The sequence below is a fragment of the Neofelis nebulosa genome, chromosome 8 (assembly GCF_028018385.1).
Source record: "Neofelis nebulosa isolate mNeoNeb1 chromosome 8, mNeoNeb1.pri, whole genome shotgun sequence".
Classification (NCBI taxonomy): domain Eukaryota; kingdom Metazoa; phylum Chordata; class Mammalia; order Carnivora; family Felidae; genus Neofelis; species Neofelis nebulosa.
Window position 1 is genome coordinate 61874120 of NC_080789.1, and position 140157 is coordinate 62014276.

The 140157-nt window shown below is 48.9% G+C and overlaps 4 protein-coding genes and 1 long non-coding RNA gene across 20 annotated transcripts; 3 read left to right on the forward strand and 2 right to left on the reverse strand.

Annotated features, from left to right (window-relative positions):
* Window positions 1-4432: 4432 nt before the first annotated feature.
* LOC131519469 (uncharacterized) lies at window positions 4433-14095 on the reverse strand. The gene is made up of 2 exons (XR_009265640.1): window positions 13927-14095; window positions 4433-4651 (listed from the first exon to the last, which is right to left on the reverse strand). It is a non-coding gene; the product is annotated as an uncharacterized LOC131519469 (long non-coding RNA).
* Window positions 12443-19536, forward strand: NFE2 (nuclear factor, erythroid 2). 4 transcript variants are annotated; one of them, XM_058742517.1, is made up of 4 exons: window positions 12443-12698; window positions 16154-16685; window positions 16894-17062; window positions 18252-19536. In XM_058742517.1, exons 3-4 carry the CDS (start codon window positions 16949-16951, stop codon window positions 19257-19259), a joined length of 1122 nt encoding a protein of 373 aa, XP_058598500.1. In that variant the 5' UTR covers window positions 12443-12698; window positions 16154-16685; window positions 16894-16948; the 3' UTR covers window positions 19260-19536. The 4 variants fall into 4 exon arrangements, with proteins under 4 accessions (XP_058598500.1, XP_058598502.1, XP_058598501.1 ...); XM_058742519.1 differs by having other exon boundaries at window positions 16515-16685; XM_058742518.1 differs by having other exon boundaries at window positions 16574-16685.
* A 3055-nt stretch (window positions 19537-22591) lies between these two features.
* Window positions 22592-29106, reverse strand: HNRNPA1 (heterogeneous nuclear ribonucleoprotein A1). Of its 3 annotated transcripts, XR_009265639.1 has the most exons (12): window positions 28974-29106; window positions 28287-28403; window positions 27887-28033; window positions 27540-27750; window positions 27354-27446; window positions 27181-27273; window positions 26817-26891; window positions 26462-26620; window positions 25746-25901; window positions 25451-25516; window positions 22973-23058; window positions 22592-22730 (listed from the first exon to the last, which is right to left on the reverse strand). XR_009265639.1 is itself a non-coding variant. In XM_058742515.1 (11 exons), the coding sequence occupies exons 1-10, from the start codon at window positions 28986-28988 to the stop codon at window positions 25461-25463; spliced, it is 1122 nt and encodes a 373-aa protein (XP_058598498.1). In that variant the 5' UTR covers window positions 28989-29106; the 3' UTR covers window positions 24514-25216; window positions 25451-25460. The 3 variants fall into 3 exon arrangements, 2 of the variants coding, with proteins under 2 accessions (XP_058598498.1, XP_058598499.1); XM_058742515.1 differs by lacking the exons at window positions 22592-22730; window positions 22973-23058 and adding an exon at window positions 24514-25216; XM_058742516.1 differs by lacking the exons at window positions 22592-22730; window positions 22973-23058; window positions 26462-26620 and adding an exon at window positions 24514-25216.
* Window positions 29107-29653: 547 nt separating this feature from the next.
* CBX5 (chromobox 5) lies at window positions 29654-75490 on the forward strand. 7 transcript variants are annotated; one of them, XM_058742526.1, is made up of 6 exons: window positions 29658-29796; window positions 40986-41167; window positions 55709-55887; window positions 62107-62293; window positions 65310-65410; window positions 67078-75490. In XM_058742526.1, exons 3-6 carry the CDS (start codon window positions 55751-55753, stop codon window positions 67226-67228), a joined length of 576 nt encoding a protein of 191 aa, XP_058598509.1. In that variant the 5' UTR covers window positions 29658-29796; window positions 40986-41167; window positions 55709-55750; the 3' UTR covers window positions 67229-75490. The 7 variants fall into 7 exon arrangements, with proteins under 7 accessions (XP_058598505.1, XP_058598511.1, XP_058598509.1 ...); XM_058742523.1 differs by lacking the exon at window positions 40986-41167 and adding an exon at window positions 55371-55445; XM_058742525.1 differs by lacking the exons at window positions 29658-29796; window positions 40986-41167 and adding exons at window positions 53662-53710; window positions 55371-55445.
* A 34410-nt stretch (window positions 75491-109900) lies between these two features.
* On the forward strand, window positions 109901-117868 carry SMUG1 (single-strand-selective monofunctional uracil-DNA glycosylase 1). 5 transcript variants are annotated; one of them, XM_058742531.1, is made up of 4 exons: window positions 109902-110347; window positions 111587-111696; window positions 113816-114117; window positions 115162-117868. In XM_058742531.1, the coding sequence occupies exons 3-4, from the start codon at window positions 113827-113829 to the stop codon at window positions 115687-115689; spliced, it is 819 nt and encodes a 272-aa protein (XP_058598514.1). In that variant the 5' UTR covers window positions 109902-110347; window positions 111587-111696; window positions 113816-113826; the 3' UTR covers window positions 115690-117868. The 5 variants fall into 5 exon arrangements, with proteins under 5 accessions (XP_058598515.1, XP_058598514.1, XP_058598513.1 ...); XM_058742532.1 differs by lacking the exon at window positions 111587-111696 and having other exon boundaries at window positions 109901-110347; XM_058742530.1 differs by lacking the exon at window positions 109902-110347 and having other exon boundaries at window positions 110365-111821.
* The last annotated feature ends 22289 nt before the right edge of the window (window positions 117869-140157 follow it).

Below are 140157 nucleotides of genomic sequence, written 5' to 3' on the forward strand. Positions count from 1 at the left end.
TATACTCTGGATACTAGGCCATTCATTATCAGACATATGAATTGCAAGTATTTTTTCCTATTTTGTAAGCTGCGTGGAAGACATTTTAAGATATTTAATTTGATGGGCACCTGGGCAGCTCAGTCTGTTAAGTGTCTAACTCTTGATTTCAGCTCAGGCGGTGATGTCACGGCTCTCAAGACTTGAGTGGGGCTCTGTGCTTGCACCAAGGGGCCTGCTTGGAATTCTCTCTGTCCCCCACTCTCTGCCCCTCCCCCACTCGTGCTCACGCGTGTGCGCGCGCTCTCTCTCTCTCTCTCTCCCTCTCCCCCTCCCCCTCCCTTTCTCTCTCTCCCCCTCCCTTTCTCTCTCTGTCTCTCAAAATAAATAAACATTAAAAACAACGATAATTAGGGATGCCTGGGTGGCTCAGTCGGTTGAGCGTCCAACTTCGGCTCAGGTCATGATCTTGCAGTTTGTGAGTTCGAGCCCCGCGGCGGACTCTGTGCTGACCGCTGGGAGCCTGGAGCCTGCTTCGGATTCTGTGTCTCCTTCTCTTACTGCCCACCCCCCGCTTGTGCCGTCTGCCTCTGTCTCTCAAAAATAAATAAATAAATGTGAAAAAAAATTAAAGAAAAAAACAGAAGCAAAGATAATTCATTTGACAACTGCATGTGCAGGAAGGGGTCGAGGAGAGATGAAGGGCAAAAAGAGCAAATAGGAAACCACTGTAGTTGTTCAGTTTGCAGTGAGCACAGAACAGTAACAGTGGGAAAATACCCCCTAAAGATTGTGTACCACAAGTGAAATTAGGAAAAGCCAAAGTGTAATGGATGAGATCATCCATATGTAGAAGTAGCAAATGAACTGGTGTCGTTTTCAGGAAAGCATAATTCTATCAATATATCTAAAGCTCTACAGCCTAATCACTTAAAGTAGAATGGCTGGAGCCCTAACACAATCAAACCCTAACCTAATCAATTATAATAAAATGGCTGAAGTGAACATAAACAGAATCAATTATATTAGCTTGGCTGGAGCTAAAACCCAATCAATTGAATTGTACCTGGTCTTCACAAAAGGGGGAGATAATCCTCCTAGGATTCCCCCTCCCCAACCAAAAAAAAAAAAAAAAAAGTCAATATTTCTCCAGTAACAGGGAAGAAGATTTCCTGTTCTGCCTCCGTAAGTGAATATCTTATATATTTATAAAGGAGATGGAGGTAGTTGTATTAGCCATTAAAATTATCCAAAAATTCACCTGTTCACTAAGAAGCTGTCTAGTTATAATGTTTGATTTCCAAACTTGTCAAGTATTTTGATTGGTCAAGAGGATTGTCTAGGCCACCGTAAGTCATGTGCGGGACATTAAATCAACCATATGGCTTATACTTCATGCTCTTTTAAGTTTGGTCAGCATAAATGAGTTCTAAGATGAATTGATGGGCCAAAATCAACTTCTGGGCATTCAAGCTGAGGCCCAGATCCTCTTAAAGAAGAAAAATCAACAATGTTTCTATCTCTTGTCACTCTAACATCAACCCAAGTGTGGAAGGAGCCTTACTTTGTGTACTTGGAGAGGTAGTGAGAGGCGTTTCTCTTGTTTGGTTTTTCCATTTTAGAGTGGAACAGAGATTTGGAAAACACTTGGGGTCGCCTTGGGCCTCACAGAGTTCACCCAGATTAGGTGCTAAACACTTCATCCAACTCCCAGCCCAGGGCTTGCTCTGCCTCTTGCTAAAGCAATCACCGAGGGGCGCCTGGGTGGCTCAGTCGGTTAAGCGGCTGACGTCGGCTCAGGTCATGATCTCGCGGTTTGTGAGTTCGAGCCCCACGTCGGGCTCTGTGCCGACAGCTCAGAGCCTGGAGCCTGCTTCACATTCTGTGTCTCCCTCGCTCTCTCTGCCCCTTCCCTGCTCATGCTGTGTGTCTCTCTGTCTCAAAAATAAATAAACATTTAAAAAAAAATTAAAAAAAATAAATAAAGCAATCACTGATTGTTTCTATAGAATGGAAAACAGCACAGACACTGGTAATCACAGACAGAAGAGTGCCAGCAGCCATTGCTGGTGACTTGCAGGTGTGAGCACATTCCCTCCACAAGATGACTGGTGAAGACACCTCAAGCCTTGGGTGCTCAGTGGAGGCACCTCCTGACAGTGAAACAGGTCTTGGGGAGACAAGAGAAGACAGTAGTCTCTTTCTGACCTAACAGCAGTCTGGCTTTTTCTCTGAAGTGTGGGAGGTGTCTTACCAACACACAACTATGATGAAACTTAAGACCACAAAGAGGAAGCTTCCCGGGGTGATATAGCTGCTGTTTTCTTCCAAGAGAAAGGGTTGGGAATTCTACCTGGATGAATTCTTTTTTTTTTTTTTTTAAGCTTTATTATTTTTTTTAATGTTTTTTTAATGTTTATTTTTGAGAGAGAGAGACAGAGTGCGAGCAGGGGAGAGGCAGAGAGAGGGAGTCACAGAATCTGAAACAGATTCCAGGCTCTCAGCCGTCAGCACAGAGCCCAAAGCAGGGCTTGAACTCACGAACGCCGAGATCATGACTTAAGCTAAAGTCAGACGCTTAACCGACTGAGCCACCCAGGCTCCCCTAAAGTTTTATTATTTATTTATTTTGAAAGAGTGCGAGCAGGGGAGGGGCAGAGAGAGAGAATCCCAAGCAGGCTCCACACCAGCAGCGGGGCTCAAACCCATGAACTGTGAGATTGTGCCCTGAACCAAAACCAAGAGTCAGACGCTTAACCGACAGAGTCACCCAGGCGCCCGCCCCTACCTGGATGAACTCTTAGGACTGCCGCCTTGCAATTCAGCACCCCCACCCCCCGAATTATTGTATGCCTCTTCCTCTGGACTGAAACCACATAGTCAGCTGTACAGAGAGCAACATTGCTGTGTATGGTGCAGAATTTAATGTTAGCTATACATCAGAGGAATCGAATTTTCTCATCTTTTCACAGAGCTGAGAGGAGGTGGCTTTAGTTGGGAACAGGGATACTTCTTTCATCTTAATAAGGTAGAAGGCTCTCAGCATGTGGGAACGCGTGCAAGTAAGCTGGTGGATTTGGTATTAGAAAAATCAGACAATCCATCTAACTGCGTCTATGTTATCAATGAAATACGAGGCAAGGTCATCTGCTGAGAGGGAAGTGGAGGGGGTGTTGGAGATTTTAGAAGATAGAAGGTGTGAAACAGTTATTGAGCAGAGTAGAAATGAGAATTTACCAGGGAAATGTAGTATTGGGCAATGTTGAGTTTTGGGTGCATAAACTGAAAGTGATACAAGTCAGGGGTGCCTCGGTGACTCAGGCAGTTAAGCATCGGACTTGGACTCAGGTCATGATCTCGCCGTCCGTGGTTTCCATCCCTGCATCGGCTCTGTGCTGACAGCTCAGAGCCTAGAGCCTGCTTCGGATTTTGTGTCTCCCTCTCTCACTGCCCTCTCCCTGCTTGTGCTCTGTCTCTCTCATTCTGTTTTTTTTTTTTTTTTAACGTTTATTTATTTTTGAGACAGAGAGAGACAGAGCATGAATGGGGGAGGGTCAGAGAGAGAGGGAGACACAGAATCTGAAACAGGCTCCAGGCTCTGAGCGGTCAGCACAGAGCCGGACATGGGGCTCGAACTCAGGACCGCGAGATCATGACCTGAGCCGAAGTCGGACGCTTAACCGACTGAGCCACCCAGGCACCCCTGTCTCTCTCATTCTAAAAAATAAACATAAAAAAAATTTTTTTTAAATACAAAGAAAAATAAAGTGATACAATTCAGCAAGAATCTGAGATTTTCTCTATCAATATTTAGCTGTCTAGGTATAGATGTGGAGAGGCTAAATTGTTGGATTTAACCAGAATTAATTTTTTTTATTTCTTTTTTAAAAATTTTTTTAACATTTATTTATTTTTGAGAGAGACAAAGACAGAATGAGAGTGGGTTAGGGGCAGAGAGAGAGAGAGGAAGAGACAGAATCCGAAGCAGCACAGAATCTGTGCTGACAGCTCAGAGCCCGATGAGGGACTCGAACCCACTAGCTGTGAGATCATGACCTGAGCTGAAGTCAGACACTCAACCGACTGAGCCATCCAGGCGCCCCAATTTTTTTTTTATTTCTTAAGTAATCTCTACACCCAGTATGGAACCCAAACTAACAACTCTGAGATCAAGAGTAGCATGCTCAACTGACTGAGCCAGTCAGGCTCCCCAGAATGGATTTTTTTTCTTCCCCAGGAAAGTTGAATGGAGGGGGAAAAGGGCAAAGAAGTTAACAGTGTCTGCAAGTTTATAATTCTGGATATGAAGGGCAGTTGATGGATTATTTAAAGAATAAAATAAAGACATAGTACCAATGGTTTAGAGGTGCTTGAGGAAAAAGGGGTAATTGGGTGGGAGGAGTGGTGTTAGGGTATGAAAAGAAAAAGCAGAAAATGGTGCACAGAAGGTAAGTTACTTGGACATTTCAGATTTTATCTGAATTAAATTGTTCCAGCTTTCTTTTCTTCTCCAACCCTTGGTCTTTCCTTATTTCTTCTTTCCACCTCTCCTCCCACCAGAGAGTAAGAAACAATGAAGTCTGCTTTTCATTTCTTGTCCGGGTAACTGAGCTTCTGGCTCTCCACCAATCCTCAGTCTGGATCTCTGTCTCTTTTCTTCTGTCCCTTCATTCTGGAAAAGGAAAGCTGATAGTTTGGGGAAGACAAGGCCAGGAGCCCTCCACCTTCCTCCTTGTGGGTGTCTCATTCTCTGGCAAGTGATCTCTTTGGGGAAAATATGACCAGGATATACAGGTTACGAGCATGGTTTCAGCTGCAAACAGGGAGAACACACTTAAGAATTGCCAACAGGGAAAATGTGAGTCCCTAGTGTGAAGAACGGCTTTTTGGAAGAAGCTTTAAATACAAGAAAATTTTGGAAGGGGCCCAGAGGCACAGGGCAAATTAGGCAACTTTCATCCAGTGTCTCCCTGTGCTACATCAAGGTGAGCCCAGTCTCACCAAGGTGAAGAGAACCCCAGAATGTCCCCTCCTTGTCAGTTTTGGCCAAGATGGTCACTCCTAGAGACTGGAAGAACCTCAGTGAAGCCCTCTAAGTTTTCCTAGGGGAGGTCAACCCAAATTGGCCCAGGGTACTTGGAGGGAGGGGGCTATCTGAGAACTTTGATAGGCAACTAGCCTCCAGGCAGGGTGTGGGCCCTGAATCTCTTCACTAAGATCCATTCGGCTGTCCCAGAAAACGTCAGGAAACTTCCTCTCCACCCAAACCTCTTTTTACAACATTGGGGTTTCCATACAATGTAACTGGTCAAATCTAACAGGCTTTTCCCCCCACAACTGTGCATTTGCATATATTGTTTCTTCTGCCCAGTATGTTGTCACTCATTTTTCTCCCTAGGAAATTCAGATTTTTCCATCTTTCAAGACTAGTTGAAAGGTTAGCTCCTCTCCAAGGCCTTCCCTAAAATAGTTAACCCTTTTCCTTCATTCCCCCCAAAATTAACTTACCTATTCTCACATCACTGGCCATATCTACTAATCTGTTTATACATGTGTCTGCACCATTAGACTGTGAGTGCCCAAAGGCAAAAATCCCAACTTAGTTTTCTTGGTATCCTCCAAATTTAGCAACTTGGTAAGTACTCTAGAAATATTTGTTGATTGAGTGAGAATATTTATGCTCAGAACTAGACACCTTGTATATATAAAAAAGACAAAACATGAAATGCAATCCTTCTCAGTAAGATGTTTATCTACTAGTTAACAACAATTTAATATAATAATTTAATTATTTAATAATAATATCAGATGTGCCACATACATATGTACCATAACGGTGCTCACTATATCCCAGGCACTGAATCACTGAATTAAACATATATACCTGGTCTTTAACTAATTTATTTTTCACAATAACATATAAGTATTGTTATTATCCCCCAAATTACTAGGTGGGTAAAATTAGGCTCAGACAGATTAAATAATTTGCTTGAGATCTCAAAGTGATTGTCAGAGTGCAGGCGCTTCCAATTTCAAAATTCATGCTCTTAAAAAAAAGGGGGTTGGCGGGGGCACCGGGGTGGCTCAGTCAGTTAAGTGTCTGACTTTGGCTCAGGTCACCATCTCACAGTTCATGAGTTTGAGCGCAGAGCTGGCTTCAGATCCTGTCCCCCTCTCTCTCTGCCCCTCCCCCACTTGCCCGCATGTGTGCACACGCTCTCTCTCTCTCTCTCTCTCTCTGTCTGAGAAATAAATAAACATTAAAAAAAATTTTTTTATGTTTATTTATTTCTCAGACAGAGACAGAGCATGAGTGGGGGAGGGGCAGAGAGAGAGGGAGACACAGAATCAGAAGCAGGCTCCAGGCTGTGAGCTGTCAGCACAGAGCCTGACGCGGGGCTCGAACTCACAAACCGTGAGATCATGACCTGAGCCGAAGTCAGTTGCTCAACCGACTGAGGCACCCCTTATAAATAAACATTTTTTAAAAATTTGGAGGGGGGGGGCGCCTGGATGACTCAGTCGGTTAAGCGTCCAGCTGTTGATTTTGGCTCAGGTCGTGATCTCTCAATTCCTGAGATCAATCCCAGAATCAGGCTCTGCGCTGACAGTAAGGGAGGGACCTGCTTGGGATTCTCTCTCTCCCTCTCCCTCCGCCCCTCCCCTGTTCACACACTCTCTCTCAAAATAAATAAACTTTTAAGAAATAATTGGGGGAGTGCCTGGTTGGCTTGGTCAGAAGAGCATATGACTCTTGATCTTGGGGTTGTGAGTTCGGGCCCCACACCGGGTATAGAGATTACTTAAACAAATAAAAACTTTAGAAAACAAAATTTTAAAGGTTTTTTAAAAGTTTTTATTTGTTTAAGTAATCTCTACACCCAATATGGGGCTCAAATTCATGACCTCAAGATCAAGAGTTGCATGCTTTTCCACCTAAGCCAGCCAGGCGGGCGCCCCTTAAGATTTTAATTTAAGTAATCTCTGCACGTAATGTGGGGATCAAACCCACAATCCCAAGATCAAGAGTCATGTGCTTCACTGACTGAGCCAGCCAGGTGCCCCTAAAATTCATGTTCTTAGTCTTAATGTTATAGTGCCTGAGTCAAGTTTTGTACAATACAGTTTACACCATCTCTATTACAGGGGAATATAATAAAGCACAAACTCATATACACAATAAAATATTAGAAAATAAAATATTTAGGGGCACCTGGGTGGCTCAGTCAATTGGGCATCTGACTCTTGGTTTTGGCTCAGGTCATGATCTCACCGTTTGTGAGTTGGAGCCCCGACTCTGGCTCCGTGTGGACCCTGCTTGGGATTCTCTCTCTCCCTCTCTCTCTGCTCCTCTCCCACTCACACACACACACACACTCTCTCTCTCTCTCTCTCTCTCTCTCAAAATAAGGAAATAAACTTCAAAAATAAAATATTTAGGGGCACATGGATAGCTCAGTGGGTTAAACATCTCAGTTGGTTAAACATTCCAGGTCAGGTCATGATTTCAGGGTCGTGAGATCAAGCCCCAAATCAGGCTCTGGGCTGGGCATGGGGGCTGCTTCAGATTCTCTCTCTCTCTCCTCCCTTCCATCCCCCAGTTCATGCACTCTCGAAAGAAAGAAAGAAAGAAAGGAAAGAAAGGAAGGAAGGAAGGAAGGAAGGAAGGAAGGAAGGAAGGAAGGAAGGAAGGAAGGAAGGAAGGAAAGAAGGAAGAAAGAAAGAAAGAAAGAAAGAAAAAGAAAGGGGAAGGGAAGGAAAGAAAAGAAAAGATTTAGGGGCACCTGGGTGGCTCAGTCAGTTAAGCGTCTGACTTTGGCTCGGGTCATGATCTCGCAGTTTGTGGGTTTGAGCCCCGCTTAGGGCTCTGTGCTGTCAGTTCAGAGCCTGGAGCCTGCTTCGGATTCTGTGTCTCCCTCTCTCTCTGCCCCTCCCCTACTCATGCTCTGTCTCTCTCTCTCTCTCAAAAATAAACATTAAAATTAAAAAAAAAAGTAGGCATCAAGTCTTTCATCCTGTAAGGAGCAGAGGGTGGCACTTCCTAGGCAGCCCCGCCCCTGCAGAGGATTGCGACAGGGTGAGGTGGGGGTAGGGGTTTTGGGTTCCTGGAAGGTGGCTGAAGCCCATAAGGCTGGCCCAGTGCCCATCGTGTGGCTAAAACTGTCCCCGCCCAATAGTGCTGGTGGGAGAGCCATGGCCTGAGGGCTAGTTCCTGGAAGTCTAGCCACCACTCTCCCCAGCCAACTGCTGCATCCTAGGCCTAGATGTCTCCCAGAGTCAGGCTACCCACTGGCTGCCATTCTGTTCCAAGCTTCTCTCCACAGGAGTGTGGCCTCCAGATGGGTCATCTTATCCCTCAAGCCCCTGAGGCCCTGCAGCCTCAGGCTTTGAAGCTTCCCTTTCCCCGACCTTAACAGACTCCAATTTCCTATTGATTCCTTTTCATCTTCCCAACAACACCACCAAATAGGTATTATCATCATTATCTCCATTTTTCAGGTGGGGAGACAAAGCTCGGAAAGGGTGGGCTGCCCCAAGGCACATCACCTGGAAATGCTGACTTAAGCCCAGGCCTCAGGATTCAGGATCTGGTCCTCCTGCATTCCGCTAAGTGTCATGCTCACATCTCTTTGGAGGTTTAGAAGTGAGCCCTGGGGGTTATTCGTTCAGGGCCACTCTGGACTTATCTATTAGCCTTCATCCATTTGGGGTTCACGGCTAGGTTCTGCTCTCAGGACATAGCTCTTAGAAGCCAGAGTCTGGGAACCTCAGTCTTACCCAACACCTTGGGCCCATAAGCTCCAAGGTTTCTTGGTCTGACAGTGGGACTCAGTCTCCCCTCAACTCCTGCCTGAGTCAATCCTCTTAAGAATTCTTACCACTGCAAAGCAACCTCTTCAAAGACCGTTTTATATGATCCTCACCCAAACTAGAACACAAGGAAGAAAACAATGGATGGTTTAGGAGATCTGGTTCTACTACCTGGGCCTCAGTTTACTTTAGTAAGAGGGGCCTCAACTATTCCGGGGTCCCAGACCCCCCATCCCTACCTCCCCCAGCCATCCGGGGTAACTGCCAGGCTCTGGTGCCTAGGATAACGCCCAGCCCTCCCCTTGCCTCCTGTGGCTGCCTCCCCTTTCCGTCTGTTGAGAGAGGAAGCCGGGGGGTGGCGGGTGCAGCCCTGCAGGGCACTGATAAAGGTCCAGGCCTGCCCCCGCCCCCTGGGGCCACTGCGGTCAGACCAGCAGGCAAGCAGGCCAGGCAGCCATCTCCCTCTGGGACCCATGGCCCTCCCCTGGTTCCACCTCTACTTACCCCGCCCTACTCGGGAAGCTGGTTGCATAACCCAGTGGGGTGTTTGGCAACATTGCTTGTGGCTTGACCTGATGCTGGTGGTGGTGTGCACATGCGTTGGAGTGAGGGTGGGGGGTGGATTCATCAGGGGTGACAAGTCAGCCTTCTGGGGATAGGTGAGCAGCATGGATGGAGAGTGGTATAACAGTAAAGATCTGTTGCTTTGTTTTTCTCCATGTTCTGTCTGCTACCTTTGCTGAAGGGGGAGAATCTTGAGATAGGAAACTCTCAGGTATCTTGCCTTGCCAAGCCACAGGCACGATCCAACCCATTCAGGTTCCTAATTCCCTGTTAATCGTAAATTAAGGCAAAGACTTAAGATAGAAGGTTGTTGACTTTGGGGATGCCCAGGCAGCTCAGTTGGTTAAGCGTCTGACTCTTGATTTCAGCTCACGGTTTGTGAGTTCAAGCTCGGCGTCAGGCTCTGTGCTGACGGTGTGGAGCCTGCTTGGGATTTTCTCTCTCTCCCCCCCTCTCACTCTGCCTCTCTCCGGCTCCCTGCTCATGGTCTCTGTCTCTAAAAATAAATAAATAAATAAACATTAAAAGAAGAAGAAGAAGAAGAAGAAGGCTGTTGACTCTGGACATCAGGAATCTGAGAGGCGGAAGCTGAAGGAATCATTCCCACCCCCTGAGGGCTGTAAAGGATGCTCTGGAGGCAGGACACAGCCTGGGAACAGATGTAATGGCCTCTTCCTACAGGAGGAGAGTCGGGGAGAGGTGGGAGAGACACTTTTGTCTGGCCAGTCACCTCAGTGAACACTGTCTGTTCACTCGGTTTGCTGTACATGATTGTGTCTGTCCCCCTGAAATAAGTAGGAAACTGCCTCCCTAGCTTGACTTTCAAGACTTTACAATCTAGCTCCGAACTTCCCAGGCTTCTCTTCCACTGCTCCTACCCCACACCCCACCCTAGTAGACCCAAAGAACTATTTCACATTTTATGCCTCTGTTCCTTCATACCTTTGCTTGGAACACCCTTCTCCCCCTCTCTGTCTGGTGAACCCCTAGTCATTCTCCACAGCCCAGCTCAATCGTCACCTCCTCTGTGAAGCCTTTCCTGAATTTCACAAAGCAGAAATTCGACTCCACGGCACTTTTTTTTTTTTTTCATTTTTTTTTTTTTAACGTTTATTCATTTTTGAGAGACAGACAGAGTGTGAGCAGGGGAGAAAGCTGAGAGAGAGAGGGAGACACAGAATCCGAAGCGGACTCCAGGCTCCAAGCTGTCAGGACAGAGCCTGACACAGGGCTCGAACTCACAAATGGCGAAATCATGACCTGAGACAAAGTTGGACGCTTAACCAACTGAGCCACCTAGGCGCCCCCAAAGCACTTTATATAGACCTTTATTAGTGTCATTCCCCAACTAGACTGTGAGTGAGGACATAGACTATGTCTTATTCATCTTCGTGTTCCTGGAGTATAACACATAACAGACACTCAATAAATATTTGTTGAATGAATTAACGAGCGATGAGGCTTGTGTTATCCACAGTTGTATCTGCAATGCCACAACCGTGGCCTGAACCGGTAGTTTTCATTCAATAACTGTCTGTTGACTAGCTGTAACCTGATATCATTATTTAATCAGCCACCAGTGTGACTATCGCCACCCTTCATCCCCTCTGAGGGGCCAGAATAAGTATGCCACTGAGAGCTGTGTCTGAATGCCCAGATTCCAGGTATGTGACCCAGATTCACGGCCAGGTCATCAAGAGATTCCGGACCCACATGTGCCGTGCAATGAAGCCGTGGGTCCCCTCCTGTCCTACATAGATCACACATGTAGAATCATCATCTCCTGGGCTAGAGATGGAATCCAAAGCATGTAACCATGGGTTTGGAGTGGGTGTTGATCAGTCCCACACACACAGGCTGCAAGAAGGATGCAAAGAAGCTGTATCAAACTGCCGCTTGAGTTGCTTGCTTGTGCTGCTGGCTGTGGAAGGTCCTAAGGGAGAAGTGGGGTTGATGTAGGGCTGTAGGGGTGGGGAACACTTGGAGGAGGACTCCCAGTAGCTATGCGTTACCAAAGGAAACAGAACATTCCCATTATTTTAACAGTGAACAGGAGCCTATCAGAGGATGTTGGCTGGGTGCCAGCTCTGCCTTGGGGTGACACCTGTCTGCCTCCCACTCTTTGTTTCCAGTATAACTTGAACATTATAAGAAGAAAAAAACAGAGAAAAAGCCTCAGCTGCAGCTGTAAGGACTGAAGCTAGACATAGGAGGGACTTTCCTGACAGCTAAGAGTCACTAAAAGTAAGCTAGGAGGAAGGAAGCCTCTTCTAGTCTCCAGAGAGAGATCTGTTTGGCCTGGGTCTTGGGTTGTGTGTTGGAGGCCAAGGGATGATGGAGTGACTTCTGGGAGTACTTACTGGCCTGAGAAAGAGCTGCTGTGGGTGCTGGGGATGAACCTGATACCCTATACAGGTGTCCTGGCCTGTCCAGAGTATGCGGCTGCCATGTGTTCGGGTGCCCGGCCTGGCACCCAGGGCCCCCTTTAAGAGAGGTGAATAATGTCCCTTCTGGGCGCCCCCACACACATCCAACTCCCCTCACACACTGACAACAAACCTGGCCAAGAAAGAGGCCTTTGTCCTAGGACATCTGAGGCTGCTGGGGGAGGGGAGAGGGCTACAGGTGAAAGGACACATCAAAGCAGCAACTGCCCCTCCTCCCCAAAAGAGCTCCCCTGCCTCTTTCCCAGAACCCAGGCTTTCCTTAAATAAAAGCAGCGCCCTCCATGCCCACCTGCCTAAGGAGCTGGGACACTAGACATTAAGTCCTTATCTTTCGCTGCCATCCACCTCGCTGTGACTCTGTTTCCCTGTCTCAGAGAGAGTCAAGAGGGCAGAAGGAAGGAGGTTGCGACCTGTATAAAGTTTAGAGGTCACTTTGGAGCGGGCTACCGGGTTGGAATTCATCCTGTGCATAGGAGAGACGCAGGCCTGGCGGGACTCCTGGGCTCAAAAGGAGGGCTGGGAGCCGCTGGGAACCGTGTGTGCCCCCGCTGGCCGGGAACAAGGTGGGGGCGGGGTGTGGGCAGAAACCACACCGGGCTCAAGTTTCCTCTCTTGGCCAGAAGGGGCAGGAGGAGAGGAGGGCCACGGGGAAAGGGGAGGGTTGGAGGAAGGACGGAGAACTCAGGCCGAGGGCTTCACAGTGGAGGCTGGTGCGCCGCCGGCGCTCTCCCTCCATACTCAGTGCTCAGTAATGGCCCGGGGGCGGGGCGCAGCCCTCCCCCGTTTTCAGAGGTAGCAGAGATCCTCACCCAGGAGGTGTCAGCCCAGGCCCAGCCTCCCCAGAGACAGCACCCCGGAGCCACATCTCTCTCCTCACTCTGCTTGGACCCTGCACAGGTGCCTGACGGGCGGGGTGGGAGGGGGATTTCAGTGGGATCCCCCGAGGGGCGAGCTGGGGAGGTGGAGGTGGCAGAGGGAGAAAAGAACCAACTTTCCTCACGTCCCTAGGAGATCTCCGGGCTTCCCAGGCTGCCCTGGGTTTAGGAATTTGACATCTTTGGGAATTCATCTGGGAGAAGACCTTGATGGCTTCTGGAGCACTCTGAGAGGCTTGGGGTGAGAGGCTGTAGATGGGGACCAGGCAGGGGTCCTCCAAGGCACCTCTGAGGGGCTGAGGCAGAACCCTTTGGCAGGGGGCTGCCCCTGGAGAGCCGATAGACTCTCAGGTATTTGGCACCGTCCTTCTCTACTCCTGTTCATCACTGCCCTGTCTGGCCAGCTGGGAAGATTTGGTGGAAGGTGAGGAATCGGAGACACCGGATGCCTGGATCGCTGCCAACCACGGCAGCAGGATGGAGTGGTGGGCGCAGGGCTGTTGAGGTCTTGCCTCCTTTGCCCCCCTCACTTCTCCCAGGCCCCCGGGGCAGTTAGAGATCAGCTGGAACCAGCAGGGAGAGGAAGGCATCTGGCCCCCAGTGTGGTTCCTTCAGACTGGAAATCTTAGCAGCTTGGGAAGTAGGAGGCAGGGTAGCCGTGGAACAGAGGAGGAGAGGTATCAGATCTGCTGGGGCTGGGATTCTCTCTAGTCATTGGCCCCCAAATGACCAGGGTTTGGTTTCTAGGGACTGAGTGAGGATAACAGAGACGTAGGCCTTTCTCCCCTGTTCCCATACACCTGTTTGAGTCGTATGCCCTCAGGAGACTAATCCTCACTCTGAGCAAATCTCTCTCCCCTTTTCTTCCATTCGGTTTCTCTATTTTACCTCTATGTGCCTCTCCGTCTTTTGGGATTCTTCTTAACCTCTCTAAATAGCTTGCTCGCTTGCCTCTCCAACACCCCAGGTGTCGCTGATCCGTGCCCATTCTTTCACTGCTTCTGTTGACACCTGGAGAGGCGGGGTGGTCTAACAAGCCTCAGAACAGGATCCCAGAAGCAAGCACCCTCTCTATCTCTGTCTCCCCGTCAAGGCATCCCTTCCCAAATGGTCCTCATCTCGAATCCTTAAGCAGAAAGCTCCATATCATTCTGTGATCACTTTCCTGTGATAAGATCTTTCTGGGTAGGACCATCCGGATCACAGTAAGGAGGATGGATTATAGTCCCTGAAGATGGCTTCAGTCCTACCTGATACATGTTGGTGGGGAGGAAGATGGCTGTGTGACCTCAAAGTGCAGGTGAAACTGGAAACTGGGAACTGTTTACTGTAAAGCAAAAGGGACACAGGCAGGCTCACTCTCCTTTCCCAGGATCTGTCCAGCTTCTGCGTCCCCTGTGATGTTCTGTTTGATCCAATTCTGACTACACCCTCCTCCCTGATCTGTATCACTAGCTGCCAGCCCGTCTTCCAGTCCCATCCTTAGAAAGGTAGGCTCCTAAGACCCAGAGGGGACTATGCCTGGTGTATAGACCACTACCAATCCCTGAGTATTTAGGGAAAAACATACTACTCCCCTTTGGCCTGGTACAAACTTGACGCGGCACCAGGGAGATGGTTGGAGCTGGTCCAGAGATTCTCATCAACTCCCTCTTCCCTGACCTTTTGCCTCCCTGAGGGACCCTTCTGGATTCTCATTTTCTTGTCTCAAAGGTGCAAGGCAGATTGAGCTCCTGGTCTTCATGAGAAGGGACTGATATCTAGTCTCAGAGACCAGGGCAGCCTAGAATCCAGCCTTGCCTGGGTCATGGGTTTGAAGCTAAGAGAAGTCTGGAGATCATTTGCCAGGTTCTTTTCTGGCTTTGTGTTCTTTCATGTAAATACATATGGCTGGACTAGTTGAGCGTTTCTCAAGGTGGGGTGGGCTTCTGGCATCAGAAACACTAGGGCACTTGTTAAAATGCTGATTGCTGGGTACCTGCACCTATGAATTCAATTCAGTAGGTCTGGGATGGCTTGCAGGAAGGAGCCTGTGTTTTTACAAGTATGATGGATGAATGCAGTGCATCATCTAGTTTGTGACTGCCTGAACTAGATGCCAGATACTGCCTCTCATAGCAAAGAGCTTCTAGGGTCCTGTTTCCATTTAATGGAAGAAACTGAATGGGGAAGTGATTTGGCCAAAGTCACACATTTGGAAGGCCATAGAACCTGGTCTCCTGCCTCCTAGGGCAGGATCTTTGAACTGCACCTAAGAGTCAGATCCAGGAAGATACAAGGAGGGAGAAGGGGGGGGGGGGGGCGGCGCAGAGGGCAGAGGGGCAGAAGGACTATGAGGCAAGAAGCATTGTCCCTGCCCCCTAAACCCCTAAACCCCTTCTCCATTCACTTTGCCTTTGGGCAATTTCCTCCAGAACCTGGGTGGGGGAGGGTGGGGTTCCGGTGTTGAAATGGCATCCTGGACAGACATAAACACCCCACCCACTTTGCCCACTGGCCAAGGGCCTGTGCCTACACCAGCTCCCAGCTCTGGGGATAGCACTGTAACAAAGAGGTGGGGGCAAGGGCTAGGGTAGATCCAGCTTTAAAAGGATAATTTGTAATTCTTGCTAATTTGGGGTAAGTCAAAGAGTGAATTCCATATTAGATAGCTGTGATAGGCCATCTTTGTGGTGATCTAAGGTCATGTAATTTGAAGTCATCCAGTCCTATCCTCTGTCCCTTTAGAAGTTTCTCCCACCCCCTAGCCTGCCTGCCTTTACTTATATGGCAGGGGTAGGGTGCTGGGTCTGGCCCTAAGATATTGGGAGGCCCCTGCAAAATCTACTTGGAATCTCTTGCCAAAGGCAGAGAGAACAGATGCAGGGAGATGGGTGTTGGGAATAGGGAGGTAGGATGAGGAGAGGGGCAGATAAAGAGGAAGATGAAGGTAGGGGTGAGGGTTTGTTGAGAATGTTAAGCTGCCCAAGCAGAAAGGGACCTCTGAGTTCAATTTATCCAACTCCCTGGTTTTATAAATGAGGAAACAGAAGCTCAGAGAAGTGCGATGGCCTTGCCCAACCTCACACTGCTGCTTTGTGGCTGACCAGCAGCTAGAACCCACATCAAAGAAAGCGGGGGGTGAGGGTGTGAAGGGGAGTGTGTATGTAAGGTTCTAAAGGATATTCCCCAGAAGAGGAGAAAAGAGATTCCACAGAACTGACTGGCCAATATGGGACGGTAGACCACCAATAGAGGACCAGAGTATGGACACACAAGAGTGGGATGGGAAGGGGTCTGAGAGGCCAGTACAGGCTAGCAGAGTTAGCTAGTATGTTCCAGACCTGAGCCTGTTATTTCCCAGGTTGGGTGTCACTCTCTGAATGGACATTATAGGATCTTGGTGAAAATCAATCTCATAAACTAATAACAATGGTGAAAACATCAACGCAGTTCTTGGTAGTTCTTAATAGGTCTCTGCTATGATTGTCCCTTTAGGAACCCTGGAAGCCTGGCTGTGTGGGTTGGGGTATGGCTGAGATGACCCTGCAGGGATATAGGACAGAGAGGTCCAGTGTCCCCAGAGACCATTCCTCCTCTGCTGCCTCCAGCTGATAAACCTCTTATCTGGCACAAGCAGGGGAGCCCAGAGCCAGGATAGGAGGAGAAGGCAGGGCTGCTATCAGCCACCAGGCCTGGGCCATATCTCAGAGAAGGGGAGGGGCTGTCTGCTTGGCTCTTCCCACAACACACTCCTTGGGGATCCCCAAGCACTTACTCTCATCTTGAGAACATGAGACAGAGGAGGAAAACTGAGGACAGAGGAGGAAAGCCAGAGTGATCCCTGATGTTGCCCCAGAACAAGGGAAAAAAACCAAACCAAAACAAACCAGAAGATGTGACTTCTGCCCTGCCCAGCGATACGGTTTTGGGGGAGTAAGAAGTAGGAGGAAGAGAAGGAGGCGTCTTGTCTGAAAAAGAAGGTGAAGCCCTACTGTGCTCCCAAAGGAACCGACTACAGCCACAGCAGGTGAGGCAGAGATCACACCGCAGACAAGCCTTTGCTTAAGGAGTTGGTTGATGAGGACAACATAATTGGGGGGATGAGGCCTGTCCTTCTCTCAGGCGAGGCTGCAGGGAATTCTCCATGGAGGCAGGACAAAATTGCTGGGCACTCGAGGGGCCTTTTCTTTTCTTTTTTTTTTCTTTTTTCAAAGCCTGTTTCTCCTTTGCCACAGGTTGCAGGGGCCTTTTGGGCTTTGGGGACCCTGGACCAGGCCCTGGCCCAGTAGGATGCCCCCGTGTCCTCCCCAGCAGAGCAGGAACAGGGTGACACAGTTGCCCACTCTGGAGCTGGGCGAGATGGAACTGACCTGGCAAGAGATCATGTCCATCACTGAGCTGCAGGTGAGCGGGGCTGGGGGAACCTGGGGGAGGGAAGAGCAGAGAAGCAGGGAGGCTGGCTGGGACGAAGGCAGGGGACTGGATCAAACAGGGAAGCTTCCAGGGACTGGAAAAGGAAGGGTCGGAGTAGGAGGGGGATCCGGATGAAAGACCAGAACATTAAGGGGAAAGGGGTGTAGAGGAGCAGGGGATAGGAGTGGTGGAAGAATCTGATTGGGGGGTGTAAGCGCTCCCAGCAGCCACTCTGCTCACATCATTCTACCCCACCTCCTGCCCCGCCTACCCTTTCTCACCTTCTTCCCTTCTGAACCCCCTCTCCTCCAATCCTGCCCATCTTCTTCCTTCATTTCCTCCCCTTGCCCTCAGATGCCGGGGCCCCTTTCCCTCAGGTAGTAGAGCAATAGTTCAGGGGCCTCGGGAAGGGGGGGTGGTCAGACTATGACGGGGTCCTCGCCTCCTGCTAGTTGGACAAAGGGGTGTCTGTTGGCCTCACAATGATGCCTTTGTCCCCAGCTGGGCTGGAGCACGGTGGCTCCTCCATGTGGGTTGGGGGCTCTGTTTCCAGCATGTTCTCTCCTCCTCTCTGCACCTGGGCAGGGACAGAGGGACCGAAGAGGAGAGGGTAGAGCTAGTGCCAGCTCCCCAAGGTGCCTCTTGGCCCCCAGGCCTGGCTCTGCCTGCCCCCCTACCCCCCCTTCTCTCCCCTGCCACTGTGCCTGGGTCCTCAGGATCTGCCCTAAGCCCTCCTCCCATGCAGCAGCTCCCTCTGCTGGGCACCCAGGGCATGACCAGGGTCTGAACTTGACCCTTTGACCCCAGATAACCATAGCAGGAAAGGCGTCTGAGGGGGTCATTATAGATAACAACTTCTTGTGTTCCTGAAGGAAATAAAGGAAAAGCAGCCATTTCAACCCAGTAAGAACTTCTGAAGAGGAGATTCCATGTTGTTGCAACATTAGATAGTCTTTCCTGAAGTCGGACTTCAGTGACTTTCATTCAAGTTTAAGCTGCTTTCTGCTTAAAATAGCTGCACTGCAACCTTACAAGAAGCTTTGGGTGATTTTTTAGCACCTTTCTGTTCCCTTGTTATTATCTCACTGTGTCTTTCAGAAGGACCCAGCTTGATCCTGAGAGAGAGCTGGTTTCTCTTCCTCAGCCTGTCTCCAAAACTTCTTTATGGCTTTTCTTGCAGGGACTAAATGCTCCAAGTGAGACGTCGTTTGAGCCCCCTGCCCAGGCCCCATACCCTGGACCCCCACCGCCCCCAACTTACTGCCCCTGCTCAATCCACCCAGATGCTGGCTTCTCCCTTCCTCCACCACCCTATGAGCTCCCAGCACCCACATCTCATGTCCCAGACCCCTCATACTCCTATGGCAACATGGCCATACCAGTCTCCAAGCCACTGACTCTCTCCGGTCTGCTCAGTGAGCCCCTCTCAGATCCTTTGGCTCTCCTGGACATTGGGCTGCCAGGGGGGCCCCCCAAGCCTCAAGAAGACCCAGAATCTGACTCAGGATTATCCCTCAACTATAGCGATGCTGAATCTCTTGAGCTGGAGGGGACAGAGGCTGGCCGACGGCGCGGCGAGTATGTAGAGATGTACCCGGTGGAGTACCCCTACTCACTTATGCCCAATTCCTTAGCCCACCCCAACTATGCCTTGCCACCTGCAGAGACCCCCTTAGCCTTAGAACCCTCCTCAGGCCCTGTGCGGGCCAAGTCCACTGCACGGGGGGAGGCGGGGAGTCGGGATGAGCGACGGGCCCTGGCCATGAAGATTCCCTTCCCGACGGACAAGATTGTCAACTTGCCGGTAGATGACTTTAATGAGCTGTTGGCGCGGTACCCACTGACGGAGAGCCAGCTGGCATTGGTCCGGGACATCCGACGGCGGGGTAAGAACAAGGTGGCCGCCCAGAACTGTCGCAAGAGAAAGTTGGAGACCATCGTGCAGTTGGAGCGGGAACTGGAGAGGCTGGGCAGCGAGCGGGAGCGGCTCCTCCGGGCCAGAGGGGAGGCCGACCGGACCCTGGAGGTCATGCGCCAACAGCTGACAGAGCTGTACTGTGACATTTTCCAGCACCTGCGGGATGAAGCCGGCAACAGCTACTCCCCTGAAGAGTATGCTTTGCAACAGGCCGCTGATGGGGCCATCTTCCTGGTGCCCCGGGGGACCAAGATGGAGGCCACAGACTGAGCTGGCCGAAGGGGTGGGACTGTGATGGAGATTTCCTTTAGTCCCTTCCGATCAAGGTACTCCCCAACCCTGAGGCCCAGAAGGAACTGGGTTCTCTAGACCAGAAGGGGACAGTGGGAAACCTGACGTTTGGAGGGCCCACAGCGTGTTCAGGAAGGCTTGCCTTGAGACAAGCACGTGAGGGGAGGGTTGGAATCTCTTTGCCGTGATTCAGCTTCCCGGGGCTCCAACCTCCTCCTCTTGTTTGAGCTTTGATATATAAAGCGCTCTACACTAATAGCCTTCCACTGTGTCTTCCTTCTCGAGAGAGGGTGACGAGCTGAGCACTTCAAGTTCACCGCTTGGTGGTGATGGGGAGGGAACCCTGCCAGGCTCGTTTCTTTCCCCTACAGCTCTGTATGAGAGAGGTACGCAAGAAATCTGGGCTTGAGCAGTGTGGAGATCTACCTGCTTAATCTCCTTTTGCAGAGCCAGGCGCCGTGGATGATCTGAGGAAGCCCACCCTCCCGGGTGGCCCAGGATTCAGAGAGCTGAGATTGCGGCCCAAACTGACTGCACCCTTGGTGCAAGGTCTCTGAAGTTTAGGCCTCTCCTTTCCCAATCTTTGGAGCAACAGAAAAGCCTAGAATGCCCACAGGCCTTTTTCTTGTTCTCTCCCTGCTGTCTACTTCCGCAGGACTTCCTCATCATGATTGTGCCAGAGCTCTATTCAGAAGACTGAGATGGTCTTGATTGGAATGAGATAGTTTGATTGGCCATCAGAATTTCCAGGGATTTCATACCCAAGTCTGGGCAAAACCTGCTCCAGCATGGAGCAGGATATGAATTTTGGTAACATTTTCTATCTCCTTGGTTATGTTAGACACACTACCCTGCTCTTGTTTGGGGCCCTCCCTTTTCTAGATCCTTGAAGATCTAGGGCCTCTTATTTTTCTCTTGAAGCAGAACATGATTGAATGTCAGAATCTGGGGTACCTGGGTGGCTCAGTTGGTTAAGCATCTGACTCTGGATTTGGGCTCAGGTCATGGTCTCCCAGTTTGTGAGTTCGAGTCCCGCATTAGGCTCTGTGCAGAGCCTACTTGGGATTCTCTAGTCTCTCTCTCTCTCTGGCCCTCAGTCTCTCAAAAAGAAACATATAGAAACAAGTTTCAGAATCCATCACATCAAAATCCAAACTTTTGACATGACACCTTCATCTCCCAAGTTGGAGTCAGGTGGTTCCCCATCTTTCTAGTCATTGAATTACACCAATTACCTCGTTAGGGTATTTTACTTCTATTTACCTTTCTATTCAATTTGACTAGCTCCATTCCAACAAGGAAAACTTACTTTCAAGTTCTCATAGACAGTTGTGAGACATAAAAGGCAGTGATCAAAAGAGGTGTGGAATCCTTATGCCTATAGATTCCCAGGAACATGGTCTCTAGCCTAGGTTTAGGGAATGAAAGCAACTTAAAGCTGATTCCTAGTAGATCTTTTAAAAACAGTTTAGACAACCTGTCGACTTTGTTTTCTAAAAAAAAAAAATAGAAAACGTGGGATCTAGTTGTGAAGGGCAGAGCCTGGGATTAGCTGTTCAGAAATTGGACTAGTTCGGGGCACCTGGGTGGCTCAGTCCGTTAAGCGTCCGACTTCAGCTCAGGTCATCATCCCACACTTCATGGGTTCGAGCCTCATATCAGGCTCTGCTGACATCTCGGAGCCTGGAGCCTGCTTCAGATTTTGTGTCTCCCTCTCTCTCTGCCCCTCCCTGCTTGCACTCGGTCTCCCAAAAATAAATATTAGAAAAACAAAAACAAAAAAAACTGGATTAGTTCACCTGAGGGAACATCGGGCAGTGGTTAACCCGGAGGCAAAATCAGACCTTCATTTATTCAACACTTACTGAGCACCTGAGTTCTAGAGATACACCGGGGATGCAAACAGCTAACAGGAGAAATGCCAAGCACTCAAGATATACCGTAGTGCGGAAGACCACCACGTATGCACACAACTTGGTACGTGGCTACCCAACGCACCGAACAGGTGGAACACCCGTGGACTGTGACCTGGGTTATGTTTCAGAGATTGTAGAACTTCAACCAGGTAATTTTCCTCATCTAGAGTATGGGATTTTTTTTAACAATCTTGTATTTGTAAAACATGTAGCAAAATACACAGAACGGAAGAGGCATTAACCTCACTTTCAATAGGAACGCTTTTTGCAGTCTAGCTGGCCTGAGTTGCTAGTAACTTCATGTCACAAATTAGTTTTAAAGAGCCTGAAATGGGGAGAGGGGGAAGAGGGAGAAATCTTAAGCAGGCTCCAACACTCAGACTGACATTGACACAGGGCTTGATGCCACCATCCTCAAAGCAGGACCTGAACAAAAATGGGGATGTTTGAGCCACCCAGGCCCCCTCAAAATTCGATTCTTAAAACCGGGAAGTGAAGGCTGCCTATACATTCACAGCTCAATACCCCTCTCTTTTGCTAGGTTTAAAATTGAGGCTGGATAACCTTTTCTTTAGCATAGGGGACATTTAAGCATTTGCTAGGGGATTAAATTCTTGCGCCCAAGCTTTTGATTACCTTGGAAACACGGAGACTTCCTTCCCTTCCATACTCATCTAATCCTGGTTCCAGATATTTTAGGAGCCAGAGATAGCTGGCAATAAATACTTGCGGAGGCCACTGTAAACACCCTACTTCTAACTAGGCTAAGATTTACTCCTGCGCTCAGAGCCAGTTTTTGCTTTCACTAAACCAGGATCCTGACGGTGTAAAACTTCTATAGTAACACCTGGTATAAGAACTACTTCCAGGGGTGCCTGGGTGGCTCAGCTGGTTAAGCATCCAACTTTGGCTCAGGTCATGATCTTGCAGTTCGGTTCAAGCCCCGTCTGCTCTGGACTGCCCTCAGAGGCAGGAGCCTGCTTCAAATGGTCTCCCTCTCTCTCAAACCAATTGTTCCTCCCTAATCTCAACTCAACCTGTGGTTTTGTTTTAAAGTGTTTATGTTGTTTTACCTTTCTTTACCCACCTACATAAGGTCTTGCTTGTTCCTTTAGTTTATTTTTCAGAGCGAGACAGAGCATAAGCGGGGGAGGGGCAGACAGGGAGACACAGAATCTGAAGCAGGCTCCAAGGCTGTCTGTATAGAGCCCAGCTCAAACTCACGAACTGTGAGACCATGACCTGAGCTGAAGTCAACACCCAGACACCTGTTACTTTAAATTTAGAAGGATCCAAGGAAGAATTAGCAAGGAACAAAGGGGAAAGACTTCAACTCTGCTAAAAATTCTGATTTACCATATCATGAAAGTGAAAGAAACAAGACAGAACCAAGTTGAAATCAAAAGAAATTTTATTTAAAAAGTCCATTCATAAAACTGAATGATTAATTCAAGCTGCGGAACAGCTAACAACTACATGGTAGTGAAAATGAAGTGCAGTGGCTCAGATAAAGGTTGTCCTCATAAGGATGTTCCTGCCAAAAAAAAAAAAAAAAAAAAAAAAAAAAGTTACGAGGCATTTGCATAAGCACTTGGAAGATCCTACAATTATACTGTTCTGTTGACTGGGAACCCAGCTGCTTTAATCATTTTTTGCTGGCTATGGCCTTTTACTAGACCAGACTATGAAAGTTTTTGTTCTCAGGTACAGCTCGTCACGGTCTACTCTGGCAATACCGAGCACTCTTGGCGCCTGTTAAGTTTGTAAACAGCTTACCTTTTAGCCATAAATTTGGACAGATGAGTTTGTTTTGTTTTATATTTTTAAAGAGAGTTGATTAGCCTGGAGTAGCAGACTCCTCCCTAGAAAAGTAAACAACCTTTAGAACTAGCTTTTTGGGAGACCAAGTCCCAGCTCAGGGTAAACCCCCCACCTCCCCCTCCCCAAAAGGGTCCACCCTCCCACCCCCCAGACTTTTGGGAAGATTCTAACACATTACTTTGAGCCATCGTTTTAAGGAAATGGGTCAAAGGAAGGTAGGAAATAAAATTAAAGGGCAAAAATATATTGTCACAGAATTAAAGTGTTTACTTCCTTCATTTGGGAGCCACCAAATCTAGGGTGTCAATTTAAGAAAATTCATCTCCAGAAAAACCAAGTTCAGCTTAACTGGACTAGTTTTGGCTCAATATATGAAGGATTAATGTTAACAGAAAACTGGATTTTAGAGAACACTATATGGATGGAAGTAAAATCTGTTCTTACCTACCAGCATAGCAATAAAACCTTTTCTCCTGGTTCTGACTGCTAGTCCTAAGAGTCAGGTGTGCCTTACTCTTGTCTGCCTCCTTTCTCGCGATGGTCACTGAAACTTCACTCCCTCCTAGCTTTCATGGAGCGTGCCGTGGCCTGCCCCTGGCTTATCTGTACTCCACATACCACAAGTGTCTACTCTCAGCTGTAGAGTGTCTGAGCTCGGAGCCATTCGCGCTATGCTTGCTAGCAGTTCCTAGTAGCTGAACATCTCTCCTGGATCTTTAAAGGCATTGTCACGAATCCTGAGGTATCTGCAAACTCCCTCAATAGTTAAGGTTCCACCTGCCATTGCAAACTCAGCCAATATCAAACTCATGGAACTATCACCCATGCTTTCCCACCCACCTCCCACCCGCTCCCCCCTCCGCCCTCCTCCCCAAACTTCCAAGTAACACACCCACGAAATTGGGAGGGAACACACAATCCTAGTGATAAACAATTCTCTATGCTACCAGGTACAATGGCACTGAAATTGAGGGTACCAAAGGGAGGGCTCAAAAGAACCTATGTAACAAATAACAATGATTGGATATTAAGTGACTGTAAAAAGGCTTCAGAAATCATTTTCTATACAATTAACATTTTCGGATGGTCGTGTGATGTACCATATTTAAAGGAAAACTGCAGTTAGCGTGAATATAGTAAGTTGCCTCCCCATCTCCGCAATTTTAATGTCCAAATAGGTAATTAGTACAGTTAATCTATAGACCTCTATTAAGGACCCACCCAACCACAAAACTGCTGTTTTCCTTTAATGTAAGCCTGTTTTTGTATTAAAAAGAAGATATTCTTACTGGTGCTGGTCAGTTTAAAAAGGTCTCCCAAACACTTCTAATCTGTGGACTTATGGGGCGGCATTAGCCAGCAGCTGGTTTCTATTCTCTGGCAGAGTTTTGAACTTGAATCGTGATAGAAGCATTCAACATTATGAGGGGTAGTGGGTAGGGAAAGTCCAAAGCTCTGCCAGTCCCAAATCCATACAGTTGTCATTCCATTCAAGAGAATATTAAATCGTTTATTGATTACACATGATAATGGACGATACACAAGCTTTAATCCCATCTATAATTTTATCTGATACCATAATTCAATTTAGATATATTGCATAGGATGTGCCAACAATCATATTAATAACCAAATAAACTCCACGACTTTGCTTGGGTGACCCTTTTAACGGTGAACTCCAGGTCACAACACATTAACTGTCAGTTCAACCACACCAATGTTTGTGGAGACAACGGCTTCTGTGCCCAAGCAGGTTGCAAATAAATTTCAAATGGAACCTGGCATCACCCTGATGGAATTCTAACTTCACACTGTTGGGGTAGTTTACCAAGATGGCTTCAGAGTAGACTAACTTTACACAGCACATTTAAAAAAAGACACATTTATTCAGCGTCATGATCAGACTATTACATTTAGCAATCAACAGCATGGGTGCAAAAAAAAAAATCTACATTAAAACCCTTTGTTGGAATGCTTTACACTTTCCACAGAACAGAAACTAAAATAACCTGTTATACAATTAGTCACAAATACAGTCCTCGAGTTTTTTGCCCATACACATGAGTATTGTCTAAAACATGTCTTCTTTGTAGCAGCTAGGCCCTGCCACCACTGTGCTTGGCTGAGTTCACAAATCTGTTGTAACCTGTAGCTTCCCTGTCACTTCTCTGGCTCTCCTCTCCTGCTAAGCTTTGTTTCCTGTTGAACAATATGGAATAAAGTTGTTAATCTAAACATATTAAGACTCAAGGCTACAATCCAATAGCAAGTTTTGTTTCCCACAAATTTTGCTGATCTGAATATTAACTTAATATCCACAATTTTACTGCAATTATAATGTTAACTATGTTGCACTGCTCAGCTATATTAGGGTTACTGGATTCATTATCATTTACAAAAGTTAACTTCAAACATAAAAAGATGTTTACTTACCTGGCAGTAATTAAAACCTTCTGCCACTGCCATAGCTACTGCTGCTGCTGGAACCGCCATAGCCACCTAAGAATAGAATTTGTCCCTTTAAGCTTTGGAAGCACATAGAAACACTTTTTGTATCAGGGGCAATAAAGCCTCAGATCGGAGTTCGGGGGCACATGATTTTCCCAATCTGATTAAGTTCTTGAAAAGCTTTTAGATTGTAGCTTTTCACGGTCTACACACACCTCACCCCAAAATTACTGGACCTGGTTATGGGTACCTCACCCTCTAATAAACATATATACAATACCTTGGTTTCGTGGTTTGGCAAAGTATTGGCCTCCACCACCATAGGGGCCAGAGCTTCTGCCTCCAAAATTTCCTCCTTTCATGGGTCCAAAATTTGAAGATTGATTGTTGTAATTGCCAAAATCATTATAGCTTCCACCACCTCCAAAGTTGCTTCCTAGAAATGGAAAGAGGACCTTTATTTGTTATTTGGAGAAGATGGTTAAGTTCTGAATTCTATTTAGTGCTCAGAGCAAAAAATGTTGTGTGATCTGCTTGCCTTCCTCCCAAACTCTGGTGGCTCCAATCATCCTTTTCTGGGCAAGGCACTCAGTTGAATAACTCAATGCTTTTAATAAAATTTACCCAACTTACCATGGCACATTAGCAATATATTCTCTAGGCTTGAAAGTCTGTGCCCATCCGGGGCACTGCAAACACATGCTGGATGTATCAACTAAGTGCCTAGGATCCCAAGGGAGTTAAGACAACTAAATCCTGCTGGAAGCTAATCTAATTCTGATTAAAGACAGGACTATCCACTTATCCATCTATCTTATTTGGGAGTGAGGCGGCCCCAGCTTAAAGCTAGGAGGTAGCATTAGCAAGCCCGTTAAAAAAGAACACCATGCATTGCACCACATAATGCTTTTAAGAGCATCAAATCCCCTTATGATCAAAAACTCTAAAGAGCTAATCTAACTATTGCACCAAGTACTTGGATCACTGGATACCTACCACTACCACCGCCAAAGCCGCCTCCGCCTCCTCCGTTGTTATAGCTGTCATAGCTGCCACTCCCGCCATAGCCACTGCCCTGGTTTCCATAACCCTGTCCACCACTTCCATAGCCTCTGCTTCCTCCAGAGTAACCAGGGCCGCCTCCTCCATAACCACCTACAAGAATACAATTCTTCTCAATAAGACAAAAGTATTCAACAATCAAAACCTGTGCAAGTGTAACACCTAAAAGCCTGCTCACAGCATGCGGTTACGGTCAGAGCTGAGCTGGTCATGCACTACTTTAGCTCTACTACCCTACTCTAGAGATTCCAAAACAAACTTTTCACCTACATACCCAAGATAAACTTACCATCGTTACCAAATCCGTTATAGCCATCCCCACTGCCACCATATCCACCACCACCTCGACTGCCGCCAAAGCCACCTGGAAAAAAGTAGAGTTTCAACCACTTTCTGAGGTGTATTGGCTGCATACAAATTATACCCTTCCTAAATTCAAGTTTTCTGAAACCACCCCTGGATCACAAAAATGATTTCTATACTGAAGACTTAACCCTCCAGTAAGAAGCCCCAACACCTGGATAAAAATTAACTTTGGAAAAGCTGGCCCATAGGCACATCCACCATAGGTTGCAAGTGGACAAGTTATCTGGGGATTGTCAAATGACAAGCTTACTATTAATTTTCAGCAAACTATATATAACCACACGTACCTCGCCCACTGAAGTTTCCTCCACGGCCAAAGTTGTCATTCCCACCAAAACCACCTCCACGACCACCACCGAAGTTCCCAGAACCACTTCGACCTTGAAAGATAAGTTTGAAGTGTTAAACCTACAGATTCGAATGACTTTGTGGCCTGTAAGATCTAATTAAACAAACTCACCTCTTTGGCTGGAAGAAGCACTAGCCATCTCTTGCTTAGATAAAGCTTTCCTTACTTCACAGTTGTGGCCGTTCACAGTATGGTATTTTTGAACTAAAAAAAATTTCAAAGAGAACACAATCTCAAAGACTAGAATACAGCACGGATTTCAGAAACCTTAGCGAGTTGCATGCCCCGGAGACTTACTGACAATCTTGTCTACAGAGTCATGGTCATCAAAGGTCACAAAAGCAAAGCCTCTCTTTTTGCCACTGCCTCGGTCAGTCATGATTTCAATCACTTCAATTTTCCCATACTGTTCAAAATAATCTCTTAGATGATGTTCTTCAGTGTCTTCTTTAATGCCACCGACAAAAATCTTTTTCACAGTTAAGTGGGCACCAGGTCTTTGAGAATCCTAATGAGAAAGCCCAATTAATTTACTTCCCAATAAAACTATCCTTAATCAATACCATTAAGTTTAACATCCCCAAACGCAAAGTCCGCTTAGTGGCACAGTTTTAAATAACCGAGAAAAAAACTAGATCACTCACTTCTCTCGAGACAGCCCTCTTTGGTTCCACAACTCTTCCATCCACCTTGTGTGGCCTTGCATTCATGGCTGCATCCACCTCTTCCACAGTGGCATAGGTGACAAACCCAAAGCCTCTGGAGCGCTTGGTGTTTGGATCTCTCATTACCTGAAACGTTAATAAAATTTACTACATAATAAAACCCCAGAGACTACTGTCATTTCTACCATGAGTAAATACAAGGCCCTTCAGTTTCCCACTAAATTAACAAGGGAGCTTCTAATCAGCTAAAACCACACCTTCCCTTGCCAGGTTATTTTCAACTATAATCCCGTTAACAATCTTCACAAGTACAGTAATCACAAGATAATCCAAAGAAATCAACTCGTCCTACTGGCCTTTTGTCTCTTCTAAGTCTTACCACACAGTCCGTAAGCGTTCCCCATTGCTCAAAATGGCTCCTCAGACTCTCATCGGTTGTTTCAAAGCTCAAACCTCCAATGAAAAGCTTCCGCAGCTGTTCAGGCTCTTTGGGAGACTAGGAGTCGGGGGAAAAAATCATTACATGGGGGGGTTACAACACAAAAAAGCTTCCAGTTAGGAGAAGCAAAGCTACACGACAATGATACATAGCACTTATTGTTCCTTTGGGTCGCCGCAAGCCACGTGCTTCTCCCCATTAGGGGAGACGATATGTTGGGGGCTGGGAAGCCCCGAGCGCATGCGTCCCAACTCTCCCTCCGACGCACGCGCAACAAAAGGACGGAGCTGGAAGAATACAGAGCCAATAGAGAACTACATCTGCTCCTTAAGAAAATCGTCCCCTGATACAAGGTGAAAAAATAAAGCGAAACAAAACAATCGAATACGCATGAGGGTTTTGCCAGGAGGAACAAGCCCAGAGTGAAAACCCAAGTGTTGCAAGACGGCGGCCTCATGGCGACGACGAGGACAAAATGGCGACCCGAACTTTGGGAGGGGTAGGCCCTTGGCAGCAACGGAAGAAATGCCGAGCCAGAGCTGGCGCAAGCAGCCAAACCAAACCACATCCTACCGAATTCAGTAACGGCGAGAAAGAAAATTAGGCCGAAGAGAGCGTGTTACTCACCTCTGACTTAGACATGACGGCGGTGGGAGGGGAGACTTTCACGATGCTTACTCGGCGGCGTCCACGGGCAGAAAGGAGTAATCTAACGAACGTATCTGCCAGCCTACCTTCGGCCTCGCTTTTTTATCCCGCCTCCTCGCTTTAGGCATTGGTAGACTCCGCCCCTGAGTATCTCTGATTGGATATTTGCAGTAGCTGCCCCCCTGCTATTGGTCTGTAGTGCCGCATTGCTGTGTAACGTCATCCGTTTGGGCGTTCTACGCAGTCTCCACCCCTTAGTGTTCATTGGTTCCTGAACAATATTACTTTTAGCCAGTGTGATTGGCTCGCCAACCAATCATTCATATTTGAATGTATCTAAGGTATTTAAATAATTTTTCAGTCCTTCGCGCCCCGAAATTACGCTCAACTCACTTGGCAAAACATGATTAACACTATGTATTAGGAAAGAAGTTATGAAGTGACTGTTTTCTTTCTTTTTTTGCAACGACCGCCCACTAAGCGCATGTGTAGTAAAATGGCGAGTTTACGCAAGCGCATTAAGAAGTTCCGCTGGGCGCTTGGAACACGTGAAATGGCGGGCGGGAGACAGCGGCGAATCTACAGCGCTTGCGTAGTGGCGGGAGTTGTGCCTCGTTTTGCGCAGGCGTAATGGGCGGAGAAAGGGTACGGTCCCAGGATTGGTCGCGCAGGCGCAGGGAAGGATCCGTTTTGGCGGGCGGTTGGCGTTGCGCAGAAGGCGGCGGCGGCACTGTCTTGTGGTCCTGCCTCACCACAGAGGAACAGGGAAGACGTTTGCGTGAGTGATCGGTGTCGATTCCGGGTAAGTGACGGATAGTCTTGCCTACCCATACGAGGTCTTGAACTGACTCCAATTGGGCCCGTTATTGTGTGAAATGAATGGACCGCGGGGTGGGGGCTCGTGAAGGGGGAGCGGTGGGTCCGGCCAACCAATGGAAGAACAGGGGCGGGATGTTTTATTCCTGTAAGTTCTGTGGCGCTGTGCAGCCGGAGGGCTTGACTGGCTTGTGTTTAGGCCAATTGGGTCCGCCCTTAGCTGCCGACTGATCGGTCCTTGGGCCATCGGAATGTGGGAGGCGGGTTTCCCGCTCCTGAGCAGCGGCTCCCTGAGCCAATGAGCACGGAGCGCGCGGTAGGTTGGGCTCATCCAAGAGGCAGCGGATTGACTCCAATGGGGAATGCGGGAGGCGGACGGTTAAATGGATGGACCAAATTTGGAGCCAGTAGACGGATAGCCTACGGGAAGCGCTCGGGCAGGTCGTCCAATCAGCGGTCCAGAAGAGGGAGGTCTTAACGTTAGAGGTTGTGAAGAAGGAGATTCAATGCCCGTGATGGCGCGGCAGCGCATATTTTATCCACTGCGACTTCTCTAACGAATCCTTTAGGCCTCCGTCCCATACACCTTTCTTGTAGGGAAACTATAAGTTCTGTCCCCACACTTTTGGTTTTGAGGGGAGCAAGGTAGGTCTTTGGGACCTCGCTTCTTTAGGAAGACTGACTTGAAATGTTAGAGCCCGTAGGATAAATCTATACTGTCGTGGAAAGGCACCCGAGAAAAATCTGCATCGTGAAGCACCTTTCCACGGACAAATGGGTATTTGTAAATCCATAGAAAAAGTTTTGGAAGGCTACATACCGAAGTGTGTTACCTCTATAGACAGAGTGGGATCTAGGCAGGTTGGTGTCTGCTGTTTAAGCCTTTTTAGGGATCGTAATTTGTGATTAAATAAAGATTAGATTAAAAAAGTCAACTTTTGTGTTTCTAGTCATAATCACGGGCTTCTCACAGCCTCTTTTATCCTTACACCTCGATAGAGTTGTTTTTCCCCTAAGAACTAAGGTGATCCTCAGTATAAAAATACAAATATTAAAAAGGTAACTTTTGTTTGACTACTTAGTACCTGCTAGAGAGGCTAAGCTAAGCGCCTTACAAGCATTATTCATGTCTCAGTGCCTTTATCTTTGTCTCTGACGCCTCCCCCCCCCCCCCCCCATGTAGATCTTTCTTTACACCACTAAAGAGTTTCTAAGCTCTCTTTCTTCTCTTCCTTTGAGGATGTCTGGATTTTGATAAGGAAGTTGCTTAACAAGGGGGATATTTAGGGTGTTAGAGACAGGACTCATCCATCACCTGGATTATTCCATTGCCTTTTGATTATATTTCCTTCAAAATATTTATTTTACAGGAGCTGTAATCACCTGTTGGTAATGCCCAGTCAGCTGATTTGAAGATGTTTCAGTAAAATAGTGACATTTTCATTACATAATGGCCATGTAAGAATCGCTCTGTTGTTGTTCACTGATGTATTTAAGGTTAATAGAAGTACTGTTAATAAGTTCAACTACATATGAAGTACACTTCTGATTAGAGACCTTTGTGACATTGTACAAAAGAAAGTTTAGCTGCCCAGAGGAGAGAGTCTCTGACACTTGGCAAGAAGATAAATTTATTTCATATTTGGTTGTAAACTGTAGGTATGCTAATTATGCACTTTTTTCTGCTTAGTTTATAAAGAAAGATACAGATTAAGGTTATCTATGTCTATTTTATTTAGGTTTAAAAGGAATACCATCTTGATCTATTACAGGGTTTCTTGACCTCAGCATGTTGACATTTTGAGCCAACAAATGCATCTCACCTCATCCGTCACCTCCATTTGTGACTATCAAAATGTCTCCACACATTGCCAGATGTCCTGGGGTTGTTGGTGGTAGTGATGCAAAATCTTCCTCAGTTGAAAACCTTTGATTTAGGGGTGCCTGGCTGATTTGGTTGGAGGAGCATATGCTCCTGATATTAGGGTCGTGACTTTGAGCCCCAAATTGGGTGTAGAGATTACTAAAAAATAAAGAAACTTTAAAAAAAAAAACCCACGTTGATTTAAAATGATATGCTGGGAGCTGGGACTGGCTCAGTGGAGGAACATGTGACTATTGATCTCAGGATCATAGGTTCCAGCCCCAACTTGGGTGTAGAGATTACTTTAAAAAATAAAAATAAATAAAATGATAGATGCTGAAATTATCTTGTCAAAATCTTTCATTTTAATAATTGGAAATTAGACGAAGAAGACCGGTAAAGTGTTTAGAAAATAGTCTTTGGTGAATGGATCACTAAATCCTAATGGATATCTCTTCATATGTAGAGTGATCTTTGTTCCATTGGATAAAAGGACAATTTCATTAAATTTTTACCATTTCTGGAAGTTTAAACACGATTGCATCCAGTGTTTGTTTGGCTTCCTAAAATATTAGCAAATATTTTTTGGAAGAAGGTGGACCTTGCATTAGATGCTTCTTAGATTTTTGCCTGCTTTAAGCCTCTTTCCTTTACTGAATTCTTTTGGATCAGAGAGTTTTACCCTGACCCTGTACACATATTGAAATAGGCTTTACTATATAAATACACGTGCAAAGCACTTTGGTATTTTCTCATCTGCAGTACACGATTTCATTTTCTTAGAAATACAGGTCAGTTTCTGCTGATTTCATGGCCCTAAACTCACAGTTTGGGGAAAAAAAGCTGATCTGAAGAAAGAGAACCAAATCATGCTTCTTACATTACTCTGAATGGATTCCTTCTATCTCCAGCCTGAGCTGCTTGGATTTATAAACAAATTAACCTGTGGTCCGTTATTTGACGATTTTAGTGATATATTTTAATTTGAAAGATTTCAGGATTTGAATACAGGCTTCTTGGTTTACTGTGGTATGCAAGTACAAATTGCTTTTTTGTGAATTCTCTTACAATGTCAGTTAATAGGTCTGATGAACATTTCTCTCTCTGGTGGGTAATTTTTCATTGAAATTCGGAGACTATCAGATTGAAAATCTTAAGTTTAGGCTTATTTCTTGCCGTCAGAGAACCTGGTCTGGTTGTTCATTTGTACCGGTGTGTTAATAAAACAAGATGTTTAGCTTATGTTACAAAAATTAAGGTTCAAGTGGTTATGCTTAGAACTTAAGGGTATACTATTGCCACCAAACCTGAAAGGGAAAATAACACATCTTCACTGGTCTGTCTGAAAACCAATACAAAGAAAGCGATCGGGATAGTAGGTGAGCCGGGTGATGGTTGGGGCAAAAAGGAAAGACAGAACATGCCTCTGCAGTGACTGGATTTTAATATGTCTGGGAAAGTTTTGGTGGTTTTCAGACCCCTTGATAGTGGCTCTGGAAAAGAGAAAAGGCATATAGGATACAAAGATTTCTGAGGAAGATTAGATTAGCATTTTTTATTTAAGTTATATAATTTAACCACAAAGCATGATTTATATATCTTACTGGAATAGCCCATTTAATAATTCTCGGTAAAGCATCTCTTTCCTTTCCTTGTTCTTTTGCTCAGTCTATTTTTATTTCCATTTACCTTACATGAAATTGGGCTTAAAGCTGTGTGCTGTGGATATTGATTTTAAGAGTAGTGAATTACAATGTGAGATATCACTTGTAACTGGCTTAGTATGGCTGCTGTTTACACATTGTTATTCATGAACTTGGACTCTGGGCAATTATCTTTTTTCCCTGACATAACTTTGATTTTCCTTTCCTCCTTATAAAGGATGCCTTTAACTGATCATTGTACTAATGGGAAAGAGTCCAGGTCATCCTGAGAAGAGTTGGCTTGTGCAGAGTCCAAGATACAGCTTTGTTGGATTTCTGTAAGCTACTCGAAGCCACATATTCATTTCTGATGACAACTTTACACTTGTGTTGGCAGAACACCCACAGTGACAACTGGTGCCTATGTTTAGTCTGTCCAGGAGCTCTACCAGCTAACATGTTTGGGGAAAAACCTACACTGTTCTTGTTAGCAGCTATGTAAATACTAGACCTCGCTGAGTTTGTCTTCCTGGATCTTCCAGTATTTTGGGAGGAAAATTACATTCCCTGATTGCTTCCATTTACCCTTTGAAATGAGGGATTAAAGGTTTTAGGCATTCTTTGGGTTACTTAGAGCACAATTCTTTTTGGATGAGGAATTGGTTTTATATATATCCAGTTTATGATTTTTAAAAATTTTATTTCCCCTGTGTATTAGTTTCCTGTGGCTCCTGGAACAAATTACCACAAACTTAGTGGTTTTCAAACAATAGGAATTTATTCTTACAACTCTGTAGGCCAAAAGTCTGCAGTCAAGGTGTTGAACCCCCTCTGGAGGCCCGAGGGTAGAGTCCCTTCCTTGCCTCTTCCAGCTTCTGGTGGTTGTCAGTCTCATCTTGTGGCCTCAGCTCTTCCTGCTCTGTCTTCACATGGTCTTCTCTGTCTCAGAACTCCTGCCTCTCATCAGGATAAATGTGATTGCACTTAAGACCCAATCAGATATTCCAGGATAAATTTCTCCTTTCACATCTTTTTTTTTTTTTAATTTTTTTTAACGTTTTATTTATTTTTGAGACAGAGACAGAGCATGAACGGGGGAGGGGCAGAGAGAGAGGGAGACACAGAATCGGAAGCAGGCTCCGGGCTCTGAGCCATCAGCCCAGAGCCCGACGTGGGGCTTGAACTCACAGACTGTGAGATTGTGACCTGAGCTGAAGTCGGACGCTCAACTGACTGAGCCACCCAGGCGCCCCTCACATCTTTTAGTCACACCTTTGCCCTATAAAATAATATTCATGGGTTCAAGGGATTAGGACTTGGGTATCTTTTGGGGGGCCATCACTCAGACCACTACACCTTAGTTCTCTAACCCCTATCCAAATAAATTTTGCATAATTCAAAAAAGAAAACTTTTTTTTTTTGTTTTTACTTTAGAGAAAGAGGGGCAGAGAGAGAGAGAAAATTTTTTTTTATTTTTTTTTGAAAGAGAAAGAGAGAATGAGAATGAGACTCTGAGTAAGCTCCATGCTAATTGTGGAGCCCAACCTGGGGCTTGATCCCCTGACTCAGATCATGACCTGAGGCTGAAATTAGGATGCTCATCCGATTGAGCCACCCAGGCACCCTAAGAAAAAGTTATTTTAAAAATGAGAGGCAAATGGGGACAAAAAAAGGCTCAGGAAACTTAGATTCTATTCCCATATCTGTCATTAACTAGTGATAGAACCTTGGGTGAGCCATTTGCTCTCTTTGGTTCTTAAGTTTCTCCATCTTACATGAAAGGAATTGGATAGGTGATTGCTGATAGCCTTCTAGACCAAAGTCTTTCATTAAATGACTCCTGAATTGTCTTGGAGTTTGTTTTTGAAGCCAGTAGTTTTAAATGTGCATGAAGAACTCTTTCTAATATTTTGGGCCAATGTAGTCCATTGGTGGTCTTGCCTAGGACTTGAAGGATAGAAGTCTAAGTTGTTGGCTGGTTGTCTGGTTGTCATATCCTTGGGGTACTGACACAGGATAACACATTTGTTAATTGTGTGTGATTTTCTAAAAAGGGCATAATGGACTACTTGGGCCATTTTTCACTCTCATCCTAATGAGGCTATGGACTGTGTAGTCTGGATTTCCTTTCTGGTAAGTGTAGTTTGTCAAAATTAAACAGTGACAGATTTTTTTTACCTGCAGGTAGGTTGTGGGGCTATAGTTTCAAAATTCTTCACATGCAGTCTTATTCTTCAGACTTAACTGAGTGCCTGTTCCATCATGCTTCATTGCTAGAAAGGACACTAGAAAGTATGGGCTTGAGATGGTGTTGTTGAAAGGACTATTCAAAGATCAAGCTTTATAATACACTCATTTCTTACATGGAGAAGAGGAGAAGGAACCAAATTGAATTAAAGTATTCTTCTGATTGTAATCTCCATTTCTTAGAATAAAGCAAGTTCATATCTGAGTCAGCAGGCATAATTATGTCGGAATAAAATGCCCTGTTAAAGAGGTCAACCAACAGGCTGGGATATCTATCTTAAGTTTGGTTTCTGAGGCAGATCCTCCACGTGCCTTCTTTCTCATCCCTAAATCAGTAAGACTTACTTACCTCACAGGGAGTTGTGGAGGGTAATAATACTGCTAATTTGTTCTGTATTTCCCAACAATAAATCATATCTAAGGATCTGATAAAACATAGGCAAACCTCATTTATATGAGTAGTTGGAGACAGGCATAGATATAACTTACAGATAGTTCAGGAAATTCATTAAAGTTATTTTAACTTCCTCTATCATCAGACATCTTACCTTCTGTTTGCTGTATACTTTCCAAACTGTTCTTTTGTTCTTTTTCCATAACAGACATGAGGTAGGTAGGGCAAATAGCTAACACCAGATTAGATGATAAAGGGATCAATTCATCAAGAGGACACAACAACCCTGAGTTTTACACAACTAATAATAAAGCCTCAAAGTACCTGAAAGAAAAAACAATGGAACTGAAATATATACATCTGTATTAATACACTTCTAAGCAACCCATGGATCAAAGAAGACATCACAAAGAATATTAGAGAATATCTTGAACTGAATAAAAATGATAACATGACCTTAAAATTTGTGGGATGTAACTAAGATAGTTCGCTTAGAAATTTATAGTATTAAATGCTTCGGTTAAGAAAGCAGAAAGGTCTAGAGTCAGTGACCTACATTTCTGTCTTAAGAACCTAGGAAAAGAAGAGCAAATTAAACCCAAAGTAGGCAGAAAAAAGGAAATAGTAAGGATAAAAGCATGAAGTATAAAGTAAAAATAGTAGAGAAAATCAATGAAGGTGAAAGTTGATATTTTGAGAAAATCAGTAAAATTAATAAACCAAGCTGGTCTGATCCGGGAAACAAACAAACAAATGACTAAGAGAAGGGATGTCACTACTGATTGTAGAGACACTTTAAAAACAATAAGGGAATATTATGAACTATGTCCATACATTCAGTGTCTTAGATGAATTGAATCACCTCCTTGAAAGACAAACTACCAAAGTTTACTTCAGAAGAAATACAGAACCTCACTAGCCCTGTAGTTGTTAAAGAAATGAAATTTGGGGAGTGCCTGGGGGTTCAATCTTCTGACTCTTGATTTTGGCTCAGGTCATGATCTCATAGTTTGTGGGTTTAAGCCCCAAGTTGGGCTCTGCACTGATAGTGCAGAGCTTGCTTGGGATTCTCTCTCTGCCCCTTCCCCATTCACCCTTTTCATCTCTCTCTCTCTCTCAAAGTAAACATTAAAAGAAAAAAAAAAAAAAGAAATGAAATTTGTAGTTGAAAACCTTCCCCCAGTGAAAACTCCAGGGCCAGATGGCCTCACTGGTAAGTTTTACCAAACCTTTAAGGAAGAGATAATACTAATTCTACACCAATACTTTCAGAAAATAAGAGAGGAGGGAACACTTACCTAGCATTCATTATTTTTAATTTCATTTATCAGGCACTTCTGTTTCATATACATAATGTTTATTTTTGAGCGAGAGAGAGTGAGCGTGAGCCAGCGCACAAGCAGGACGGGGCAGAGAGAGGGGGACAGAGGATCCAGGGCAGGCTGTGAGAGGACAGCAGCAAGCCTGATGTGGGGCTCAAACTCTGGAACTGCAGGATTATGACCTGAACCTATGTCAGACACTCAACTGACTGAGCCACCCAGGTGCCCCATATTTCCTTTATATTTTTAAAAGTGTTTTCTAGCTCATTTGTCTTACCTTCACAGCAGATCTGTGAGATAAGTATGGCAAATAACTTAACACCCTAAGGTTAACTGAACTGTCTAGCTTGATCTTTTCAGTGATCTGACTGGAAGAGGACCACATCTTCTAATTCCTAGTCCTGATTTTGCCACTGTTAACAAGTTGCCCTTTTAGTAGCTTTTTTGTTAACAGCCTTTGGGGACAGGACTAACCAGTGCTGACTTAATCAAGGAGAAACTGTTAAAATCCTTAGCTCTTAAATTGAAGACTGCGTTAGAGACCGTGCCCATGCAATGCTTGACACTTACTAGGCCCTCAATAAATATCCCAGAGCAAGGATCAGAATTGCTATATTAATCATCCCTTTGGCATAGGATTTAAATTAGGATTGTAGTTGGAAACTGGACAAAAAGCGAGTCAGAAACATCTTACTTGGTTTAAGTAACACATCAGAGCATTCAGTGGAAGAGCTGGGTAGTCTGAGATTGGCTATCCCTTTTAGCCGTTAATCTGGTGGTGGCCTTTCTTTGCATTTAACTATCAATATATCTGAAGTGTAGAGCACACTTTTATGGTATTGTGGCATAGTAACTCACACTTAAATGTCAATAGAGACACTTGCAAAGACCTACAAGGTTCAATAATTTCTGGTGTGGGTTTGTTTCTCCTGTCATCACCCATTATGTATTTTTTTACAGCTTTTAAATTGCCACAGAGAGAAATTGGTCAGGAACATAATGGATGGCCAAGGAGCTGCCAAGGATACTGTTGTATGGGATGGGAAAAAGTTCAATACTGCCTTGATTTTATTTATCTAAATTGTAGGCTATGACTTCAATATAATTCATGTTGCTAATACACCAAGGTAATAGTAAAGTACAAAATTATGCCATAAGTTGAAGGAGTGCTCTCTTTTACTCCATGAAGTTTAACAGTCTAACTCCAATTCTATAAAACTCTTTTTTTGTCAGCATTGTATTAAATCAAATTTTAGCGTATTGACTTAAATTATAATAGCATTTTAATAGTTAAATTAGAGATTTTAGTTTATGGTTATGCAAATTAATTTTTATGTCACTTGAACGTCTTCTCTAAACCAAGGCTGTGAGATAGTGTAAATTGGCATAGAAGAGGCTTTTCCTTAAGATAGAGGATTTGTGGGAGAAACCGGAAGGGGTCTTTGTAGACCCTTAAGCTGCTAATATCTAAAATCTGTACAAGCTGGGGGCACCTGGGTGGCTCAGTTGGTTAAGCATTTGGATTCTTGATTTCGGCTCAGGTTCTCACAGTTCGTGAGATCTAGCCCCACATTGGGCTCTGTGCTGACAATGTGGAGCCTGCTTGGGATTCTCTTTCTCCCTCTCTCCCCCTCCCCCACTCTCTCTCTCTCAAAATAAATAAATAAACTTAAGAAAAAAATAAAATCTGTACAAGCTGGATGATGTCGGATTAGCACTGCATCTTAATTTTATGGCTCTTTGAAAAATATGACCTCAATTTTACTTGTGGGTAGATCTTTTAGTTCTGTTTTAACCCTTTCATGTTTTGTGAACATGCTCTGCCAAAGTGGTATGTAAAAATCTAAGATTCATAGTAACTACTCAGACATTGCTGGAATCCATTTTTCTTAAGATTTACTTATGATGAAATTGCCAGGTTCTTCATGAAAGGTGACTGAATCTACTAGTTCATGCTTCATCACATTTAATTAAGGGAGGAGTGGGTGTGAGATTAACTGTGGGACCCAAGGAATTTAACAAAAATCCCCTACCCCTGGACAAGCAGAGCAAGACTAACTCCATCTTGTGCTACACCCGCTATCTCATGTATAACCCCCACATGACCTACTTATTGCTTAAGACACTCCCCCACCCTAGTCACGCCTCCGAGTACACCCTTACTGGAAACCGGCTCACTTAGGAATGCGGAACCCCTAACCGCCAGAGAATGTAAACCCCGCCTTCTGCTCGCCAAACTTGCGCACCAATTCTGACCAGAGTGATAGGCTAGTTCAAACAGTTACTATAGGGTAAATTGTAATTCAACTGGCCACCTGCATGTGGACAGACATGAATGTGCAACTTTCTGTGTGTGTTACAATCTCATTGGCCACTGGCCCCCTTAAAACTGCTACCCCTCTTAACCTAGGGGTCCAAGTCCCTGCTCTGCTGTGTCGGGTATACTTGGGCCCAAGCTCGAGCTTGCAAATAAACCCTCGTGCGTTTGCATCGGTATCGTCTCCTTGGTGGTCTCTCGGATTCGAAATCAGGGGCATTACATTTGGGGGCTCGTCTGGGATTCGAGAGACCCCCAGGACCCCACTTGGAGGGTCCCACGTCTGGTGAGTGCACTCAACTTCTACCTTTCGCGCACATATTTTCTGAGAGCTCTATACTGTATCTCTACCTGTAGGAATTCCAAACTGTCTTTGGGTTGGCATTGGCTTAAGTGGACACTCTGGCGAGCCGTCTTGGCACTCTTGGGAGACATCCCTTGCCCCCGCCAGGAGGACAAAGTCCTCATCTGTGAGGAGGGCCGGCTGCCATTACAGACAGCCAGCCCTTCGTTTTACTTTCTGTTTTGTCTCCGCGGCCGCACTGGAACGTTTGTCTGTGTTATTGTGTCCTTGTTAATCGTCATAACTGTTTGTGTCTTGGTGCGGATTGAATGGGGCAGACCCAAACTACCCCTTGTCTCTTATGCTGTCCCACTTCTCGGACATTAAGGAAAGGGCTCATAATTTGAGCACAGACATAAGAAAAGGGAAATTTCAGACTTACTGCATGTCAGAATGGCCAACCTTTGACGTTGGATGGCCCCGAGAAGGAACTTTCCACCTACCTATTATTTTGCAGATCAAGGCTGTAATCTTCAAGGACAAACCAGATGGCCACCCTGACCAGGTGCTCTACATCCTGGTCTGGCAGGACATGATCAAAAACCCCCTTTCTTGGCTAAAACCATTCTTACCCCCCAAAGCAGGACCTACCAAGATTCTAGCCCTGGGGAAAGCAGAGAAGGAGACTGACACAAAGGCCAAAACGTCCCTTTATCTGGTCTTGCAGGATTCCTCTCCAGAGGATCTGATTCATCCACTGCCCTACCAGGCTCTCCCTCCCCCTTCCGCCCCTCCATTGGAAGCACCAGGGGCTGCAGGAGGGGCACCATCCCTCCCTGACGAAGGAATTCCTGTGCGTGGGCCAGCACCAGGGACTCCTGGATGGACCCACCGGGCGGCCCCACCCTCAAATATGGGGCCGGCCGACTCCACCGCCCTTCCCCTCCGTGCCATGGGGCCTCCTGACGAGTCTGGAAAACAACCAATGTTATATTGGCCGTTCTCCACCAGTGATTTATATAATTGGAGTACTCAAAATGCAAAGTTCTCCGATAACCGTAAAGATTTAATTGGGCTTTTAGATACTGTTCTCTTTACCCACCAGCCTACTTGGGATGACTGTCAGCAGCTCTTGCAGGTTCTCTTCACCACCGAAGAGAGAACGAATACAGGTGGAAGCTCGGAAGTCTGTCCTGGGAGAGGACAAACAGCCGACTCAAAACCCAGACCTCATAAAGGCTGCCTTCCCCTTATCCCGCCCTACCTGGGACTACAATTCGGCTGAAGGTAAGGAGAGACTCCGGGTCTACCGCCAGACTCTAATGGCAGATCTCAAGGCTGCCGCGCGCAAGCCTACTAATCTGGCTAAGGTATATGATGTAAGACAAGGTAAGGATGAGAGTCCAGCAGCCTTCTTAGAAAGAATCACAGAGGCTTTTAGGCAGTACACCCCTATGAACCCAGAAGCCCCAGAAACAAAAGCCGCAATTATCATGGCTTTTGTTAATCAGGCCACTCCAGACATCAAAAGAAAATTACAAAGAGTGGAGAGGCTAGGAGAAAAGAGCCTGCAGGACTTAATAATAGTAGCAGAGAGAGTTTACAATAATAGAGAAAGCCCGGAGGAGCAACAGACTAAACTATGCGACCGGCAGACCCAAAATCTGGCTGAGATCCTGCTGGCTACAACCATGGATGACCCACAGGAAAAACGGAGGCACCTCAAGAAGCTGACTTCAGGGACAGGTAAGGAAGATGGCCCTGGTCCCTGACGGGAGCACCCTAAACTAAACAAAAAACCAATGTGCTTATTGCATGGAAGAGGGCCACTGGGTGAAAGACTGCCCTAACAAAAGATCTAAGGCCCCTGCCAAGATATTAGAGATGGAGGACCTGGACGACTAGGGGAGTCGGGGTTCGGTACCCCTCCCCGAGCCCAGGATAACTCTCAGAGTGGAGGGGCAACCAGTTGAATTTCTAGCGGACACTGGGGCACAACATTCGGTCTTATTACAACCCCAGGGAAAATTGGTGAGCAAGACCTCATGGGTGCAAGGGGCCACGGGGACCAAACAGTACTCATGGACTACCTGAAGAACTGTGGACCTCGGCATGGGTCGGGTATCCCACTCCTTCATGGTCATCCCTGAATGTCCCTACCCGTTATTAGGTTGGGACTTGCTCACCAAGATGGGGGCACAAATTTGCTTCCACCCCGAAGGGGCAAAAATCCTAGACAAAGAAGGGAAACCGATTCAGGTGCTTGTCCTGAGTTTGGAAGATGAATATCGTCTCCACCAGACGCCCCCAGCCCCAATGACTGACGTTGACCGTTGGCTACAGGAATTTCCTCAGGCATGGGCAGAAACGGGGATTCGGGCTGGCCCGACACCGACTGGCTATATAGATAGAACTAAAACCGGGGGCAGACCCTGTCAGGGTCCGCCAATACCCCATGCCTCTCGCAGTGCGAACGGGAATCACGCCCCACATACGGCGACTACTAGACTCAGGCATATTAAGGCTCTGCCAATCGGCATGGAACACTCCCTTGCTGCCGGTGCGAAAACCACACTCTAACGATTACAGGCCAGTCCAGGACTTAAGGGAAGTCAACCGGCGAGTAATGGATGTGCACCCCACGGTCCCAAACCCATACACCCTCCTCTCCACCTTGCCTCCAGACAAAAATTGGTATACAGTATTAGATTTAAAAGATGGCTTTTTCAGCCTGCCTTTAGCACCCAAGAGCCAAGACCTTTTTGCCTTTGAATGGACGGACCCCGAGAAAGGCATCAATGGCCAACTCACCTGGACTCGCCTACCACAAGGATTCAAAAACTCACCAACCATCTTCGATGAGGCCTTACACGAAGACTTGGGTGAGTTCCGTTCTGAGCACCCTCATTTGACCTTATTGCAATATGTACATGATATCCTGCTGGTGGCGGAGGACCAGGACACTTGCCTGTGAGGCACCAAGGACTTACTCCAGACTGTAGCGGCTCTAGGATACCGGGCCTCAGCCAAAAAGGCCCAAATCTGCAGAGCAGAGGTGAGCTACCTGGGGTACAAATTAAAGGATGGACAAAGATGGTTGACGGATACGCGGAAGGAGACCGTCCTAAGGATCCCACAGCCGCAAACCGTCCGTCAGGTATGTGAATTCCTGGGGTCGGCAGGGTTCTGTCGATTATGGATTCCGGGTTTTGCCGAGATGGCCATACCCCTCTATGAGGCCACCAGGCACCAACAAAATTTTGAATGGACAGAGGCCATGAACAAGGCCTTTAATGACCTTAAACAGGCCTTGCTGTCTGCCTCGGCTCTCGGGTTGCCTGACCTAACCAAGCCCTTCTACCTGTATGTAGACGAGAAAGACGGGGTGGCAAAAGGCGTCCTTGTCCAGTACATAGGTCCCTGGAAAAGACCCATAGCTTATCTCTCTAAAAAGCCGGACACGATGGCCGCTGGATGGCCCCCATGCTTAAAAATTATTGCCACGGTGACCACTATGGTCAAGGATGCAGACAGGCTAGCCATGGGGCAAGAGCTATATGTTACCACCCCACATGCTATTGAAGGGGTATTCAAACAGCCCAGACCGCTGGATCAGCAATGCTGGTCTGACCCTACTGCTGAAGAGCCTACTGCTGAACCTATCAGAGCCTACTGCTGAACCTATCAGAGCCTACTGCTGAACCCCACCAGAATTTTATTCAAGCCACCTACAACCCTGAATCCGGCAACGCTACTCCCCAACCCAGACTGGGACACCGCTCTGCATAACTGTCAAGAGATTTTGGCACAGGTGCACGGAATCAGGGCTGATCTCCGGGACCAGCCACTGCTGAACGCGGACGCCACCTGGTATATGGACAGCAGCAATTTTGTCCGAGAAGGAATCAGATACGCGGGGGCAGCCGTAACCACAGAAACGGAGATCATCTGGGCAGAGCCATTGGCAGCCGGAACATCGGCTCAACAGGCAGAACTGATCGCCCTGACCAAGGCACTAACCATGAGAGAAGGTAAACGAATAAACATTTACACCGACAGCAGGTATGCCTTTGCCACCGCTCATATCCACGGAGCCCTTTACAGAGAGAGAGGGCTTCTGACAGCAGAGGGAAAGACTATTAAGAACAAAACAGAGATTCTTGAATTCCTAAGGGCCCTCTGGCTGCCCAAGGCACTAGCTATCATCCATTGTCCAGGACACCAAAAAGCAGACACACCAGTAGCCAGGGGGAACCAGCTAGCCGACTCAAAAGCAAAGGAGGCGGCCCTTTCGGTGACCCAGGTTTTAACCACGCTACCCGATCTGGGAGCCTCAACCCTGCTGGACACCCCCAACTATACTGGCACTGACTTACAATGGATTAAACACTTGCCTATGACCCAATGCTTGCGTGGCTGGTGGAGGGCCGCAGACTCCAGCATCATCCTGCCAGAGGAACTAGGACAACGAGTCCTATCCAAAATGCGTCGGAGTACTCATATGGGAACAAGAAAGATGGAAGACCTCATACGACATGCTAAGATCATTATTAAGGACTCTTGAGCAAAGATCGAGCAGATTGTGGCAAGCCGTCATGCATGCCAGCTAACCAACGCCACCACCCATGGGTCTAAGGCTGGAACCCGACTCAGGGAAGACCGCCCAGGAGCATACTGGGAAATAGATTTCACCGAGGTAAGGCCTGGAAAATGTGGGTACAAGTACTTGCTAGTTTTCATAGATACTACGAAGATGTAGATACTACGTGGACAGAGGCATTCCCCACTAAGCACAAAACAGTGCAAATCGTGACCAAAAAGCTGCTGGAGGACATTCTGCCAAGGTATGGATTTCCTGCCAGGATCGGATCCGACAGTGGACCGGGGTTTATTTCTAAGGTAACACAGGGAGTAGCACAAATACTGGGGGCAGATTGGAAATTGTGCTTACAGACCCCAGAGCTCAGGTTGGGTAGAGAGAATGAATAGGACATTAAAAGAGACCTTAACTAAATTAGCCTTGGAGACTGGCGGGGACTGGGTCACTCTCCTCTCCTTTGCCCTATATAGGATGAGAAACTCACCATATAAGATGGGACTAACTCCCTGCGAAATCATGTTTGGTACATCCCCACCTATCATTCCTGCCTTGAAACCCGAAGTGCTTGCTGAGTTCAATGACCAACAGCTTCTTTTCTCCCTCCAAATGTTACAAAGAGCCCATGAGCAGGTATGGCCTAAGCTGAAGGCCCTCTACGAGACCGGGTCGCCTCCTGACCCCCATCGGTATCAACCAGGCGATTGGGTGTACGTGCGGAGGCACCAACAGCAGGCACTCCAACCTCGCTGGAAAGGACCCTACATTGTGATCATGACCACGCCCACTGCTCTCAAGGTCTACAGAATAACTCCCTGGGTCCACTACACCCACGTCAGGCCAGCTGATCCACACGCCGTCCTCAAAGACTTTGTTCCGGAATGGAAGAGTCAGCCCGACAAGGACAATCCTTTAAAGCTAAGGCTGCGTGCCTACCACTTGCCTCGCTAATATTACTTGTGCTGTATCCCCTCGCAACTAAATCCAACCCCCACCAACCACTTAATCTAACCTGGCAAATCATCACCCCAAGCTCTAATCAGGTAGTAACCCAGCTGTCAGAACTACACCCCAGGGGAACCTGGTGGCCTAATCTGACAATCGACCTATGTGACCTGTTTGGGAAAACCCCAACTTCCATAACGGATGACTAGGGATACCAGGGTGTGGCACCGAAGTAGGCAAAACAGCCCTCCAAAATACCTGTTTTTACGTATGTCCAGCCCCCTCCCAATCCAGTAATAGTATCTCATGAGGTGGCTGGGCGGACTACTTCTGCCAGGCATGGGGTTGCGAACACACTGGGACATGCAATTGGCTATCACAAAACCCGTCCGGCCTCATGAAATTCCAACTGAATACTACACACCCCTCATGCTCAGAACGCCCCTACTGTAATCCAGTCACCATTTCCTTCATGGAGACCGGGAAACAAGCAACAAATTGGGGAGCAGGACTTCTGTGGGGACTCCGGCTTTACCAAAGCGGGTATGATAACGGAGTCCTATTCATGATCAGACAACTAGAGAACCCAAAAGGTCAAACCCTTGGAATAGGTCTCGACACTGTGCTAGTGCCGCCCGTGCTAACATCTCCTCAACCTCAGAGGCTTGCCCACAACACTTCTGATGGGGGCACCCCAGTCCCAACTCTCCTCTCCCCTCTCCTCCCCCTCGACCCTTCTCAACACCTTCTTTGGGCCCTGATGTCCAAAGCTTACAAATTCCTTAACGCAACTAAGCCCAATCTTACCCGATCCTGCTGGCTGTGCTATGATATCTGCCCCCCCTTCTATGAGGGTATCGCAATAATGGGGCAATATAACACGACCACGGACCCTAATGCTTGCAGGTGGCACTGAGAGCCTGGTAGTAAAGGCCTCACCTTGTAGTCCGTGTCAGGCCAAGGACTCTGTATAGGCACTCCTCCACGCACCCACCAGGCTCTGTGCAACGTTACACAGCCTATGAATAATACAGGGTATTATCTACCACCCCAGGACAGTTGGTGGGCTTGTTCCGAGGGTCTAACTCCCTGCGCTCATGGTCAAGTTATAAACAGAACTGAGGGATTCTGTGTGCTGGTTCAACTACTCCCTACAATCATCTACCATTTAGATGAACAGGTGCTTCAGTGGAAAGATGCGGATACCCACCAACAAAGTAAACGGGAACCCATCTCAGCCATCACCATTGCCTCCCTATTAGGAATTGGATTGGCAGGCGCAGGAACAGGAATTGCCTCACTAGCCACCCAGGCCTCCCATTACAGTAGCCTCAGGGCTGCCATTGATATAGACCTAGAGCGCATAGAGACCTCCATTTCTCACCTCCAAGAGTCCCTAACATCCTTGTCTGAAGTGGTTCTCCAAAACAGGAGGGGATTAGACCTAGTCTTTCTACAACAAGGGGGAGTCTGCGCTGCCCTGAACGAAGAGTGCTCTTTCTACACTGACTACTCAGGGATAGTACGAGAATCAATGGCTAAGGTAAGGGAAGGATTAGCCAAGCGAAAACGAAAACAAGAGCAGCAACAGGGATGGTTTGAATCACGGTTCAGTCATTCTCCCTGGCTGACTACCTTATTGTCCTCCCTAGCCGGTCCCCTAATCATCCTTCTTCTGACCTTCGGGCCCTGCCTCATCAATAGACTAGTGGCTTTTGTCAGGGACTGAGTCAACACAGTTCAACTCCCGGTACTCAGGCAAAAATACCAACCACTGACTCTCTCGACAGAAACCCAGAACCCATGATTGGGTCCTGCATAGGATCCTCTGGAAAAGGGGGGAATGTGGGACCCGAGGAATTTAACAAAAATCCCCTACCCCTGGACAAGCAGAGCAAGACTAACTCCATCTTGTGCTACACCCGCTATCTCATGTATAACCCCCACATGACCTACTTATTGCTTAAGACACTCCCCCACCCTAGTCACGCCTCCGAGTACACCCTTACTGGAAACCGGCTCACTTAGGAATGCGGAACCCCTAACCGCCAGAGAATGTAAACCCCGCCTTCTGCTCGCCAAACTTGCGCACCAATTCTGACCAGAGTGATAGGCTAGTTCAAACAGTTACTATAGGGTAAATTGTAATTCAACTGGCCACCTGCATGTGGACAGACATGAATGTGCAACTTTCTGTGTGTGTTACAATCTCATTGGCCACTGGCCCCCTTAAAACTGCTACCCCTCTTGGGGCGCCTGGGTGGCGCAGTCGGTTAAGCGTCCGACTTCAGCCAGGTCACGATCTCGCGGTCCGTGAGTTCGAGCCCCGCGTCAGGCTCTGGGCTGATGGCTCGGAGCCTGGAGCCTGTTTCCGATTCTGTGTCTCCCTCTCTCTCTGCCCCTCCCCCGTTCATGCTCTGTCTCTCTCTGTCCCAAAAATAAAATAAAAAATGTTGAAAAAAAAATTTAAAAAAAAAAAAAAAAAAAAAAAACTGCTACCCCTCTTAACCTAGGGGTCCAAGTCCCTGCTCTGCTGTGTCGGGTATACTTGGGCCCAAGCTCGAGCTTGCAAATAAACCCTCGTGCGTTTGCATCGGTATCGTCTCCTTGGTGGTCTCTCGAATTCAAAATCGGGGGCATTACATTAACACCCACCTGAGACTGTGGTCCCTTAAGAGGAGTTCAGTACATTGCAAGGACAGAATTGTTGGAAAGCATTATCTGGAAGACATTTGCCTATAGCGGTGCCAAATTCTACTTTCTCATAAATCTTGGAACAATTGGATGTCTAACCTCTTGCCCAGTGATGGGTTTGGGTGTGGCCTAACTAAATTTAAAGAGGACTGACACTTGAAAGAAGAAATTCAGTAGATTAAAAATTTTTTTAAGTGTTTATTTATTTTTGAGAGAGAGAGTGTGTGTGTGTGAACAGGGGAGGGTCAGAGAGAGAGGGAGACACAGAATCCGGAGCAGGTTCCAGGCTCTGAACTGTCAGCACAGAGCCTGACATGGGGCTCAAACTCACAAACTGTGAGATCATGACCTGAGCCGAAGTCGGACGCTTAACCGACTGAGCCACCCAGTCACCCCAGAAATTCAGTAGATTTTAATAAAGGAAATAAAATCCCATATAAAATTATTTTGTGAGATTGTGATCTCGTAATGAGATCTCAAGAATTTGTGCTAAACATGTCAGTGAACCAGACTGATTAACTTCAAGCGGTTCTGAGAATCACTATGGTACACATTCATTTATATTTTTTAATGGTGTGGTTCATTGCTTGGAGGAGAGTACAGCCAAATAAAATTTATAAGGCACCCTTTATCTATTTATAATGTATATGTTTTAATCTAAAAGTGCAAAAGGCCCTTTACTCCCTTGCTCACTGGAGCAAGAGTCTTGGATAATCAACAAACAGGGTACTTTGCCCCAGAATAATTCTGTGACTGGTTGAGGCAGTGCCTAGGCCTGATTTTTAAAGGATCACAAACTGGAGCTGCACTAGCCAAAGGGAGAGCATTTCCTCTCTCCACACTCCTCTCTATTAATAAAGTTTGTGTTGTCTATATGTGGCTTGTTAATGATAGGGGTGTTAACGACCACAGTTAATCTTCCTCCTCAACTCTTTCCTAATCCAGTCTCTTAAATAGACATTTAAAAAGCTTTTAACTCCTCTTGAATTGGGTGCTCATGGGCTTTTGGTGGAGGTGGAGTGATAGTTATCAGCCCATTTAACAAAACCTGAGACAGCCAGGACAGCTGTAATGTGCATCTCTATGCCGTGTTTTTGTTAAAATGCCACATGGCTAATACTTTGGAAATCATAAATCTAGTAGAAGAAAACATCTTTATAGAGGGTATTTTAGTTTTATGCTATATGTGTTACAAACTCAAAATCATTGGTACTTCTAGATACATAAAGAACAAAGAACATAGTAGACCAGATTAAAACGGTTCTGTAAATTTGGTTTCTTTTCATCTGTTTTATTTATCACGATAAGGCGATACAGACGACTCCTGGAAGACAGTGCTGTAGCTGACAATTTAATCTTCACCCAAGCTACTAACTTTCCCCAAGTACTTTTGGGAGAGAAATGGGAATTTCTCAAGCCTGGGCTAACTGAATTCACCCATTGGCAGCATATTTAATTAATACATGTGATAGGGAGCTTTGCATATGCCCTCACCCTTTTCTCCTCTTTATGTAGGCTTTCTGGAGGATTTTTGCCTTGCTAGTAGGCTTATAGATTTTATTTTGAAACTCTAAAATGGAGGTGCCTGGCTGGCTCACTTGGTAAAGCATGCAACTCTTGATCTCCGGGTTGTAAGTTCAAGCCCTATGTTTGGTATAGAGATCATTTAAATATAAAACTTTAAAAAAAGAAGAAGAAGAAGAAGAAGAAGAAGAAGAAGAAGAAGAAGAAGAAGAAGAAGAAAGAAAAAGAAACTCTAAAATGAAGAGAGCTCACCGATTATGTGTTTTGACATTTGGTCTGACTACCGCCTCCAAATAGTTCAGTGGGTGGTTCAGTGAGGCACTTTACCAGTTGGTTTTCGTTACTTTAAAAAAAATACAAAGCAAGCTCAGAGAAAGATTTAGAATTATGTTGTATATATACTTTTGCTCGTAAGTAGTGATGAAAATAAAATGTGCTACACCAAGATCTAAGAAAAGCCACCAAGACAGCTGGCATTGCAAAGTAGTGACTGGAGGGACTGGAGCAGAGCCTGAACTGGACAAACAGATCCCAGAGACCCTATGTGGGTGATTCTGTGGTTCTAGGATTGATAAATGCAAATAGCTGACCATTACCTCTGTTGTTCTGGATTGTCCCAGTTTTTTGTAATGGTCTCTCTCTACCTTCTGCAGACTAGCAGTTCTTTTTTTTTTAATTTTTTTTTTTTTTTTTAATTTTTTTATTTTTGGGACAGAGAGAGGCAGAGCATGAACGGGAGAGGGGCAGAGAGAGAGGGAGACACAGAATCGGAAACAGGCTCCAGGCTCCGAGCCATCAGCCCAGAGCCTGACGCGGGGCTCGAACTCACAGACCGCGAGATCGTGACCTGGCTGAAGTCGGACGCTTAACCGACTGCGCCACCCAGGCGCCCCGTGCAGACTAGCAGTTCTTAATACATTTTTTTAACCCTTGTAATGATATAATGAGTGGGATTTTTTTGTCCCTCTTCTCTTTCTGTTTTACCTCCTCACTCACCCCCCCCCCCCCCAAAGATTTATCTGTTAAAGAAGTCTCCTGTCATCGACTTGGAATGTGGGTTCTGACTGTGCCTGGCCACAAAGCTCTTTGATGTTTTTCCAAGGCTGACTTCTTACCAGATCCCTGGTTTAGGTATTTTTTTTTTGCCTAGCGCTCAGGCCTGTAAGGTGAGTTTGCCTTGTGTTGTTGATATGAAGAGTTGGTGGAGCCTACTCTTTTCTCACATCCTGATGGGGAGTTAAATTGCTGGAATCTATCTGTAGCTGTTGATGCCTTTAGCAGAGTTACTGTGTGTAAGAAAGGGCTGAGAACTGTTACGCTTGAAAGACTCTAGAAACTTGAGAAGCTGCTCACCCCTTCCTATGGAGATTTCTATAAGGATAAGGTTGCGCTCAGGCTCATCCTCTCTTCCTTCGTCATGGTATCGGGATTCTACCTTAATCACTCCATCATCCTGCCAGCCATGTCTCATTTCTCATACTTGAACGCTCCCTCCTCTCAAGCTCAGCGTGAACCACCAGTCTTGATGCTTTATCTGGTCCGGGCTCTAGCCCTTAAATTGTCCGTCTGGCTTTGTGTTTCATTTGACCCTAATATACTGGGTCGCACTGTCTAAAGGAGAATTATGTTCCCTCCAACGTCTGAGTGCATTTCTCATTTCTTACTGCTGCTCCTGAGCAGATCTGTAACTTCAAGGTTAAGATAAGACACATTCCATCAGAACTATGTCGTCATCCTTGCCAGCTTCTGATCTGTGACTGTCCAGGAGATTTACAAGACACTTGCATGCCATTCTTTACAGAATATTATGGTTGGACTCTGACTCCTGGCATCACGCCCAATTTGATTTGTCAGCTGTTACAAAACCCATTTCCCAAAGAGAAAAGGACCTTAGCCATGTGCCCTTTAGGCAGTTCTTAAAGAGGGGGAAGGAGGAAATTGATCTGACATTATTTCCAGGTGTTTCAGGGAGGGGATACACACCAGAATATTTTTGTCCTTTTCCTTGTTGATTTCACTTTTTTTCCCTAAAAGATTGCACTAAAATATTAATGTTGCTGTCATTCTTTCCTGTTCTTTATCTCTTCACAGAATTACTGTTAGTCTTTTCATACTACCACTCCAATGCTTTTCTGAGCTTTAAGAAGTAAAAATAAGTATTTTACCCTTAAGAGAGAATGTACCTGGCGGCGCCTGGGTGGCTCAGTGGTTAAGCGACCCTTGATTTGGCTCAGGTCATGCATGATCTCACAGTTCATGGGTTTGAGCCCAGAGTTGGGCACTGCACTGACAGCTGCGGAGCCTGCTTGGGATTCTCTGTCTCCCTCTCTCTACACCTCCCTTGCTCACTGTCTCTGTCTCTGTCTCTGTCTCTCTCTCTCTCTCTCTCTCTCAGAATAAACTTAAAAAAAAAAAGAAGAATGTACCTGTGTATTCTCTGAAGCTTTATTAGTTTACTGGTGCCTAGTTAACAAAGACACTCTTCTTGATGTCTACTAACATGTTGAGTTGCAGGAGTTACTACATGTGATAGGGTTTAACAGTTTAGGAATTTGGAAGGTCACATATTTCCTGCTGCTGTTGTATTTGGCCCTATATTTTTACAAAAGCTTCTCTTTGGGGGACTTACCATCTCTTTGGTTTCTATATAAACTCACTGTTTCCCTAGGAGGTAGGCAGTGGGGATTTATTTGGCCCATTTTAGTGACTGGGGTTAGATCTCAATTATTTACTCTGTATCACACATGGCAAGTTAATCACAGAGTCAGAACCCTGATATAATTCCTTTGGCATTGTTTTCATATCCCTTAACTACAAAAAGTTTTAAAAAGTTAGGAAGAGTCCAAAAAGGCAGTTTTTACTCAGATTTCCTGACGGGTCCATTCAAAGTTGAGGAAATCTGTAGTTAAAAACTGTCTACTTTACTCTCATACCCTGCAATCTCTTCTGTTTGATAACCAAAATAATCACAATTCTCTGCTTTTTCCTCACTTGGGTTCTTTGCTTTGGACTGTCCCTTTTTCTTACTCTCCTATGGCAGCAATCTCTGGCTCTAAAGACCTATATTGTAAAGCAGAGCAGGGCTTTGGAGCTCTCCTAAGTGTTCTTTAGGGCCAGGAGAAAGGACACTTTATGGGACTGCAAGTCACCAAGTATTTCTTTTCTTTATCTCAGCCTTCCTTTTCTCAAGTGTTAGGCATTATTGGTATATAGGGTTTTAAATTATTATATATTAATGCTTTGGCTGGGTCGTAATTATTCAAAAATTTGTTTCATAACGTTATAAGAACAACTAATGAAAATGGTTTTAACGATGGTGAGGATGGACTTTTAAACTATTCCCTTTTTAAAAACTACTGAAGGATTAAATCTTTTTCTACCTATAATGTCAGTTGATAGGTTTCTTGGTAATGCTTCAAGTGTCTGGATTCTGTTTCTGTATCTAGTATTCTCCCAAAGAAGGAAAGTTGTATAGTGTCTTGAAATACTTCCTTTTTCCCCCTTTCCTGCTATCCCCCGCCCGCCCCCCGCCCTGCATCCCCCAAGCAATTTTAATTAACTGTTCAGTGACAGATGGTAGAAAAGGCCTTGTTTAAAGTGCTTCTGGGCTCGGTTGGGGTGGGTGGTTTGAACTGATTCCCGTTGTACAAGGACCTAGCCTTTCCCCTCCCCCTTCCATTTGAGCTATAATCCTGTTAGATGATCTTAAAATGCTATTGATTAATTCCCAGTGCTCTTAGAGGAATAAGTACAAGTTTTGGGTTTAAAACCCAAGAACCGATTCCCTTGAGCTCTGAATGCCTTAGCTTTGAGGCCAAGGGAGTACCTTCCAACTTCTCCACCCAGTCTTCACAGAAAAGGAAAGTTAAGCCTTTTAACTTTTCCGTTTGCTCTCCCCCCCTTAGTCTAGTACTGCTGCCAGTTGCCATGGCAACGGGCTGGGACAGCTGCGCAGTGGCTCCCAGGCAGCTGGGTGGGGGCGGGGGAGCTGCCAGCCCGCCAAGCCCCAGACCTGGGAGGGGAGGCCCCTCCTGTTAGCCCAGAGGGAAAGAAAGAACTGGGGCGATCCGGTAGGTAAAGGAGGGAACCCCCATTCATCTTCTACCTTTGGGGCTCCTCTTCTGCATGAAGGTATAAAGGGAGATTTTCCTCTTTCCTCCCTCAAACTGAAGAACACATATGTAAATCCTTGTTTTTCCTCGTGAGGCATGGGAGGCCATAGCCACAATGCTTAACTGCATGCATCTAACCCGGGGCTGGTTTTAACCCCAGCGCTCTGACCTAAACTGCTCAGCTCCCGGAAATTCCAAGGTGAGTGGGGGTGGGGGTGGGGTACTCTCCCTGGAATATGACATTTCCTGTCTCTGGTGAGGTCGGAGGCTGTTTTTATTTTAAATAAGATTTTTTTTTTTCTTAAAGCTTAGGACTCTCTTCTAAATTCATGGAAGAATTATTTTGAAACTCCTGTCTACATTTCTCCCCCTGCCACCCCCTCTTCCAAATAAAGGACTTTAATAAAAACTTAGTTTTATTACAGGGCAGTAATGGGTACAATTTTTTGGGTGGGCAGCCCTATTGCTAATAGGTTCTGGAGACATGGTTTCCAATTAGATGTTCTTAGAATAATTCCTTAAATGTTGCTAACTTGAGGCAAATTGATAAATGCAACTTTTTATGCTACTTGACTTGAACAAAATTCTGGGATTAGTAGTGGCCTTCCTTGTTCCTGGGAGTCCTCTTCTAGTCAGGATGGAAATATTTTTAGAAAGTGGTGAAGAAAAATCTTTTAAGATTGCAGGAAAAGAAAAATGGAGTTCAGCTAAGAAAACAATTCCTGCTACTCTATAATCCAGGCTGTAGGCATCATTTAACATGGTTAAAGAAGAATTCTTAAAAATGATTATGGAAACAACAACATGGGAACTTAAAAAACTAGATTCTGTGTTGAGTACCCCCTAGTTGTGCATTTTTCTGAGCTTAACTCAATTTCCATTTGTGTTGCCTTGCTTCAGCTTTCCTTGGGCCTATGAATGGTTCCTCTGTGTTTTGAGGCTTCGTGTTGATGTGAGTCTGGGGCCAGAGTTCTTTTTCCTCCTCTTCTTCCTTTGGCCCATAGTCAAGTCCAGTTAAGAGAGGTACCTCCTTAACTATTTGGATTAGTTGAGCCTTGAGAATTACTGAACAATCCAATAACTAATTTCTATTTTATGGAATAAAATTTTTTCTCCCTACCTTTCTCCCATCCCCAAATGAAGAAGGAGGCTTGCTGTGTCTGAGATGCCAGCCTTGCTTTTGTAAGCTGATGGATACTATGTAGGGACAAGCTCAATTTGTTTAAGGGAGAGATGTACCAGGTCACCGAAGACAGTGGTGAAAGATGCCTGACCAAGCCTTTTTTGTGTGCTGCTAAGAGGCTAGTCAGGATCCTTAGAGCAGAGGAAGGCTTACAATTCGTGGCTTTTCTTTTTTCATTTTTATAAAGAAACTTACTCACCTTGTAGGGAAAGGTTTTAATTCTATCCCTCTTTTAAGCTGATGGTTTTCCGCATTTCTTTGAGATCCTGGGTTGTAAACAGTTACGGGAGTAACATACCATACCACTTGTCTTTTGCAATCTGAAAATAGAGGAGTTAGACAGTTGTGTCTAATAATGATTTTGGTCTTGTAAGCTGAAGAGAAAGTTGTGGTTGGGAAAGTGGGGATTCACCCAGTTTTTACTTATATTCTTAGGAATCATCTGTAGAATGCTTCAAGACCCAAGAGAGGGGTACAGTACTCCCTGCATTCCATCAAGAAGAGACAAAGGTTTTTTTTTGTTTTTGTTTTTTTTAATTTTTTAGTGTATTTATTTAGAGAGAAAGTGAGTGAGCGGGGGAGGGGCAGAGAAAGGGAGAGGGAGACAGAAACCCAAACTGATGTGGGGCTCAGTTTCCCAAACTGTGAGATTATGACCTGAACCAAATCAAGAGTCGGATGCTTAACTGACTGAGCCACCTAGGTGCCCCAAGCAGTGACAGAGTTATAACTCCTTGTATGGATTCTGACCATTTTGTCCTTCCTATTTGCAGGAACCCGGTGGCCTTAATCCTTCAGGTGGAACAGCTTGCGACATGGGCAAGAAAACCAAGCGGACAGCTGACAGTTCTTCTTCAGAGGATGAGGAGGAGTATGTCGTGGAGAAGGTGCTAGACAGGCGTGTAGTTAAGGGGCAAGTGGAATATCTACTGAAGTGGAAAGGCTTTTCTGAGTAAGTGCCTTCTTTTAGGCCTTCGGACTCTACCGGGTGGATACCTTTGGTTTCTTTCCCCATGAGCCACCACCATCTTTGTCTTCCTCTCTCCACGTGCACTCCTCCTAAGAGTCAGAAGACACAGCAGTAAACGAAACAGAAGTCTCTCCCTTGAAGCTGGGGTTCTAGTGATAATGCTTTTGAGAGACAGTATGGTGAATTAGGTGCGTAGATTTGGAGCCAGATCGCCTGGGTCCAGATTCTTGCTCCCCAACTTAAGAGCTGGGTGACCTTGGTTTTAGTTCCTTATTCTTTTTCCTCTTCAATAGAATAGGAAATAGTACTTGTCATAGAGATGTTGGGTAGATGTAGAGCCTAACAGGTAAGTTCAGTGTAACTATAAACTGTTACTGGGGTGCCGGGCTGGATCATTTGGTACAGCATGTGACTCTTGATCTGAGGATTGTGAATTTGAGCCTCATGTTGGGTGTAGAGATTATTTAAAAATAAAATCTTTCTTTTTTTTTTTTTTTAATTTTTTTTTTCAACGTTTTTTTTTTTATTATTTATTTTTGGACAGAGAGAGACAGAGCATGAACGGGGGAGGGGCAGAGAGAGAGGGAGACACAGAATCGGAAGCAGGCTCCAGGCTCCGAGCCATCAGCCCAGAGCCTGACGCGGGGCTCGAACTCACGGACCGCGAGATAGTGACCTGGCTGAAGTCGGACGCTTAACCGACTGCGCCACCCAGGCGCCCCAAAAATAAAATCTTTCTTTCTTTTTTCTTTTTAAAGTATAAACTGGGGTGCCTTGGTGGCTCAAGTCAGTTAAGCATCCGACTGTTGATTTTGGCTCAGGTCATGATCTCACAGTTTGTGGGTTCAAGCCTGGAGTTGGACTCTGCATTGATAGTGTGGGGCCTGCTTGGGACACACTCACACTCACTTTCTTCCCCCCCCCCCCCCGCACTCATGCCCTCTTTCTTTTTTTTTTTTTTTTTTAAATTTTTTTTTTTTTCAACGTTTTTTATTTATTTTTGGGACAGAGAGAGACAGAGCATGAACGGGGGAGGGGCAGAGGGAGACACAGAATCGGAAACAGGCTCCAGGCTCCGAGCCATCAGCCCAGAGCCTGACGCAGGGCTCGAACTCACGGACCGCGAGATCGTGACCTGGCTGAAGTCGGACGCTTAACCGACTGCGCCACCCAGGCGCCCCTCATGCCCTCTTTCAAAAATAAACATTAAAAAATAAATAACTAAAAATTGTTACTGTTACTATTCTTTTGAATATAACTAATCTAAAATATATATGTTTAAGCAGAAGTTGTCCACCCCATAGCCTAGTTTTTCAAAATGATCCTTGAATCTCAGAAGTGACCTAGGATGAAGGATTTATCTTAATGGGAAACTTAAGTCTGAGGCCACATTTCCCCCCACATGGGCCAATATTTATTTTTGTTTTAATTTCATTTAAAAAAAAATTTTGTTTTAATGTTTATTTATTTTTGACAGAGAGAGACAGAGCATGAGCGGGGGAGGGGCAGAGAAGAGGGAGGCACAGAATCTGAAGCAGGCTCCAGGTTCCGAGCCGTCAGCACAGAGCCCGATGCAGGGCTCAAACTCACAGACCGCGAAATCATGACCTGAGCCGAAGTCGGACGCTCAACCAACTGAGCCACTCGGGTGCCCTTTTTTGTTTTAATTTAAAATGTACAGCTGAAGCAAAAGAAATGGAGTGAACACTCAGATACACATTGCCCTAGTTTCTGCAATTAATAATATACTTTATCAGTCTTGGTTTTTGGGGGTTTGTTTTGTTTTGTGTGTGTTTGTTTTTTCTTTTTGTTTTTTTTTTTTGTTTGTTTTTTTTGTAAGACCTAAACCTATCACCCCCCCATCCCCGCCCCTTTTTTTTTTAATGTTTATTTATTTTTGAGAGAGACAAAGACAGAATGCGAGTGGGTTAGGGGCAGAGAGAGGGAGACACAGAATCTGAAGCAGGCTCCAGGCTCTGGGCTGTCAGCACAGAGCCCGACGCGGGGCTGGAACTCACGAGCTGTGAGATCATGACCTGAGCCCATGACCTCAGCCGAAATCAGATGCTCAACCGACTGATCCACCCAGGCTCCCCTTTAATCCATGAGCTTTAAGAATGATACCGAAGTGGGGCACCTGGGTGGCTCAGTTAAGCATCTGACTCTTGATTTTGGCTCAGGTCATGATCTCATGGTCATGAGATTGAGCTCTGTGTCAGGCTTCACTCTGAGTGTGGAGCCTGCTTGGAATTTTCTCTCTCCCTCTCTCTCTGCCCTTCCCTTGCTCACACTTTCTCTCTCTCTCTCTCTCTCAAAATAAATAAACGTTACAAACAAAACAAGTGATACTGAGGTATTGATTGGAATGTCTGTTAGGAAGTATCTGGCTTTATGCTGAAGTGCTAAAGGAGATTATTCTTCTTTGCAAGAAATAGAACTAGACATATATTGAAGCACAGAAGAGGTAGCTTGAAAGGTGAAGTACGTGAGGCTGTGTAATCGTTAGACATTTTGCCTCAATTTCTGATTAATTCCCTTCCCAGGATGCCTGATAACAAAGAATGGATTTCTCAGAACCCCAGTGAACTGATAGAAAGTGATGTAGGCTTCTTGGAGTGGCTGTCCAATAGAAATCTAATGCAAGCCACATGTGTAATTTTAAATTTTTTGGTGGCCGCATTAAAGAAGAGTGAAATTCACTAAATTCTACTCCTAAAACCAAACTTGAATTTAAATAAAATTTTGGAAGAAAGAAAAAGTGAAATTAATTTTAATAATTTATCTAACACAGTGTATCAAAATGCTATTTCAACATTAATCAGTCTAAAGATTAAAATATCATACATTGTTTTTTATGCTAAGTCTTAAAAACCTGATGTATGTTTTATAGCACATCTCAGTTCAGACTAGTCACATTTCAAGCATTCAGAAGCCGCTTGTGGCTAATTGTTATCATACCAAACATCTTAACATTAAAGTGTAGGGCTTCAAGATACTAAAAAGGTTCAAGTTTTGACAGTGTCTTTGGACAAAGGTCTGAATCAGGAGCCTATAGAACATACTTAAGGTTATTTCATACGTAAGTCAACATTTCTCATTTGGAGCACTTTTGGCATTTTAGATGGGACAGCTCGTGCACTACAGGATGCCTAGCATCTCTAGCACACCACACCACAGGTAGCACAGCAATCAGAATATGCCCTTCATGGGGCGCCTGGGTGGCGCAGTCGGTTAAGCGTCCGACTTCAGCCAGGTCACGATCTCGCGGTCCGTGAGTTTGAGCCCCGTGTCAGGCTCTGGGCTGATGGCTCGGAGCCTGGAGCCTGTTTCCGATTCTGTGTCTCCCTCTCTCTCTCTGCCCCTCCCCCGTTCATGCTCTGTCTCTCTCTGTCCCAAAAATAAATTAAAAACATTGAAAAAAAAAAAAAAGAATATGCCCTTCATATTTCTGAAGAGGAATGGTATCACAGCATCCTTTAGAGATGAGAAATACAAGTTGGACAGACCAAGGAATAGGAATTAAAATAATACTGAGGGGTGCCTGGCTGGCTCATTTAGTGGAGTGTGCGACTCTTATTCTTGGGGTCCTGAGTTTGAGCCACACATTGGGTATAGAGATTACTTAAATAAGTGAATAAACTTTAAAGAAAATAACACTGAAAGATTTTAAGGGTGTTTATTGGGCCCAGTGAATCACCATTGGAAACTCTTGGTCGTTTTAAAGGTACTTGAAACTATATGTGTATTTGAGCTACTGGTAGCTTACATAGATTAAAGGGGGGAAGACAATTTGAGGTAGATGGATTAAAGCAATTGTCCTTACTTTCTCAGAAATGCCCAGGATTTCATTAAAGATGAACAAATTTTGCCCACTTCAGCATTGTCTATAATTAAGTACCTACCTACTGCTTGTTAGGCAATGGTCAGATTTTACTTCATGTGTTCTCTTTAATTCTTATAACAGCCTTTGGAAGTGTTTTCAGTTTACAGATGAGGAAGTTAGCGAAGTTATTTGCCGAAGATAGTGTAAGCATCTGGCACTGGTTAAGTGCTGGCACAAGGATCCAGTATCCGATTTCTTGGCCCTGATGGCCCAGGCTCTTTTTAAATTATATCATGCTGTCTTTTGGGGGAAAATTGGTTGATGTAGAAGCAGCAATACTAATATGGTAGAAGAGATAAACCTATTATAGCATTACAGGACCGGCTTGCCTTGCTGTCAGTAGAGACTCTCTCCTATCCCCCCATGTCTGCCTAGTTGTGTCACAGTGTTGGCATGCCTCTTGCTTTTGGTGTCTTAATTTCTTCTGGGATAGTAAGCTATATGGTTTGTGGATTTGGGGGAAAGTTACTGTATGAGGTGGTTTTTTGTTTTTTGCTGAAAGAAGAGCTATGAAGGAGAGTCTTTTCTAGTTTTAGCTCAGATGATTTTGAAATACATTTTGTCTTATTCTCAAGCTCTTTTTGCAGAAGGTTATTTAAATCTAGAGTAAATACCAGATTTTTCCATTATTCTGCTTAAGTCAAGTTATTCTGGCATGTGTTCAAACCATGCCCATCTAAAGACACCTTAAAAAACAATATTTAGGGGCGCCTGGGTGGCGCAGTCGGTTAAGCATCCGACTTCAGCCAGGTCACGATCTCGCGGTCTGTGAGTTCGAGCCCCACGTCAGGCTCTGGGCTGATGGCTCAGAGCCTGGAACCTGTTTCCGATTCTGTGTCTCCCTCTCTCTCTCTGCCCCTCCCCCATTCATACTCTGTCTCTCTCTGTCCCAAAAATAAATAAAAAACAAAAAAAAACAAAAAACAATATTTAAAATGATAGTGCATACATTAAATTTTTTCCCAAGTCAGTGAAAGGATTGTAGAAATCATTTTCTACATTTAAATCATTTTCATTCACATATAATCATTAATCATCCTACAACTAAAATACATTTTTAGGTGTACTTTAATATAAACTAGTAATACTCTGTTAACCGAAAGAACTTCTGCCACTGGCTAGGAGTGAAAAGGATGCCTGGTCTGGTTTTTCCCATGTAGGTACATTTCATGCTTTGATTCCATAAGCTTCTGATGCAGTTGGTAGTTTGGTTTTCCAAAACCCATGCCAGGAATACATAGAACAACTTTGTGAATAATAACTGTTTGTTTTTCTCTTAATGGGACTCCCATGATCCAAGTTTAATTAAACTCATTTATTCAGTTTGGGTTTTTTTATTAATATAAAAATGTATTTTGACTAGTAACAGTAGTCTTGAATCCATAGCATTGAATAAAACATTCCAAATCCCACTTCTGAGTTGTCTTCCTACCATTTGCCTATATTCTAATGATTGAAGCCGTCACTACCTTTTTTCTTAATAATTATTTTCAGTCCTTCAATAATTGTTGATATTTCTTCAAAATAAGTAAAATTAGTGTTAGTAAAGTTAGTGTAAACTGGGGGTGCAGGTCTTACTATGTTATTCCTTAGGATTCTCATAGGTATGAAATCACATTTTGCCACTTAAAAGCAGAATTCGTGTTTGAGTTTTTAAAAGCTTTATTGAGGTATAATTTACATACCATAAAATTCATTCATTGAAAATGTACAATTCAACAAATTTTAGTAAATTCATAGAGTTGTGTAGCCACTATTAATTACCACACTCAACTTTTAGAATTTCCATAATCTCCCCAGATGCCCTTGAACTCATTTGTAGTTAATCCCAAACCTCAGCCCCGAGGAACTACTGGTCTGCTTTTTGTCTCTAAATGTGTCTTTAGTAGACATTTCATATAAATGGAATCCAATAATATATAGCCTTTTGCATCTGGTTTCTTTCAGCTTATTATTTTTGAGGTTCTTTCATATTGTGGCATGTATTAATTAGTATTGCGTTTCTTTTGTTGCTGAATAGTATTATTATGTGTAGATATACTGCATTTATTCATCCGTTCACAAGTTGATGGACATTTGAATTGTTTTCTGTCTTTGGCTATTAAAATGCTGCTATAAGTAATTGTGTGCAAGTTTCTTTGTGGATATATTTTTTCATTTCTCTTGGATAGATCCTGGGATCAAATTTATTATCTCTTTTAAGTATAGGGTTTTTTTTTCGTTTTGCCTACTTGTCTTTAAGAAAGCATTTGATTTTTTTTCCCCCTCATTCTTTCTGTTTTTTTTTTTTTCTTTTTCTTTCCATTCTTTGTGCCCAGGGAGCACAATACTTGGGAACCTGAGAAAAATTTGGATTGCCCTGAGCTAATTTCTGAGTTTATGAAAAAGTATAAGAAGATGAAGGAGGGTGAAAATAACAAACCCAGGGAGAAGTCAGAAAGTAACAAGAGGAAATCCAATTTCTCGAACAATGCTGATGATATCAAATCCAAAAAAAAGAGAGAGGTAAGCTTCCTTTTCCCTTTTCCCCACAAACAATTGTTTTGCCACTCGCCCGCCCTCCCCCCGCCGCCCCCCCCCCCCCCAGCCTTATTATGGTTGTTTCTTTTCTAAGGATGGTCTGCAAGGTAATTTGTTGAACAAAAGAGCTTCCAGGGAGATATGTTTATTGACTACAGCGCCCCCTCCTGGCTGAGTGAGAAATGTAATACTGTATGCGTTTCACTGAATTGTATTAAGGTGGCAAAATTAAATCCCTCTAAAACAGGCAGCCAGCCACTCCCTGTCTTTTCCATGAGTAAGGCAGCTAGGTTATCTTAGATGGGGAGGGACTTGACATTTTTAAGTCTACAAAAAGGGCTTTAAAATGTTTACTACTTTACTTTTCTCCTTTTGTTCCAAAGGTAGCACTTATTTTCAAACTTTTATATTCTCTCACTTTTTAAAATTGAGGTGTAATTTGCATAACATACAGTTAACTATTTTAAAGTGTACAGTTCAGTGGCATGGGTATTTTCTCTTTTGATCTTATTCTACATATTCCAAATAAATTAATTTTCATCTCTTGAATCTTTTTATTGTTCAGTTTGGAAAGTGTGTTTATGAAATATTGGTTTGATTCAGTTGCTTTAATCCTTCTGATCTTCAGCTCTCAAATAACTAGCATAAGCACTGTTCTTACCGCTCTTTTTTCATCTGTGTACACACACATACATACACACACACCCCACCAGCTTCCACTCGTTTATTTCAAGGTTATGAAGCCTTTTGTGGTGAAGGATGTATCTATCATACCTTTAACGTTTAATAAAATAAAAGCATAAGTCCACTTCTGAATCTTCAGCATCACTGCCATAAGCGTCTCTATTTATCTTCATTCTACTTGGTACCCATTTTTCTAGAACATTAGTTCTCAGCCCTGGCTGCATATTAGAATCACCAGGGGTGGGGGGGGGGGCTTAAAAAAAGAAAAGATCCAGTACCCAAGATGCACCCCAGACCAATTACATTTAGATTTCTGTGGGTCGGACCCTAGGCATCAAAGACCTATATATAAGTGATAGAGAAAATGGGAGATCAGCATTCCAAAAGAATTGAAAATAAGAGTGAAAGATTGGAAGCTACAAGTGAAAGTGGACTCTGGGTTTGTGTTTGTCTCCTTATTTGTTTCCCTGATTAATTTTATTTTTTACAACCTTATTTTTTAAAACTATTCTGGTGAGGGGTGTATATCATTATGGTATAGTGTACTGATGAGGATTTGAGAATGCCTTCCCTTCTCTAAGGAGCTAAGACTTGGTTCTTTTTTTTTTTTCCCTTTTTTATTAGTCCTTTGTATTCTGTTTTTTTGTCATTTGATTCATTTTCTAGGTAAGTAAAGAGACCAAATGGCACAGTGTAAGACTTGTGACTAGCCATTTGTGCCATATAGTTTGTTTTTCCTCAACGTAAGGTTTCTGTCCTTTTGAAAAGGAACAATCTGGCTTAGACCTACTGGCCAGCATAGAGAGTTGTCTTCTGAGGCCAGGTTCTGATGCCACTGACCTTGAAAACAACCCCCACACGTCCCTTACATTGTAATGTTCATCTGGGGCCCCTGACAGCATTCTCAGCAGTGCTCCCGGCTGTCAGGTAGGCAGCCAGAAAGATAGGTGATTGTATGTTTTAAAGATACAGGAGGGGATTACGTTTCTTTCTTTAGACCACTGCAGAAGAAATTTGTTAGTTGGCATTATGCCTGATTTAAGATTACTGCCTGTGTGATGATTTTAGCATTTTCCTCGCCTCGGCTCCTTTTCAGCAGCTTGAACATTTTTCTTCCCTTCCCTCCCTATGTGGCAAACTGTTTTCAGCCGCCAGCTATGATTTACGACTCAGTTCGTGCGCCAGCATTCCAGCTGTGAGCAGCTGTGTGCACATCTGGGAACCTCCTCCCCTTAAGCGCCCCCAAAAGAGGCTGTGTTTTGAGTCAGTATCTCCCCTGATCTGTGCATGGAATTTCCTTCCCAGTGTGGGTTCTGGTATCTTTGGGGACCACCTGGATCCTGAATACTTTGTATCTCAGAAAAAAGCAGGGTGAATATCAGATCAAAGAGATTTTATTATGAAAATCAGACATCAGAGATTTAGTTCATTTGGGCAGTCTTTCTAAATCTTTTTTATGTTGCCACTAGATAAGCTTGCATTATTTTCTATAATAAGGTTTTTAAAATTACCTGGTTTGTCTAAAATTTCACCATGTTGCTCGCAACCAGTGCCATCACCCTTGAGTCGGGTGTACTCTTGTCTTGATTGCATGATTACATTTTGGCCAAGTTTGAGTAATCTAGAAAATGATCAGTTTGTTTTAAATCGCTGTCCAGTTCTGTTCTCTAATGAACAGTTCTGTTCTCTCCTTCAGGAGGGGATGGGCATAGACCAGGCCCTCTTCTCCAAGCATGTGGGTATTGCAGTATGTGAGCTCTGAAAGAAATTTGCTGTTTTATGGTACTGCCTTGAATCATTCTTACCGCTGTTCTTTCATACATATAGAGGACTATGTTAAAAAAAAAAGTATTAGAAATATTGGTCACTGTTAAACTAAATGTCTAAAAAATTAAGACGTGGTATATTTGAAGTTTATAAAGCGAAAAAAGGGTTTAGTTCAGGTAAGCATGGACTTGTTTATCATCTTGGAAGCAGCATTGTAGGGGTAGTCAATTCATAATATCAAGGAGGTTTGATTACAGGGTTAGATGAGTTCCTAGATGATGATTTCAGGATGTCTTACGGGATATGAAAGAGTTTTGGGGGCCGTTTCCTAATCCTGTGAAGGAGTATTAGAAAGACAACTGCATCTTCTTACAAAAATATCTCTTAGCATCACTGTCACTGGCTGGCCCACTATTGTATTTCTTAAGTTCTAAGAATTCTTTGAATTGGTGACAAAATGAACTTAGGTTGTGCTTTGTTGAGCTGAGAAACAGGGTTTTTTTTTTTACTCTTCTCCAAGCTGTAAACTTTCTTTATCTTCTATTTATAGCAGAGCAATGATATCGCTCGGGGCTTTGAGAGAGGACTGGAACCAGAAAAGATCATTGGGGCGACAGATTCCTGTGGCGATTTAATGTTCCTAATGAAATGGTGAGAGAGATTGGGCCTCAGTGTACAATTGTGTTTCTTTGCCAGTGGCTTGAGTTTGTGTGGAAGATAGGGAAGACCGAGTATTCCCCAACAAAGAATTTTGATTGTCAAAGATCTTTGGCTCATATCACCTATTAGTATTAACGGGAATTAAGATCGAGAATGAATTTAAGATATTCCCAAGCTTTGGTATTAAGCCAAATTACATTAGCCCCAATACCTAAGGTAGCTTTAGGTAGGAACCCTGTAGACATGACCTAACCATTTATTTACACAGTTCTGAATCATTTACCATCAGACCATGAGCCTGTGGCCATGAGATGGGAGTTGAGTGAGGCTTTCTGCCATCACTGAGGATCAAAACAACTGAATGATGTCTAAAAGAGAAAAATAATCTCAACAAAAAGCTTTAAGACTAATACTAGCCAAAGCATAAGTTATTTCATCCGGTGGAGGGAATATCTCTTAGAGGAAAGTGTAGTTACTTCCCCTCAATTTGGTTTCTTAAAGACAGGGTGATTTATGGTGTGGCCCTCACCACCTCTCTGTTTCCAAGTATTCTGGGCTTGTGATTTAAGCTTGGTCTCTAGATCGAGGCTTCATGCCGCATTGCTGCTGAGGAAGCTAATTTACCTTAAAAGTTGTAGAATCAAAAGGTTTAATATTTTATCTGATCGAAATTTTGCTGGTAAATTACCCAGAAGCCTAGATTTGAAGAATCATTATACTCTGTCAGAAGTAAGGAGCTGTATTGACTGCTTTTTCCACTCAGCCATATGCGTTACACGATTTACATTCACATATTAACTAGCTTTTTTTCCCCACCGCAGTCCAAATTTGAGTATCTGCTCTGAGCTGTGTGTTTTCCCCTCCTCTTTTCATCTGTAATACTTACCTCTATGAATTAAATATCTCCGTTTTCTAGAAAAGGAGGTAGTTGTCTTTGCTCACGTGTCGGTGGAATTTTAACTTAAAATATTTTTTTTCTCGATTTGGAATCCTGGTTAAGACTTGCTGTGTTTTTCTGTCCTACATGGTAGTAGAGCCTTTGTAAACTTGGATAATTGAGATTTGCAGTTAATTCCTACATTTCATTTTAGTGACTAAATTTTACATTCTCCTTTATTCTCCCTTGTATAAGTACTGTTGCTGACTTAAATTTCTGTTTTCTTATTATTCCAATCCATAGTTCTCTCCAAAAGGACAATGAGTGTTTAAAAGGCCACAAGATGAGGAAGGTTAAGACCTTTTCACTCAGATGATCCAGAAACTGGGTTGATCAATCTGTGCATAATCAATAGGACTGAATGTAGGTTTGATCGTGTGTTCACTCACATGCTCATACACACAAATCAGAATTACAGGAGCGAAATTTATATAATTTCATTTTCAGCCTTTTGATTAAGCCTTCTGTTTTTCATCTAAGTTCTAGCTGAAGACTTCTGTTTCTGTCTGATGTGGTAGTTAAATGATACTCCCTGGTAATTTTTATTTACTTGAATTTCTCCTTGAAAATACTGAGCTGTTAGGGTCCTTCTCACCTTGAAATCAAGATGGAGAGGAAATCAAGTCTGTTAAATCCATATAACAACATAAACCTTGGTTTAGATAGATTATCTCTCATTCTTACTTCCTCTCCTTCTAAGTCTTGTATTCTCTCTCTCCAGGAAAGACACAGATGAAGCAGACCTGGTTCTTGCAAAAGAAGCTAATGTAAAATGTCCACAGATTGTGATAGCATTTTATGAAGAGAGACTGACGTGGCATGCCTATCCTGAGGACGCGGAAAACAAAGAGAAAGAAACAGCAAAGAGCTAAAGGAGGGGGTGGTCTCTGTCATTTCTCTTTGTATATAATACATTCACTTCCCTGCCTCCTCTCCCTTCTGCCCACCCTGTTCTATCCTAAACACATCCATAAAAAATGTGCTTATCACTGTGCTCCACAGGAGAAATGTTGGTATTGGTTCTCTTGTAACATAACTGATGGTCTGATTCATGATAAGTGTCTCTCTGTGAAGACCAGGCATTTACATACTGTGTGTAATTCCCACAATTTTTTCCTTTGCCCTGATCTCTTCCTTCTGCTCCCCTGTGACCTCAAGATGAGTTTTAACTTTTTAAACATCTTAGAGTCTTGATCTTTTCAGGGTTAGTTGCTTTTTAGATTGGGGGATTTTGTTATAATGATGATGAATTTTGGTTTCTTGCTTTGGTTCTTAGAACATGTTGATGACCAGCTAGCTTTTGTTTTGAGATGTTGGGATGGAAAAGATGTTCCCATCTTTTTAAAAAGCCAATAGCAACTGCCTACCTGTTGGGGCTTTCCCAACCTCATTCAGCTCTACCCAGTAGAATACAGGGTTCCTGGTGTGGTCTTCTGGGCCACCCTCTGTTGTTCATCCCCACTCATCCTCCCAGAATAGCTCCATCCTTTCGAGGACTTGAAATTTTACACTCAAATTTGTCAAGGCACTCTTAGCTCCAGGACTTTTGGCCTTGTTTCTTAGCAATCCTTGATTCTACTTCTGCAAGGTGGTGTAGTCGGTCATACAACGACAAGAATGTTAACTGTGGAGATTTTTAGCTATTAGTACATGAGGATGATGGGGTAGGATATAATTGTCTTTATTATCACATATGGTATATATGTATTATTTCCTTCCATCCCTCACATTTGGACTATATATTTATGTAGGTGTGAGTGACTGCCTGGTGCTTGCTTGTGCCAAGGTGCTAGGCACCCTCCAGCCCTGCCAACTTTTGTGGCCTCCCAAAGCATTCCTGTTACCAAAGAGGCTTCAGACCTGACTCTCACTTCTCCGTGGACCCAAGTGTCCCCTCCATGCCATTATTTTCAGTGGGGAATTCTTGGAGGGGAGCCATGGCCACAACATCAAATTTTAAATATTCATCGTGTTTATAGTCCTAAATTTCCTGCTTTGTGACTCCTGGATTTGCCACCAAGAGTCCCCAAAGTATTATAATACTCTTCCCTTTTTCCACCCTCAAACTCTTTGTTGTATCTTATTTTTAAAAATGCATTTCTGTGGAAGACTATCACCTTAGAGTGACAGGCCCTGGCATTAGCATGCTGGCAAAACCTTCTGTCCCTACTCAGCAAAAGATTTCACTTTTGGCTTCCTCCTGCTTTGCCATTATATTGAGAGATTATTACCATATCCTCTGCCTTTGTGCCCCAAGAAATGCCCTACTTCTCTTTAACCATTTTCTTTCAGGTGGGGGGGGGGGGGGGAGGGTGGCTAGAGAAACAAGACTAAAAGTAAGGAAATAGCAGGGTTATGAGCATCTGTGTCCCAGTCCAAAGCTGAGGAATTAAGAATAAATGCTTGAAATAGCCTTAACTCTAGAGTTCACCAGCCATTGAGGTTGTTTTCGTTGTTGCTTTTGATTTTTAAAGCATGTAGCTGTCTGGCCAGGAGCATTCAGCCATTTCTAGATGATTCAGAGTAATCGGGGGAATGGATAGATTGCTCCAGTCCACAGATGAGCTGAATAATATGCAAATCATATACCCATTCATAGCATTTGTTACCATTGCTTTCCTGCTCAGCTGCTGATTGAATTCTGTGTGCTTGTATAAATTATGTCAAAAATTATACTGCACAGTTGAGAAGACAGCTGTTGCTGCAGTGACATGACAGACTGGAACAATGAAGCTTTTGGTTTAAGTCATCCAGGAAAATCCTTCTGAATGGTAATGTGATTGGGTGAGAACTCCTAACCCATAGCTCAAGTGGGTAGGAGTTTTTATCTCCATCTTTCTTTACTCTGAAAGAATTCAAGGTCTAGATCAAGTGCTAGATAATTGCTTAGTACTTAATCTGATGGGCATCTAAAAGAAAGAAAGGATGGTCAGGAAACAAATTTGTCCTACAAAGAGCCAAGAATATCAATTAGGGTAGACAAGAATAAGACAAAAGTAGGCCAGAGCCCCTCAGGAGGTGATCTGGGTCTGTTGATTTGCAGGTGGAGAAAATCACCCCTTATCCATGTAGCCAGTGTGCCTCCCAGGAGCAGTGGGCCTGTAAACTACAGTGACAGTATTTTTAAGACCAAGACCTAGCATTGGACAAAGAACACCATGGAATTATTTTGTGCTGAGATTGGTCCCGAGAAACCTGGGGCATGTGGTTGCCGTGGTTATAGGTAATATTTAAGATACTCATCAAAACCTGATTTTCTTTTAACAAAGGAAGTATCATCTACAACTCATCAGCCCTTTAAAACCTTACTCTTCACTCCATGTTTTCTGTTCACAGTTTATTGAATCATGGTCTTATACTGAGTGCTGCCAGCACGATTTTTGTTGTTTTCCCTGACTACCCACAGCTGCTTCGGTAGGAATGTAGGGAGCCAGGGGCCAGTATTGATTTCAGCCCTCAACAGAAAGGAAACCAGATGCCCGCCTGTGCCCCCGGCATTTGTTAGTGCTGAGTAGCTGTGCTGGCCCTTGCAGAATTGCAGCCTCAAAGGGAAACCTGTTTTCATGGGGCTTTCTCCTCAGAAGAGTCAGTAGCCATGGGCTAAGCACTCCTAAACATCTAGGTCTCAGGTACTCGAAATATGTTTTTCCTGTGTTTAGTCTTGTTTCAAAACCTCTTTCTGATGCTGAATTTCTTCTTGTAATCAACATTCAAGGACCTTCCTTTCCACAGAAAGTAGCAGAGTCTTGCCCAGCAGAGTTTACCAAGGTCAGGGTAGCTGCTTTTCTGAGCCCTGAGCTCTGGGCCAATGCCCTCATGTTAGGATTAGCTGTTAGGAACATCGGTCCTGATGGAAGCACCCATTTTTAACCTGGAGAGGGCCGTATCATTTTCCCTCTGCAGTCCAGTTTTCATCTGCTCAAGGAAGCATTTGAGCCGGTGGTGTTCCTTGATGCTCACAAGTCTAGGTGGTCCTTGGCTGTCTTACAGCCATATCTGTGAACTGTTTTTGATTGGTGATGAAAGATTAGTCCTGTTTCCATAGCTTGGGCAGTTAGGTTATTCTTAACTCTCTTCATTTCTGTTCTGTAGCTGGCCTCCTGGAGGCCATTTTCCATCTGTTCAGGTCAGATCCTAGGGCTTTTGGGAAGGTGCTTGGGATTTTCATCTTGTGATTCTGTTGGGTTGGCATTTAGTCTAGCTCACCTAAGGTACGGTCAGAGGTCAGAGGGATCTATCTTGTGTCTGGGCTGGGGAGCAGTTTTTGCCCTTAGGGTTTGAATTTGAGGGCCTAAAATACTACTTCGCAATGCCATGAGAACCCCAGGAAGGGTTATGTCATCAGATTTGAAATGTGGAAGTTGTTTCTCACAAATGAGGTCAAAGGAAAAGCTCATTTTGCACCATGATTCCATCCTTTTGGTTTAGATTCTTAGAGTAAAAATCACACTGTTGCGATCTGTACCTTTGTAATCGAACCGCCAGGTAAACATACCTGTGGCAGGGTGGAGAGAGGAATGGTCTGGATCCAGTGTATTCGAGTTTGATGCTGGCTTTACCGCTAATTGTAACAGTTACGTTTTCAAAAACAGAGATATTACCAGCGTTGCATCCAGGAGTATATGCTCAGAAATCAGTGTCCCCACCCAATTAATAATAGTGGATTTGTATTGAACTGTCCATATTCCAGCCACCTGAGTGTACGTCAACATTCTTTTTATTCAACAAGCATTTTTTTGGCCTTGGGGGTACAAAGTTCAAGAAGACGCAGTCTCTGGCCTTAACCTTGATGCTGATGTGGGATGAACTGATTGTGAATAGTTCAGTGTAATAAATACCATAAATGGGGACACGTTTCTGGCTTGGGGGCAGTAGGAAGGTGACAGTTGATTCATATGTGGAAAAGACCTGTGACCTTGGATGAACTGAGCTAACTGGCCATAGATGGACTACAACAAGGACTTGCTTTATTCCAGAAGATAAGGATAACTGAAGGTTGGTTAGAAATGCTGTCGCTGAGAGAGAAAACAGGTGAGTGGGGATTGAGAACCCCTCATTTTGATCCCTGTTTTAGGCTCTTTGCCAAAGTATTTCTTAAGATCTAGTGAATCCTTGTTTGTGGAAAGCGTATTATCTGTGTTGCATATCCAGTTCGGTGTTGGTGACATTATTGTGGGTTCTGTAACACTTATTGCCATCAGAGTTGCTGACACCTTTTTCATTTTCTCATCCCTTTTGGAAGAATTAACGTGAGGTTGGCTTTAAGTCTGAAACAAGGACATACTTTTCAGTGACAAGAAATTAGCCACAGAGAAGGCTTGGGGCACATCTAACATGTGAGCCATGTATTCTGTGCAGTGTAGTTTTATTTAACACTACAGGGTGGTGATTTCTGTCCTAGAAATGCACATACCCTGAAGTTTCGGATATAATTAATCTAGGGAAGTCGAGGGTGAGGCCTAGCCCTGTTAAGAACCAGTTTAACCATAAGAAAATTCTCCGTTCTGAACCGTATAACCACAAGAAAAAGATACTTTTCGCTGCCTGGGTAACTGAGAATTGACTAACTTTGGTAGAATTCCCAGGAATGAAGAGTAACTGTTCTGGAAAATTACAATGTGCAGGTTCTTTGGATAGCTTCATAAAGACAATTCTAATTTCTTTGTGCTTGTGCTGGATTTCTTGAATTGTAAACTACCTCATCTTGTCTTTTTAGAGTGACTTCAACTTGTCATTGCCACTCTATAACATCATGCTTGACTTTGGTGGTTTTCTAACATGGAGTTTTTTCTATGCCTTGACAGCACATTCTCTTGCCTTTTCATCCGGATCCTCATTTCGTCATCTCGTATTGTTCTTCTGTCAGAGAAATGTTTTAAAATAGCTTAAAATCTTGGTTTATGGGAAGTGATCCTCCACTGCTATTTGTCTCTGGGATCAGTAAGAAAGAGTTAAAACACGGCGGTGGGGGGAGGGGATAGAACCTGCACTGGAGGCAGCTGAGGAGGGAAGAGCCATTAATTAAGACAATTTCAAAGTCAACTGATTGTGATCATTAATGTCACAATAGATCAAAACCTAATTATCACAGCCTAGGTAAGAGCCATCAGTATTAATCGGAAAATCTAATAGGAAACTATTATCAAGAAATTAGGCTAAATTGAATGCAATGAACTTTTTATCTTGCCAGTCTGTTTGTGTGTGAGTGAGAGAGAGCGAGCGTGCGCGCGCGCTAAAGCTGTCTGTGTCCCCTGGCATTGACAAGTATGACCTCACAGTTGATCTAGGCGCCAGTGGCCAGTTCATCACACTTTTTGAGGAATTCCAAACAGACTGAACCTGAACTGTCATTGTCATTTTAATCAGTCTTGAATATTACCATCACCTGGGCTTGTCCAGTGTTGGTCAGGAGTAAAAAAAGGTGTATATTTAGATCTTGGGATGGTCGGTCCTTCCTGGCATTAGAGTAACCCTGGTGGACATTATACCATGTGTGTTGGCAAATCATTCTTTGAGCTTCTGAGGTATGTTAAGAGTCCAGCTACTCTGGCTACTGTGAGTGGAGGCACAGAGGAAAAGAGGGGCTTCCTGCCTGGAGATTCTTTAAGGAGACCCGAGAAGATAGAGTTTAATTGTGTCACAGCACTTTTAAGGCTCAAGTCCGTGTTTTGCAGTTTCCAGTAGCTTTAGGATTTGATTCAAAGCTAGGACTGACTGTGTATTTAGTTTTTTTCCCCCTAGTTTTAGGACAAGGGTCTTAATCATTACTACCAGAGTCCAGCCGTAGTCCAAAGGAGGGGGGAAAGTGCTTTTCCTTTTAGCTTTCTTTTGTCAAAAAGTTAGGCCCCTGTCAGGATTTTAAAGAATATTACGAGAGTCTTACAAGTAGTTCTAGAGAACACTTTATCCCTTCTCCCTGAATGGAAAACTAGGGGTCACCATTCACATCCTTAATTTTGAGAGCCATTCATGAAGATACTGCAACTCCTGAGGTTGGGCTGGGACAGAAAGTTGGAAAGATGCCTTGTGGCCATTGAGGGGAAGGACAGTGGCAGCAGAAGGATCCCTGCCTCCTGCCTCGTCCCATAGGGACTGCTGCTGCCACCGGCACTGTTGTTGCTAATCTTGCCCCCCACCCTCTCCCCTCCCAACCTTGCAACTCCATGCACGATCAAGATCACTGCTGGGGACAAGGTTCTTGTTTAAATGAGGTTTTGTTCTTGAATTTCAGGATTTAGGAGTAGGGGTTCTCACCCAGAACTCTGGGAAATCAGCGTGACTTAGTCCTTCACGATAAAGTGAATATTTCTTTATGAAAGAATTCATGCCCTTAATGCTTGAAATGGAATTTTATTTGCAGAATATCCATTAACACGTGGCTTTCAGAAGCAGTTTGTGTCTCCAAGCTTCCTTGTGTTATGCCAGATAAAGAATAGGCCCTCTGTTAATACTTGTGGGTTGATGGAGATCATCTAGTTTGCAGTGTATGGTGTACCTGCTGACTTCCTTTGCTTGCAAGTGCGCCCTAAGAAGTAAAATGCCCTGGGGAGTGGAACAAGAATTGAGTGGATGCTGACTACGTGTGCCAACCTCCTCAACTGATTCATAATGGCTGACCTTGGGCAAGTCACTCCTTCCAATGCCTCAGTTCCCCATCTGTCAAATGGGGTTAATGATACTGACCTACCTCACAGGGGTGTTGTGAGGCATTGTAAATCAAAGTTGGTAGAGTACCATAGGGTCCTCGCTGGAGGATGCCTTGAGCCGAAGTCTAAAGTCTAGGCCTGACACGGGCTTTAGTCCTCACTGAGCTGTCCCAAGGTTGGAACTGCCAGTGACCTCGGCAAGTTCTCTGCCCCCCCACCCCCACCCCTCATCAAAGCTGCTAGTTCAGATGTTGACAGTGTTTTTGTGAATGTTGGAGTCTTAATAGTCCAGACTTAGGATGTCATGGGGGAAGGCACTTAGTATTTTCTATGTCTTGCATCCACGAAGAGAGGCTGTTTCAGACCCAAGAGTATTGGATTAGGGAACCACGAGGCAGGGACGCTATTGCTTGTTTCTGCAGGTTGGGTGTTAAGGTCCTATTCCCCATGGGATTGGAGCAGACTCCAGCTGTCTCAGGAGCAAAATGAACACAGTGGGCTGAATTTATAGCGTTGATTTTATTGCCCCCTGAATGGAATCACTGCACCCTCGCCTCTCCATAGGAACCAGCTGGTTCAATAAACATAACCACTTTGTCCATCCCCTACCAAAAAAGAGCCACTGTGGGAAAGTTTTTGTCTAGAGATACATTTAACACTCAGAATGAGGCAGTGATACTCCTTAAAGCTTCATCCAACTTACTGTACTCATTTGTCCTCTTTTTCTCAGTGTCCACAGTCTGAATCTGACCTTGACCTCTTTTTCCTCTGGTTTGGGAAAACTTTGGACACTATTGCTACTTGCCCAGATGTGGGCTCAGCCAGCTCCTCTTCCCCACAGGGCTCTTTCTCCTTTCCCCTCTCCTTGGCCCTAGATGTGTAACCCATGGAAAAGCACAAGGTCCTGGCCCCTTGCTGCAGTCACATTCCGGTTCTCCGCGCTCTGTGGACTTTGTTCACTCAGCGCTGGCGGCACCAGGTGGTTCTGTGGAGTCCTGGAGGGTGGAGAGCGCACAGTCTGACCTCCTGCCTCCTGCCAAGTAGCCAGGAGTTGACTCACCCGTGGCCCAGCAGCCCTTGCCCTTTCTCAACAGGATGGGATCCGAGAGACTCAAGAGGCTGGGCTTCTTTCCGCACTCTGTCCCATCCTGAGTCACAAAACACATCACACTTGGTAGCCAGATTTCTAAGTGGAAAAATGGGAAGTTGAATTCTCTATGGATCTTTTTGGTTTGTGGGGGAGTTTTGGTTGTGTTTCTTGGTTTTAGTTCAGCCAAACATGTCTGCTTTTCATTTTTTTTTATTTTTTTAGGATAAGTGATATATATATATGTTCGCCTTTTAAATGTAAATGTTTAAAAGTAGGCAATTTATGTGTTTCCACAACTGACATTGATGCAGACCTCATTCTCTCCCCCTCTTCCACCCTCTTTTCCCTCTTTTCATACTCTTGTATTGGTTCTAATAAATGGTTGCTTTTCAAATATGGATCCTGAGTGGTGGTTTTGAAGATGTGGGTCTGACACCCTTCCTTAACTTGGGCCCTGGAATGTCAACTAGTTGTCACAAATGCCTTTCCGAAAGAGCTGCGAGACTTCCAGAACAAGGGCTTTTTTCCTGAGGATAGTTGGTCTCTGACTTTCTGCAAATCGCCACAGGGTGGCGCAAGCCTGAGGGAATAAGAGACCATGTATCCTGTTCCCTATTCTATTCCCTAATAACCTGTTCAGACTGCCTTCCTGGTCTCTGGATGCACTCGGCGCTATGCTAGTGGCCCAGAGAGTAAATATTAGCCTTCAGCCTCCCAGGGACCCCCAGAAGAGTCTGCTCCTGGTTATGAAAATTTGTGGAAAACCATACTGACCATCTAAATCAGGCTTGAAAATCCCAATGTGCGTGAGCTTGTAAATATAGCTATTTTATTATCTTTTCTGATTTGCTTCACAAGTGCCAAAGAAACTGTTTTTCTGAGGACCTGATTGTGGGTCAGGAACGTGGTGGGGTGGGGGTAGGTAGCAACTGGAAGTTGGATTAGGAGGAAAGTATGTTAAATAATAGTTTATAATTATTAATTAGTAAAAGCCTGATGCACTTTTCAATCTAATGGAGACAGGCAGAAACTCTCACCAAAGTAGGGTGAGGAAGCCAGAGAGGTTCCAGAAGCCAGACCTCCTCCCACTGAACTGCAACCGCCCCCCCGCCCCCCCGAAGGCTGAGGCCTCATTTCCACATCTCTTATCTGCAATTCTTCCCTCTCGTTTTCCCTTCTTGCTGCTGAGTTATAGGGTCTCCCCAGCCTAATCTCGTAAAGTCTTATGAAGACATCTGTAGGTTGGCTGGTTTAATGGTCCATGACCCCATAAACATGGGACAGGAGAGCCATTTGGTCCACTTCAGAGCCAGCCCCTTCTGGACATTATTTATTTCCCACCTCCGAAGCCTGGGACTGCTTGCCCCCTTCCTTCCCTTTCCTAGCAGCTCCCGCACCCTCGCGCCACTTTGTCTCTGCCCAGGGCCCGCAGAAGGCGCGGCTCCGGGGTTTGGACGCCCGCGCCCCCGCTCCTAAACAACTGCGTCTTGCTTTTTGTTTTCCTCCAGTGTGTCAGGGGGTACGCCCGCCTGGCCCTCATTCAGATGAGCTCATCATTGCTCATAACTCTTCTCCCAGGAATGTTGCCTCTCCGTGTGCTGGGCAAGCCCGGAGCCGGGCTGTTTTGCCTCCCCCTTTGTCTCCCCTAAAGAGCTGCGGAGCTAGTGAGATCGATGCGGCACTGACAGCCAGGGGAACTTGGAGGACCGAGTGTGGGGCTCTGTGCTTAGGTGGGTTGCTGAGTGCACGTGGTCTGTTAGAGGAAGCGGGGCCCCCTGGCAGCCTCTACCTTTGGAGGGGAGCCGGAGCCCCGGTTGTCGAGGGCTGCTGCACATGAGCATGTGCAAGAGGGGAACCCGTTACATCCTGAGGACATGCCAAGCTGCTACCCAAGTGACCCGTGGAGGAGGGTGGGGGCACAAGGCAAAAGCTGGGGCCACCTGGTGTGGTGAGCGTGCCATACAGGCACTGGGGATTCTTACTCTGGCAGAGATGGGCAGGTAAAGACCGAGTGAGAAACCTCTCGAACCCTCCTTCTTACAGTTGGGGACGGGCTGAAGGCGTGGGAGGGGAAAGGTCTGGTCCTTGGCTCCTCGGCCTTTGTTTCCTCTTTCCCTGCCTCTGCTCTCCTACTTCCCCCACCCCCTCTGCAGCTGTAACATCTTGCTTTCCAGGTGCTGGCTCCCTCCTCTCTCAGCTTCTGTCTTTATTTGTGTGTCTGTGTTTTTTATGGTTTCTCCCCTTTGTCTACTGTATCGTGTGTGTTTTTCTCTTTCTTTGTCTTTTTCCTTCTTATTTCTGGTCTCCCCACCCCATGTTCTCCCCACCCCGTTTAAATTTCATAAGCAGCCTCAATTTGGACATTTAATTTCAACCCCATCAAATTATTATCTTTCTTGCAACAATCTGGGACTCTTTATGAGCTCTTTCTACCCCATGCCACCTCTGGAAACAGGTGCATCTCTTTCTGTGTATAATGTGATGCTCCCTCCCAGATGGGGAGAGGCGATACCTCATGCCTTTTCTCAGAAAAGCCTTGTGTGATCATTTGGTTACGAGCCAGGGAGAGAGGAAGAGAGGCTGAGAATTGGGCTGGCTTATAAATTTGGGGGCTGCTGAGATGCAAAGGTTTGGGATTATCACTGCACTCCTTCCTTTCTTCCCCTTTCCTGCTGCTGCTGTTTTCTGGGGAAGGAAGCCGGCCGGCCACGAGCTGCTGGCTGCAGCAAGAAAATTCAGCTTCTAGGTCTGCAGCGAGGGTGGGGGCGGGGGCAGGTGAGATCTGCAGCTCTGGAGAGGAGGACAGGTGAACTGAAGCCCCTGCCTATGTTGTGTGTGCCCAGGATGGACCGTTCCTTCCTTCTGTTTCCAACAACCATGCAGCACCTCACTGCCGCCTGTTCCCCCTGATCCCTCTGCCCAACATTGGAACCTTCTGCTGCCTTACGTTTCAACTCCCAGAGACCTGGGCCTGACAGCGCCTTTGTCCTCTGTCATGTGCCCCCCTTCCCCTAGTTCCCTTCTCACCTTTCTGGTCTTATCTGCACAGGGACCTGGAAGGTAGAGGGGACAGAGCCGCCACGATGCTCCCAGGAGAGAGCAAGTCTGGCCTACTTGCTTCTCAAAGGTGCTGCGGAGGGTGGGGAAAACCTCTCCTGCTTTGAGACCAGGGTACAGAGGATGCCCCTTCTTTCCATCTTTTCTCTGCCCTTCTTCCTTTTTCTCCCGCTCGTTGTCCTTTCTCAGTTACTGTTTTTCCCTTTTCTCCTCTCCCCATTTTTATTTCCCTGTCTCTAGGAATACACAGCTAATAAGAAAGCTCACAGGAAGAAATTGAGAGAGAAAGTAAAATACAGATTTTTCCCCCTCCTCCACTTTGCAGGTGGGGGGAAGGGAGTCCTTCTCTTCTTGGGGACTGAAGCATCTCTCCATCCTCAACCCTCCTGATTTCTCTCAGCAATGATGACTAAAACAGGGACTCTTAACCTTGAAAAGCAGTTCCTATTTTTAATTGGGTTGTTCATGATTTTGTATGTGAGAGAGACCCTTGTCATCCCCACAAAAACGGAGTCTGTTCTCTGTGTGGTAATTTTCTGTTAAAAATGTTAAGATAATCACTTGGTAATTTCATAACCCTCCTCGAGGTGATTGGAGACCGGATTGCAGTCCGGCTAAACCAACTGGATCCTTCCTTGTTTCTGTCTGAATTTTTCCTGCTTTCAACATAGGAATAAAAACTTCCTTCCATTGGAAGTTTCTTGTTGCCCCACTCATCAACCTAATGGATCATGGGGGCAGGTAGAAACCATTTCCCTGTTTCTCTCCACCACTCCTAAAAGGCAGGCCGAGCCTGCTGATAGAGGGAAGTGAGGGAGAGTGAGTGATCAAGTGTATTTACACCCACCTTGCTTTTGTCACTCAAGGCAGAGAAGAGGCTTTCCAGTTTGGATTAAGGAGCTGGGTCAGGTGTGGCTAGGGACAACATTGCTTGGTTAGAGGACACGGAAGAGGGAGAGAAGGAGGTACAAGGTTGTCCCCGTGAGTGGAATGAAATGAGGAAGGGTGGGGGATGAGGGGCTTGGAGGAACAGACGCTGGGGTGGGGGGGTGCGGGGGGCGTGTGTGTGCCAGAACCCAGATGCAAGGGGTGTGCAAGCTTACCGAGGGGCCTGCAAGGCCGCATTCTCTGCTCCAGGCAAAATGTCTTCTTCACCCAGACACAGACGGCTGGCACTTCACTTCTGAAGAGCTCTGGGCAATGAATCAACTTAGCATTTACCCTCATGTGTTCTGAGTTAGAATAGTCTTTGCTCTGAACTGGACGAGTGCCCTGAAAACCTAAAATATATTTTGATCACTTCAGGAGGCCCTTTGGCAGCAATGCTGAAGGGCTTTCATTTCTACCGTGCTGTGGGGGGTGGAGGGCCTGGAATCTTGATATTTCCTTCCCTCAATCCCCAATCCCGCTTCAAGTGGTCTCAGGAAGTGTATGAGGGGGACCGTGTATGGGGGAGGGGAGACTGGGGGTTGGCAGTACAGGTGTCTCAGGGGGGAACCCTAATGTGCCTTAGAAACTCCTCAGAACTGAGTAGCTATTGCTGTCTCCAAAGAGGAGCTGGGGCACACAGCTCCCCCTTCCTCCCAAAGAAATGGTAGGTCTGTGTGTCTATGAGAATTCAAAAAATACACTGTGCTCATGTGAATCTATGAAACCCCACTGGGTCCAAGTTGCATCTAATGGAGGGGAAGCAATGGCCTAGGTAATTCAAGGTAGCAGATAATCCTCAACTTGGTTGATGAATATGATGGAAAGGTGCTTTGGATTGCACACCCGGGACAGGCCTTGGAAGGTGCTGTGCGGGCTTCTCTGGGCCACTAGAGGAAGAAATCCTCTAGTGGAGGAGGCAAACGAAAGCTGCTCTTAGCTCTGCACCAGGACAGCCATACAGATCAGAAGCAGAAAATTGCAGGCACTGTGTCCATTCAGGTGGAAAGGCAGGGAGGCAGAGAGGGCCTCAGGGAGAGCGTGCTATTGGAAGGCCAAACACACGAAGAGTGGCCTGCTAAAGTGTGCGCTGAGAGAGGTCAGGAAGCAATAGAAGCTCACAACTGACCTCATTCCAGAATTAGCTGAAGCACCAGCCCAGAATAGCCCCACTACGAGGTAGGGGGGGGATCATTAAGTGAAAGTTCAAGTCAGGCTTCGTCATTCATAGGCTGTGTGATATTGGGCAAATTAATTTCCCCTTCTGGGTATCAGTTTCCTGGCATGGGAGAGGGGGTGGGGGGTGGGTACTCGCCTCAAATGTTGAATAATGATTTCATTTTTCACAAAATATTTTGTCTTTTATTATAATAAAAGATTGATATAAGGAAACATTGGGAAAAGTGTAATTCTGTCATGTTAATATAATGAATACATGTTGATGTTTGTGTGTGTGCTTGACCAGATTTTGTCCATATGAGACAAATTCTCTCTTTTCTAAAAAACGTATTTATTGGGGGGCGGGGCACATATGCACGAGCCGGGGAGGGGCAGAGAGAGGGAGAGAATCCCCCGCAGGCTCCGTGCTCCAACTCAGAGCCCTACGTGGGGTCCTATCTCCCAACCACGAGATCATGACCTGAGCTGAAATCAAGAGTCAGACACTTACCGACTGAGCCACCCAGGTGCCCCTATATGAGACAAATTCTTGTTTTTATGTAGTGTGTGGACCATTGTGTTTTTTGTTTTTTCACTTAACATCATAAAATAGTTCCAGAGCACTATGTATTGGTAACAATTACTGTTTAAAATGATCGTGAAGCTACTAGGTATGGATTCTAGCAGGATCCAGGGTCTGCAAGGCCCCCCTCCTACCCCTCTAGCTGTTTTATCTCAGCCTCGTACCTCTGAAATAGTGGTGGTTCCAAGGGTTCCCCTCTTAGCTCTTGTTGTCATCGCACTGTTTCCTCCTCCTGAGATAGTTCATCCACTCTCACCATTTCAGCCACTGCTTATGATAAGCACGACTGCTCATGACCCCCAGATCTATATCTCTGCACCTCAGTTATTTCTGTCTCCTCTGTACCCACATGCCCTCTGTTGCCTCCTCCTGAGCATCCTGGAGAGCTCTCAAAGCCAAGAGTTTTATCGATGGGAGTTCCGTGTCATCCCTGCCTTCTGGAGCTCACGGTCTAAGACATAGTTGGTGCTTGGGGAGTAGTCATTACAGACTTTCTGAAGGATGAACAGTGAATAAGGATGTGAACATAATTTATTTTATTTATTTTTTTTTTATTTTTATTTTTTCAACGTTTTTTATTTATTTTGGGGACAGAGAGAGACAGAGCATGAACGGGGGAGGGGCAGAGAGAGAGGGAGACACAGAATCGGAAACAGGCTCCAGGCTCCGAGCCATCAGCCCAGAGCCCGACGCGGGGCTCGAACTCACGGACCGCGAGATCGTGACCTGGCTGAAGTCGGACGCTTAACCGACTGCGCCACCCAGGCGCCCCAGGATGTGAACATAATTTAAAGAATGACATGATGTGACATCAAGAGAGATTGGATTTGTCTTCGTCATCACCAACAGGGGTGAAACTCACCGAGAATACCCAACACTGTTTGGCAAGACCTTCACTGCCCAGACTGTCCAGCTCTGGTCCCAGCTCCACAGTCCTACCTTCTGCACAGGACTGCCCTGCTCTCAATACCCTTATCACCGAGGCTGTCCCCGCGGTGGAGTTTGCGCATTATGTTCCTTGAAGCATCAGAAGGCGGTTTCTGAGTTTGGGATCTCCAAAAAATGGCTCATAAATCATTAGGGCCCTGGTGGGGAAGCACAGAGGACAGAGCCAGGGAATTGGAGGAAGATGATGAAGAGCTCCCTGAGGGGAACAGGTGAAAGCATTTGAGATGGAGAAAGGATAGGATTTCTGGAGGGTGAGAAGGATGGGAAGAGACCAACCTCAGAAGGAAGAGGAGAGAGGAAATGGGAGGAGAAAGAGTGGGTGCATAAAGGGAGAGGCAAAGAAAAGAGGAAACAGAAAAGTAAGAAAGGTGAGGTATGTAGGGAGAGGGGGAAAAGGCACTGCATGAGGGAGGGGCACCTGGGTGGTGTCCAGGCACCTCCTGGGCACCACGACAACCAAAGGAAGGTGATGAGAGTCTTAGCAGGGTCAATTTCAGCATGTCCTCCTGTCTGGGGGAGTGAGAGGAGAGGGCAGGGCATTCCAGTGATGCCCAGGCTCATGGATGTCACAATCCTTGACATACATGCGGGCACACATACGGCCTCCTGTAAGGTAACGGAGTTGCTGGTTGTCTCGCCCAGAAAATGCCTGTTTGGGACTCTCTGGGTGGGAGTGGGTTGGAGCCCTATGTGAATTCCCTCCATGTTGGGCACACCCCTCTCTGGTGTGAAGCTGAATCCAGGCTGCATCTCCTGATGGGATAGGACCTGGTGTATGTATCCAATGGAAAGTCAGTGTTAAGAATGAAGGGTCTTGGGGCTCCTGGGCGGCTCAGTCCGTTGAGCGTCTGACTCTTGATTTCTGCTCAGGTCCTGATTGCAAGGTCATGGGATCGAGCCCCATGCCGGAGCACGGAGCCTGCTTAAGATTCTCTCTCCCTCTGCCTCTCTCCTCTGCTTGCACACACGTTTTCTCTCTCTCTGAAATAAAATAGATAATAAAATAAATAAAAAATGTTAAGAAGAAGAACAACAAAGAAGGGTCTTGTCATCAAGAAAGTTGAGACCACATGGGAAATAGGGCTGGTATGAGGGAGGCCCCGGCCTGAGGTAGGGTGAACCCTGGGCAGAGTCAGAGGGACGAACATTTAATAAGACAAGCATCCAGCAGAAAGAGCTTTCCATGCACTGAATGCATTTACACTTCACAACTCAGAGTTACACCCTTTGCGATCTGTCCCAGGCGTCAGTCGATTAGTGGTAAGAGCTGGGTCCGGAACCCAACTCTGCCTTCCCCAGAATTCCCCATTGTGTTCTGTTCCCAGAAGTTTTTTGCCTGTGTCCTTCCCAATGCTGGGATGCCTACTGAATGCAAGATTGTTCAAAATCAAGGGCAGGATGGGCAATTGGGTGTGGAGGAGCCTGCTATAGATGGGCCAAGGGAGCAGCAAAGCCACAGGAAAAAACAGGAGGCATGGGTGGTGGGGGGGGGGGGGGGGCGGATCGGGTGAGGGGAGGGGAAGCACACCAAGACAAGCCTGGGAAGGGACGGTAACAACAGCAGAGGGGGCTGGGGACGCTGATTCAGGCAGTTTTCAGAAGATGGCCCAGAAGGGTCTCCTGCCTCTCTAAGGTGTCAGGCAGTCTGAGGTGATTTGGGGTTTTTTGCTGCCCCCTGGTAGCCATCGAGGGAACAGCAGTGAGGACCATCAAGCCCATAAGTAGGTAGGCCTTCCACCCTTCAGGGTAAATGTCTTGCTGTCCCACAGGTTCTGGCAGAATGCTTACTGGTGAAATCCGAGGCCCTGGAAACCTCGGTCCTTTACACTTTTTTAAGTGGGATCATTACTGGAGGTGCTCTCCTCCCCAAGGGAAGGGGCAAGATGGATCCTCGTATCATCTGCCTGCAATGACACGTAGCGAGCATTTCCTGAAATATTGCGTTCAATCATTATGAAGTCCCTATTAAGTGGTCAATATTATTTTCATGATTCCCAGTTGAGGAGATAGCTTCAGAGGAAAGAAGTTGCTTTTCCAAGGTCAAGCAGCAATAGAGTTTGACCCTAAATCTCTGGACTCTGAGTCCAGTGCTCTCTCACTGCACCAACTCTCCACTCATCCTCCTGGTTTCTTTCTCATCTCTCACAATCTTAGGGGTGTTTGGACGAAAAAGGAACTGGAGAGGGAGGAGGGACTCTCCTGTGGGCTCACAGATATCATGTAAGGGATGGCACTCAGCAGAGTCCTGAGTGTCTATGTGTGTCATATTCCACACATACAGAGTGCCTGGGAGAATCACAAGCTTCCTTCCTTCCTTCCTTCCTTCCTTCCTTCCTTCCTTCCTTCCTTCCTTCCTTCCTTCCTTCCTTCCTCATTCAGTATTTCTGAGCATCTCCTGGGTGTCAGGTTGTGTGCTTCGGAACTGGGACACAGCAATGAACAGACATGGTTTCTGTCTTAACTGAGAGAACCCCGCAATCTGGTGGGTGCAGCTACCCAAACGTGTATGCGGGAGATATCATTAGAAGTTTCCAGAGATGAGAGAACTTAAGGAGCTCTCCCCAGAGCTCCCAGAGGGAACGCTTTAGCACCCATTTAAGCGTGTTTGTCAAATAACAGGGAGGGGCAGTCCAGGTGGAAACAAGGCACTGGGAAAGGCCAGGCTGAGGGAACGCTCATGAGTTTAATGGATCCCCTGCAGTTTTGTGTGCCTGGGTCTGGCTACAATGCAGGTGATGAGGCCAAGCTAAAAAGAGACGCTGGCAGAATGTGAGGGGCTTTCCCTTGGCACGAGTGAAAAATATAAGCTCTATTCTGCTAGCCTCGGGAGTCCACGGAGTTTTAAGCTCTCGACCGCAATCAGACCTATTTTTCAGCAAGGGACCCCCGGAGGGAGGACTACCACCTAGGAGACGACACACTGGCGCCGGCAGGAAAATCTGGCCAGAAGCCCCTGGTCCGAAGGCCGCAGAGACAGGTGAATACATTCAGGACACAAGGAGCCGATCGAGTCCCAGAGAGACGAAGGAACCGGGAACAGGGGTTTCAGGCTTGGCCTGCGGCAGTGCGACGCAGACAGAAGCCCAGGAGGTGGCGCGAGCCGGGGTGGGGGAAGGCGGGAAGGGCAGGGCTGCGCCGGCCGCAGCGCCGGGAGCCGTGAGAACCCTCCGGCACCCGGGGCGTCCAACAGGGGCGGCGGATGGGTGTGGAGAGAGCGCCCGCCCCGCATGGGGTCCGCTTGCCTGGAGCCGCCCGCCACGAATTTATGGCCCAAAGCCGGATGCAGCTGTGCGCAACTGGGTATGCAAATATATGCAAATGTACACTGCCCAAGCCCGGTTGCTGGCGGCTTCAAAGGCTGGGGGAAGGGGCGCGGCGTCGTTAGGGCTCTTCCGCTCCCCAAAGGAGTTCAGACATGGGGTGGGAGGCATCTTCCCTGCCCAGACGGTCCCGTCTCCGGACCCTGACAGTCTCTTGTAACGAACGTGGGGTCCCCTCCCTGTGCCCATGGTGACCTTGTGCAACCACCCCATCCCCCAGCCTCAGGTGCGGTTAGAGGGACGGCCCCAGGCAGCGCCGGCACTACCTGAGCCCGCCTGCTGGCGAGAGCTTCCTTCCCCGTCTGTGAACCGGAAGGAGCCGCTGGGCAGGGGATGATAATCCTACACCCTCCCCAGCCTCAGAGAGGTCTCTCTCAGGGAAGGGGAGGGTCCGAAAGCCTGTCTTCTTTCATTCCTTCTTTGCGATCTGTCCTTCTGCTTCCCATCCACTTCTAGAGAACTCCTTCCGGAAGTCTAACCACAGTCACACTTGCTACGGTTTCTGTGTTATTTCTCATGATTTGGCGAGAAGACTCTATTCCGTAAATTCCACTTGTTGGGCTTTGAGGGTGTGGGAATGGGGCGAAGGATTACTAGGCACAGCTAGCCACCAAGCCTCTCCCCCCCCCCCCCCCCCTCGGGGAACAAGTCTCTACCCCAGGCTAGACCTAGAAGGGACTCTGGGTTGGGGACTGCCATCTCCGCTCTGGCCCCCTTTCCTTGCTGGCTCTTCCCACAGCAGCCACAAGGGGTCTTCCTTGCGCTAAGAATGGGAATCCTGCGCCTGGGTCGAGCGCTGGCGGGGGCTTCCCGGTGCAGTGTCCTCTAGACTGCGATCCCCGGGCATCAGACCCGCAGGCGTCCTACCACCCCCGCCCTACCCCGGTGGCTTCACCCAGTCGCGGACGACCTTCAGCTCTCTTACCCCGCGCTCCGGACTGGAGACCCGCACTCTTGGATCTCCTGCTTCTTCCTTTAAGCCCAGGGAGCAGCCAGAGGGCTGGGAGTCGAGGCGAGGAACTCGGGTTGGACACATAGTAGGCGCTCAATAAATGGTTTTGAGATGAATGAATGTGGTGGCGGTGTCCTGTTCAGTAGCTGGGGGAGGACGAGATGACCTAGATGCGGTTGAGCAGGACTCTCACAAAACGGGAGGGCTCCACAGAGGCGGGGCCATTCCCTCCCCGGAGAAACTGAGGCCATCTATGGGCCCTGGCGCGTGGGACTTGGATATTCGTACCGTTGGGGAGGTACTGTACTGAGATGGAGAAATTGGAAGGGAGGGGGCAGCCAATCAGTAAACAGCCTTGGATTACCTTGACAATGAAAGGCAGGAGAAAAAAAAAAAATTGGCCCCTAAAAGGGGGAAAAAATTCCCCTTGTCAGGAAGGGGAAATGGGGTGTCAGCGTGGTTGAGGGCTGGAGGTTTGCATTAATTAGCCAAGAGGAAGAAAGTTAAAGCACTCACTTTCTTCCGTGAGGACAGAATTTGTCAGGTTGAGCTACAGCTGCAGCAGGAGGAATGGTGGTCAGACACTAAGCAGGACTTCCCCCGTTGGAATCAGACAGGGAGTGGTGGTCGTGTGAGGGAAGGACGACATCGTTCGCGGGGCTGGAGGCGAGTTACCTGAAACCCCCGACAGCGGTGGTGGGGCAGGTGGGGACAGGAGAGAGAATAATATAGAAAGTTAAAGGTTAGACGCAGGCAGAAGAAACCTAGATGGAGGCGGCTGCCCTTCCCCCCACGGAAGAGGCCGCGGGGCTCGAGTGGTAGGCGGTGTCCCACCAGGTGCTCTCACTCTGACCGCCCACCGGGACAGACGCCCGGGTGGCCCAGAGACCAGCCCCCCCCCCCCCCACCTCGTCCCTTGCCCGAGGCTTGCCGGGGCCCAACCTCAACCGGATGGGACAAGCAGTGTCTGGATGAGCCCGAGTCTCCGACCGCCCGCCGGCGGCTCAGACCTCCTCAGAGGTATTTGCACGTGGGCTCCGGTGGCACCTTACCCGCCCTCCCACCACTTTGACACGCGCAGGGCACTGCCTGAAATGTCCACTCTGGACCCCTAGGGAAGGGGTCTTTCAGGAAGCTCGTCCTACTCGTGCCAGGCAGACCAGGAGTCCTCTAACTCCTCCAGTTTGTTTCCCTGGGTGACCCTTCATCTGTGAACTGGGACCACACCTTGATCAGCACACAGTAGGGACACAAATATAGCCGGGGGGGGGGGCGGGGGAGGCCTGGTTTTAAGTCTTGCACTTACTGACCGTGTGACCTCGGTTTGAAGCCTCCATTGCCTCATCTGTGACATGAGGATGTAATCCTGTCCCGTTCACTTCCCAGGCGGTTGAAAGGAGGACTTTGTGAAGCAATGAAAGTGATAGTATTTTTTTTTTTAACGTTTATTTATTTTTGAGACAGAGAGCATGAACGGGGGAGGGTCAGAGAGAGAGGGAGACACAGAATCTGAAACAGGCTCCAGGCTCTGAGCCGTCAGCACAGAGCCCGACGCGGGGCTCGAACCCACGAACTGCGAGATTGTGACCTGAGCTGAAGTTGGACGCTTAGCCGACTGAGCCACCCAGGTGCCCCAAAGCATTTTGTTTTACGCAAATTGTGAGCTGTGGGAGCTCAAGCCGCGCAGACCCGCCGTGCATTGGCATAGGTCACACACACAAGTTGAGGCTTTGGGAGGTGCCAGGTCCCGTCCCGGTCCTTGGAGGCGATCAAGGCAAAAGCTGGAGAGCCAACTGTTGGCGATGCTAGACAGGGAACCCAAGAATGAGACGGGTGGTCCCCAGAACTGACCGTCCCAGATCTAGGATCCGATTCTCCAGGGCAGGACGCTAGTTTTCTGCGGGATTCTGGGCGCAGCCCCAGAAACCTGGAATGGGAGACCCCACAATAGGAGAACCGAGTCGCGGCTTCCAGGCCCGGCCCCCAGCAGAGGGCGCCCAGGCCCGTACACCCAACTCGCTGCCGCCCTTGCTAGGTCCGGCCCGCCTCCCGCACGCCCTCTGCTGGCCACCGGGGGCACCGCCGCGCGCCCCCCTCCCCTGTGGTCACCACTTGGGCAGGTTTCTGCATACCTCCGTTCTCCTGGCCACACCCCCCCTGCTGAAACCGGACGGAAGCCAGACGTCCTACCCTCTAGCCAGGCTACCTCTAGCTACCTCTATTCCTCAGCTCTCAGGAGGAGGGTCCAGTTCCAATCCACCCCTTGGAAGTGTGGGTTCATTAAAGTCCCAGGTTTCCTGCCATCGCCGCACACATGCTGGACAGGAGGCAATAGACAGTGAGGAAAATCTCAGTAGCCTCTGCTTACAGCCTTTTTATGACTTACGGAGGCTTGAAATCCAACCCTCCTGCTCCCAGCCCCCTGGCCACCGCCTCATCCCCACTGTCAGTCCTTCAGGATCTCCCAGCCTGGACATGCTTCATCCTTCTAACCGGCCCCTCTGCCTACCTTCTCTCCTCTGCACCTTCCACATTCTTTTTCTAAAACACAAATCAGTGCAGATCACTCTTCTACTTAAACCTCTAGTAGCTCGCCTGCTCTGGGCACCTGCATCCTTTGCCATCTGGCTTCACATCTCATCAGGTTACCTCCTTGCCTCCCAGCTCACAGTTCTCCAAACACTTCCTGCTCTTCTGAGTCTCTGTACATACTTTCCATTTTCTCTTGGCAAATTCCTACTCATTCCTCAAAGCCCAGTTCGAATGTCCCCTTCTTTCTGGGACTTTTTCTCTGACACCCCCAGGATGTTCTTGTGCTCCCATGGATTTCATACACATCTCTTTTTTGAGGGCATTTATCCTGGGACAGACTTTACAAGTCTGTTTTCCCCCACAAGTATTTGATCTCCTCTAGGGCAAGGTCTGGTTTTTATTTGTCCTTGCACATGCTGGCAGTTCAATATAGGTCTGTTTGGTGAATGACCAACTGGTGTTTCAGCTTCTCCAGTCATGGAGAATCGATGTCTTGTTTCTGCCTCTGGGCCTGGAACATTGGCAGGGATACCTCTGCCTGTTTAAAGACTGATTGGGCTCCCTCACCACCAGGGTGGGCTTCGGCTTCCCTTCCCAACCCCAGGAGATCAGCTGTCCCTCTTTCACCCTGTTCTTTGCTCCCCTCCCTACTGGGAGGGGTGTGCTCCAGACCCTCTGGAGACCCAAATCTAAGTTCTGTGCAGGGCTGTTTCTCAAGAGCCCGGAAACAGACGGTAGGGGGAGGCTTCTCCCTCCTGCAGAGACCCAGAGATACCCCGCTTCTTCTTGGACCCCACCCCAAGTCAGTCCACCCCCACCACAGCGCTCACTCAGTCCTTGCTTGTCTAGCCTGGGGCTTGGGGGCAAAATCATAAATTTGGGAGACAAGAGGCGAGATAAAGATCATTTGTTGAAAATGGTGTCATCAATCATTTGCTGGAGAGAACACATCCACGAATTCCCCAAACCTGGGTGCTCAGCTCCCCCCACCAAGCTTCCTGTTGTGCCCCCTCTCCCCGCAAAAAGGGTAACCCCACCCCCATCCCCCAGACCTCCCTGGTCAGCTCCTTCCAGGGCCTGAGGTTGCCAGGTCAGTCTGTTTCAGCCCTTCTGCCCTTCTGCATTCTCAGAAAGCCTTCAGGCGCTCTCCTCTCCCACCTTGGTAGGGTCTCAGGATGGAGAAGACACATCCCCCACCCTTCCCTGCCCATATTAATGATCACATTTCTGAAATAGCCTGGAGGGGAGATTCCCAAACTCCTAGTTGCAGAGTTTCAGGCTGAGGATGAACAGATAAATAATGGCTTGCCAAATTAATTAATTATTTTATTAGCCTGAGTAATTATTAATCAGGTCATTAATCACCCAGCTGTGCACTATGAATAGTAATTGCATTGGTGGCGGGGGGGGGGGGGGGGAGGGGGGGGACAGCGGTGGAGCAGGTTACGGCTCTAGGGCCTGGCAGCATCTGGACCTTCTCCTGGCCCTGGGAAGGTTTGGGAAGGTTTAGAGGCCCGAACTTTCCCCCTACCCTCACACTCATGCTTGGAGACTAGGAACTGAACAGGGTTTACCTGGATCCCTTTGCAAGGGCAGGCATCAACTTCACCCTTCTCCTCACTTCCGGGGTTCAGACTGCTGCAGGACACAAAGGCAGGGACGTGCGCACAGAGGTGAAAGGGAAACGAAGAGAACTTTTACTTGCAGGTGTGTGTGTGTGTGTGTGGACATGGCAAGACTAGGGCAGATGTGATGGGGAGACCGAGACAGAGGCAAGTCCTGAATGTGCCAGATGTCCCACAACGTCAGTCTGACCGGTCAGTTGATATGTAAGGGCAATGCTGCGACTGACTCAAAGTTTTGCCTTTGAACCTGACGCTTTGGGATGGTGTAGATGCCACCAAAGAGAAGTAGAGGAGGGAGAAAGGCCGAGGTAAGACACAGTCAGAGGAGAGAAAGGAGGAGGGCAGGATGGAAATGGTTCTTTATCTTTCCTGCTTCTGAATCTTTCCCCTTGGCTATTTCCTGGGACTCTGCCTACTGCCCCTATGGGGTTGGAGGGAGGGGGGATGGGAGAATAAAGGGAAGGGGAAGCGGTGGTAGATTATACTTGCCCTTGGCACCAGGAAGTGATCCTGTATCCTCTCCATCTGCTTGCTGTTTAGCGATCCTATCAACTCCTACCTTAGCTCTTGGGCCCCTTCAGATAGCAGTAAACTCCTGTTCCTCGTGTTGTCCCTCTCCAAAATCCTTTCTCCCTGGGTCAGGTGTTCCCAGGTCCCCTTTCCCTTCCCCACTCACTTGGGGAGGGGTCAGTGATCTTGTTTTTAAGCCTTCCTCTGTGATAGCCCATTTCACTTCTGTTTAGGGTGAATTTCACTCTATTTACAGAAGGTCCCGCTTTGTTTATGACCTGCTTGGGGTCAGTTTCATTTTTGTGTCTCCAGCCTCTTTCCCATGCACTGTGTGTTTATTCCTCCTCTTGGTGCCCTCCTTGCAGGCCCTTCCCTAAGGCCCCACTCTGAGAGGGTGCAGGGGAAGGGAGGGGGCCTGGGGCTGAGAACCTGGACCCTGCCGCTTGAAGAGATGCTGGGGATGAGATGGGGCTCTGGAGGCGGGTGGTGATGGCTCTGACTCCTGGTCTGGGGAGGGCGAATGGAGGGATACCTACTGAGGAACAGGAACCAGGTAGAGGGCCCCTGGGTCGTGAGAAGGCCTTTCAGGAGAAGAGGCCTTACATGCCCAGGCCACTTGGTTGGGGAGCAGGCTGCCGTGAGAACATGGACCCCCATACTCCTCCAGCCCTGGCCCCCTGGAGGGCCTGTCCACTGCACATCCCTGTTCAGTGTATCCTCACTGCAGAGCTCTGGGGTCAGGCGCAGGGGCAGCTTCTGACAAGACAGAGCCTGTCCTGAGATAAACACAAACACGGGGCCTGGAACCATCTTCTTGTTTGGAATTCTTGATGGCTGGGGGGTGGTGGTGTTGGGGAGGGGCCTGCTGGCGGGAAAGGAGTTGGGGTGGGGAGGGAAGACCTACTGGAGGGTCTAGGGGCACAGAAAGAGGGGACTACAGCCCTGCAGCCCTTGAAGTTGCTCAAGGACTTGTTGCCGACTTTGAGGAAAGGTGCAGCATCCAAAGTCCCTTGAGATTGACCAACCTTTGCACGAAACAGTAGTGGGCACGGTGGGTGAGCGGAGGGTGAGAGATCTGGGGATTCTCAGCACCGCGGGGTCAGGAAGGGGGAAGGTAGCCCGTCTCAGAGTTACAAGTTCTTCCTCTTGTCTGACTTCCACCCCTCTGGCTGTCAGGGACTGGGGGGGGGGGGGGAGGAGGGGGTGGGTAGGGAGGGCAGGAATGTGAGTGGAGGAAGCAGGTTCTTTGCTCTTCCCGGCGGCCTATTATCATCACCAGTTGTTCATCTCAGCCAGGTTCTGAGTGTTATCTGGAAGACACTCCAGGGAACCAGCTCCAGTTCTGCTGGAGTTTTTTATCTTGCCTGCAGACAGACTCAATTAACCTCTTCCCATCCTCAGTGTGTGTGTGTGTGTGTGTGTGTGTGTGAAGGGAACCCTCTGCCCATCCCTAGCAGCCCCGCTTTCCTGTGTCTTTGGGGGCATCACGGACATTCTTCTTTCTCCATGTTCTCTCCTGTCCCCCATCTTTGTCAGGCTGCGACATGACTGCAGAGGAGGTGTTGTGTATTTTCTCTCCCTCCCTTCCCCTGAACCATCTCTCTGTATCCCTGGGAAGCCCTTCCCCAAGACCTTCCTTCATGTCTTCTCTGCCATTCCGTTTCATCTGCCCCAACTTGTCCTTAGAACCCAGGCATTCTAGGGGTGCCTGGGTGGCTCAGTCGGTTAAGCGTCTGACATCGGCTCAGGTCATGATCTCACAGCTTGTGAGTTCGAGCCCCCCGTCAGGCTCTGTGCTGACAGCTCAGAGCCTGGAGCCTCTTCAGATTCTGTGTCTTTCTCTCTCTCTCTCTCTCTCTCTCTCTCTGCCCCTCCCCCGCTCACACTCTGTCTCTCTCTGTCTCTCAAAAATAAATAAACATTTAAAAAAATTAAAAAAAATTTTTTTTAACGTTTATTTATTTTTGAGACAGAGAGAGACAGAGCATGAACGGGGGAGGGGCAGAGAGAGAGGGAGACACAGAATCGGAAGCAGGCTCCAGGCTCTGAGCCATCAGCCCATGCGGGGCTCGAACTCACGGACCGCGAGATCGTGACCTGAGCTGAAGTCAGACGCTTAACCGACTGAGCCACCCAGGCGCCCCTAAAAAAACTTTTTTTTAAAGAACCCAGGCATCCTAGTCCTAGACTCCAATTTCAAAACTCCTCTGGGCTCTATTGCCCTTGGTCCTTTTACGGATTCTGTAGAGGTTTTTCCAGACACTTGGAACGCTGGAGAGAACCTCCTGGGCTGCCTGGTCGTCCTCTCCTTCCAAAGCTTCTGGTTTCTCAGTAGCAGAGGGAAGAGGAGTGTGCAGTTCTCCCCACTGCCAGCAGAGGGCGACACACTCAAGCCCAGGTCGAGGGTGTGGAGGTGAGGGGTCTGAGGTGGGGCCCGCTGTGAGGAGAGGTAGGACAGAGGAAGCTTGCAGCATAGGGACTGGCTTGGGGGCAGAATTAGCAGGAAATTCCTAGGACCCTAAATGGGGTGGGAATCTTTACTTTTTGCCGTATGTACAAAATCTATAGTAGCTAATAATATTGGCTACGGTTTGAGGCACTTTATATAACATGTCAGAGTCTCAAAATAAGCATGAGGTCCTATTATTTTCATTTCACAGAAGGCTAAACGGAGGCTTGGAAAGGTTAAGTCACGTTAGGGCATGTGCCCAAGGTCACACTACAAGGAACTGGCAGCGCTGGGATGTAGTGGTCCTTGGGAGGTGGCCCATGCCTGGGGGTCTGCCTCCTCCCCAGACATGCAGTAAGGAGCCTGGAAGGGGCCCTGTGGCGCCCACCCAGCCCCCTCCTTCCGGCACCCAGCAGGGTTCAAAGGAGGGGTTGGGAGGCTGGGCGGGGGACCCCTGCCCCCACAAGCCTCCCTCAGCCTGGCCAGATGCCTTTGGGGCCTGGAGACAAGAGCTGGAGAATGGGGCTGCCATAAACAGTGTCCGGCCGCACCGTGAGGCTGTAAAACCAGCCGGGCAGAGGCTGGAATGTGGAGGGATCCAGGAAGGATTTTCCGGCCTGGGTCTGGCCTGATAGCATCTTTGGGGCCCTGGGGTCAAAGGGGAGCCCGCCTCCCTCCCCTCCCTCTCCTGGCCATCCTGCTGTCTCCCTACCCCTTTCCTGCCCCCTCCCCTCCCACGTTCCTGTCGCTTAGTCCATGTGTCTTTACCTCTACTTGGTCCCTCTCAGCCCCTCTGAGCATTGGTATATCCCATCCCCACCCACCCCTGCGAGCCCGTTGGGTGTGTAATTTTGCGACTTTTTTTTGCCTCACTCCCTTCATCTGTAAAATGAGGAATAGTGCTAGTACCGATCGTAGAGGATAAATGAAGTAATATTTGCAGAGCACTTAGAACAGTGCCTGGCTCCTATTAAGTGCTACCTGTCTGTTAATAAAATAAAGATCAGTGTGTTCCAGTTTTCCTTCCTGCCCAGGGATCCGGGTGCGCCAGTGGGCTTTCTTCTAATTTCTTCTCACAGCCTTCACTGGGATCTTGGAAGGGAAGCAGCTGAGGGGAAGGGTGGCTCTAAGGACAGGGTGCATGCTGGATGTCCCCACCAGTCCCCACCCTAGGCCTGGCTCTGCGGGCCAGGCGGCCATCCCTCCTCCAGCCAGCAGGGGGCAGCAGATGCCCGGACTGTGTGATGCCCAGGAAAGGCTGTCCCTCAGCTACCTGGCCCTGCTGAGCGAAGGGGCCAAGGAGGGTGTGTGTCTGGGGCAAGGCCAGGTTGATTCCTGGGTGCTTCCCTCCTGCCCATGCCTCCTCTCTGTGTGTGAGGGTGAGGGAGGGAGGAGGGTATCTTGCCCTGTCCGTTACTATGTCGTGACATGTTTGGGGGCAGGTGTATGCTTTGGAATGTACCGGAACCACGGTCTCAGCATGTTATAGCCAGAAGGGACTCCGACATTGTCTAATGGTCCAATTCTCTGCTTCAGATGAGGAGATCGAGGCCCAGAGAGGGCAAGCTACTTGTTCAGGCTTGCACAGTGAGTTAGTGGCACAGCTTTCAGACTCCCACTCTGTTTTTCTTACTAGTGCGTGTGCGTGTCGGCACAATCTACGTGTGTGCGCCATTCTGTTCAAAAGCTTGGGCTTCAGAACAAGGGCCTGCTCGGTTCCCAGCCCCTGGGCTGCCTCTGGGAAGTGGTCCTGCCCGCTCCTCCCCTGGCTCCCCTTCCAGGAGGCTCTGCCTCAACCTTTTCTTCATGGCCTTCTTCCCCAGAATCTGGATCTCCAGAGATTGGAGCTCCTGTAATAATAGCAGCCAAAACATTTGTAGAGCCACATGCATCAGACCATTTAACTACTTAATCCTTCCACAGCCTTACGAGGGAGGCACTCTTGACTCCTCTCAATTTACATATGAGGACGCAGAAGCACAGAAAGGTCAGAGGCCTGGCCCAAGAGCACACAGCGAGCAGGTAACCAGGCTGTCCTGAGGAAGCTCCGAGCACTGAGCGTAATGTATCCTCCAGTGGCGCAAGCCCTAGCCCCGCTACCCTGACTGCTGAGTGCTCCCCGCATGCCAAGCGCTGTGCCAAACACTTTTCTCTAGGCATGGGCTCTCATCCCCGCGACGGCCCTGCGAGGTTGGTTGCATCACCCCTACTTTGCCGAGAACAGAAGTTCAGTTAGGAAGCAGAGGAGGCACGCCTCTGCCTGCGCTCTGTCTGGCCCCTTGTGAAACCCCGCACACTTAGCCATTTGCTGGCACAGCGCTCTCAAACTTTACATCACCTGGGGATCTTCTTAAAATGCAGATTCCGGTTCAGGAGGTCTGGGGGCAAGGCCCAGGATGCCGCATTTCTGTAAGCTCCTTCCAGCGGTGCCCATGCTGTTGGCGCATGGATCATACTTGGAGCGCTAAGGGTCTATGGATCCTCCCGATCTCGGCATTATGGGCTTTCTCTGGGCCTCGGTGTCCCCATCTGTAAAAGAGGAGGATCCGCAAGTCTGGGTTCTTAGTTCAGGGACTTTCCATCCCCACCCCCCTATTATCACTAAGCATTGCCACCCCGTGTCCCAGGGTGGAGGAAGTGAAGGGTGTCTTAAAGACCTCGTGGTGCGCCCTGTTTTCTAGCAGCTGGGAAAACTGAGGCCCTGGGGACGGGGGGGGGGGGGGGGGGGCGGGTGTCCTTTCTCAACATTACAAAGCACATTCGTGGCAGATGTGGAACTGAAACCCACGTCCCTGACTCCCAGTCAGGTGCTCTGCGCTCTTCCTGAAAGGGCCTCGGGTGCTCTAGGAATCCACAGGGAGTCCAAACCACTGGGCAGTGAAAGGGCTGGGGGCTCCCACGAAGGGCCGCGTGAACCCTTATTAAGCCCTTATTAAGTAGCTTCGAAAGGGAAATTGAGGTACCTGGAAGCAGGTTGCCCTCCTTTCCCTGGCACCATCCCGTCTGCCTTGGTTTCTTTCTCCTTCTCTCCTCCCTCTCTGCTTCCTGCTGTCCCTACTCCCTATCCACTCGCGCCATCCCAGCCCGCCAGTATCCAGAGTCACAGGTGTGACTGTGAATGGTCATTGACCAATTTGCACCAACAGCCCCACTCTCCCTTTCTCTGGCTCGGTCTCATCTTCCCATGCTCCGTGCCCTCCAGCAGCCCTTCAGCAGGGACAAGCCCCCTGAGGCTGGCAGAGGGGGACCTGTCTGCCTGGCAGGGTCTAGAGAAGGAAGGTGAGTCCCATCCAGGCAGGGATGGTCCTCCTGCAGAAGCCAGGCTGGAGGGGGGCCCCCCGAATTTCACCCCTGCATTCAGTGGCAATATTCAGGTTGATCTCCCTCTCGGCCTTTGGCAGGGGTTGGAGCACCCATAACCCTTGGTCTTTTCATGCTACTGACAGTCTGGTCTCCGGAGGGGTCTGCTGACCTCACGTGTCTATCTAGAGGATGAGTGAGACAGCCGCCCGCCAAGGAAGCCCCATAGCAGAGCGGAGTCCTGCTCTCTCTTGGTCCCTCTTGCATAAGGCTGAGGAGGGACTGGGAGCCAGGGCATCTGGTTCCTGGCTTCCTGTAGGACTCAGACTGGAGGGAACAGGAGCAAGCAAGCCTCCTCCTGGCCTTTCCCCAGGGACTCTACGGAAGTTTCTGCCGCCTGGGCAGAGGCCAGGAGGGATTGACTGATGGAGTCATTCATTCTACAAACGCCTATTGAATACTTTCCTTGTGTTAGGTGCCGGGATGGACATCACACACTCAGGCCCAACTCAGATGCTGGTGAAGAAAAAGAAGGGGTCTGTTCCTGCACTAGAGAGTGGGAAGGAGGCCTCAGCAACATCAGGACTGAGAGGCAGGGCCAGGAAGATCTTTCTTGGAGTCGGGGACTGAGGAGGCACGGAGAAGTGAGAGGCCCTCCCTGCCTGCACGTGTGGGGTCCAGTGTGCAGCCGGTGACCTGGGCAGGTGGCTGTGCTTCTCAGGGCGTCATTTCCTTTCCCTGAAAAATGATAGTGTGAGACGAAGTCAGCAGTTCTCAGGTGCTGACTCAGAAACACTGGGGGTTTGGTGTGTGTGGGGGTGCTGGTTAGAATCCAGATTCCCAGGCCCCTCCTATCCAGGAACTCTGGGGTCTGGACCTAGTCCTGTTCCCTTAAGCCTGCCATGGTCCTGATAGGCAGCCAGCGATGGGTCGTGGAGCTAGGAGGCTGGAGGACCTCCTAGGGCCCCTCCTGCCCTCCCTGATTCACTCGCTGGCCTGTAATTGGGAGGAAGCACTGTGCTCGACTCTTGACAGTGCTGGATATTGGCTGCATTCTCTTCGATCCCCAACAGGCACTATTGGCCCCAGGAAAGGAAACCCAGGAAAGAAAGACCAGAGCTGTTAAGTGAGACAATCCTGAGCTCCGTAGGTCCCCGCTTCAGGCCTGTGGCTTTTTTCTCCACTCTCTCTGTGCTGGTTTCTCTTTGTGGACGAGACACTTCCCTTTTCCATCTCCTGCCGTGTCCCCTTCCTCTTCCTTTCCTCTCTCGTCCTGTCATTTCCAGTTTCTAATAATCTAAAATATTTTCAGAGGATGTCCTCATCGACCTGGCCCCAGTGTCCCCAAACGACCCTGTCGTTTGCACCAAGTCCCTCCTCCAAGCGGTGTCCAATATTCCTTGCTCCTTCCTCATAGATGGGGAGGAGAGAGGGTCTGAAACACCACCTTGCCTACTCTCACCTGTCTTATCTGACTCCCCCTTGCCTCCTGCTCCCTCCCTCTCATCCATCCTTCCTTCCTCTTCAGGTTTCAGAATTGTTTGATTTATGACCAAGGCAAAGAGCCAGAATAATGGAGCCAGCCTCTCCAATCCCAGCTTGAAGGATTGAGGTTAGATGCCTGGAATAACTTCCAAATAGCCAAAGGGAGCAGTCCTGGAAGGGGGCTGTGGGTCCGGGAGGAAGCCTGGTCTCTGTCCAGGTTTATGACACTCTTCTTCTCCCTAGTTCCTCTTCTTCACACCCCCCCCCCAAGTCCCTATGGGGTGACTCTGTACCTGACCTCTTCACGGACGTTGGGGGAGGGCTTGGTGGTCATGGGTTCCTCAAGACCCCACTGGTCTCACCGTCCGCTCCAGCCATCCCCCATCACGGAGGGTCTGCGGGGGGTCATCCTCTCTGTGGAGCCAGGGGTGTGAGGGGCCCTGTCTGGGGATGTGGGCACGCCTGGGTGTCCCCGTGTGGTTTTGCGTCAACCCTTGCCTGGGAGCTGCAGAGGCCCCATCGTCCCGGGGTTAGCCATTGGGTGTGATGAGCTCAGGGTTGCAGACTGAGCCTTTCTCAGAAGGTGGGGCACCAGGATTTGCCCCTCACTGGGTCGGTGCTCCCCCACCCCTGCTCCCCGGCTCTGAAGGCTGGGCATCCGGACGCCGAGCTGCCTGTCCTGTCTCCACATGGCCACAAGGGGGCTCCGGGACCAGGTTTTTCTTTTTTCCCCTCGGCTGGAGCTGCAAGGGTTCCCAGCAGCCCCTGAACACTGAGCTTTTCTGAAGTGTTGGCCATCCTCTTGCAAGTACCACTGAGGAAGGGTCTCTGCCAGGCTGGGAGGCCATCAGAGAGGGATGTCGCCTTTGCCCTTCATAGTCCTATTCTGGAAGTACCCCTTTTCTCTGTCTGGAAGTCTTTCCATCTGTCTACCTTCCATTTCCACTGCTACTGGGGGGGAAGAGACAGGGCTCAGTTAGCCACTTAAAAAAAATTCTTTTGTGTGTGTGTGTGTGCATGATCACGCCTTACCCCCCAGGCTTGAAGTAAAATATTTATTCTCTTCCCCATTCTCTGACCATGAGAGCTCAGATTCTGCCCTGACATCATAGCTAAGGACTGGATAGACAGTAGCAGGAAAGATGTAAGCTAGACATTAGGAAGGACTTTCTGACAGAGAGCTTCTGAAAGGGGCTGTACACAGGGCAGTTGCCTGTTCACCTGCGGTGAGGCTCCGGTTCTGTGGGGTTGGGAGAGTCCCCGGTAATCCACAGTCCTACCTGCACTTCCCTGGTGGGGATCCGAGAAGAGAGGAGGGCTGGGTACAGTTACCTGCCACTGTGCGTCTCCGAGTCTCAGAGGACCATGGACGTTTCTGGGCCTTTGGGTTCTGGGGACAAGGAAGAGATCTGTGTGGGGTCTTTCAGAGGAAAACACCTGACCCACTCCCTCCGCTGGCTTGGTGATCACCGGCGGAGGGAAGGAGGAGGGGCAGTTTTCTGCCTCCTCTTACGTGTGTCTTCAGAGCCCCTGTTAAGTCGTTAGATTTTTAGACTGAGTATCACCAGCCTCTTAGGCAAAGACTGAGTCGATGCAGGGGGGCTCTCCCGGAAGTGGGAAGTGACACCACAACCTCATACCCTTCCACGTGGTGGGGAGATGACTGGTCCCCCCTCTCTCCTCTGCATCTTGACTTTCAAGTGTGATGTGAAATGTTCTCTCTTTCTCTCTCTCTCTCTCTCTCTCTCTCTCCTGTCCATAATGCTGAAAGGGCCCTGGGGCTGTGGGAAGAGAAGGGTTTTGGAGTCAGACCCCGCCTCCTGGAGGCAAATGGAGTACCTACCTCTCTGCCTGGGTCCCTCCCATCTGTAGGGTGGGAGTAAATCCTGCCTCTCAGGTGAGTTTTGTGAGGTAGGGGGTGTTAGGGGCCTCGGGGCACACAGCACAGCAGGTGTTTCTGTCCTTCGCCCTCTCCCCAGCCTCACTTGTTCTCGGAGAAGGAGAGATGTGCCCATTTCCCAGACAGGAAAATAGGGGCAGGAGTGTCACGAAGGCCCAACTTCCGGGTCTCTGCTGCGCATGTTTGAGAATCGGAAGTTTGGGCTCCCTCCTTCTCGCCCCTCCCTCTTTCCTCACCGGCCTTCTCTGACCCTTCTTCCTTCTGCCCCTCACCCCACGTCTTTCATTCCTTGTTTTCTTCTCCCTGTCTTCCTTCTTCCCCACTTCCCCTTCAGCTATATTCCTCTGTTCCTCTACCTTCTTCTCTCCGTTCAATCATTTGATTAGCTTTTAGAAAAGCCAGAAGGACACATCCTGAGCCCTTGGACAATCTTCTGGGACTTCTCCTTTTACATACGGCCCCCACCTCTTGGACCTTCTGTTTGACCTCCCCAACAGGTTGATGCCTCTGTTCCGTGGGCCTGCCTTGGAGAAAGAATGTGGTAATGAAATCTGGTCCAATGAAACAATGTATGCTTTGGCGAAAGAGCCGAGTAGGACAAGTCCCTGAAAGGCTTGTGGTTAGGGAGGGGGGCGGGGCTGTCAGTAGCAATGTGACAAGTACAGCATGCCAGGCTTAAGTATAGTGTGTGTGTGGTGGTGTTGGGGGGGGGGAGGGAGCTCAGAGGAACGTCAGGGAAGCCTTCATGGAGGAGGCAACAGCTCAGCTGGGTTTTGAGGGATGAGCTGGAGTTTTTCCAGTTCATAAGGTGGTGGGAAGAAAGGCAGTCCTGTTAGAGGGGCCACCATGGGTAAAAGCACGTTGCTGAGGAAGGGCGAGGAGAATTCAGGGAACTGCTGGTGATTTGGTGTGGCTGGATCCCAGGGAGCTTGTGGGAGCTACAATCCCAGCCCAGAAGAGGGTAAGCAACAGTTATCTAATGGTTAGCTCACCGGACAGCAAGAGGGGTGCAGAACAGGGCATTGCTCAGGGCCAAATGAATGACAAGGAGAGGGTAGAATGGAGACATTCAGAAGAGTTCTCATTTTCTCCCTACTTGCTGACCATACTGCCCTGGGAAAGTTACTTAACAGATCCCGGGCCTCAGTAGCCTCATCTATAAAATGGGGATAGTGATGCATCAGTTACCTGAAGACAGGTAAGGCAAAACGGTGTGGCTTCCTGAGGTGCCTTCCAGTACTGAGAACTGTAGTTTTATGATCACTCTGGACTGTGTGACCAAGGAAATCTTCATGGAAGAGGAGGGCTTGGGACCTGACCTTAAAGAATGGCTAATGTTGAACTAAACAGAGGAGGGGAAATCTGGGGGAAACGCGGGGACAAGGTCAGAGGGAGGACAGCGAAAATCATGTCTGGAGGATAGTGTGTGGCTGGTGCCGGGTACCGAAATGCTGTCTGTAAGGGAGAAGAGAAAGTGTCCCTTGGCAGGGCAAGGAAGTGTCTTGTGCTGGCGGGAGATGTATGACAGACTCACTGGCACCAGCGTGTGGACCCCACCCTCGCTCCCACCCACCCTCTCTCTGCCCCCAGCCCTCCCAGGGGCCAGACTGAGCTCGAGAGAGCCTGGAATTGGAGGGACAAGGTCTGTGGGATGACTGGGAATCAGGGGCATGCAAATGAGATGCAAACAGCATGTAAATCAGCCACTCCCCGCTATACCCCTGCCTGAGGTCTGTTTTGTCTGGGGCTGAGCTAGCGGGAGGGTGGGGGGAGCAGAGGGTCCTTCCCCTTCCTGCTGGAGCTCCTCCTGCCGCATTGGATAAGCCTGGCCAGATATGGGGACACGGTTCTATACTGCCCTTTCGGTTCTGCAGGCCCAGGAGCTGTCCCCAGAGCTGGAGGCCTTGCCCCTCCTGTCCATCCCTGGAGGATCGGCCGGGTTCCTGTGGGAGCCTCCCCAAACCCACAGGAAGTGTCTGGTCTCCCTGAGAGGGTACATGACGGGCAGGTCAGAGAGATGGCCCCAGACTGGGGTCGCTGGGATGAGGCCACAGAGAGGGAAACTGAAGGGACAGGGACACGGCATGGAGAGGCCTCAAGAGAACAAAAATTCCCAGGAAATGATAGTTGTGGACCCAGTGAACAAAAAGCCCCAGAGATCCCGAAAGACACATTCTGGCAGAGACCCTGACTGGCAGGGACAGACAGCGAGAGCGCTTCTCTGTGTCCAGCCTGGAACATGCCGCAGCAGTCCCCTGTCAGCTTCCTCTCGCCTGTCTGCCTGTCCCTGGCTGACGGTCCCTTTGTCTGTCTGGCTCTTTGTTTGTTTGTCTCTTTGTTTGCCTGTCTCTCTCCCAGCCTCTCCTTTCCCCCCTCTCTGCTGTCTGTCTGTCGGCCCCGACCTGTCTGTCTGTTGCTGACTTCTGCCCTGTCCACCTCCCCAGGGAGACAAAACTGCTCGTTGGGACCGTGGGACCCCTGGGTCCTGGCCTCCTGGTCTTGGACAGGTTCTCACTTTTCTTCCTCCTGAAGCTGGGCCTCAGTTTCCTCCTTTCCGGGATGGCCCCATCTTGTGCCTCCTCTCATACTTATAAGAATCAGGAGTGTGGGTAGGTGGCCATATTTATGATTACTCAGGCATTGGAACAAAGGGTCTATAATTCACTGGAGAGCCGACACTGCTTTTCGACCTTCTGAGGACAAAACAAGAAGAAAATAATGGCTGCAGCATGAGGCACAGTGGTTAGATATTCAGAGGGACTTCCCAAAAGAGGGGTGTAGGAAATGTGAGAACAGATGAGCAAAAACGATTTAGCAACCATGTTCATAATCTCCCATGGAAGAGCCCCACGGAAGGAAAGGTGATGGCCAATATGACCTTCCTGGGTCCATGTAGTCTAAATGTCTTTTAATGTCGTAAGGTAGCAGGGACTTGCATGAGAAGTCCAAGGTACCAATCTCTGCCACCACCTACCCGGGGAGTGGGGGGTCTCAGCTGTATAACCTCCTAGGTGGCTGGGGGAGGCCCTGAAGGGAAAGGGGTGTGGAGGAAGTGCTATCTATCTCCCCACCTTCACCCTGTTTCCCACCATCTTCCCAAGCTCAGGACCACCCCGCCCTTCCCCCCCCCCCCCCCCCAATCCATGAGAGATGGCTGCTGGGGACGGAGTGATGTATGTAATGCAGATAAAATGTCAGCAATTCTAAATGGGTCCGGAGATGCAGCCATGGGGGGGGGGCGGGGAGGGAGAGAGGGCGGAGCAGGGGGGAGAGAGGAAGGGAAAATGAGATGTGGGTCCTTACCAGGGATGGCAGCAGGGGCAGACACCCCCTCCCCCCAGCAAAGGCCAGCGGAGGGCTGGGCCCAGGCAGCAGGAGCCCAAATGAGATTTTGAAGAGGGAGCTGGAGGGTGGGGGGTGGAGGAGAGGAGGAGGCGGGTGGGGGCAGCGGGGCCGGAGCTGCTGATGTATAGCGGTTTCATAACTTCCTCAGTATTAAAGGCAGGTTCATGGGGAGGGCAGCGCCATTAATCACCAGGCTGAATGGGGCTGGGATTTGCTGAGAGACGCGCTTGCTGTCTGCTGCGCCCGCCCGGCTCGGGGCGGGAGGGGGCAGGCAGGGATGCCCCTCCTGAACTGAAGGGTAAGACCCCAGGAATCTATTCCGGGTGTTGGGCAAGTGGGTCCTTGCTGGTACCGGAGGGAGCTGGGAGGGGGCATCGGGGACCTCGGCAGGAAGAAGGAAAAGGATGAAGGGGGTTGTGGCAGGAGCTAGGGGAAGTGGGGTAGGGGCTGGGGGGGGAATGATGGGGATCAGAGGCTGAGGGGGGACCCCGGGGGAGAACAACTGGGTGGGGGGAGGGTTGTGCATTTGAACATGAAATTGATCACATGTAAATATAATGCAAATAGCATGCAAATGAGCACAGGATTTCTCTGGGTCCATAGCTCAGGCATTCCGTTTCTTGGACTGAGAATTGGGGCCAATTTGCATCCAGTTGCATGCCCAGTGCCTCGTTTCTTTATTATTAATATTTTCAGAGGGAGAACTCAAGGTCTCACTTGCTAAGGGGGTGAGGAAGCCAAGGTGAGGCTGGTCCTCTGGGCTCTCGGCAGAAGGATGGGGCCACCTCCCGGGAATGGTAGCATCAGGAAAAAAATGACAGGCCTAGTGACAGCGAGGGGGCTGGGTGGTAGGACTCCTGGGCTATGCCTGAGATGGTGGCTGTCAGAGAGGCAGAGGCTCAGTAGTGAGGCAGAAACATGGAGAGAGACAGATCTCCACAACTTTGGAGACAGACTCTGAGCAGATAAGACCAGGATGTGTTGCGGATCCTTTACGGTCGGTTTTGTCATCCTCTCTTCCAGGGGAAGAATGAAATGATCAGCCCAAGGACATACAGCTGGTAGTTACCGTCGGCCATTGCCAAACCCCCAACTCCCAAGTTTCCCCCAAAGTTGAGTGCTCCTTCAACCCGCCGTAAGGGCATCTCTGAATGAGATAAACAAAAATGCACAGCAGATATTTTTCTGTTTTCAACAGATATTTATCGAGCACCTAATAGGTACAAGGCAGTGGGCTTGTGCCCAGGGGAGAGGGGAATGATTGCCGACCTCTCAAAACAATCGAGCAGGGGCTGTAAGGTACGTTAGCAATAAGTGAAACACTTAAGAGTTGGTGACAAGGCTCCCCGGGGATGCGCAAGCAAAGGGAGGATCAGAGAATGCTTCCAAGGGGAGTGAGTAGAATGTATTCAGTGCCAGAGATGGGGAGGGAAGAATGTTCCAGGCGAAGGGGACAAGATGGGTCACTGTGCAAAGGCGGTAGAGGATGAATCAGCAAAGCTTTCCAATGTGTCATGGGATAGAGTGTGTGGAGAGGCGTGAGGAAGGTCAGGCTGAGATGACAGGGGCGTCAGGATATGAGAGGGTGGGGAGGCCAAACCGGGGATGTGGATGTCACCTGGAGGCCAGCCAGGAGTAGCGAAGAGGGTAAATCACTCATTGGATCGTCGATTCGGTCAACAGACGTTTCTTGGGCATCAGACACGGACCAGAGCTGTCCTGGTACCTTAGGATGCAAAGACCAGATGTGGTCCCTCCTTCAGGAAGTTCAGTCAGCAGCAGTGTCCTCGTCAGTAAGCGGGGATATAGAGTACGGCCCTTGCCGTGTTACTACGAGGAGCCCGCGTAAAGTACTTAGGGCGGTGTCTGGTGTAGACGAAAAACTCAGGAAAGGTTCGCTACTGTCATCATCCTTATCGCCGTTCTGAAAGGTGTGAAACGGAGGGCAGAGGCAGAGAAAGGGGTCAGCCGTCCATTGTGAACTTGGGGAGAGACGGAGTAGGGCAGTGGGGACAGGTTCAAAAGGGCTGTGGAGGGGCGCCTGGGTGGCGCAGTCGGTTAAGCGTCCGACTTCAGCCAGGTCACGATCTCTCGGTCCGTGAGTTCGAGCCCCGCGTCAGGCTCTGGGCTGATGGCTCGGAGCCTGGAGCCTGTTTCCGATTCTGTGTCTCCCTCTCTCTCTGCCCCTCCCCCGTTCATGCTCTGTCTCTCTCTGTCCCAAAAAAAAAAAAAAAAGTTGAAAAAAAAAGGGCTGTGGACACAAGAGAAGGCAAGTGACAGAGGCAGTGACAAGGGCAGGGACAGCGTGGCCTGGGAGCACTGCAGGGAGGGAAGCAGGGCTTGGAAGGCTCCTCCTCGGTCAAGTCCCTGCTCGGCTGCTGGTTCCTTGGCGGTGCAGGGTAGGGCAGGGCCGGGTGGCGGGTAGGCCAGAAGGTGGTATGTTGGGCCTCCTTCCTACTTGGCTAGGTGGCTCCCCTCTCACAGACTCATCTAGACTCTTCTCAGTGGCTTAACTTGGCTCACCCTGCGGGAGAGGCTCCTCCCACTCTGCCACAAGTTGTGCTGCAGGATTTGGGGACCAGTCCAGTCCCCTTGGCTGGCCGTCCATCTGAGATCTGTGTGGTCCCCTCAGGATAATTGCTCCGGACAACTCGAACACCACTCAGACGGATTGCCCGGCCTCCCAGCCCCGACACCTCCCACCACCGCATCAAGCCAAATTACTTAGCACCCCCCAGCCCCGGGCTCCGGTGAAAATCCGATTAGTGAAGAGAGAGCCGTGCTGAGCTGACAGCTCCTCCGATAATTGCTTCCCAAGTAAGCGATGCAAATCAGCCCATCCAGCCTGTCCTGCTCCTCTCCTGGGGACCCCGGCGTCCAGGCCCCAGGAGAAGGAGAACACCTGAGTTGGAGAGACCTGGAAGCTGTCACCTGCCTTCGGTTAAGTGACCATCAATCCGTAAAGCTGGTCTGTGCTGCCTTGGGGCTAAGGTGGGGGTGGGGGGTGGTGAGGCTGGACCAGGAACCCCACTGGCTCTGCATTTCTGTCTTCTCTGGGAGCATGTCACTCTGCCCCTTATCTCACCCCTTGGAGAAGTAGCCTCTGTACCCATTTGCCAGTAAGGTAGAGGAAGGCAGAGCGATAGAAGACACGGGAACAGGGTGAACCTGTTAACAAAGCAATGGATGTGTCCACGGCCAGGCTTCTCCAGTTCTCCCATTCTGGGAGGGAGGGGAGAGCGGGACAAGAGAGCATTCTCCCTTTGTGAGTCACCTCCCCACAAGGTTGGGGGAAAACACTGAACGTTAAGTCCCCACAGAGCTGGCATGGGCCTTCGATATGATATATTTTTGGAGGACTGGGAAGCCTGGTCAACCTTGAGACTTTTGTGCCTGTACCAAGGAGGACATGTTTTTGGGAGGCTGTGGCCCTTGCTCACCCCACACGTCAGGGAATTCTCTCCCCTCCCTTATTCAAGGTCCTTTGAAGGGCCTGCTAATACCTTTTTTTTTAGTGCTTTTCCTTCCTACATCTTTATCTCAAGTTCTTTCTTTCTCTGACCCTCTCATCCAATTTCCTGATGATCTTGGAGAACTTCCCTTGCAATCCCGAACTTCCGGCCCCCACACCTAGCCCATATGGGTCACTGTCTCTGTGGAAATCTCCAGGGATGCGTTGCTCAGTCTTGACCTCTGTGCTTGTGCGTCTGATATGGCTCTGTGGCCTGGATCTTGGGTTGTCCGACTAGCATCTGCCTGAGACCCGGACACACAGTCGCGACAACAATAACTAACCTTTCTAGAGCGCTATTCTGTGCTAGCCACGGTACTAAGCACCTATGTAATGAAGTCATTTTTTTTTTAATTAAAAAAAATCTTTATTTATTTTTGAGAGACAGAGTGTGAGCAGGGAAGAAGCAGAGAGAGAGAGGGAGACACAGAATGTGAAGCAGGCTCCAGGCTCTGAGCCATCAGCACACAGCCGGATGCGGGGCTCGAACTCACAAACTGTGAGATCATGACCTGAGCTGAAGTCGGACGCTCAACCGACGGAGCCACCCAGGCGCCCCTGTAATGAAGTCATTTAATTATCACCAAAGAAAAGATGGATTACAATGACTATCCGATTTTACAACTGAGCTAACTGAGGCACGGAGAAGCAGCTTGCCCAAGGTCAGTAAGTGGCAAAGCTGGGATCCAAATCCAGGCAGTCCTAGTCCTGAGACCACACTCTGAAGGCCTCTGCTATGCCACCTCTCCTCTCCAACGCTTTTTATTTTATTTTTGTTAAGTTTTATTTATTTTGAGAGAGAGAGAGAGAGAGAGCAAGAGGGGTAGGGGGAGAGGGGGGAGAGAGAATCCCAAGTAGGCTCTGCACCGTCAGTGCCAAGATGGCTGTGGGGTTCAAACTCAACAACCTCAAGATCGTGACCTGAGCTGAAATCAAGAGTTGGATGTTTAACCAACTGAGCCACGCAGGCACCCCTCCAAGGCTTTTTTTTTTTTTTTTAATGTTTATTGGGCTGAGAGAGGGAAACCCCCTAGTGTGGAGGAGCTGGAGGATATGGCTAGGCTGAAAGTCAAACACCAGAAGCCCGTTGAGGTCCCCTAGGGCAGAGGTGGCAGGAGTTATCAAGGGTGACATCTGTACTTGGGGAGGGGGAAACGCGGCCCTCACCTCTTCCAAATCTGATATCTATTTTCTACACTGGAGCCGCGCAGCTAGGCAACCCCCCTCTACTCTGGAAGCATGGAGGCAGGGGAAGAAGGGCTAAAAGATCCGCCTAGAAGCCAATGAGCGGAGAGTCAGAGCTAGCACCACCAGAGGCCGATAGATGGCGCTCGTGGCCCAACACAGCCTCGGCAGCTCCAGGAAACCAAAGGAAAACAAGCCCTCCCGTTAACCCCTTCCTGCCTGGGCTCTGGCCCCAGGAGCAGCCTGCTGGGCAGCAGAGGGCCCTGCCCCAAGCCTGGCTGGACCCTAAGGAGTGGCCCAACTCTCCAGGCTCTGTCCAGGCTACAGGTCTGCTCCTGCTCCTGCCAGGTAAGTTCTAACCATAAATCACAGTCGGCCAGGCTTTGGAGACTTCCCAGAGGGCCAGGAGACTAGGACATAGGCAAGACAGGTTGGCAGCTCCCACCCCAGCCCAAGTTTCATCTCTTAGCCTTTACCTTTTGAAAATCTGTCTCTGTTACTAAGCACCCCAACTTCAGGAGAGTTCCTCACCTCCATCTTCCCTGAGAAGGACCCACCAGGTGGGGAAGAGTAGCATGGTCTAGAGACAGAGAAGGCTCCCAGAGCCCTGCGGGGTCAGCTACAAGAACTCACTGTGGGGTTGCCTCAGACTCAGTTTCTGCCTATGTTGGGACTCCCTATCTTTGGGCTCCTGGTGTAAATGGGCTTACAGGGACAGAAACAGTCCTCTAAGTCTTTCTGGAAGTTGACATTGGGAGTGGGGGTCCTGGGGGCATCTCTGTTTGCTTGTCACTCATTTTACTCATTACTTTCTTACCAGGAGTGGCCTTGGAATGTGGAGGGGCCGCCATGATGATACACTGGAAGCAGCTCGCAACCAAGTGGCAAAGGGATGGGGTGGGGCAGGAGGGTTGTCCAAAGGATGGTGAGGCTCCTAGCATTTTTAAGCAATAAGATGACAACACAGTGTGGTTCCCCCACCCCGCCCCCATAATTTTGGTTCAGAGACATACAAACGCATAGATCTATGAAGAGAGAGGAGCCTGAGGGGGCAGTTGGTTTTAGAAGCTCCGGATACTCTTATTTCAGTCATTCCAGAGAAAGAAGCAGAGGCATGGGGATAGATGTACACAGAGGAAGACCGAGACACATAGATACAGAGAAGTATCAAGAGAGTAGGGATAGAGAGACATTTACATAGGCAGAGAGAGGCAAGGACAAGCAGGGAAAGAATCTGATACAAATGTAAGCTCAGGGAATAACAGACTGTGAGGTGGATGATTAACTTTATTTCCAAAGTCTTGCAAAGGTGGGGTGGTTTTTCACCTTTGGTGTCAGAGGGTTGCTGCTCACAGTTCCCTGAAGCTCATGCCGCACCCAATTAACTTTTTGTCTGTTGGTAGGAGAGCAGGGGAGGGTTGGGAAGGGGGTAGCATCCTTGTTCTCTCTCCTTTTCCTGTCCTGGGGTTCACTGGTCTCCTTCTTTACCACCTGTAGGGAGACCTTGCTTCTTCTTGATCTCAGTCATGGCTGTGCTGAGGGGTGCAGGGGGTAGGGGGTGGGAGGGATTTAGAAGATAATTAGCCTTATGGGGCTTCCCCGTGTAATGAAAATCTTAGAGGCAGGACACAGAAATATACCCAGGTGGGGGACAAGAACAAAATTAGGAACGGGACAGCTCTGGACATTGTTTTGGGTTGGGGAGGTGGGAGGGAATGGACTGTTAGGTGCAGCCATGGGGTTAGGATTGGTCAGGGAAGGTGTCCTGGACAGAGTATTTGAGGGGAAGGATTTGGAAGGATGGGAGATTATAGGGCTGGGCAGACTGCACAGCAGAGGAGAGAAAGAAATCAAATGGGAAAGCCATGGAAACACAGGCTTGGGCAGTAATGGGAAATGTAAGTGTCTCAAAGCCACTACTAAAGAGTTGTCAGCAAAATAAATAAATAAATAAATAAATAAGAATAAAGTTGTTAGCATATTCCAGAAGTGCCTCCTTGGATGTTCTAGATACTGTCCTTTGAGGGCTGCAAAGAAGAGATCTCTTATCCCTTGGGCAGCAGGAGGACTAGAAATGGTCTTTTTTCATTTAATACCCTCAGGTGAGCTCGGAGATTGGGGAATGGTTGAAGCTCCTTGATTCGCAGTCCTGTTGGGAAAAGTCTTGTCGATGAACTTTTGGAAGGGTGCTGCCCTTGAGGGCTAGCGGCCAGGACCTCTGAGGTCCTTAATGAGCCTGGTCTCTCCTAAAGCCTTCTTGATTTTGCTCTGATGTAAGGAATAAACTACAACCCCCAGAGTCACTTAGGGCTAACTTAGCACGCCTTCCGGGGATTTGAGTATTTCCGGCGGAAGTTGCCGCCGCTACGCCAATCTCCTTCCCTAAGCAAAGTAGACTACAATTCCCTCTGTCCTCCGCGCCCGGGGGCGGGGAAGGGAACGGGAAACCGGATGGAGAGCTGAACCAGGTGAGGAAGTCGGGACCCGGGGACCTGGGGTGCTGGGGGGCCGTCTTGGGGCTCTCAAGGTTGCGAGGCGGTGTCGAGCTGGGAGTCAGAATGTGTGTGTTTGAGGGACCCTTGCTCCGTTTGGGGCTTGCCCTGGCGCAGGGAGAGTCGAGTCCACGGAACCTCCCTGAGGGCCTGCGGAGACGTGGCTTTCCCTTCGGGCGGAGCCCTAGGGCGGACGCGGAGGTTTCTTACGGACCCCTAGCTGGCGGCCCTCTCAGAACCAGTAGGAGGGATAAAGTGGTGTTTTTAAGTCCATGACCTACTACTGCTGTTTTTCGTTTAAGGATTGCTGATTGTCCCTGTCGACTCTTTGGAGTGCCCCCAAGGGATAGGGGAGTGGATAGTGTCTAGGATTCCTTCTTCCACTTCCTGGATTTAGTGTCAGAGAACCTAGATGGCCAGACATTGCTGGATCACCCTCCGCGGCCTTTGCACCTAATACGACGCTGTAATTTATAATGTATCTACGTTTCTTAAGTCTTTGGTTCTTGGTGACTTTGGATAGGACTTCCAAGTTCCACCTTTGGGTTCTCGTAGTGCTTTGTTTAGGACAATAAAGCTCAAGTGACAGTGTATGAAAATCGTTTTATGTTTTTCTGCGCGTGGCCTCCATTTTCTTATTTATTATTTCTTCTTCAAGAGATGACCACAGTGCCTTTCATGTAAGAGACTCATAAATATTGGAAAAAATAAATGAGTTAACAGCTTTTGATAGGTAGGTCGGATGGAATATGTGATTTCATAGGGAGGAGAGTTAAATGGCTTGCGTAAGAGAAACTTAGAGACAAAACTAGGGCTAAAAATGGATTCAGTTGACACTCAGACTGTGGTTCTTGTTATCAGGTTAGGCTCTGAAACTGGAACGCTGAAAACAAAGCCTTGTCACTCTTTTTCATACCCCTCAGCCTTGCTATCCCCAGCACAGGTCTCTAAAGGTCAAAGGTAGGCTCAGTGGAAGAAGAGAGAGATCCCAGAGCTGGAACAGCCAGTCCACTAACATTGGCACTACATGAGGAGATGCCGAGCAGGGGCCCCTCAAGACATTTGAGTTCTCCACAGTTCCCTTCTGGGCTTTTGTTTGAGCCCAGTTGGCCCTGGTTAGCCATCTGCACAGAGCAGTTAAAGACTTCTGAGATCAGTCTGGGGAAAGATTGTCTAAGTTTGGCCCTGACTTTTTTTTCTCTTCTGCTCCCCTAGGCTGAGGTCAGATGGATCAAGCTGTTCAGTCAGCCCCTGAGGTCCCTTCTGGGAGAAGAGGTTGAGAGGGAGAAGAACCCTGATCCCTGCCCTATGGGAGGCCCAAACAGGTTGGAAACGTCCAGAGCCTGGCAAGCCCTCAGAAACAAGCAGAATGCCAAGTGGACAGCTGAACCTTGAGTGAACTCAGGCTGTAGAAATGGAGAGTTCATCGGGAAAGACTCCGAGGTAGAAGGTAGTTTTAAACAGGATTGGAGGGGCGCCTGGGTGGCGCAGTCGGTTAAGCGGCCGACTTCAGCCAGGTCACGATCTCGCGTCTGTGAGTTCGAGCCCCGCGTCGGGCTCTGTGCTGACAGCTCGGAGCCTGGAGCCTGTTTCCAATTCTGTGTCTCCCTCTCTCTCTGCCCCTCCCCCGTTCATGCTCTGTGTCTCTCTGTCCCAAAAATAAATAAAAAACATTGAAAAAAAAATTTAAAAAAAAAAAAAAATAAAATAAACAGGATTGGAAAAGATAGAATGGACAGAGCTGAGCAGGTATTTGTTGATTACCTAATAAAAGCTAGGATCTTGAAGGTATAGAGGGAAACTGAACAGGGCACCCTAGGAAGTTGGTTTAAAATACAGATTCCCAGGTCTAGGGGCGCCTGGGTGGCGCAGTCGGTTAAGCGTCCGACTTCAGCCAGGTCACGATCTCGCAGTCTGTGAGTTCGAGCCCCGCGTCGGGCTCTGGGCTGATGGCTCGGAGCCTGGAGCCTGTTTCCGATTCTGTGTCTTCCTCTCTCTCTGCCCCTCCCCCGTTCATGCTCTGTCTCTCTCTGTCCCAAAAATAAATAAAAAACGTTGAAAAAAAAAAAAATTTTTAAATACAGATTCCCAGGTCTCACACCAGACCTTCTCATGTGTAGGGTGGGACTGGGAAGCCACGGCAAATGCCACAGTGTCCTGAGGTGGGAAGGGACCAGTGGGATCTCTGGAGCTGCATCTTGCAGGATGGGGTACGATTTGGATGTGTGGAGAGGCAGAGGGGTCACAGTCCTGGTTGATTCAAAGAGTGTGTCTGGTCGGGTTTGAAGAAATGGCGTGTGCAGAGTTTTGGGAGTTGGGGTAGGAAAGGCATTTTGAAAGCGTGAGTGGAATGGTCAGGCTGGAACCCTGGGTTTGCGGGGGAATTGTGAGAAGGAAGATTGGGAAGAATTGCCTTTGTAGGCTGTAGAACTTGCCGGAGTGCTCCCTCGGCCTCCTCACCCCCATCTTCCCCCTTTCTCCTCTGCTTCTCCACTTCCTCCCCACCACCACCCCCCATCCCCACGTCCCTTATGTTACTATTATTGAGTGGATATTATTATTCTTAGTATTTGGATGAGAAAACCTGAGGCTCTGGCCATGGTTACATGGTTGTAAGAGTCTATTCTGAGTCTGGTAATCATCCTACTCACCACTGAGAATTCTTGACTGTGGGCAAGAAGCTGGGCTGGGTTTGGGGCGGGGGGGGGAGGTTGTTGGATGAGCAGGGTGGCTGACCGAACCGTCTCAGGCAAGATGAGATGGGTGGTTAAGAGCGTAGCCTTGAGCCAGACAGATTGGGTGCAGATTTCAGCTTCATTACTTGTTAACTGCATGACCCTGGGCCAGTTACTTGGCCTTACTAAGCCTCAGTCTTCTCACCTGTAACATGGGAGCAATAATAGTCCCCTCATGGGGTTGTTAGGGGGACCAATGAGGTGTACCTGGCACAGAGCAATTGCTCACCACCTGGAAGCGATTGTAATTAGCCTCCTGTAATTAGTCTCTGGGCTCTGGCTGTGCACCTGCATCTCATTCTTCAGCACATTGGTTTTCAGGACACAGCCCATCCTGGCTGCGCTTGTTTTATTAAGGGTGACATTAGAGGCGCTGGAAGTTTGCCACCAGTAAATATATGCTGAACACCTACCATGTGTCTGGCATGGCCTAGGAACTAGTGACTCAAGACCTATGCCTGATGGAAAGGAGGTTTGGAGTGGGGCACGATGGCTTAGTCTAACCAGGTAACATATGGAGAAGTATACTTGAAGCGGGGAGAGGAAGGACCCATCACTACCAAGAACTGAGATGAACTCAGTCAACCCTAGGGGGTGGGGGACGACTGACAGTCTCTTCTGAGCCCAGGAAAGGGCAGCCCTGGCCAGTCTGGATCCCTCTCACTCTAGGGCTGAGGGCTGATGAAGCTTCTGTTCATCTCTTTTCCAGGTGGCAGTGACATGGCTTTGCCCCAGGCTTATCCACTGGGGCCCCTCCATGAACCTGCAAGTGCCGTAATGGAGCCCCAGCCTTGCCCTCAAAACTTAGCTGAAGGCTTCCTGGAGGAGGAGCTTCGGCTCAGCTCTGAACTGAGCCAGCTGCGGTTCTCAGAGCCCGTGGGCATCATCTACAATCCTGTGGAGTATGCGTGGGAGCCACACCGTAGCTATGTGACCCGCTACTGCCAGGGCCCCAAGGAAGTGCTGTTCCTGGGCATGAACCCAGGACCCTTTGGCATGGCCCAGACTGGGGTAAAGGGCTTGGCTTCCCCTGGCGGGTGGAGTGGGAGGCTCCAGGGTGGATGTTTGGTCGTGTGTGCTGTGGGGGGAGGAGCGTGGGCCTGGCTGTGCACATGTGTGGGTACGGCCCCCTCGTCCCCTCCCAGGACACATGCTGGCTCCTGTGGTTTCAGACGCTCTCCTGGCCTTGCTGCCTGTAGTTAACCAAGCACATTAATGGTAGTTCCGTTTCCCCTGTGAGCTGTCCACTAATTGCCTCTGCGAGCCCTTCCTTCCGCCAGCTCCATCTAACCCTTACCTTGCCGGATCTCCTCTTTCCCTAGAGCGTGGTTGGGGTCGGGAAAGGGACCAGGACTACTGGGTCCTCAGGGGAGACTGGTCGACAGGGGTGGGTATGGAGGAGACGCAGGGCATCCAGCCGGCCTGCTTCTGTTTCTTAGCTGAGGAGAAATTGAAAACAGAGCCGGCTCTGGGGCCTGCCTGCTTTCCTTTCAGACCTCAGGATGAGTGAATGCCCCTCAGTGGGGGTGCTTGGCAGATGGGGGAGGGGAAGAGGCTTCAGGGCAGGAGGCTCAATCGCTTTTATTGACCCCAACTGGGGGATGAAAGGTGATCAATGATGATCGATGGAAATGACAACCTGAGGCTTGGGGCTGAGAGGGCGCCCAGAGAGCAGTGGTCAGTCCTGTCCTTGGGCCTCCTCTACCCCTGGCAGCTTTCTGTCTCAGACCATCTGTCTGTCCCCAGTACTACCCATCATATCCTGTGTAGGACCAGATATTCCCATATAGTCTTTGCATGTGGTCCCAAAGGCAGGTGGGGATAGAAGCAAACAAACAGATTCTTCTGGATTGCAGTCCACAATGAGAAGTTGGAGAAAGATGAGCAGGATCAAACCTTAGGGCCAGAATCTTTGTCTCGAGCCTTTGGGTGAAGGGAGTGGGGGTGGGGTGTCCAGACTGGGTCCCCATGCAGGGTGGAAGGGGGTCAGCTGACCCAGAACCCAGGCATCAGGTCTCCGGAATGAAACCCCCATGTCTCTCTCCCTCCCGGCAGGTGCCCTTTGGGGAAGTGAACGTAGTCCGGGACTGGTTGGGCATCGAGGGGCATGTGTTGACCCCTCCCCAAGAGCACCCTAAGCGACCAGTGCTGGGACTGGAGTGCCCTCAGTCAGAGGTGAGCGGTGCCCGGTTCTGGGGCCTTTTCCGGAAACTGTGTGGACAGCCTGAAGTCTTTTTCCGTCACTGTTTTGTCCACAATCTGTGTCCTCTGCTCTTCCTGACCCCCAGTGGGCGCAACGTCACTCCCGCTGAGCTACCTGCCGAGCAGCGAGAACAGCTTCTTGGGGCCTGTGACGTGGCCCTCCACCGGCAGGTGCAGCTGCTGGGGGTGCAGCTGGTGGTGGGAGTGGGGCGGCTGGCAGAGCAGCGGGCACGGCGGGCTCTGGCAGGCCTGATGCCTGTGGTCCGGGTGGAGGGGCTCCTGCACCCCTCACCTCGTAGCCCTCAAGCTAACAGGGGCTGGGAGGCTGTGGCCAAGGAGAGACTGAATGAGCTGGGGCTGCTGCCGCTGCTAATGAAATAAGTGCCCACGTGGCCCGGCACGGGACACGTTCAAGGTCCCCAAGTCATTCTGGGGCAAGCCACGTGCTTCCTGGACCGGAGCAACAGAGTCTTCCCGGGCTCCCTCCCTGGTTGCTGGGACCTGGCGTGGCAGTTTTGACACTACTCTGGCTTGCTGCTTCCTTCACCTTCCTTCCAGCACTGCCTCTGGTCGTGTGGTAACCAACTCCACAGAGACCTGCCATCTGCAAACTGCTCTACCTCAGTGTTCCCTTGGGAGCCTCTGGTCAGCTGAGAGTGACTTCTGAGGTCGTGTTTGCTGTGTTAGAGAAAAGATCCTGCCAGGATCCCCACCCGTCCTCATAGAACAGCTTCCTTCAAGCTGAGCCTTTTCCTCACAGGGACCAGGACAAAGCGAGAGGCATGGATGTTAAGAGGAAACTTCCCCACGGGAGACTGAGGCTGGGTCAGAGAAAGAATTCAGTGTGGCAGAGTGGGGAAGGACCAGAAGACCCGGATTTTCATCTCGGCTTTGAGACTTTACGGCTTTGGGCAAATCAGCGAACTTCTCCAAGCCTCAGGATCCTCATCTGTAAAACGAGGATCCCTAACTCATGCGGTTGGTGTGGGGATTAAGTGAGGGAACACTTGAAAGTGGCTTGCGTAGTGCCAGGCAGGTGGGTGCTTGTTAATCTCGATTTCTTGCCTCTTGGGTGGGGCATCGCTATATCACACTACAGCGGGAGCTCCCGCGCTCTGCAGACCTTGCTGGGTGAGGGGCAGATTCTTGCCCTGCCAGAGATGGACTAGTCACTTCATGAAACCCCCAGCCTGTGATTTTTAGTCTAAGCATGAAAAGCTCCTAAACCCTTTTGTGTGGTCCTTTTTTTTATTTTTTCCCTCCTGCATATGAGTCCAAAGTGGTAGTTTAGATTTTCCCTTCTCTTACCTCTTCACTGTTTGCAAAGGGTTCTCATGGGTATCTGGGAAGAGATGTAAACAGGTCTCTGATTGCCTCACCAGAGCTTAAGGGTCTCTGTCAGGGGTTCGTCTGCTACTCAGGGCCCCGGGGGAGCAGGCAGTGAGTGGGCGGATGGGAGCACGGTATCTCCACCTAACTCATCTCTTCTGTCTGCTGGCTGGCATGCCCCTTTAGGAGGACTGGGAAGGTGAGTCAGTTTGGGAATAGGATGGGTCTTGAGGCCATCTTAATGACGAACACACTGGTTGGACTCCCATCTCCTGGGACAGGGCATCTCCGGCTTTCAAAATTAATAAGATTTTTACTATAGGGGAACCTGGCTGGCTCGGTCAGAGGACCATGTGACTCATGATCTCGGGGTTGTGAGTTGGAGTCCCATGTGAGGTGTAGAGATTACTGAAAAAATATACATATAAAATAAACTTTAAGAAACGTGAGGTTTTTGTATAATAAAGACTTTCTTTTTGGTATACTAAAGAATTTGGCTGTTGTCCTTGGGTCTTGGGAGGGAGTCTCTCAGTCCTTGGAATTTCCCAATTAATAGGAGTGTCTTTGTTATTCATGGAGTGCCCCTCAACCACACCAGAGGCCATGCGGAAATTGACTCTGGATGAGGGCTGACTGTGCCAGAAAGGCCAACCATTTGATTAGAGGGTTGGGGCTATGAGCTAGGTGATACCAGCCTGACCTGGGTGGGGGGAGGTTGGAGTGAGGGCTGGAGATTGAATTTAACCAAACGGTCCATGATTTCGATTGGTAATATCTCCGGAAGGGCGCCTGGGTGGCTCAGTGGGTTGAGCATCCGACTTTGGCTCAGGTCATGATCTCACAGCTCGTGAGGTCAAGCCCCACGTTGGGCTCTGTGCTGACAGCTCGGAGCCTGGAGCCTGCTTCGGATTCTGTGTCTCCGTCTGTCTCTGCCCCTAACCTACTCTCATTCTGTCTCTGTCTCTCTCAAAAATAAATGAACGTTAAAAAAAAAAAAAAAAAAAAAAGATAATACTTATGTAATGAGACTCTAAGGAAAACTCAGGACACAGGTTTTGGTGAGCTCTCTGGCTGGTGAACACATGGATGCAACAGCAGGGTGATGTGTCCTGATTCTGTGGGGAAAGTACATAGAAGCTGTGTTTGTGACTCACTCAGACCTTGCCTTATATATCTGTCCACTTGGCTGGTCCTAATTCGTATCCTGTATAATAAAACTTGTTATAAGCAAGTGCTTTCCCGGGTTCTGTGAGTCATTCTAATGAATTATTTGAACCTGAGGGGGTCATGGGAACCCCTGAATTTGTAGCCAGTTAGAAGTGTACTTTTTTTTTTTTTTTTTAATGTTTATTTGTGAGAGTCAGCGGGGGCGGGGGGCAGAGAGAGGGGGACAGAGGATCCAAAGTGGGCTCTGCACTGACAGCAGTGAGCCCGATGCGGGGCTCGAACTTGAGAACCGTGAGACCAGGACCTGAGCCAAAGTCTGACACTTAACCGACTGAGCCACCCAGACACCTCCAGAAGTGTACTGACCTGTGGCCTGGAAGTACAGGTCTCCTGGGGACCCCTGAACTTACAGCTGGCATCTGAAGTGAGGGCAGTCTTGCTGGGGACTTGGCCTTAAGCCTGTGGAGTATGTGCTCCCTCTGGGTAGTTAGCATCTGAATTGCATTGCACTTTTGCACCCCCTCATGCCTCTGACTCCTTTCCTCTGGGCTGTCAGTACCGTGGTGCTGAGTAGTTATCGCCACATGTGGCAGAGCACTAGATTAGACACGGAAATAAGCGCACAGAGATTGTTCCCTTATGTGTGTAGCTGAGGTAGTCAGAGAAAGCCTTCTGGAGGAGGTGGCACATCACGTGGCCTGAGAGATTGGGAGTTTCGGAGAGCATCGTTGTTATGTTCAAGGGGTAGCAGGTAGATTAGTGCGGACTTGGCCTTGTTGGGAGAAGCAGCTGGAGAGGTAAACTGAAGCCATCTTGTGAAGGGTCTCGAATGCTAGACTCATCTTTGAGTATTTGAAGTCCAGTGCGGAAAGACATGCACAGAACACTCACATTTAAAAATATCCAATAGGGGCACCCGCGTGGCTCAGTCGGTTAAGCGTCCGTCTGTTGATTTCAGCTCAGGTCATGATCTCACGGTTTGTGAGGTCGAGCCGCCCTCCTCGGGTTCTGTGCTGACCGTGAGGAGCCTACTTGGGATCCTCTCTCTACCCCTCGTCTTTCGGCCCCTCTCCCACTCGTTCTTTCTCCTCCCTGCCAAAAAATAAAAAAAATGTTAAAAATCCCCAACAGATAGGGATGAAGGGGCAGGCCCTGTATAGGAGGCAGTGTCAGTGCAATGGGGTCAGAAAGGGAAAGGGGAGGGGGATTATAGGGAAGGTGTCCTCGTGGGACAGCAGAGGCTAGGTGGAAGTCTAGAATTAGCGATGGGAATCATGAAATGGGGTAGGGATGGGCAGTGTGTAGGGACACTAGAACAGTAATGACCAGGATGATGGCTTGAAGACAGATGTGGCAGAGTCACTGCTGGATCTGCCTTCTAGTAGGGCTGCTGTTCCTCAATTCTTGGGCACGTCTTGTCAGCAAGAGACTGATTAGGGACCTGGGCCTACTTTTCCTAAGGACACTGTATCAGTTGGCCAGGGCTGCCATCGCAAAAATACCACAGCCTGGGTAGCTTAAACAGCACATTTATTTTCTCACCGTTCTCGAGGCTTGGAGTCCAAGCTGCCAATGGCAGCGGGTTTGTTTTCTCCCGAGGCCTCTCTCCTTGGCTTGCAGACGGCTGCCTTCTCACTGCGTCCTCCCATGGCCTGTTCTCTGTGTGTGTGTGCCTCCTGGTATCTCTTTTCTTATATTCCACCAGTATATTGGATTAGGGTTTTACCCTTAGGATCTCACATAACCTCAATTACTTTTTCAAAGGCCCTTTCTCCAAATCCGGTCATGTTAGGAGTTCTGTTTTTAACATGTGAATTTGAGGGGCACGGGAGACACAATTTGGCCCATAACAGGCATCTAAAGTCATGTCCCTGCTTTTCCTGTCCCCTACCAATATCAACCTCTAATAAAAGAGGATACTCAGGAGTGCCTTCCTCTAGTCTGGGGTAGAGTGGTATAGTGGCTTAGCTACCCAATAGGGCTGAATCCATCAGACCAGCCCCTACTCCCTCAGTTCATTCTAGAGTAGTTTTTTCAGTGCAAATCAGAGTGTCCTTAGGGAGCAGAAGCTACTGGGCCAAAGGGAAGGGAGACTGGAGCAGCTACACAACAATATTCTGAGAAGTATTTAAAACATTTTTTAACATTTATTATTGAGAGAGCATGAGCATGGGAGGGGCAAAGAGAGGGGGAGACACAGAATCCGAAGCAGGCTCCAGGCTCTGAGCTGTCAGCACAGAGCCCGACGTGGAGCTCGAACTCACTGTGAGATCATGACCTGAGCCAAAGTCAGACGTCAACCAACTGAGCCACCCAGGGGCCCCTTGTGAGAAGTATTTAAAAGCCGCATTGAAGTGATTTGGGATCATCTAGAGTTTGGGCTGATATAGTAGCCACTAGCCACGTGTGGCTGTTTACGTCAATGAAGTAAAATTAAAAATTCAGTTTCTCCATCACTAGCCATGTTTCAGGTGCTCAACAGCCACACATACACCACAGATATGGAATATTTCATCATTTCAGACAGTTCTGGATAGCAGTGATCAAGAGATCAGTAGCGTGGTGCACAAGGGTGGCTCGGTTGGTTAAGCATCCGACTCTTGATTTGGGCTGTCAGTTTGTGGGATCAAGTCCCGCATGGGCTCTGCGCTGACAGCGCGGAGCCTGCTTGGGATTCTGTCTCTCCCTCTCTTGCTGTCCCTTCCTGGCTCATGCTCTCTCTCAAAAATAAATAAATTAAAAAAAAAAAAAAAAGATTCTCCCTCTGCTCTGCTCCCGTTCTCTCTCTCTTCGTTAAAAAAAAAAAAAAAATCAGTCACTTACAACTCTGCCTGTGAATCAGAATTCGCCTGTGGAGGTTTAAAAAAGGCCCAGGTCTGAGCTACACTTTAAGAGCTTTTGATTTGAGAGGTCTGCAGTGCAGCCTGGAATCTGTTTTCCTCTTTGTGCTACAGATGTGCGGCCAAGGTTAAGGCAGGATTGTACTAGGTGCCCTGAAGGCAAGGAGAGGGTCTCTTATATTCCATACCCCAGTAGGTAACCCAACACCAGGCACAAAGTGGGTGTTCAGGACAAATATGCAAGTAATGCGCAAATCTGGCTTTGGAGATCCACCCCCAAGGTGCCCATCCAAGTAACGTGTGTCCCCAGAGTTTGTTGCTTTTGCCCAGTGACGGTGACTGAATTCTGGTTCAGAGGAGTGATGGAGGCTTAGAAGTCCCATTCCAACACATGCACATGCATACGCACACTCGGTGGTAGAGGCCGAGCTGTGCTTGGGGTCGCGGTGCTTCTGAGACTGAAGGGTGGAGCGTGTTGAGGAAGAAAAAGACTCTTCCTACTGTTTTTATTTGTATTTTTTTTCTTACTGAAACAGGATGGTGTAAAGGAAGATTGAGTCTTGCGTTTGACTGCTGTGTGATCCTTCACTTTCGTTTCTTAATTTGTCAAGCATTTATTAACTCGTCCGCTGTGTGCCATTCCCTGTGCTAGTCACCGTAGGGAGTGATAGAGGTGAATTACATGGTTCTTTGCTGCCATGTTGCTCACTGTCCGGTGCTGGGAGATACAGGCATATAATTACAGTATCAATCAATGCGAAAATGTGTTGGGAACAACTTCTAAACCCAGCGCCCTGGGCGCACTGACTGTGGAAGTGATTAGCCCTTGGAGTGTAGGCAGCAGGTGAGTGTGCCTGTAAGAGAGGGTGGTGACTGCAGAGCTCCCTCATCACTTGCCGTCTTGCCACCTCCACTGAGTTCCTGTTCGAAAAAGGGGACCCCTGTGGCAGATCTCCAAGAATTTCTCAGCCCCAAACCACAAGGGGATAGGAAACAGGATGAGGGGAGTGTCTGGGGGCAAGGGATTGGCACAGCTAAGGGCTGGGGGGGGGGGCACTCTGTGGGACTCAAGAGGGGCTTCCTCTTTGATCTCTTGCTCTTGGAAAACTGGGTGGTTGGGTGGAAAACTGCAGCAGGTTGGGTCAGGGGGTGTCCAGGTGTGGGAGCAAAAAAGACCAGAACCCCAGCCTGGGCACAGCTGGGCAGAGAACATCAGTGGAATGAAGGGAATAACAATTGTGGCCCAGTCCAGACTAAGTCTCTACTCCTCAAATATTCTGGTTTAGGAGGAGGTAGGCCAGGTGTTTTGTTTTCTCTTTTTTTTCCCTAATGCCCCAAAGAAGGAAACAATTTCAGTTGGAGTATGAGACACTGAGGTTAGACACATGGATAAACTTCCCAGCTATGACCATTAGGTGATGCAGAATTAAAGAGTTTTGGGGGAAGCCGAATTGCTTTCTTCTTCAGGAGCCTTAATGCCAGCCTGGCCTCAGCCCCAGCTTACCGGTCAAGGTTGAATTATAATGTATTCGGGGAAACTTTCCCTCCCTTCCTGTTTTGACCCTTATTCTGTCCAAAACAAAACAACTGCAATAGAATGTTCCTGCATATCTTCTTGCTCATTCTTCTGCCCCTACATCCTGCTCAAGGATCTCAGCCCGATGCCAGTCTCTAGGCCCAGCTTGCAGAGGGGGTGGCTGAGAGCCCAGAACAGTCCTTCACAGCGTCCTGTGCCAAGCCGGGTTGCCATTTCCATTTTCATTAATTGAAGCAGCTTGACCCTGATCATTTCAGGCCAGCAATTTCCTGTCTGCCGGTTGGGAGTGTGCGGAGGACATGCTCGGCAGGTCATTCTGTCCTTCCATCTACCTTGATGATGCTAACTCCTAGTCCAGGCTGCAAAAATGGGTCTCCCACTGATAGGGCAGAAGCCCAGCCTCACACACATGCCCAGCCTCCCCTCTTGGGATCTCAAACCTTCTGTTTTTAGGAAGGCCTTCCCAGTGTCTACCCTGAAGCCCACCTGTTGTAACTTGGGCTCAGGTTTGTTTGTGTCTTTGTTCAGTGGTAAGAAATTTGATGCCCGGTGCAGTCGCCTCTCAGGACCCCATCTGATGATGCTTTCCGCTGTGGCTTGGGAGAACAAGATGTCTCTGGAGGAAGAGTGTGCCTTCCAACCTGGAAAGGCACACAGTCAGGTGATTGGGGGCGTCATGGCCTTGCTCTGAGTGTGAGAGTGAATGTGTGTTTGGCTCTTTACCTAGCTTTAAGGAAGGTCTGTGTGTCACCCCGGGAGGCCACTGAGTCAGCATGATCTTGTTCCCATGTGTGGTACTGTCACTTTGTAAGAACCATTCCAAGGGGTAGGGTGATGTGTTTCTTCTGGAGGGTAGGTCCCCAGTGTATTCCCCACATTTGCAGACTTTTGTGATCCACTGGATCGTTCTCGTCTCTTCACTTTTTCACCTTCCAGATGAACACTTGTGTAATTTAGTGTGACCCTGCGTTTCCGTGCGTCTTCAGGGGACTTGTTGTGTCTTTCTGAGTGTCCTCTGGCTCCGTTCGGGCGCGGGTGTGTGTGTGTGTGTGTGTGTGTGTGTGTGTGTGTGTGTGTGCGCGCGCGCGCGTGCGGGTGGGGAACAGGAGAGGGAGCCCAGACGCGCAGGGGAGCCGTCGGGGCGGGGGGGGGGGGGGTGGGAAGCGTGCGGGGAGGGGGCGAGCTGCAATCTGTGACTCGGAAAACAGATTTGCGGAGGAGGCGAGCAGCCCGGGCGTGCGGCGCGTGCGGGGCGGGGGCGGGGGGCCGCTCTGGCCCCCAGCTCCTCCGCAATCCAATTAAATAACATTTAAATGCATAACCAGCCCGCGCGGCGATGAGGCTGGAGATTGGAGCGGGCGCGGCGGCGGGCCGCGCGGGCGGCGTTTTGTGGAGCTCAGCGATTCTGGCGGCAATTTCCCCGCTCGGCGCGGCTTTTACGAGCCGGCTCCCGGCGCCCGCCCCGCCCCGCTGCGCCCGCCCGCGCCCGCGCCGCCGCCTCCGCTCGCTCCCCCGCCCCCTCGCCCGCGCCGCGGCCCTTCTGCTCCGTCCGTGCGCGCGGCTCCCTTCCGCGGCGCCCCTCGGCCCCGCGCGCCTCCCTTTGTCTCGCTGGTCCCTTGCCCCCCGCCCGCCCTCCGGGGCCGGCCGCCTCCGTCTCCCCCGTCGCTCTCCGCCGCTCTGCCTCTGCCTCCCCGCTCTGCCCCTCTGCCGTCAGCCGGTGTCTGGCTCTCTGTGGCACCTCCTGTCTCCGGCTCGTGCCATCTGGCACCTTTTGCTTCTCTCCCCGTTTCTGCCTCTGTGCCCCCCTCCCCCCCCCGCCCTTTTCCTGGCCGGTGCCCTCTCCGCTTCTCTCGGGATGGTCAGCTCCTCAAGGGCCTGGTGTCACTGCCTCTGTGACTTCCCACAGCCTTCCCCTGGAGCTCACTGGCCCTCCCCGCGACTCGGGCCTGGGGCTGGGCCCTCTGGCCTCACCCCTCAGCCCGCCTCCACACGGGAGCTCATGGGGGTTGATGACCGGGAGCAACAAGGAGGGGCAGAGGAGGGAAGGGGAGCAGGGTGGACTGGTTGGGCCAGGCCCTCCTGGTCGTTGGTGGAAATAAGTAGTCATGAGTGAGTGACCAAGGAGCCCCGTTCTTCCTACCCCCTGTAGGAGCGCAGCAGGGAGGACCGCCACACTGGGCATCAGGCGGAGCATCAGGCATCAGGCCCATGGAGTCCTGGAGGGAGGTGATGTTGTGGGGCCTGCGGTTCTCCTGAGGGTCAGCAGAGAGTGGGGTCCTTCCCGAGGAACCAGAGAGGGGCCAGACCCCTCCAAGGAGGCAGACAGAGCGTGCGAGACAAGCCATTTTGTGTCTTGTGTGGAACCAGACTCCGTTGTCTCCTCTTCTTCTTCGCTCCCGTTCTCATCCCTGCTCAGGCCCCTCAGCATATGGATTCTGCCATGTACCAGATGCTACGTACCCGTGCAGATTTCTGGGGGAAGAGCATTCCTGACCCAGGAGCAGCAAGGGCAGAGGCCCTGATGGGAGCCTGTGTGGCATGTTGGAGGAACAGCTAGGAGGCTGACGCGGCCGGAGCAGAGATAGTAAGAAAAGAGAATAGGTGACAGGCCTGAGAGGTAATGGGAGTCAGACGAAGATCTACCAAGCCGGTGCAGGGACTCATGAGTCACAGGGAGGCCTGGCTTTCGTGCTGAGTAAGGCGGGGAGTCACTGGAGGGTTTTGAGCAGGAGAGTGACATGACCCACCTTGTATTTTTACAGAAAATCCTTACTGCTCTGTTGAGACTAGGTTGAGAAAACAAGGGCAGGGAGCCCCATTAACAGCCTTCTGCAGCATCAGGTAAGAGATGATGGTGGCCTGGACCACAGGGGTGACAGCGGAGGTGGGGACAAGTAGTCACGTTCTGGATATATATCTCTTGCAGAGAGAGCCAAGGAATTTGCTGATGGGCCATATGGAGGGTGTGAGACAGAGAATGGAGTCTGGAGGAGGACGGGGATTTGGCCTGAATGACCAAAGCCATGGAGTCCCCATGAAGTGACATGGAGACAACCTCAGCAGGAGCTGGTTTTCCGAGGGGATCAGTTTGGGACCTGTTAGGTTTGAGGTTCCTGTCCAGGCAGAGGTGTCGAGTAGGCGGATGGATTCACAGCTGTGGAGGTCAGTAGTGAAGGTCAGGCTGGAGACACAAGTTTGGGGGTCATCAGTGACACTGAATGAGATCCCTGAGGAGTGAGCACAGAAAACAGAGGACACCCAATGACTAAGACCAGGCATTTCAATATTTAGACGTGGAGTGGCAAAAACCAAAACAAAAATACCCCGTAAATGCTGAGACATCACGGCAGGAAAGATTGGGGGATGGGGTGCGTGGTGGCTCTTGGCTTCGTCATTTTTCTTCATTCCCGGCCACCCTGGTGGGCAGCCCCTCCCTGGCCTGTATCTGCATAGTCCCAGTTCACTTACTGGGCCTCGGCTTCCTTCCCCTCCAAACTCCACACTCCGGCTGGACTGACCACCTCATGCCACCCCTGCTCTAGAACTGACCAGAGCTCTGGAGAGCTCAGCGTTCTGGTCTCAGGGCCAGGGAAAGAGAAACTGGAGTGAGAAAGGACTTGATCTTGGTTTGCCTTTATTGCTTTGCCAGTAGGGAAACAGTGTCTTGTCTAAGGTCCCTGTGTCAGTAGGTGGCCAGGGCCCCCAAGATGTAGTCGGGTGCACTTTATATCACCCTGTGCTGCTTTTTGGACCACTTCTCAAGCACCAAATGTTTACTGAGTACCTGGTTACACCTGCTCTGTGCAGAACCCCGAGGGCCCTGGTAGAAACAGATGATGCAATTCATGCCCTCAAGAAGCTTGAACAAAGGCCCCCTGAATAATTTCCCCATTTTTTCCCTGTCTCTTCCCTTTCGTTTCTTGTGACTCCTGGGCACCTAGGTTTGAAGCATTCCCCAGTTTTATCTCCAGTGCCTAGCCCAGCACTTCGCACCCAGTGGGTGCTTATTAAATATTTATTGAAAGGATAAAGGAATGAATGAATGAATGTCTTAAGCGTCCAGCTTCCCTGTTGGGCCCCTGGCCTGGCCTTTTGCTTTCAAACTTTAATTCGTGTATGAACCATCTGGGGATCTTGTTAACCTGGAGAAGTGGATGGACCAGATCCCGACTGGGGCCTGAAAGTTTGAATTACTAGCACGTTTCCAGGGATGCTGATGCTGCTGGTTCTCAGATCACATTTTGAGTAACAAGGCTCTGAGGGGAGGTGTCTCTCAGACGGAAGGAACATTCCATCTAAAATTGAAAAAGAGAATGATGAAGATGGAGAGAGTGAAAGAGGAACCAGGAAGAAAGGAAGCCCACCACCACTGGCTTATGGGCCCCAAAGCCTCTCAGAAGCCCTCATCCCGATGGTCTCAGGAAGCCCAGAAGCACCTGCAGCATCTCCTGAAGCCTCTGTCTCCGGGTGGCCCCAGCCCTGACTTGGGGGAAGGGGACTCCGGTGACAGCTGCCAGCCCCGCATTGGGCGGGGGCGGGGGGTGTGTGTCTCTGTGGGGTTCTCCCACTTCTGAGAACCCTGTGAGTCACAGAAAAGAAAGCTGGGTAGAGAGCAGGTTTGGAATTTTTGTTGACTTCCACAAACATTACCCAGACTACCTCGCGGCACCAGGCACACAAGGTGAACAAGACCTGGGAGAGGCAGCTAGTGGGGAGGGAGACAGCTTGCGTGAGTGAAAGCAGCTGAATTGACTTTGACCTTGGAGGAAGATGGGGAGAGCTTTGATGAGCATCTGGGAGCCCCAGGGGCTGGTGGAGAGGGCACTCCGGGCAAAATGGGCTGGAAGGAGGACGGTTCAGGGCATGTTCCTTGAGGAGAAGTTGTAGGGGCTCTTCTGGGTCTGCACGAAGGAGGCCTCTAAATGCCAACTTGAGGAATCAGTACTTGGATGTGAATGCAGGTTTATTCTGGATGCGTTAGGGAGCCATGGAAGGGAGCTCCATGAGATGTGTGTATTGGAAGAGAGGCTTCCAGGAAAGACTTTGCCTTCTGTTGGTTTCCCTGCCCTACCAGGGAGGGACCCTTCTCTGTGTGTCCTCTTGTTAGTCTGTCTGCACTCACTGGAGGCTTGGTCAGGCTTTGAAGCTGACAGGGTGGCGCCTGGGTTTGGGAGGAACTGGGTGTTTCCCCCACCCCCACTGCTGGGAAGAGCTAATTTTGTTATGTGGGAAGTTTTACGAACTTCTGCCGTAATCCCAGGTTCTTTGTTTTGTTTTTAATGTTTATTTAATTTTGAGAGAGAGACGGAGCAGGAGTTGGGGAGGGACAGAGAGAGAGAGAGAGAGAGAGAGAGAGAGAGAGAGAGAGGGAGACACAGATTCCGAAGCAGGCTCCAGTCTCTGAGCTGTCAGCAGGGCTTGATGTGGGGCTCAAACCTACGAACTGCAAGATCATGATCCGAGCTGAAGTCAGATGCTTAACCAACTGAGCCACCCAGGCGCCCCTCTTTTTTTTTTTTTATGTTTGTTTATTTTAGAGAGAGAGAGAGACAGAGACAGAGCATGAGCAGTGGAGGGACAGAGAGAGAGAGAGAGAGAGAGAGAGAGAGAGAATCCGAAGCAGGCTCCAGGCTCTGAGCTGTCAGCACAGAGCTTGATGGGGGGCTCAAACTCACAAACTGTGAGGTCATGACCTGAGCCGAAGTCAGATGCTCAAGCTCAACCGACTGAGCCACCCAGGCACCCCCGGGTTCTTTTAAGCTGGAGCCCCTGATGAGGACACGCTCTGCTTCAGGAAAGGGACAGGGAGGGAAAGATAAGGTCAGTTTTTCATGGTGGCTGAGCAGGTAACAGCAAGGCTGGTCTGTGCTGGTGAATGCTTGAATGCACCAACTCGTCCAGGAGTGTGCTGCCATCTGTCTCACCAACCGCTCGGACCCCCCTCAGAGTGTTTCACGGCCTTGGAGTGGGTGCCCCTGGGCATGTTGCCGGTGCCACATGCTTAGAGGCTTTCCTGCTTAGGAACCTCCAGCACTGGCCAGGCCAGGTGTCAGCCTTCCTAAGAACCAGCTTTTACGTTTAACATGTGTGTATTTCATACACAGGCACAGATCGGGGTTCCCCAGGCCCTTTTCTTGCTGGCTGCTGGGGCAGGGGCAGCATTTTTGGGATTGTGGGAGGGAGCCCCACCCCTGCCACTCTGGAGTTTTCCCTAACAGGGATCCATGTCTCTCCTCTCTGTATGTCCCTGTCCTCTGTCACTCTCTTCTAACTTGTGCTCGTTCCTTCATCAGCTAGAAATTATGCCAGCAGGGAGGGCAGATTTTGTTTCCCTGGGAGAGCCCGGCATATCATTTTCCTCTGATGATCCCCATGCTGATGTGCTAATGAGCAGAAGCAGCCAAAAGCAGCCATCTCCAGCATTGCATGGAAGGTGGGTAGCTAGACGGGCAGGCAGGGACTTTGTCTCAAATAGGCCACTTAGGGGTGGGAGGGGGGCTGAAAGGGCTGTTGGGAGAGGGCAGGGAACCCGTTCGAGATCTGTCACAGACACACCTCAGCTGGGTCTCAGCTCTGGGACAACTTTGCGTGGGCCTTGCCTCTCCCTGTGTCCCATGGCCTCTGACTTTTATGTTCCTCTCTGCCCTCCAGCTCTTTTGGCTGAGTCCTGCCAGTTCTATAGCAGACGTGTCCAGAAAGGTCTGTGTCCTCGGTATGGGTCCCATCGTTGACCACGCATGATCCATGGATGCTCAGTATGATCAATGAACACGTGAAGGGGCTTCCGGGGTAGGGGAGGAGGGGTTTAGGCCACTACCCAGCCTCATTTATTGTCGGCCTTAGAACGCTGATAGCTAAGTTTTAGGTTCCTCTGTGGCAACTCTCCATCCTTCCGGCAACTCATCCCTCCTGGGGAACATTTTCTCACCCTCACTTGTTTCTCCCTTCTATTTCACGGGTGTTTTGATGGTTCCACTCTATCTGTTTCTTACCTGGTAGATCATCTCAGATCTTTGGGGGGAGGAAAGCGGGGGAAAAACAGCATCTCTGAAGATAGTCATATTTCTCTCCACCCTGTTTTCTTTTTGTTCTGGTGGGTCCCCAAATGAAGGGGCTGTCCATCAAATGCAGTCACACCAGGTCTCCTGCTGGTCACAGGGCGAGGCGGGGTGGGGGGAATGCCTAGAGAGTGTACAAACATCCAATTTGAAGTTTGGCGAGGAAGCATGATGGGAAGAGGGGCGTCAAGGGAGGACAAGAGAAGATGAGAGAATTAGAAAGAGGGTCACGCAAAAAAACGGGAGATCGGAGATGAGGCAAAGGCAGAGGGGCATAGGATCTAGACCTCAGCTTGTCATCTGTAAAATGGGGTTAATAGGGCTGTTGTCAGAAATAAGAGAGTTAACACAGGTGAAGTGCTTAGCGGGTAGTGAGCATTATAGAATTGCTTGACGATAATGATAATAATAAATGGGGCGATATTGCCTACATCACCAAGGCTGTTGTGAGACTCAGGGCTTGCACAACACTTGTGAGCTGCAAAGTGTGAATGCTGTAGCTGCTATTATTATTATTCCACTCTTGCAATTCTTTCCACTGATGAGGGGGAGCCACCAGAAGGAGGCAAGGACCCCTGGGTTCTGTTCTGCTTTGGGGACTGTCTCCTTCCTCACTTTCTCACCCCCTGGTGAGCAGAGTCCAAGCCCCTCACCCTCCCTGCAGCCTCATCTGCCCTGGGGCACAGTGCGGAGAAGGTAGAGGCTGGCAGGAGGGATATGGGAGGGGGGCGGAGGGGGGGAAGCCAAGCTGAAAATGAAAGCAGGGAGGGGGCAGCGGAGCTGCGTGGAATCATGTTTGCGTGACAAGCTGCACCAGCTCTGGCTTGCTGCTTTTCCACACAGAGCTCTTTCTCCTTTGTCTCTCCGCCTGCGCTCTGGTCTCCTTCCTTCTCTCTCCTCTCCAAGCCACGGCTTCTCATTTCCCTTGCCCCTCGGTACTCCCTGCAGCCCCCTGCCCCCTGCCTCTTCCCTTGACTCCTGCCCTGAGGCTCCGGTAGGGTAGTCGTTGTCCCTCCTGATCTGATCCTGTGCCTCCCTATCTGCCATCCATTCCTCTCCCTGTAGGGTCTCCCCCCCACCCAGCTCGCTCTTTTCTCTCAGCCTCCAGGTCTCCAGGTCTTACCTGCCTGCTTCTTTCTTCCTCTTCCATAGACTGGCTCCCTTTCTCCTTAGGGACCCCTCTGCCCCCACCTCCAGCATTCACCCATGCCCTCCCCTCTTTCCCTGTCCGCTTTACTGCTTGGATTTAGGGTTCACTGTGTGGCCCTCGTTCACTTGCTGAAATGATGGTAAACAGCAATTCTAAAATGGACTGGGCGCTTCCTACGAGCAAGGCGATTTATGTATGAATTTGTCTCTCATGTAACCCTCTCAGTAACCCTGTGAGGTATTATTATCATCCCCATTTTACAGATGAGGACAGTTGGGCCTAGAGGAGTTAAATAACTTGCTGAAGGTCTCATGGGTAATAAGTGGTGGAACTTGAATGCAAACCTGACTGACTAGGGAGCCTGTGATCTTAACCCCAGGAATCCATGCTGGCCCTGGACAATGCTGCTGTCACTTTCTCTCCAGTGAGCCTGAGAGCCCTCTGTCTTGGGGCGCCTGGGTGGCTTAGTTGGTTAAGCGTCTGACTTTGGCTCGGGTCACGATCTCATGGTTTGTGGGTTCGAGCCCCACATCGGGCTCTGCCCTGCCGGTGCGGAGTCTGCTTGGGATTCTCTCTCTCTCCCTCGCTCTCTGCCTTTCCTCCACACACACATGCGCTCTCACTCCCTCTCAAAACAAACACATAAACTTAAAAAAGAAAAAGAGCCCTCTTTCTTGAAACATCATCTCAGCATCCCCAGATTCCTCCAAAGGTCATCTGGCCCCTTCTCCTTTCTCTGCACAAGACCAGATCTAACCTAGCCTCAAGAGCTTCTTCTCTGTGACAGCGAACAGTCCACATCACCTCATGTAATTGCCATAACCGCAAGGTAGCTGCCCTCCTCATCCACGTTTCACTCTCGAAGAAACTGAGGCATGGGGAAGTAAGTGACTTGCCCACAGTCACACGGTTACTAAGTGGCAGAACCAGGATTGGAACGCAGGCGTTTGGCTCCGGAGACCCTCCCTAAGCCGTGACCCTGCTTCGCCCGGCTCTTGGGACGGCAGGTTTTGGTCTCTCCCCACGGTTCGCAGGCCAGCTGTTTGAGAGGCTCTTCCGTGCCTCCCATCCCTGGGCCGCAGCTGAGGTCCGTGGGCACTGCCCACTGCGGTGCATTCTCTGCCAGCAGCACCGACAGCCCTCAAGATTTGGTCAGGCCTCTAGCCCTAATCGGTGCCTGAGGGGATTTATTGGCTGCTGCCCCCAGGGAGCGGGGACAAGTGTTTTCCTCTCCAGCCCTGCTGTGCCGCTGCCCGGCCTGACAGCTCCCTCGTTCCGGCCCATCGCGGCGGCTGATTTACCTCGGTGGCTGGGGGATTTAGCTGCTGTCCTGGCTCCTACTATAAATCCCCAGGCAAATAACCGAGCTCTGCATCAAACCGGCCGACAGGGGAGCGAGTGGGAGCAGATGGCCGCTTTGGCTGTGGGGTGTAGAGGGCAGGGGTGGGCGGGGAAGTCTCCAAGGCTCTCTTGTCCACCCCTGGCCACGAGGCCAGGTTGCACCTTGCTCAGGCCCACAGGGCTCCCCCTTAACTGTCCAAGGATGTAACTGCCCTATCCTGGCATCTATCCACCCTCAACACCAGTAGGTTCTGGTTGATGTTGGGTCTTATGCCCACTGCCCCATCTGAGGTCTATTTGCCTGACATCATGGGTGCTGGTGAGAACTGACTACCATCCCTGGGGTTGACGAGACTTCAAAGAGTTGAACATTGTTTGGCGTTCTGGGGCCCTGTTTGGCACATATTGGATGTAGGTTCTAGCCTCCCGGGAGAGAGGCTCAAACTGAAACAGGCAGGGGTAAGAACTTCCCAGTGGGAAAGGGGAAAAGGTCCCAGATGGTAGGTGACCTGAGTGGCACTGAGGGAGACCTCCAGAAAATAGGCTGAAGTAGATTGGGTGAACCCCAAAGGGTAGAGATACTTCGTAAAAGTGAAGGAGGGAGGGTTGTGGTAGCCATGGTCGGGACCCCCAAACCTTCCACACTGCGATCTGGACTCAGGAGGACAATATGGCTGCTCGGGGGTCCACACTGGAACTGGGGATGGTGGGACCGGGTAGGGGCATCCCTCCATCAGTGCCCCCTTTTTTCCCCCTGGTTTCCTTCTGACCCCTCTTTGATTCCACCAACATCTCTCTGCTGCTCCTGCCTGGTCCCCTCTGCTCCTTCCTATTTGCCTTATCTTTCCCATGGCGCCATCTCTGTACCCGGAAAGCACTTTTCACTTGACCGACCAGCCAGCGCTGGTGGGGTTGGGGCTGAACCTTGGGGCTCTGGTCCCACTCCCCAGAACCTCTCTCAGCCTGGAGCCTGTCCCTGGTGTCCGTGCCATTTTGTTCTTCTACTCCTCATCCATCTTCACTGTCCCTCTCCCCGCCCCCCTGCCACGGCTGCCTCCGCCTGGGAGATTACAGACCCTGAATCAGCAGCCAGCTCCAGCGTTCTGCTGACAGGGGACTTTCTGCCTCTGAGGGCTCCTTGGTGGGATCAGGGCCCACTCCTGGAGCCCGGGGACTTGGGGTGAAGGGAGGCAGGGCTGGGGAGAACAGTGGGTGGAGAGGGAGAGGTGAAGGGCAGAGGGTAAAGGAAAAAGGAAGGAGGATGGAGAGATGGAGGGAATGGTGGAAAGAAGAACAGTTTGGAAGGAAAAGAAAAATCTAAGAAAGATGAAAATCCAGTGAGGGAAGTAGAAAGAGAAGCAGAGGGGGGGAAAGAGGGTGAAAGGGGGAGGGCTGGAGGGTATGGCAGCTCAGTGGGGGGTGAGCCCTGTTCACCAGCCTGCAAGCCTAGGCCCAGCTCTGCTCTCTCCTCCCCCACAGGCACCCACCCAGGCAGGACCCGTGGGGGCCCAAGTTCACTGGGACTGGGCTGCAGGGTGTAGGCTGGAGCCCACGGGCCCTGGGTCTGGGTCTCTGCCTTGCGCCTCCCTCTCTCCCTCTCACGTGGTGGTTTGTACTTCATCTTGTTTGTGGGGCGGCTGGGCCTGCTCTCGGGGTTTAATGATCTGTGCCATTATTTATAGCTTTGCGCGCCGAGAAACACACTGAATTTATCGCTTGCTTCTATAAATAACCCTGGCAAACGGGTGCCCAGGGAGGAGGGCGGGAAGGGGAGGGAGAAGCAAAGAAAGGAGAGGTGGGGGGGTAGGGCAGGGGAGGTCTCTGTGGACTGTGTCCCCAAAATGGGGTGACATGTGCTCAAGGACAGCAGAGGCTTGCAGGACTGCTGAAGTGTGGGTGTGTGTCTAAGGGCAGGTTGATATAAACAGGACAGTGTGTGTCCCAGTGATGAGGAGAGTGATCATTTGGATGTTTCTGAGGGTGTGTGTGAATGGACTGTGCGTGCGTCTGCGTTTGTCTCTGGTGCCGTGTTGGTGGCAGTGAGGTTGAAAAAGCACAAGGCAGCCCCAAGGAATGGCTGCTCTATAAAAGGATGTCCAATGGGCTGAGAGGCAGCAGCGGCTGGAATCAGGCTCCTTTCTCTATGGTTGAGGTGACAGAAAAAGACCACAATGAGACTGTTTTTCCCAGAGAGGCAGCAGAAGGGAGAACGGAGGGTCTAGGAAGCGGGCTGTGTAGAAGTCTGTCTATGTCAGGCGGCATCAGTAGCGTCCTATGGAGCAGGTGCCAGGGTCACCTGCTCCAAGATCCAGAGGTCGCCAGGCTCTTGGGCTCGGTGGGTGGAGAGGTGGCAGTACGGGATGTACACCTATCTACAGCATTCCTCAAAGGACCCAACTGGCAAGGCCTGATCCAAGGGGGGTGCTGCCCACCCAGATGAAGCCAAGGGCCAGAGCTGTGGTCTGCTGATTCTGCTGTGCCTGCACGTGGCCTTCACTCTTACCGTGGGCTCACCCCTACCTCACCCCACCCCCACCCCTGCTCAGGACCACCCAGGACCAGCCCTGGGGAATGAGGGCCCTGGCACCGCTCAGCCAGAGGGCAGTGGTCCTGCCACCACCCTCTCCCCCAGCCCGCAGTCTCCTTCTGCTCGGCATCCCCACACAGACAAGGCTGCAGCAGCCATTAGCTCCGGGAAGCGCTCTGCATCTCTAATGAGGGCATTTGCATATATAACGAAGAACCTTCACAGGTGTTGGCGAAGCTGCCCCTCCTCTTTTCCCTTTCTTCTCTCCTGCCAGCTGCCACCCCGACCTGTGGTCCTAGGGGTGGGGGTGGTGGGGGGGGTTCCTGCCACTCAGCTGGGAGACATGCTGAGGGGTCCCAGGCACAGGTGGGTTGTGGGGTTCCCCTCTTTGGGTCAGAAACAGGCAAGGTGAAAGCCCATTGTGTCAGTGTGCTTGGTACCAACTAAGTGAACACGAGCCTCCGCACACACAGAAAGAAGGTCAAGGTCAACATGCCCATCTCTGCCCAAGTGTATACTGCAGCATGTGGTAATCTACCCAGGTTAGTGCAAGTATGCAAAACATGTCCCAGGCTGCCCCCCATCCCCACCCCCGCGAGATGCGCCATGCACACGGCTGCCAACACACCCTCCACATTCACACCCTGGCACCGAAGCCGGCAATTAGAGAAAAACGCACCTGCACCCACACTTCTGCCATCCAAACACAGCCCCCTCCCTCCCTCTGTTTCTCCCTTCGAACCCTAACCTTACCGCGGTGTTTCTCATGGAGTCACCAGCCCCTATTCGGGCCAGAAATCGACTCCCTACCCCCACGTGCTCATTGGGACTTATTAAGCACACAGAAGGCCATTTTCCTTTGTAAAAAAATGAGTAAGAGGGGCCCTTGCACCCTAGAGAAGGGGCTTTGAAGGGAGAGAGAAAATGGCAAGGTGAGGGCTACTGGTGGGCTGTGGGTTAGGAACTGGGGGAGGGTAGAGGGGGGGTCTAGGGAGGAGCAGAGACTGGGGGCTAAAGTCCCCACAAGGTCATTTTCGGGTTATCCCCTACAGCCCTCTACTCTCCGTCTGCAGACCAGCCAATCCCCTGCTCCACGGCCTCCCCCAGCCCTGCCGTTGGTCCTGCCTAGCCACGTGACCCTCCCCCTCTCTGGCAGCTGCCCCGATGATGGATGCAGGTGCTCAGCTGTACCTGTTGGGGGACAGGGACCGCACAGCTCCTAATTACCTCCTTCTCTAGTCTGGGCTGGGGGCTGGGCTGTACGACAGTTCCCCTTTTGCTCTGCTGGGGTCAGGGCTGACATCCTGAGCTAGAGTCTGGCCTGGAGGCAGGCATCCCCTGAACTGCTCTGGGGTAATGGGGATGCTGGGGCCCTAGCCTGGGGTTTGGAGTCAGAAGAGTGCTTCTGGAAGGCTGACAGAGGGAACCAAAGCACACTACAGCTCCATCAGTGACCCAGAAAGCTGAGATAGGATTTTGAATAAATGACCTTTCTCCAAGTCTTTCTCACCGAGGGTGAGATTCAGGTGCAACATGGAGAACTTCCTGACAGTCTGGGAAAGGATACACTTGAGCTAAAGTCAGAAACATGGAAGCAGAGGGTTTGGAAGCCTTCTTAGAAGTCAGGGAAAACAGAGCATCGTTTTCCTGCCTGGTGGGAGGCCCGCAGCAAATAGCTGCGGAAGAAGTAGGCTGGAGTTCGAGTCACCGGGCTTGAGGGAGAACTTGGAGTTGTTTCTTGGAGGGGTATGGATGGGTGACCCTGAATTGGATGTTCGAAGAGGTTGTCACTGATCAGCGTGGGAAGCTGTGTGTCTGGGCTGGCTTGGGGAACGATGGAAAAGGCCTCGGGATGGTAAAGATGGCAGAGCCCTCCCAGCCTTCCCCATAGGGGCACCCGAGGTCTTAAGGGGCAGATACGTGCCTTCGGCAATTTGCCAGGGCAGTGGGTGACTGGTGGGCTTGAGTGCCCAGGCTGGAGTTGGGAGAACAGATGGTTACAAATGGGTGGGACCTCTACAAGATTTGTTCTGACTCCGAGATCCTAGAAATCCCCAAATTAGGATTCTGCATGGGTTTTAAGAAAGGAAACCAAGGGGGCGCCCGGCTGGTTCAGTCGGTAGAACGTGCACCTCTTGATTTTGGGGTTGGGAGTTCGAGCCCCGCGTTGGGTATAGAGATTACCTAAAAGTAAATAAGTAAACTTAAAAAAAAAAAAAAAAGGAAGAAAGCAGCAATGCCTTTAAAGAAAAATTTAAAAATAAATAAATAAAAGGAAAGAAAACAAGGGATGGTGAGCAGAGAGCTGGTGGAAGTACCAGGAATCCTGGCTGCCAGGCCCCTCTGCCAGGGGTGATGGGTATGATGGTGTGGCTGTCATAATTGCTAATCGCTGTTCTGCGGGTCACAGTAATGACCGCCCCACCAGGATTCATTAGTCATAGTCCCCCCATATTTGAGGGTCTCTTGGCTGAGGGAAGGGAGTGGCCTGGACCCCTTTATATCCGAGTCCCAAAGGGGGACAAAATAAAACAGCTGTCCTAGTAATGCAGGTCCCTTCCTTACTTCAGTGAGAAGGTTGGCAGGAAGTAAGGGGCACATGGGCTCCTAATGCCCCCCCGCCCCGCCAAGAGACCCCTCTTCTGAGCGGTGCCCCCATCTCTACTCTGTCTCTCCAGGGCATTTCCCCCTCCTCTCTGAGTTTACTTGGGTTTTGGTTGCTTGAACTGTTCTCATCAGCAGCACCGCCACACCTGTCCCCCACCTGACTCTCACTGCCCTTCTGATCTCATGGGCTGCTGGATGGTTAGCCCTGGGTGTCCTTTACTACCAACTTGAGATTTGGGGGAAGATGTCAGGTGAGGAGATGCTCACTCTGTTCCAGGTGCATGTCTGTTTCTAGGAGGGTTGCTTTCATGTGCACGCAGGGGTGTAGCACTCTTGCCCGTTCAGGGTGGTTGGGAGAGGGAGGGAGACAGAGGGGCGGGGAGCTGGTGATCCATCATCTCCCCCCACCCCCAAGCAGACCAGGGTGGTTTGTGAAACCAGACTTTCCTGATCTCAGCATCGTGCTTACGTGCATACGTGCATACAAGCCAGCCCAGACATACAGCGCACACACACACACACACACACCCCACCCACAATAAATGCATACCTAGAGACAGCACACCAGTATTTGCACTGACACCCTTGGTATCTCGGGTTTTCTTTCAGGCAGTCTGCCATGGAAGCGGCTTCTAGGGTAAATTTCCAAATTAACCTGTTTGCTTGGGTCCCCCTCCTACCCCAGGTGAAAGCTTTTCATGATTCCCTGGTGCCCGTGGGATGAGGCTCAGACTCCCTAGGCTAGCATTCAAGGCCTTCTCTGATCTGGTCCCAACCTGACCTTCCAGCTTGGTCTCCCATCATCCTCCACCAGGAGTATCTTCCTAAAGAAATCCATGTCATATACACTTGCATTTCTCTTCCTGCCTGGATCCCCCGGAGGATGTGCCCTCTTCCCGTTCACATCTCTTAGAACTGGGTTAGGCTCCCCTCCTCCAGGAGGACTTTTTGACTGCCTCAGCTGATAGCAACTTCTTTCTTTGTTTGGTTTTTGACATTTGGAGGAGAAGTCTTTCCGCAGCTTGGGATGAGAGAGCCCCACGTTGCCACTTCTGAGCCTCTCAAGGCAGGGCCTGTATTTGTTCATCTTTATTTTCCCTGTGCCAACTTGGCGCCTGGCCTCTGTGTATGTAAATAGCTGAGAACCTGGCTCCAGGGAATAGCATAGTCTGAACTGGATCAAGTCCCTGCTCTGGCTCTTTCTGGCTGTCTGAGCCCAGGCAAGTAGCTTACCTTCTCTGGTCACCAGTTTCCCAATTGTACCATGAGGAGTTTAGACCTCCATATTCTCAGATTCTGTGTTTTTGCGGTGGTGAGGATGGGGACGAGCATCCTCAGATAGATGCACAGATAGCCTCCTTCAGCCCAGAGGGTAAGGAGGCTGGGGTGGTAAGTAGCTCGATGGCAATTACACTCAAGGGTCCGGAGACTTCTCACTCTCCAGGAGAAAGCAGATTGGTGTCAGGTCTAGACAGGTGCGTGTGATCCTAGACCACTTCCTTGACCTCTTGCACCACCAGTTTATGTACATGGAAAATAGAATTAATGTTGTAGGCTGCTTTGGGGCATTAGAGAACATTATGTAGGTGGGAGCTTAATTCAGGCACTGTGGAGATAGGGACACAGTTATTTGCGGGTCTGGGTCCCCGTCCCATCTCATTTCTCCCTGTGTGGGCTCCGGTCTGTTTCTTTCCTCCTTGATCATTGCACAGGAGAACCCATACTCCCTTCTCCTCAGATCAGCCTGAGTGGCTTGGCATCAGGCCTTAGTGGTGTCCCTGGTCCATAGCCTGCTGGCAGGATCTGGGCTGCAAAACACCCCATTGAGCTTCCAGTTAGCTCCTCTGGTGGACTTTCCTGTGCATATGCTGCTATGAGGGGATCACGGGACTTCCCATCACCCCAGATTCCCATAGTCCCAATTCCCCTGCCTCCAGGACATCCTGACCCCAACTCACCCTGACCTCTGGGATCGCTCCCAGCCTGAGACATGTCCCCTTTGCCTCATCACCCTTCTCTGGGAATACTGAGGCTGGAATTGTCCACAGAGACCAGAAAAATTCCTTAGAATGTGAGGAAAGAGGAGGGGTCTTCAGTGAGGGGAGACCCCTGTCCTATATTTTGGCCTCTGTCTCCCCTTTGCTCCCATATCACCTTGGGGGGACAGGTTAGGATGAAAGCCCCAGTATGCACCCCCAAGCCCTTATGCCCCAACCTCCAAAGGACCTTAAAGGCAGGAAATCTTTTTTTGTAGAGAGCTGAAAGGTACCTGGAGTATGTTCAGGGTCTGGCTTCCCAGGCCCTACCCACTCTGTGATCTCCAAGGTCCTTGGGTGCCTGCAGACTTGGGAGCAGCCACCCTGTTTATGGTGTGTGGGGGTTATTCCTCTGAATGGGTCTCAGCCCAGGGCTCTTGATGGAAGAGGGGGTGGGCTGCGGGAAAACAGAAGAAGCAAGCCAACTTTGGAAGGAGGTGAGTTGGTGACTTTTCCCCTCCTTCCAACAGTGGGGAGGATCTAGTAAGATCTAGCACTTTCTCCTAGGAAAGAAGGACCCTAGAAAACCAGCAGGGGGATCAGAGCGGAAGCTGAGGGGAGAAGGGTCAGTAGTTTGGGGGGTTCTAGAGTTGCTAGAAGTGCAAAGTAGAGAGGCAGTAACAGAAAATGTCAGTCAGCGGGTGCTTGGCTGGCTCAGTTGGAAGAGCATGCAACTCTTGATGTGGGGGTTGTGAGTTTGAGCCCCACGTTGGGTGTAGAGATGACTAATAAATAAATATCTCAACTTAAAAAGAAGAAAGAAAATGCCAGTCAGGACTCAGCAAGATTTGTTTGTGAATGCAAGTGTACGAGTATCCAGGTCATTGTGAATAAGTGTGTGAGGCCCTTGAGGCTGGGCTGAGTCACAATGTTTCATTTTTCTGCCCAGGACAGTCTGCTGCTGTGGGAGGCCCAGAGAGGGAGGAGGGTTGGACAGAGACGCAGCACTTGCCTCTGACCGGGGGCTGTCCCGATCTAGCTGTCTTTTGCTATTAGTTTCCCAGCCACTCTTGATTTTTAAAAAATTATGTGTGTGTGTGTGTGTGTGTGTGTGTGTGTGTGTGTGTGTGTGTATTCTCCACTCTCCTCAGTCTCCCATGCTCCCTCCAACCCCTCTTCCCCCTAAATAGTTATGTGTGAACTTTGACCCCGGGAATCCGCTTGGGGGGAGCATTTTGGGAAAACATGATAGAGCCTCGTAAAGAACTCTGACAGCTTGCAAACAGCCTGCGCTAAATTGCCCCTTCAAGTCAAAAT

Coding starts and splice junctions, on each gene's coding strand:
- NFE2 (XM_058742517.1), top strand. CDS start 16,949: ATGCCCCCGTGTCCTCCCCAGCAGAGCAGGAACAGGGTGACACAGTTG. Junction 17,063..18,251: donor TGTCCATCACTGAGCTGCAG/GTGAGCGGGGCT, acceptor CTTTTCTTGCAG/GGACTAAATGCTCCAAGTGA.
- HNRNPA1 (XM_058742515.1), bottom strand. Junction 27,447..27,539: donor CTCTGTAGACAAGATTGTCA/GTAAGTCTCCGG, acceptor AATTTTTTTTAG/TTCAAAAATACCATACTGTG. Junction 26,621..26,816: donor TAACGGATTTGGTAACGATG/GTAAGTTTATCT, acceptor GTATTCTTGTAG/GTGGTTATGGAGGAGGCGGC.
- CBX5 (XM_058742522.1), top strand. CDS start 55,751: ATGGGCAAGAAAACCAAGCGGACAGCTGACAGTTCTTCTTCAGAGGAT. Junction 62,294..65,309: donor AATCCAAAAAAAAGAGAGAG/GTAAGCTTCCTT, acceptor TTCTATTTATAG/CAGAGCAATGATATCGCTCG. Junction 65,411..67,077: donor TTAATGTTCCTAATGAAATG/GTGAGAGAGATT, acceptor CTCTCTCTCCAG/GAAAGACACAGATGAAGCAG.
- SMUG1 (XM_058742532.1), top strand. CDS start 113,827: ATGGCTTTGCCCCAGGCTTATCCACTGGGGCCCCTCCATGAACCTGCA. Junction 114,118..115,161: donor TTGGCATGGCCCAGACTGGG/GTAAAGGGCTTG, acceptor CCCTCCCGGCAG/GTGCCCTTTGGGGAAGTGAA.